Source organism: Lolium perenne, chromosome 3 (assembly GCF_019359855.2).
Source record: "Lolium perenne isolate Kyuss_39 chromosome 3, Kyuss_2.0, whole genome shotgun sequence".
NCBI lineage: Eukaryota > Viridiplantae > Streptophyta > Magnoliopsida > Poales > Poaceae > Lolium > Lolium perenne.
Window position 1 is genome coordinate 132920286 of NC_067246.2, and position 144179 is coordinate 133064464.

Below are 144179 nucleotides of genomic sequence, written 5' to 3' on the forward strand. Positions count from 1 at the left end.
CCCCCCCCCCCCCCCCAAATGCTTGATGTTACTGGTGTTACTCCAGTGGAATGTCTGCCTTCAAGAATGTCTTCATCATGCTCTTGAATTATATCTTCACTTGTAGGATTTAACCTCTCATCTTTCGCGTGCACCTTCTCATCATCATATGAATCGGCTAGAGGTAACCGATGAATAGATTTCTTACATCAAGACCAATCGAACATAGGTTGGTTATCTATTTTTGTTCCAATAAATTTTAATCGTCCTTTATCTATAGCCGATTGTACTACTTGATGGAACATGGCGCAATTCTCAATAATATGCCCAAACGAATCAGGCAACTTGCAGTATATTCGTTCTTGCAATGATGGCTTGACATTGTGATCAAGAATCATAATATAGTCATTCTTCAGCAACACATCAAAGATATGATCACACATGCTCAAACTGAAGGTTCACCTTTTATCTTCCAATCGATCTTGTTGTGAGAATAGATTTGGAATCAAGCAACCAAATGGTTGAGATTTTACATCACCACATTCAACTATGTGTTGATTTTTACACTCTTTTTCCGATGGAGTTGAATAAGTTATTATACTATCACCGGCTTTCCCACAAGACACTAACCTTGGCTTAAAATTTTTGGAACCAAAATATTTATAGCACACATGTCTCACTTGAGACCAAATGTAAGCCAAGGATGAAGTAAGCAAAGCTACCCATGTAGATATAAAATTCACATGAAACAATGTGGGAAGCCTTGGCTGTAATCGGTCTTTCTAAATTGTTCAACATGTTGACCAATATGTTGTGTAGAAATTATATTTCTAACAAACAAATTACTTCTCCTCATTGGTCTTTCAAAGTTTTTTATGAAAATCTTGCTAATAGATGCATCAAGAATATGGTTTTGACCAAATCGAAAAATAAGTAAATTATTTGTTGGATATACCTCTTTGTAGACGTTGGGCGAGTATGATGATTGCATGAATTGAACAATATATTTCCACACATTTGGATGATTCTCCAACGCCTTGTTTTCTTGCTGTTCTGGATCTCGTGCCTCTTCCTTTTTATTCTCTTCATCAACCGAACATTGTTCGGCTATATTTTGTTGCTCTTTATGATCATCGGTTACTTTGACACAGAATTCATAGGGCAACATGTAAGTTACCTTAAGTAGAGAAAAATCAAGCATGGTTGTTTCACATTTACCATCTCTTGCTCAACGAAGCTTGCATCTTTTGATTCAATAGATTCAGCATATGATTCGGCTTTTTCAAGAACTAAATTAACCATACTAGAACAACCATGCTCTTTGCTCAATGAAGCTCATCTCCTATTTTTTTAAAGTTAACATTAAATAAATTTGGAAGATGCGTTTCTGGGGGGAATTAGACGGAGTGTATTTTATTTTTTTAGGGCAGACGGAGGGTATCTTCTAGTAGTGGCCCTTTTAGAAATGGAAAAGAAGAGCCTAAACTTAGGTTTCCGCTAGTAAAAAAGAATTGGGTTGTTAACACCCATAAACAGTGGGCTTAGGCCCGAAAAGTGGAAGCCTAGCGGATGGCCTCCTAGTCCTTCACCTTCCCTGTCTTCTCTGCTTCGTTTGGTCCAGCAGGGGCGCTCCTTTACACCGACTTGGTCGGCGCGAGTGTAGCTGCCGCGCACCCCGGACGGACATATGCTTGGCCTATTATCGCGCAGCGCTTGCTGTTTTGGTTCGCTGCTTCTTTCGACTTTTTGTTCCGGAATTGATTTATGAATCTTTTTTTCAGTATGTCCAGATTTGAAAATTTTGAACATTTTCAAAAAATGTTCAGATTTTTTTTCTTAAAAAATTGTTGTAAAATATGAAATTTTTTCATGTTTGAACGGTTTTCAAATTTGAACGGTTTTCATATTTGAACGTTTCTCAAAATTGAATGATTTTCAAATTTGAACATTTTCTCAATTTGAACATTTTTTATTTGGACAATTTTTAAAGTAACCATTTTTTAGTTTAAATTGTTATAATAAAACATGTTTTATTTGAACAAATTTAAAATTGATTTTTTTAAGCTTGAACATTTGTTAATTTGAACATTTCCAAAATTTAAACATTTTTAAATTTGAATTTTTAAAAAATATTTCTATTTTTCGATCTGAAAAATAAAAGTAAAAAAAAGAAAAAGAACAAAAGAACAAAAGAAATGAAAACAGAAAAAACAGGAAACAGGAAAAAAGAAACAAAAAAGAAAAGAAAAATCGAAAAAGGAGGCAGCCCGCACCTAACTGGGACGGCCCGTACCGCGCGCGGAGTGTACGGCGCGCGGTAGGCGTCCACCTGGTCGGTGTATAGGGTTTGCCCTCCAGCAGCGCCTCCATCCAGCTGGTGACCAAAGGCGGAGCTGGGCCCCAGGAAAGACGGGCCATGGCCTGGGGCGTGGAAAAACTACCGGGCTAATAATATACTAGATCTTGGCTTGGGGCGCAGCCCAGCCCAGCCCAGTTCGGCCTGGCTTTGCATGTCGATTTGCAAACCCAGCGACAGATGAGAAGTCTCGTCTCTGGACACGCACGACTAGTCCAGACCGCCCGCCGCCGGCTCGCCCAGCGCCGGCTACCTCCCCGCGACCCCGCCGCCGGCCGCTCACCTCCTCCCGGCTCCCGTCTCCCGGCGCCTCGTCACCACTCACCACCCGTCCGCCGCACGGCCACCGTCGCCCGTCTGCGTAAGTTAGGTATTCCCCTTTCCGGCTTTCTCCCCTTTTGTTGCTCTGCCCTTTCCAAATCTTGTTTTCTTCTTGCAATTACATTGTTCAGATTTCCCCATTAGGTGCTATCTGGGTGCTATGTCGGTCTGATGGGTAGGAAATGGCTTTCATATGTACTGATTGGTATTTTCATATTTGAAGGTTTAGCTTCTTCAACTAGTGAGGATGTAGGCTTTTTTTTTGAGAGAGATAGTGAAGATGTAGTCATGGGAGGGTCAGGACAACCAGATGTTTGATTTGGTACCATCTTTTTTTATGTTTGCTATACATTGTCTTCTGTTATATCTTACGTTCTGAGTTGAAACAACATTGAATGAAGTGTTTTAATTTGTATTTGTTATCCAACTGAGCCTTGTATTCTCTTATGCCTTAGAACTGGTGTATTTTTCGGGCCCTTGGTTTTTGGCCAGGGGCGTCAACAATTCCTGGCTACACCTCTGGTGACCGACGGCGACTCCGGCGACCAAGGCCGCTTGCTGCGTCATTCCGTTGAGGTAAGACTTCTCCCTCTCTCCCTTCTCTCGCTGGTCCATATTTCTCCGTCGCTCTACTCACCTCGATCCTGTCTGTCGCAGGAGGTGCGCGGCTGGGCACCACCCCGCTCCACCCGGCTGCCTTGGGCGATTCCGGCTACCAAGGCGAAAGGCCGGAAGAAACGTAAATTCTTCAACCTTAATTCCATTCCTTTTGATTTCCTATTTGTATGAACCCTAGTTTTTTATTGCCAGCTTGTATGAGCCCTCTTGGTTTGTTAGGCAACATGGACCCTAATGCAAATGTCGACATCTGCGATTTATTTATGTCTCTGAATTCCGGTTTCATGTATGGAACAATCCATTTTTGCTTCCATAGAAAATAATGTGAAAATGGGAAGAGAACTTGATGAGAAGGGATGACCAATATGCTTTCAGGACCTTAGCGAGGATTCTGTAAGCTCTGCACGTAGAGTCACTGGCGTCTGACCTCTGCCTCATTTGATGGATGGAGGCCTCCTTTACTTGTCTTTTCTTTGGGCAGTAAAGAGTCAAGTCATTTTTTTTGTAAAGTAGGCAAATTGCAGCTTGTGTTGAAGTGTTAAGTGGTTCGGCTTTGTAAAAAAGCGAAAGTCATCAAGAGGCTAATTCAAATGCAGGGCATCTTCTCATGAAGTTGCTCAAATTGGGTATATGACCAACAAACTTCTGTGCAAATCCTCGATTTTCCCATCAAGTGGCACAATCAGCTTTATAGGGCATTTTATCACAGTGGCTCATCAAATAGGCATATGATCATAGGTTACGAACTTTAGGGCAAATCCCTCAAATTCCCCTGGTAGATTTAGACTTGTGCCTGAAGTGTGTGATGTGCATATTGGCATCTATGCTACTGTCTTTCACATGATATCTTATTTTAACTGGCAATGGCTGTGTTGGAGTTGCTTGCATGGTTTTTTTACCGCTGAAAGCTATGCAAGGGTTCAGTTCATTGTTCTGTGCTTTTTTTTTTGAGGTAATGGTCGGTGTTACTAAAGCCCTAGGTAGCTTGCTAGGATTGTTCCGAGTCGTGCTTAGTTCGATGAAATGAGCGACTGAATCCAAATATATCTTCTTTTTGAGATGTTCCGATCGATCCAGTTTACTGCGATTTTATTGTAATGTTACTAGCAGCTTGATCTCCCATATTGCTGGAGTTCCAAAACCTCTTACCCCACTTTAAGTCCGCTCCACTTTACCTTAGTGTCTTTTGGGCAAAAGGAAGAGTATCTGGTGTGCAGTTTTGGCATGTCGCTGGTAGGGGTTTGTTGTGTTCTGGTTTGCTCTGCCGTTTGAGTGATCTTGGTTTACACACATCACACTGTGATAAGAGGTAAACATATAATGTCCAAAGTAAATTGGCATCGCAAAGTTATCACTGATCCTAGCTGAAATGGTGGCTATCAATAGAATTGAGAATTGCGGGTTGAACATAAAGGTCAAAATATTGCATGTATTGTTTAGTTCTGAACATGGTAACATGGCACGCTCAAGCCCAGCAGAATGTCCCCTTCAATGACAGAACGACAGAATATCTTTGATTTGCATGTGTTTGTAAACTAAATATCCATTAACCAGGGCGAGTTTTGCATCATACGCCTTCATTTCTTGTATCTAAAGTTTCACAATATTGTTTCATGACTGCTAATTTTTCCTATCACCTTATTCTTGTTTGCTGTGCTTTAGCCTGTTTGCCTTGCTTCTCACTTGATCACATACAGACATATGGATGATCATAGAGTTGGTAAACAGTTTACTTTCCAGGATAGGACCTCGTTGATATGTAGATTTCACTTTCTTTGAAGGCCAAAATACACAACAGTGGGTACACACAGTTTTTAGCCACTGATTTGTTTTTTTTTTCTGGAGCATGGACTTTGGATATTAGTTTCTGGTGTGTTATTGTAACTCTTAATTGGTTGGATGCTGTAAATTCTCTAAGTTCTTATCTGTTTAACAAATGGTAATCATTGATCACTGAAAAATCAGAGAATAGGTCTATTTGCATTTATCTTATCAGACTGCTGATGTTAAAATTTTTAAAACATGTTCACATCTGCCAACATTCTCTGTTAGTTTTTCCATTTTACATTTCAGTCTTGAGATTGTTTGGGAAGGAAAAAGTATTTAACTACAAACGATCTCAGGAAGCGAAGTGCACTGAAGTCTGAAGAGCTGAACCTCTTGTCAGCTCCAGCAAACTAGCAGAGTCTTCTATCACCAAACAAGCTAAGGGCCGTGATGTCGTTACGACAGCTACTTGGATGGTCAGAAGGGGACGTGATGCGGCCAGAGTCAAAGCCCTGCTCCCGTCTGATGCGTCACACTGCTGGCATCTTCTCCGTTGGTGGCGGCCTTGCTTTCTGGGTGCTCTGCCGTCTTCACTATGGTAAATTCTTTGTGATGGTCTACATTTACTCGATAACAATATTTGTTCCTGTTCATCTTTCACACATATATTTGTTGTTATCATTATCACGGGTTTGTGAATCGGATTATTTTCTATCATTATATGAGTATGACAAATATTGTTTTGGGTGATAGTCCTTCCAACGAAACTGAAATTTTGTACTAACTATTTCGCTGACGTTGTGTTCATTCTGCAGGTCCAAGGATAACTGTTCCAAGGAGTCTCAGGTGGGCATCATGCGGAGCAGTCTCTTGTAGCGCGACATCAGCGGTGCTTGTGCGGCTCTTCAGCCCAGAGTGTGAACCGCAGAACATAGCAGCCTATGACAGACCTGAGCACAGGCCTGCATAGTTTCATGAAATCCCAGGGGCCAGTCTACGAAGACCCATGTGAGCTTTGCTGATTCTGTTCAGGAGGTCGATTTTTTTTTTTTCGAAATGGGAAGGAGGTCGATTTATGTCTCCGTGGAATATGTTTATGAGTAATGTAGCCTGCTCTTAATCTGAAAACCTATCTCCCTCGATATTTCCTGGCTCGCCATCACTTTTTACTCTGATGATCTGGTGCATGTAGCATCAACGTTGTTTCTCCAACGCTTGCAAATCGAGTATGGTGTACTGGAATCGAGGTGCCACATTTTCGAAATAATGTGTTAAATTTACTTATACCGTGTGTTCTGCTTTTCCTCCCAAACGTTGTTTATTTTGTGCACTGTTAGAGGTAAGTTCGGTTAGGACCCGAGAGTTGATTCCCGGCTAATCCCGATTCCGTCTCAAACTCTCGATCCTTCATCCACCAAATCAAGGCCCGGATCGGAAGTCAGTATTGCCGTAGCCCGTAGGGCCGTAGATATATTTCGCTCGCGTCGAAAGTCGAAACCCAAGGAGAGTTGACGTCGCGATGGAGCTGAAGCTGTGCTACCGCTGCCCGCCGTGCACGCCGGAACCGGAGTCACCGGGCGCGGACGCCGGCCACTACGAGGAGCTGCCGGTGTCTGTGCCGCCGCACGTGCCGCAGGGGCTGTGCAGGGACGACGCGCCGGGCCTGGACGGATGGGAGGAGGGCGCGTACGCGGAGGCGGCGGAGCAGCTGCCTGATCATGATCACCCCGACGGCGCGGGGATCACGGAGAAGGGCGGCGGCGCCGGAGCAGCGTCGACACAGTGGCTGCGAGCCGCTTTCGCGTCGGTCTGCAGGATGGTGATGATGTCCGTCACGCTCTGCGGGCACTTGTGATGATGAGTAAACTAGATCGTCGTGCGTGGGCGCCGGCCGTGTGGCTCTAAGTCTCGACACTTACCACGGGACGTCGGGACAGCAGCTAGAGCTCATCACGTCGAGTCTGGTGGCCGGCAGATGCGCCTCGACGTTCAGGGTTTTACTGGCGCCGCACATGTTGCAATCGTATATCATCGGGACGGATGCGATATGGATCTGTCTGTCGTCTCGGAGCAAGAAGAATCTATGCTTCAAACATAGACAACCACGAAAAGCGTGGCAAGCTGGCGGAACTGGATTCTAGAGCACCTTGTTCGATCCATGGACTTCGCATTGCAGCGTTACACCTAACATAGCTAGCACCCCTAGCATTGGTAATCAGAGTGACCTAATAGACGAGTTTACAGCATTATATTGTATTTTTGCTTCCAGGAAGTATTCCTTTGTGTGTAGTTATTTTTATGTGTAATCAGAGTGACCTAATAGACGAGTTTACCGGCATCAAGATTCAGTAGCCTAACTGAATCAATTGTCCAAGTCTCCCTGAATCAATTCAGTGACCACGAAAAGTTATTATTATTATTATTATTATTATTATTATTATTATTATTATTATTATATCTTTTGTTTTAATGCGTTTCAAAGTGGGCCTTAAAGTCCTATTAAAAACATTTGAAGGTACGTAAAACACCTTCAGCTATCAAGAAAACAGTTGGAAGCGAGTTCGATGAATCAACATACGTGTCAAAATTAGGAACGTTGAAAACCCTTGGGGGCCTTTCTTGTTTTCTCCGTGAATTTTTCTCGCCTCCAACGACTCATCTAGTGCAGGGAGTTGTGACAAACACCGTGTCAACACTTGGCATAAACGCAAATTAGTCCATATGAAATAAAATTTGTGTGCCCTTTATTTGAACCCGCGTTGGTCAAAGGGAAGCCAATGGTGTCTTGGTGCTGTTCATCAAAAGTCGAAATGTCGTCCAGCTCTTGGAATTGACTTGGCTGTGGCCTCTGGTACATTGACATGGTTTTTAGTCTGTCTGTTCCGTACAAAAGAGACGCACATTTCTCCCAACATTTTTTGTGTGCAGGAGATAAGTTGTATTGTCAATGTTTTTTTTCCATATTATTATCTTTACATACATCCATAAAAGAGAATCCATATTTTTTTGAAGACCTGAACTTTTAAGGACCAATAGTGTAGGACTGTAGGGCTCATCTTAAAATGTTTATAAGAGTTGACAATATAGACGACAGTTTCATAATTAGCTGTTCAAGACCAAGCAAAACAGCTTAGGATTTAAAAGTATTTTGTTAGGGTCACCAGGAAAAATGCAGGTCAAGGAAAGATGCATGATGCATGAATCTGGCATTCGGGAGAAAAATCTGACGTGTTTGAAGTTATCTACGACGAGCTATGGACCAGTTTTTGAACTTTTTCTGAAATTTTCCACCTTCTCCCGGCGTCCCCACTCCCCACTATCCCAATCCACTCCCATGACTTGTCTCTCGCTCTCAACCAAACCACCAGCAGCCCAGAAGCAGCAGTGCGCGCGCGGCAATGGCGGACCCCGTCGAGCTCGTGCGACGCCTCTGCATCCGGTTCCCTCCGCGGACGCCGCCCCCGCAGCGCTCCAGACCGCCGCGATGCGTCGTCAGGACTCGCCTCCGCCTCCCGGGCTCTCCCCTGTCGCTCCGGTGCCGCGCGCTCGACGCCAGCAAGCCGGCGGCGGTCCAGGGGGAGCAGTGCGAGGAGGACGACGACGAGGAACCCTACTTCTCAGTGACATCGTCCAGACTGTCGGAGGTCGACTACCTCGGGGAGAGCACCAAGGGGGATTTGAACGTACGGAGGAGGCACCTCGACGCGCTCGGTGAGCTCCGACCTCTGTAATTCTGATACTCCTTCTGCCATGATTGTCTATGATATTATTGGAGGGGGGGGGGGGGGGGGGGGGAGTGGCATCAGATGATCGCTCGGGATGTTTTAGACAAAACCATCAGCCATATAATCGATTCTTTTTTCGATGAACTATGCTGTAAAAATATCAGAATTATGCTAGAAAATGACTATAATTACTCGGAAATCTTCTTGAATTTTAGGTGGGAATGGAAAGTCAACGCTGCATGGTCCTATAGAGGAGATAGCTTGGAAAGAAGCCAGAGAAGCTGAAACGTTGCTCAGTGACTTGGGAATTGCAGTAATATTCTACCCCATTATATATAGCATGATTTTCACCTTCCTGGTGTTTGGTATGCTTCTTCTATTTCTGTCCTGCTCCCTAACATTTATTCTGTACAACTCTTAAAGATCTGTCTTCTTCCTGGCTTTCAGCATGAGCATCACCCTCAGTTTGTATCAAAAGCCTGATGACAGAACTTTCATGATTTTTCTCATTGTTGTGGTAGCACTAATATGAACCAATAAAGTAATAGGAGTATCAAGAAAGAATGATACGGAAGTAATAATACAGGAAGTATTTTCATTTATATGCTATTCAATTGGAGTGTCCACAGTGGCAAAAAGGCTGTTTTTGTCTATTCGGAAGATCCTCAACTAAGCCCAGATGTTTCTTGAGTAATTAAATACATACCTAATTTCAATTCACTTAAATAAATTCCTATTTCACCTCAAGGGTCTTATTTGGAAGTTGTTTGAAAGTGCCCAATATTCAGTGAAACGTTACTGCAGCAGATACATCATAAGGGAAAAACCAAAATGTTCCAAGAAATGATGAATAGATGATTGCATATAATATGTTAAAATCTGAAGTTGCACGGTCAATGCTAAAGTATAAATTCTGCAACGTAAACATAAATATTTATCTCCAATTATTGTCTGACTGCTAAAGTTTGGTTGTTGAACTCCCATGGCTGTTTTTTTTTTCTTTTTTCAATCATATGTATCGAGCATCATGATGATGGAGAACTAGTCAGCCTTCCGATGACACAGGAGTGCTATCTATTTTGCTAAATGCAGGATCCTTTAACAGTAAGGAACTCTCCTCGTGGAATTTTCTGCACCAGGACGCTGAATCTCCGATCTATCAGTGTCATTGGCTATGACATGGATTATACCTTGATTCACTACAATGTGATGGTAACTTCAACACCTATTTTCTTGATTTTTCTACTCAATGTTCTGAAGCTGAGGAATGCATATGTAGAAAGTACGGGACACATTTGTTGAACTGATACTACATGCAATCCTGAAACATATTTTTAGGAGTGCCACCATGTTCTTTATGATTTTCATTGTGCTTATTATGTTAGAGCGCATAACGTAATGACGTCTTAGGAAATTTGTGTAGGCCTGGGAAGGACGTGCATATGACTATGGGATGGCCAACCTGAAGGGCATGGGTTTCCCTGTTGATGACCTTGAATTTGATCCTGACCTGGTAATGTACCTGTGTCTACTTCATCCATAATACCTCAAAAGACATACATTAATCTTAGAGTTATAACTGACTACTTTTCCACAGGTTATTAGAGGTCTTATTATGGATAAAGTAAAAGGAAACTTGGTAAAAGCTGACCGTTTTGGCTACATAAAGAGGGTCATGCATGGCACCCGGATGCTGCCCACTCGTGCTGTGAGGTAGACATACATGAGACTTTTTGTCAAATTTTTCACTCCAGGGAGAATTATAACTCTTATTAATGTATGTGAATAGTGAAATATATGGACGGGAATTGGTGGACCTGCGGAAAGAAAATACATGGGAGTTTCTAAATACCCTTTTCTCTGTTTCAGAAGCTGTTATGTTCATGCAGGTTACTTACCCTTTCCGATAATTTTTTTGTGTCATTTCACTTGATATGGTTGACATTCGATTTTTCTCTGAAATAAACACAGTTTTTTTTAGAAACAGAGTATTTGTCAATATTACTACAAAACTTGGTAAGAATTGCAATGGTGGTTTAAAATCAGGGAGAAATAGTATGCTAAGTTCTAGCCTGTTAAAGCTCTTCTTGCTAGTTATTTTCATTTTGACATATGTTACGTTATAGGCTCAATGGTGCGTACATTAATTTGATGTACAGATTAATTAGAAGAAATGATACCATGTGACTGTGCGGATCCAACTACCAAGCTACCATCAGTCTTTCGGTAGTAGTGTTGTTTGTAGCAGTAATGAATGGGACATTGGGACTACAAGGTATTTGGCTTGCAGTGGGGATTTGGTTAAGCATTTCCTAAAAAATCTTATGTAGCTAGGTTACCCCGTGTTCACAAATTGAACAGTATGTGTTCCTACTTCATATACATTAATATGATTAGTCCTACTTTGACTAATTCAGGAATACTGAGAATAGCAAATAAATAAACAAAAAACAAGGTTACAACCTTGAAACTATCATACTAAACCCTTTCTCAAGTTAAAATTGAACCATATTTATATGGACATCGACATTCGTATTTTTTTCAGATGGTTGACAGGTTGGACCAAGGATTGGTGCCTGCTGAACTTGGGCCACTGGATTACAAAGGACTGTACGATGTAAGAGCACTACTGCTTCTTTTACATGACTACCTTCGTTGTGTCATGACATTTGGAGCCTTTTGGTTTCAGGCTGTTTCCAAAGCACTTTTTCGAGCACATGTAGAAGGTCAACTCAAGGTAGTTTTTGGTCATTTATATATTACTTATGTGATATTTATCTTAAAATTTCTTTAGCTGGTCGAAATGTAGAGCGAAATAATGGCTGAGCCAGAGCGATTTGTGGAGCCTGATCCAGAACTGCCTCTAGCTCTTCTAGATCAAAAAGAGGTTAATAACTGTCATCTTAAGAGCTTATGATCCATTTGAAATAGTCATTATACCTCTGTACTGAATGACTGATTTACCCTTTTCAACTCATTAGGCTGGAAAAAGGCTGCTTCTAATTACTAACTCAGATTACCACTATACGAACAAAATGATGAATCATGCATTCAATCGCTTTCTTCCTAATGATATGGGATGGAGAGATCTATTTGAAATGGTGAGTATTTATGTCCTAATTAATGGCGACTATACTTGTCAGTACTTCCTTGTTATCATACTTCAGATTTCATGAAGATCAATCTATTCTTTGTTACTGTAGGTTATAGTATCCGCGAGGAAGCCAGAGTTTTTCCAAATTTCGCATCCATTATACGAGGTTGTAACTAACGACGGATTATTGCGTCCCTGTTTTAAAGCAAATTCAGGTTAAAATCTTGACATTATTAATGATGTTAAACTCTTAAAAAATCTCTACTACTTGTTCTGTTGTTTTTGTACTGTATGAACATCCTGGAATTTCAGGCTGCTAATTGATATGGTAATTTGATTATAATTCCTGTTTATATTTATTTATGAAAACATTAAATATTGAATGGAAATTACATAATTATTTGAATACATATTTCAGATTGACCAAGTGGAATAAAAATAAATAAATTTATTCATGCTAGCATATGAATAGAAAAATATTATGCATACTATTTACCAAAAGGGTATCCTTGGCTATTTTAAGCTTATATTTCTAGATCACAAAACCTTGATGTCTTGTTTCTATCATGTGCATGTGCCTTTTTTTGATGTATTGGTTTGATCGGAAGATTTTATTTTTTCTGTGGCTGACTTATTACTCCTCTCTTAATTGGGTATTTAGGTGGCTTGTACTCTGGTGGTAGTGCTCAGATGGTTGAGAAGTCCCTAGATATTCATGGAGATGAGATATTATATGTGGGGGACCATATTTTCACAGATGTAAGCCAATCAAAAGTTCATTTACGATGGAGGACAGCATTAATATGCCGAGAATTGGAAGATGAGGTTAGGTTGCTTACTTTCGTCACCAGTTTATATAAAACCAAGTTCTGTATACGCAGCATTTAGCATTAATATATCACATTCCAGGTATAGGAATATGAGGTAAAAAAAACCTTCTGTGGAAAGTTTACCAACTCTGTCACTGGGAACTTTGCTGCAGAATTCTTTTACCATAATTTTGCTTGATTGAATAAATTGCACTAGATTCAGTACAACATGTGATGCCAAATGATGATAACTTATCTTTAAGACATTAACCATGTTTAATATTTTGTATCTCTTGATCTCTACACCTCTGAAACAAGACCCAGAAGAGGTCACATTTAGTTCTAATGTATATGTTATGTTGCTGATAAAGGTACTCCTACTATTTTTCTGTAGTGACTGATTTTTTTGTGTTCTCTTGTATTTGCAGTTTAACGCACTGATCCAGAGCCATACTCAGAAAGAAAAGCTTGTCACACTTATAGAACAAAAGGAAATTGTGGGAGACCTTTTTAACCAACTGCGCCTCGCTCTACAGAGACGCACAAATTCACGTCCTGCACAGGTATTAAGAGTGAAGCCATAATGCCTTTGCGAGATTTAACATATTGAATTTTTTTTCGCTTCAGAAGCTTGAGATTTTACCCATTAACAACAAAATTTCAGAAACGCACTTGTGTAGCACAGAAACATCTACAACTTAAGCCAAAAGAAAAGATAGTCTCATGATTTTGTTTTGGTTTGCAGGCTGTGACTTTTTTTGTTGCAAGTTCTTAAGATGCTTGTGCTAATGTATCAGTTTTACTCATTTCCAGACGCTTGCTGCAACTTGTATGAATGATCAGGAGCTTACAGAAAGTATGCAAAAGTTGCTTATTGTTATGCAGAGATTAGACGAAAAGATTGCGCCATTGCTTGAATCGGATGGAGAACTTTTCAATAAAAGGTATAATGAGCACTACTGCAAAGTTCCTATGAGAATATTTTGATGTGAGAAGTAAATCAAATGTGATTGTCCTACGTGTTCCTTGCAAAAGGAATACCTGCTAATTCGCAAAAAAAAAAAAAACCCGTTAAGTTTAGTTGCTGTAAAATCTCAGGGCATAACTTTATTTTGCTTCGTATTTGTAATATCCATGATTCCATTCGCTCTGGAACCAATATCCTATCTCGTTCATGTATATTTTTTTACGCTAAAGCTCACTTATCTCCTGGTGCATTGCATGCACATAGAAAGATAAACTAAGCAAATGTTATTTCCACTTTAAGATGGGGTTGGCTGTCACGTGCTGGCCTATGGGACAAGAGTCATCTAACCAGGCAAATTGAGAAGTGAGTGGTTATGTTTTCATAGTGATGCATATTTTACAGACCCTGAGCTTGTTTGTGATACAACTATTTTTTTCCTTTGTTGTAGATATGCTGATATATACACATCAAGGGTTTCAAATTTCCTACACTATACTCCATTCATGTATTTCCGATCACAAGAACAGGTATATGCACAGCTCCATACAATCTGGCGTCCTCTTACCTCTGTCAACTTTGCATGATTCTCATGTTTATTGGTTAGATTTTAGAGAGCCAATTCTTTAATACGATTAGTGAAGACACATTACAGCAGTAAATAGGATGTGTGCAGTCACTCCTGCAAATTCCTTTCTATGTGAACGGAATGGTAGACATGGTTTTAGAAAAAGAACGGTTCTAGTGAAGTGACCTTCGTTGTCACCTCAGCATCGAAAGCATTTTGTTCTTAGTCTGCTGGTTATGCCATGAGGAGTAGGCAGAGGTGGAATGTTTCTCATGTCTCTTGTCTCGTGAATCCACCACCTCAGCAGAATTCATTTAAAAATATAGTTCACTGAATGTCTGAATCGGCATACCTGTTTTCCTCAAAAGATCTGCATACCTGGAAAGCGCAACAATAGCTGATACTAGTTCTATAAAAAAAAAAACAGTAAAAGTGCATAGACATGAACACATTATTTGTGTATGCTAACTGTTTGGCCTCTACTTTTTTTTTGCCCATTGTTTTGAAAACAAAACTAGGATATATGAGCATTGCTTGCACTGATGAATTACTGTGTCACATCTTCAATTGTTTGTTGTTTTCACTGTAATTTTGCTAATCCTTTAAATGTATGCTAGACGCTTGCACATGACGTTCATTCCTATTCGCGGGGTCAGTAACATTGGAGTCAACGACGTGGTCGATGTTCAATTCACATGCAATAGATTAGGTGATGGGGAAAAGAAGAGGTAAAGGAATGCAGTGAAGCTGGTTGTGACTGTAGCCGTGGTTGCTGGCTGCAACAGCATCTGGATACCATTGCAAAGACTGCTGACTCAGGAAATCTTGCGATGTGTAGGTAATTTATAGTCGTGTGGGCATGTGTAAGTAATTCATTAGCTAGGTGTAAATTGTTAACACGATTAGAAACTTAGAATAAGCAACGTGGTTGATCTTTTTTTTTGTTTTGATTTATTGAGGAATAATAACGACTAGTGTGACTTGCAGTGCATGATATAAAATGTGACAAGATGGAAGTGGAGATCCGGTGGGTCAGTATGTAATCTTGTCCAAATATATGTATAATGAATAGGTTGCATCTCTGTGACCATAGATGAAATTTCACCTCTTCTTGGGGAAACTGTGAGCTTTATTACGAATTAATAATTCATAATGCGGAGACATGTGATTTTGGTGAACAGTCGCCCGGGCATGGTCACTGTGACCCCCTTTTGTGAGGGGGCACCTCTTCTCCCGAAGTTACAGGGCTATTTCGCCGAGTTCCTTAGAGAGAGTTGTCTCGCGCCCGTAGGTATTCTCTACCTACCCACCTGTGTCGGTTTCGGGTACATGTAGCCTTTTATTCAAGTCCGTTCGAGCTTTTCCTGGGAGTATGGCATCGGTTACATACTTCAGTGCTGGTATGAGCCTTGTGGAGAAGCAATCGCTTAAATTGCAATTCAACTAGTTCAAGAATCATGTGGCGTTTCCTCTCTTCTCCCACAAATGCTTAACTAGATCATTATGCAATTGAGTATGAACTTGTGCATCTCCAATTTCCTGATGCATGGCGAGGAAAACAGAAAACTCGCTAGGTACCTTAGTCAAGTTGGGCAAGAGGTCCTTCATGATTAAATGGATGGTCATCATTCACTGGTTCATCTTGCACACTATCGATGATCATGTTGTGCATAATCATACAACAATTCATCGCCTTCCACATAGTTGACAACGACCAGGTAAGAGCACAATGGAAAAAAATGCTGGTGGAGCACACCAAAAGCCCGCTTAACATCTTTCCGACATGCTTCTTGGCATGTCACAAAATAAGCTCTCTTCTCTGTAGGGGATTGTCTTCACAAATGTTGCATACGGTGGATAGATACCATCGGCTAAGTAGTACCCCTTGTTGTGTGAGTGGCCATTGATCTCATAGTTGACGGCTGGAATGTATCTCACCTAGTCTTGCAAACACCGGAGGTCGTTGTGAGTTCCTGCCATGCCAAAGAAAGTGTCCCAAATCAAGAGGTCATAATCTGCCACAACTTCACTGCAGTCGTCGGCATGACCCTTGTACAACTCTTGCCAAGAAAATGAGCAATTCTTTCATCCCAGTGCATGTAGTTGATGCTTCCGAGCATCCCAGAAAATCCCCTCGCTGCATTTTGTGTTAGGATCCGATATATATCTTCTGCATTTTATGATCTCAAATAGTTTGGCCAAACACTACCACAACCGGGAAAGTGCATGGAGCCCCCATGTGTGGTTTTGTTAATTAATGACAATCCCTATGGACTAATGTTTGCATTGAGTTATATTTGTAGGACTTGTCCATAGGCAATGCTTGAACCATATGTTGGCTTCAAGATTGCAATAAGAAGCAAATGAAGAAGATCAAGTGTCAAGTATGTCTTGAAGATGAAGATGAAGTGAGCCCTCAAGTTTAACTTCAAGACATCAACGATGAATAATGAAGAAATGAAGTGCAAGTTCAAGATGAGCCAACTCGAAGAGATCATATGCTTGAAGCTTTCCATCCATATGGTGATCATAGATATGTAAATATGCACCGAAGAAGAAGCTCTCCCATGGTAGAATATGGGGGAGCAGTCCACAAGACTTCGTCAAGCAAGCACAATCAAGAAATGCGTTCCATCTTGTTGCGGTCAAGATCGTCATCATCGAGCTCAAGAGGAACGCACAAGGTTAAGGTTTGCTCTTGATAGGGTTCCTTCTTACCAGTCTCATGGTGTAGTTGGAGACCGGTTTATAGTTTAGTTGTCGTACTATCAAGAGGGCTCTCGAGTGAGTAACTCGATCATATCCTTCGGAGAGCTCAAACCCTTGCATCCTTGCATCATATTTCTTGGTTGTTATTTGAATATTATCCATGGCATGTTTTAGAGCTTGTGCTTATTCTCATGACAAGCTCTAGTTCATCAAGAATGGTTTTTTGCACGGGCAACTTGTTGCATTTTCGAGGTTGTTGGTTTTACCGGTATTTCTTCTTTAGATAGGTCAAACCTTGCATCATTTATTTCTATCCTACCTTACTGGACTACGATGGTTCCCTGCATGATCTTGTAGAGCTTGTTACTAGCTTCGAACGAGCCCAAGATCATCAAAATCGAAGTCCGGATGCAAAAGTTCTTCAAGTTTCCATGAAGCAGTTTTTTGGCCGGAAGTTCCAGTGGCCGGTACTTCCACCCTACTTCCGGTGAGCTTCCAGAAATGGTGATTCTGCACGCAGAAATCATATCGGGAGCATCCCGAGGGCGCCCTACTTCACCCGGAAGTTGGCCGGTACTACCTGGGGGTGGAAGTACCGCCCCAAATGACCAGAAGTTCCGGTTTTGACGAGTTTTGTGCATAACGGGCAGATTTTTTTGCCCTATTTAAGGGGATCTTCTTCCCCAAAGTTTCATATCCGTTAGAGCTCGTTTTCCCCCATTGTTGACCTTCTTTGAACTTGCTATCTCCCTCTCCCTCCCATGAATCTTGCATCTTTTTGAGAGAAAGATAGAGGAGATCAAGATCTACATATTCACAAATCAAATCCATCTCTTTGTGAGGGGAATCCACTAGATCTAGATCTTGGAGAAATTTGGTGTTTCTCCTCCTACTTGTTCTTCATCTCTTATTCCCCCAATAGCTTTTGTACCTTTTTGGAATTTTAGAGAGAAGTACTTGAGCATCTTTGTGGTGTTCTTGTCATTGCATTTGGTGCATCGGTTTGAGTTCTCCACGGTGATTCGTGGAAGTGAAAGCAAGAAAGTTGTTACTCTTGGGTTCTTGGAACCCTAGCGGTTTCGAGGCTTTGTGGCGATTTCTTGGGAGCCTCCAATTGAGTTGTGGATGCGTGCCCCAAGCTTTGTGTAAGGCCCGGTTTCCGTCTCGAAGGAAATCCCTTCGTGGAACCGTGACCTAGGTCTTTGTGGCGAGGGTGATACGCGTACAGCACGCGTCCGTTGGGAACCCCAAGAGGAAGGTGTGATGCGTATAGCAGCAAGTTTTCCCTCAGTAAGAAACCAAGGTTTATCGAACCAGTAGGAGCCAAGAAGCACGTTGAAGGTTGATGGCGGCGGAGTGTAGTGCGGCGCAACACCAGGGATTCCAGCGCCAACGTGGAACCTGCACAACACAACCAAATTACTTTGCCCCAACGTGACAGTGAGGTTGTCAATCTCACCGGCTTGCTGTAACAAATGATTAGATGTATAGTGTGGATGATGATTGTTGCAGAAAACAGTAGAACGAGTATTGCAGTAGATTGTATTCGATGTAAAGAATGGACCGGGGTCCACAGTTCACTAGTGGTGTCTCTCCCATAAGATAAATAGCATGTTGGGTGAACAAATTACAGTTGGGCAATTGACAAATAAAGAGGGCATGACCATGCACATACATGTTATGATGAGTATTGTGAGATTTAATTGGGCATTACGACAAAGTACATAGACCGCTATCCAGCATGCATCTATGCCTAAAAAGTCCACCTTCAGTTTATCATCCGAACCCCCTCCAGTATTAAGTTGCAAACAACAAACAATTGCATTAAGTATGGTGCATAATGTAATCAACAAATACATCCTTAGACATAGCATTGATGTTTTATCCCTAGTAGCAACAGCACATCCACAACCTTAGAACTTTCTGTCACTGTCCCAGATTTAATGGAGGCATGAACCCACTATCGAGCATAAATACTCCCTCTTGGAGTTACAAGTAATGACTTGGCCAGAGCCTCTACTAATAACAGAGAGCATGCAAGATCATAAACAACACATAGATAATAGATTGATAATCAACATAGCATAATATTCATTATTCATCGGATCCCAACAAACGCAACATGTAGCATTACAAATAGATGATCTTGATCATGTTAGGCAGCTCACAAGATCTAACAATGATAGCACAATTAGGAGAAGACGACCATCTAGCTACTGCTATGGACCCATAGTCCAGGGGTGAACTACTCACACATCACTCCGGAGGCGACCATGGCGGTGAAGAGTCCTCCGGGAGATGATTCCCCTCTCCGGCAGGGTGCCGGAGGCGATCTCCTGAATCCCCCGAGATGGGATTGGCGGCGGCGGCGTCTCTGGAAGGTTTTCCATATCGTGGCTCTCGGTCCTGGAACTATTATCGACGAAGGCTTATGTAGGTGGAAGGGTAGGTCAGGGGGCGCCACGAGGGCCCCACACGCTAGGGCCGCGCGGCCAGGGGCTGGGCTGCGCCGCCCTGTTGTGTGGGCGCCTCGTCGCCCCACTTCGTTTCCCTTTCGGACTTCTGGAAGCTTTGTGGAAAAATAAGATCCTGGGCGTTGATTTCGTCCAATTCCGAGAATATTTCCTTACTAGGATTTCTGAAACCAAAAACAACAGAAAACAACAACTGGCTCTTCGGCATCTCGTTAATAGGTTAGTGCCGGAAAATGCATAAATATGACATAAAGTATGTATAAAACATGTGAGTATCATCATAAAAGTAGCATGGAACATAAGAAATTATCGATACGTTGGAGACGTATCAGCATCCCCAAGCTTAGTTCCTACTCGTCCCGAGTAGGTAAACGATAACAAAGATAATTTCTGAAGTGACATGCCATCATAATCTTGATCAATACTATTGTAAGCACATGTAATGAATGCAGCGATTCGAAGCAATGGTAAATACAATGAGTAAACAATTGAATCATATAGCAAAGACTTTTCATGAATAGTACTTTCAAGACAAGCATCAATAAGTCTTGCATAAGAGTTAACTCATAAAGCAATAAATTCATAGTAATGGCATTGAAGCAACACAAAGGAAGATTAAGTTTCAGCGGTTGCTTTCAACTTGTAACATGTATATCTCATGGATATTGTCAACATAAAGTAATATAATAAATGCAATATGCAAGTATGTAGAAATCAATGCACAGTTAACACAAGTGTTTGCTTCTTGAGATAGAAGGAAGTAGGTAAACTGACTCAACATAAAAGTAGAAGAAAGACCCTTCGCAGAGGGAAGCATGGATTGCTATATTTGTGCTAGAGCTTTTATTTTGAAAAACAAGAAACAATTTTGTCAACGGTAGTAATAAAGCATATGCATTATGTAAATTATATCCTACAAGTTGCAAGCCTCATGCATAGTATACCAATAGTGCCCGCACCTTGTCCTAATTAGCTCGGATTACCTGGATTATCATCGCAATACGTATGTTTTAACCAAGTATCACAATGGGGTACCTCTATGCCGCCTGTACAAAGGTCTAAGGAGAAAGTTTGCATTGGATTTCTCGCTTTTGATTATTCTCAACTTAGACATCCATACCGGGACAACATAGACAACAGATAATGGACTCCTCTTTAATGCATAAGCATTTAGCAACAAATAATATTCTCATATGAGATTGAGGATAGTTGTCCAAAACTGAAACTTCCACCATGGATCATGGCTTTAGTTAGCGGCCCAATGTTCTTCTCTAACAATATGCATACTCAAACCATTCAACTTATGGTAAATCGCCCTTACTTCAGACAAGACGAACATGCATAGCAACTCACATGATATTCAACAAAGGGTAGTTGATGGCGTCCCCAGGAACATGGTTATCGCTCAACAAGCAACTTATAAGAGATAAGATGCATAAGTACATATTCAATACCACAATAGTTTTTAGGCTATTTGTCCCATGAGCTATATATTGCAAAGGCGAGGAATGGAAATTTAAAGGTAGCACTCAAGCAATTTACTTTGGAATGGCGGAGAAATACCATGTAGTAGGTAGGTATGGTGGACACAAATGGCATTGTGTTTGGCTCAAGGATTTTGGATGCACGAGAAGTATTCCCTCTCAATACAAGGTTTAGGCTAGCAAGGTTATTTGAAACAAACACAAGTATGAACCGGTACATCAAAACTCACATAAAAGACATATTGTAAGCATTATAAGACTCTACACCGTCTTCCTTGTTGTTCGACCCTTACTAGAAAATATCTAGACCTTAGAGAGACCAATCATGCAAACCAAATTTTAGCAAGCTCTATGTATTTCTTCACTAATAGGTGCAAAGTATATGATGCAAGAGCTTAAACATGAGCACAAAAATTGCCAAGTATCACATTATTCAAGATATTATACCAATTACCACATGTAGCATTTCCTGTTTCCAACCATATAACAATTTAACGAAGCAGTTCAACCTTGGCCATGAACATTATGAGTAAAGCCTAAGGACATATTTGTCCATATGCAACAGCGGAGCGTGTATCTCTCCCACACAATGAATGCTAGGATCCAACTTTATTCAAACAAAACAAAAATAAAAACATACAGACGCTCCAAGTAAAGCACATAAGATGTGATGGGATAAAAATGTAGTTTCACTAGAGGAACCTGATAATGTTGTCGATGAAGAAGGGGATGCCTTGGGCATCCCCAAGCTTAGATGCTTGAGTATTCTTGAAATATGCAGGGATGAACCACCGGGGCATCCCCAAGCTTAGAGCTTTCACTCTCCTTGATCATATTGTATCATCCTCCTCTCTTGATCCTTGAAAACTTCCTCCACACCAAACTCAAAACAACTCATTAGAGGGTTAGTGCATAATCAAAATTCACATGTTCAGAGGTGACATAATCATTATTAACACTTCTGGCCATTGCACAAAGCTACTGAAAGTTAATGGAGTAAAGAAATCCATCAAACATAGCAAAACAGGCAATGCGAAATAAAAGGCAGAATCTGTCAAAACAGAACAGTCCGTAAAGACGAATTTTTTAGGTGCACCAGACTTGCTCAGATGAAAATGCTCAAATTGAATGAAAGTTGCGTACATATCTGAGGATTACTCACGTAAATTGGCAGAATTTTCTGAGTTACCTACAGAAACTACTGCTCAAATTCGTGACAGCAAGAAATCTGTTTCTGCGCAGCAATCCAAATCTAGTATGAACCTTACTATCAAAGACTTTACTTGGCACAACAATGCAACAAAATTAAGATAAGGAGAGGTTGCTACAGTAGTAAAAACTTACAAGACTCAAATATAAAACAAAAGTGCTATAGTAAAATCATGGGTTGTCTCCCATAAGCGCTTTTCTTTAACGCCTTTCAGCTAGGCGCAGAAAGTGTGTATCAAGTAACATCAAGAGATGAAGCATCAACATCATAATTTTTTCTAATGATAGAATCAAAAGGTAACTTCATTCTCTTTCTAGGGAAGTGTTCCATACCTTTCTTAAGAGGAAATTGATATTTAATATTACCTTCCTTCATATCAATAATGGCACCAACAGTTCGAAGAAAAGGTCTTCCCAATATAATGGGACAAGATGCATTGCATTCAATATCCAAGACAACAAAATCAACGGGAACAAGGTTATTGTTAACAGTAATGCGAACATTATCAACTCTCCCCAAGGGTTTCTTTGTAGAGTTATCAGCAAGATTAACATCCAAATAACAATTTTTCAATGGTGGCAAGTTAAGCATGTTATAGATTTTTCTAGGCATAACGGAAATACTTGCACCAAGATCACATAAAGCATTACAATCAAAATCATTGACCTTCATCTTAATGATGGGCTCCCAACCATCCTCTAGCTTCCTAGGAATAGAAGCTTCACGTTCTAATTTCTCTTCTCTAGCTTTTATGAGAGCATTTGTAATATGTTTTGTAAAGGCCAAATTTATAGCACTAGCATTAGGACTTTTAGCAAGTTTTTGTAAGAACTTTATAACTTCAGAGATGTGGCAATCATCAAAATCTAAACCATTATAATCTAAAGCAATGGGATCATTATCCCCAACATTGGAAAAAATTTCAGCAGTTTTATCACAAGCAGTTTCAGCAGTTTTAGCAGGTTCCGGCAGTTTTGCAGGCTTTGCATTAGAAGTAGAAACATTGCCAACACCAATTATTTTACCATTGATAGTAGGAGGTGTAGCAACATGTGGAGCATTGGCGTTACTAGTGGTGGTAATAGTCCAAACTTTAGCTATATTATCTTCTTTAGCATTTTCTTCTTTTTCCCACCTAGCGCGCAATTCGGCCATCAATCTTATATTCTCATTAATTCTAACTTGAATGGCGTTTGCTGTAGCAAATGACTTAATATCTTTATCTTCATTAGGCATAACTTTCAATTTCAAAAGATCAACATCAGCAGCAAGACTATCAACTTTAGAAGCAAGTATATCAATTTTCTCAAGCTTTTCTTCAACAGATTTGTTAAAAGCGGTTTGTGTACTAATAAATTCTTTAAGCATGGCTTCAAGTCCAGGGGGTGTATTCCTATTATTTCTGTAAGAATTACCATAACCTTTACCATTATTATATGGATATGGCCTATAGTTGTTACTAGAATTGTTCCGATAAGCATTGTTGTTGAAATTATTATTTTTAATGAAGTTCACATCAACATCTTCTTCTTGAGCAACCAATGAAGCTAACAGAACATTATTAGGATCAACATTAGATCTACCATTCACAAGCATAGACATAATAGCATCAATCTTATCACTCAAGGAGGAGGTTTTTTCGACAGAATTTACCTTCTTACCTTGTGGAGCTCTTTCCGTGTGCCATTCAGAGTAATTAACCATCATATTATCAAGAAGCTTTGTTGCGGCGCCTAGAGTAATGGACATAAAGGTACCTCCAGCAGCTGAATCCAATAGGTTCCGCGAAGAAAAATTTAGTCCTGCATAAAAGGTTTGGATGATCATCCAAGTAGTCAGTCCATGGGTTGAGCAATTTTTAACCAAAGATTTCATTCTTTCCCATGCTTGGGCAACATGCTCAGTATCCAATTGCTTAAAATTCATTATGCTACTTCTCAAAGATATAATTTTAGCAGGAGGATAATATCTACTAATGAAAGCATCCTTGCATTTAGTCCATGAATCAATACTATTCTTAGGCAAAGATAGCAACCAATCTTTAGCTCTTCCTCTTAATGAGAAAGGAAACAATTTTAATTTTATAATGTCACCATCTACATCCTTATACTTTTGCATTTTACATAGTTCAACAAAATTATTAAGATGGGCAGCAGCATCTGTCGGGGGGAAGACCCCGGGTAGGGCAATGGACGCGGAGCAGCCGGCTGGCCACTGGCCGGCTCGCGGCAAAGGCCGGCTGAGGAGCAGCCGGCTGGAGCCGTGGCCGGCTGGTCCGGAAGCCAGCTGGCTCTAAGTCCTGGTCGGCCTGGCTACGGCCGTCTGTGCTGTGGCTGGGCCGGCTTCTACAAGCCATATCCGACTGGTGTTTATACCTCAGACCGACTCGAGGCTGGCGAGTCTTGCACTGGAAGGAACTGGGTAGGTGGTCCGGGTTCGCAGGTCCACGCTGACCTCATCTCCCGTAAAGCGCGGGGCACTGTGGAGCAATAGTGCCACGCGCCGGACAGGCCATCATGGCGTACGTCGATCCGTACCGGCTACAGGGCATGATGGCGACAGGGACGCTTCCTCTCCATACCGCTGACTCAGGCAGCCGGATGGGATAGGCCATGAGGCCTCAACGGCTACTGACGTCAAACGCCTCAGGAAGGAGCGGAAGCCGGAGCCGGCCAAGCCGGCCAGTAGACTATAGGGTCTTTTATGTAAAGTGCCGGTGCCTATATAAGCCGCATTACCCCCTCTCGTGCAGGGATCGATCATTCTCACTTCATTCCACCCTTAGCGCTGCCCTGTGAGAGAGACCATAGTCTTCCTTAGCCTCCCAGGGCAAGCCGGACACAGCTCTAGGAGCACCATTGTACTGTGTGATCATCTTATACACTCATAGCAGGAGTAGAGGTGTTACCTCCATCGGAGGGCCTCGAACCTGGGTACATCGCTGTGTCGCTCGTCCCCATACCAGCATCCGGATACCGCCGTGAGATCATCTAGGAACCACTCTCTTTAGCCACCCTATGGCATATGCCGTGACGATACCACGACATCATCATCAGAACTAACACCAGAAAATTGCTCTCTCATAACAAGATTTAGTAAAGCAGGTTTAATTTCAAAGAATTCTGCTGTAGTAGCAGGTGGATGATACGTCTCCGACGTATCGATAATTTCTTATGTTCCATGCCACATTATTGATGTTATCTACATGTTTTATGCACACTTTATGTCATATTCGTGCATTTTCTGGAACTAACCTATTAACAAGATGCCGAAGTGCCAGTTGCTGTTTTCTGCTGTTTTTGGTTTCAGAAATCCTAGTAAGGAAATATTCTCGGAATTGGACGAAATCAAAGCCCAGGGGCCTATTTTTCCACGAAGCTTCCAGAAGTCCAAAGATGAAACGAAGAGGGGCCACGGGGTGGCCAAACCCTAGGGCGGCGCGGCCCCACCCCTGGCCGCGCCGGCCTATGGTTTGGGCCCCCCGTGCCGCCTCTTGACCTACCCTTCCGCCTACTTAAAGCCTCCGTGACGAAACCCCCAGTACCGAGAGCCACGATACGGAAAACCTTCCAGAGACGCCGCCAACGCCGATCCCATCTCGGGGGATCCAGGAGATCGCCTCCGGCACCCTGCCGGAGAGGGGAATCATCTCCCGGAGGACTCTACGCCGCCATGGTCGCCTCCGGTGTGATGTGTGAGTAGTCTACCCCTGGACTATGGGTCCATAGCAGTAGCTAGATGGTTGTCTTCTCCCCATTGTGCTATCATTGTCGGATCTTGTGAGCTGCCTAACATGATCAAGATCATCTATCTGTAATTCTATATGTTGCGTTTGTTGGGATCCGATGAATAGAGAATACTTGTTATGTTGATTATCAAAGTTATATCTACGTGTTGTTTATGATCTTGCATGCTTTCCGTTACTAGTAGATGCTCTGGCCAAGTAGATGCTTGTAACTCCAAGAGGGAGTACTTATGCTCGATAGTGGGTTCATGCCTGCATTGACACCGGGACGATGACAGAAAGTTCTAAGGTTGTGTTGTGCTGTTGCCACTAGGGATAAAACATTGATGCTATGTCTAAGGATGTAGTTGTTGATTACATTACGCACCATACTTAATGCAATTGTCTGTTGCTTTGCAACTTAATACTGGAGGGGGTTCGGATGATAACCTGAAGGTGGACTTTTTAGGCATAGATGCAGTTGGATGGCGGTCTATGTACTTTGTCGTAATGCCCAATTAAATCTCACTATACTCATCATGATATGTATGTGCATGGTCATGCCCTCTTTATTTGTCAATTGCCCAACTGTAATTTGTTCACCCAACATGCTGTTTGTCTTATGGGAGAGACACCTCTAGTGAACTGTGGACCCCGGTCCAATTCTCTTTACTGAAATACAATCTACTGCAATACTTGTTCTATCGTTTCCGCAAACAATCATCTTCCACACAATACGGTTAATCCTTTGTTACAGCAAGCCGGTGAGATTGACAACCTCACTGTTTCGTTGGGGCAAAGTACTTTGGTTGTGTTGTGCAGGTTCCACGTTGGCGCCGGAATCCCTGGTGTTGCGCCGCACTACATCCCGCCGCCATCAACCTTCAACGTGCTTCTTGGCTCCTCCTGGTTCGATAAACCTTGGTTTCTTTCTGAGGGAAAACTTGCTGCTGTGCGCATCATACCTTCCTCTTGGGGTTCCCAACGAACGTGTGAGTTACACGCCATCAGTGGAGCAATAGGTGTGCATAAGAAATCATTATTATTTGTGTTTGTGAAGTCACACAACTTAGTATTTTTAGGAGTACCCATTTTAGCAATAGTAAATAAAGCAAACTAGATAAAGTAAATGCAAGTAACTAATTTTTTTGTGTTTTTTTAATATGGCAAACAAGATAGTAAATAAAGTAAAGCTAGCAACTAATTTTTTTGTATTTTTGTTTTAGTGCAGCAAACAAAGAAGTAAATAAAAGTAAAGCAAGACAAAAAGAAAATAAAGAGATTGGAGGTGGAGACTCCCCTTGCAGCGTGTCTTGATCTCCCCGGCAACGGCGCCAGAAAAAGAGCTGTTGACGTGGGAGTTGAAAATCTTTGTGGTGTAACTTTTCTTCGATCCCCGGCAACGGCGCCAGAAAAAGAGCTTGATACACGTACAGCACGCGTCCGTTGGGAACCCCAAGAGGAAGGTGTGATGCGTATAGCAGCAAGTTTTCCCTCAGTAAGAAACCAAGGTTTATCGAACCAGTAGGAGCCAAGAAGCACGTTGAAGGTTGATGGCGGCGGAGTGTAGTGCGGCGCAACACCAGGGATTCCGGCGCCAACGTGGAACCTGCACAACACAACCAAATTACTTTGCCCCAATGTGACAGTGAGGTTGTCAATCTCACCGGCTTGCTGTAACAAAGGATTAGATGTATAGTGTGGATGATGATTGTTTGCAGAAAACAGTAGAATGAGTATTGCAGTAGATTGTATTCGATGTAAAGAATGGACCGGGGTCCACAGTTCACTAGTGGTGTCTCTCCCATAAGATAAATAGCATGTTGGGTGAACAAATTACAGTTGGGCAATTGACAAATAAAGAGGGCATGACCATGCACATACATGTTATGATGAGTATTGTGAGATTTAATTGGGCATTACGACAAAGTACATAGACCGCTATCCAGCATGCATCTATGCCTAAAAAGTCCACCTTCAGGTTATCATCCGAACCCCCTCCAGTATTAAGTTGCAAACAACAGACAATTGCATTAAGTATGGCGCGTAATGTAATCAACAAATACATCCTTAGACATAGCATTGATGTTTTATCCCTAGTAGCAACAGCACATCCACAACCTTAGAACTTTCTGTCACTGTCCCAGATTTAATGGAGGCATGAACCCACTATCGAGCATAAATACTCCCTCTTGGAGTTACAAGTAATGACTTGGCCAGAGCCTCTACTAATAACGGAGAGCATGCAAGATCATAAACAACACATAGATAATAGATTGATAATCAACATAGCATAATATTCATTATTCATCAGATCCCAACAAACGCAACATGTAGCATTACAAATAGATGATCTTGATCATGTTAGGCAGCTCACAAGATCTAACAATGATAGCACAATTAGGAGAAGACGACCATCTAGCTACTGCTATGGACCCATAGTCCAGGGGTGAACTACTCACACATCACTCCGGAGGCGACCATGGCGGTGAAGAGTCCTCCGGGAGATGATTCCCCTCTCCGGCAGGGTGCCGGAGGCGATCTCCTGAATCCCCCGAGATGGGATTGGCGGCGGCGGCGTCTCTGGAAGGTTTTCCGTATCGTGGCTCTCGGTCCTGGAACTATTATCGACGAAGGCTTATGTAGGCGGAAGGGTAGGTCAGGGGGCGCCACGAGGGCCCCACACGCTAGGGCCGCGCGGCCAGGGGCTGGGCCGCGCCACCCTGTTGTGTGGGCGCCTCGTCGCCCCACTTCGTTTCCCTTTCGGACTTCTGGAAGCTTTGTGGATAAATAAGATCCTGGGCGTTGATTTCGTCCAATTCCGAGAATATTTCCTTACTAGGATTTCTGAAACCAAAAACAGCAGAAAATAGCAACTGGCTCTTCGGCATCTCGTTAATAGGTTAGTGCCAGAAAATACATAAATATGACATAAAGTATGTATAAAACATGTGAGTATCATCATAAAAGTAGCTTGGAACATAAGAAATTATCGATACGTTGGAAACGTATCAGAGGGTCACCGGAGAATAAGGTGAGGCGCCTTCGTGGCGCTCGGTGTGTGGTTTGACTACCGCATCTTGGGGGGAGGCCTTTGTGGCGCTGGTGTGCATCGAGAAACCACACCTCAAGGTGAGACTATTTGTGGCGTTCGGGAGCACTAAGCCACCGCACCTCTCCAACGGAGATTAGCACTCGCAAGAGTGTGAACTTTGGGATAAATCATCGTCTCCCGCGTGCCTCAGTTATCTCTATACCCAAGCTATTTACTTGTGCACATTACTTTGTGATAGCCATCGTGCTTGAAATTATATATCTTGCTATCACATAGTTGTTTGTATTGCTTAGCATAAGTTGTTGGTGCACATAGGCGAACCATAATATATAGGCTTTGGGCTTTACAAAGTAAACTCTAGTTTTATTCCGCATTTGTTAAGCCCATCTCGTAAAAGTTTTAAACCGCCTATGCACTCCCCCCCCCTCTATGCGACATCTGTGTTCTTTCAATTGGTATCCGAGCAAGGTCTCTCATTCTTAGAATTCACCGCCTTGAGAGTAAAGATGTCGGTTAGGGGATTAGCGCACACTGACTTGTTTGTATTTGATGACACAAATTATGATCTATGGAAAATTTATGTGCTTAATATTTTGCGGGGTATTTCCCCGGACATGGAGCGAATTCTTGACATGGGTTTTTCTTCTCCTAAGGATCCCCAAAAATTATCTTATGAGGAGAAGAAAAACTCTTGCCTCGATGCTCTTGCTTCTCATGTGTTTTCCATTGTAATGAGCAATGTAGTTACTTCATCATTCATTCCTTTTGGGAGCGCTCATGAATTATGGACAAAGCTTAAAGATAAATATGATGTGTCCAATATTATTGAGGATGATTGTATTGCTTTCACTTCCGGCCGTGATGAGTTCTCATCTTCATCCACTTCACCAATGTGTGACAAGACACAGGTAATGATATGGTGAGTTGTGATGAAAATTGCAATGTTGATATTGAGCTTACTATTGATGATTCTTCATCTCTATCTCATTGCAATGCTTCATCTATGGACATAAACACATATAGCACTATAAATAATCTACATGCTTGTGTTGATAGTTCTTGCATATCATGTGTAAGTTGGTTGAATAAATCTCATGATGATATGCTTGCTTTGTCTTGTGGCCATGATAAAAATGCTTCTATTTCCTCCAGTTGTTGTGTAACTAACAATGTAGAGAAAACCAAAGATTATATTGGTCAAGACAAGATCTTGAAAGGAGCCTCAAGCAACTCCTCATCTTTATCTCACGGTTCTCATATATGCCTTATGGCCAAGGGTTCCACGGTATCTCCTACCATGGAACCTAATATTTCTCATGGTGATAAGGATGAGGATGAGTATGAAGAAGAGGATTGGGTTGTCTCTCTACGCGATAAGGGTAAGAGTGTATTCAAGGTTCTTTGCAAAGATAAAATTTCTAGCTCTCACTTCTTTGAAATCTTTACTACCGCCATTGAGAGCCAAAAACTTATTTGGATGTGTGAGAACACCATTGATAAAATGGGTGCTCTTGAACAAGAGTATGCCAATGATGTAGCATCCCTAAAGAATTATCTTGAAGAAGAACAAGAGACTGTAGCCTCTGTTGAGGAGCAACTTGAAACCCTTGAGGTGTCTCAAAATGAAATATTTTCTAAACTCACTAAGGAAAGAGACCATGCTAAAGCTCAATTAAAAATGCTTAAAAATGAAAATTCCAAAGTTGGTGTTGGTCATGATAAACTTGTTAAGGATCTAGATGATCTAGACAAGGCCCACAAGGCCTTGGAGAGCAAACACTCTATCCTCACCAAGTTACATGAGCAACTAAAAGCTTCATATTTAAAAGATCATGCTATGTTACCCTCTCTTCTTGATATGTCTTCTGATGATGCTTGTGCTACTAACTCTACTTCCTGTGAAGCATCTATCTTGAAGGAGAATGTTGAGCTAAGGGCTCAACTTGAATTGCTAACTAGCAATTACGGGAAATTGGAAGAAAATCATGGAAATATTTCTAGCTCCCATGAGGATCTTCTATCCTCCCATGATAGGCTAAAGTTAGCTCATGAGGCTATCATATCAAAGGCAACACCTTGTGAGCCTTATGTGGATACTAGCACTAGTACTCAAAATTCTATATTGCCATGTGCTAGTCCTAGTAATTCATCCACATCTTGTGATGAATTATCTTCCTTGCCTTGTTGCTCTAACAATGAAGGTTCTACTTCCTCTAGTACTTGTGTTGTTACTAACCATGTAGAGGAAATCAAAGAGCTCAAGGCCCAAGTCACTTCTTTGAAGAACGACTTAATAAAAAGTCATGAAGGGAAATGCAAACTTGACACGATGACAAGAGTGGACTTGGATTCAAATCCAACAACAAGAAAAAGTCCAAGAACAACAAGAATAAGAAGGGCCAAGTACAAGTCAAAGACCCGGCCAAGATTGTTTGCTTCAAGTGCAATATTGAAGGGCACCATGTTAGATCTTGCCCTTTGAAGAAGAAGCAAAAATGGAAGCGGCCTCAAGATCAAACTCATATTCAACCTCAAGTTGAAGAAAGATCACTTCCCAAGAAGAATCAAGCCAATTATCTCATTGTGGAGAAATCTAGTGAGAATAAGGAGAAGAAAAGAACTTGCTACATATGCCGTGAGAAGGGCCACATCTCCTCCTTTTGCACTATTAGTACCTCATCCAACTCTATCACCATTGATGATGTTTATTCTCTTCGTAAGGATGAGGTTGGCAATGTGTTTGCCAAATATGTTGGTGCTCAAAGTGGTGTCAAGAAAAGAACCATTTGGGTTTCCAAGCCTATTGTGACTAACCTCTTAGGACCCAACTTAGTTGGGGACCAACAATCCAAAACTTGATAAATAGGTGCTTGTTGGAGGGCATTGGAGACTTGACTACATCATGAAGAATTAAGGGATCTTCATCATTTATATTATATCAAGCCAAGTCTTTTGGTTATCTTGCTTCTATCATATATCCAATGTTCCTCCTTGCGGTAACATGTGCTCAACTCATTTATATTGAAAGTTACTTGCCCCATTGCATGTGTTAGTTTTGTTCCTAACATATGTTTATATATGTTGTGCTTCCTACTCGCTTTTATTGAGAAATCAAGTCTATGTATGTTGGGTTGCACACCATGTATTTGTGTTTGTGTTGGAGCCTCTTTGCATCTTGTTGTATCTTATATGGCTCTTATGAGAGATTAATGGACTATCACATTTTGGGGGAGTGATATGCCTTTGGGAATTTCACAATCCTAACAATGTGTGTACATGAGGAATATCACTTAGAATTGATATTGCAAGATTATCTAGTCTCTATGTGGTATGTCATCTTCATGAGAAATTCAAATTCTAATTTCCATTAATATCTCTAGTTGGATCTTATTTGCCTCTTGTGAAAATAAATTCCTTATCACATTATGGGGGAGTAATAAGCTTTGTGCATATTACAAGCCTAGAAAATGTGAACATTTGAGGTTGTGTCACATAAAATTGATATTGTAAATTATCTCACTCCTATATGGCATGTTTGCTCAAACAAGTTCCAATTTGCTTAAACGGCTTCATTTCTAATATATTTGTGGATCTTATTTGTGAAAGTTTTTCTTGACATGGTTTTTCACAACGTGTCCCTGAATACCCTTTTGGGAAACCATGTGCTTCAAGTCATTCTATTAAAATTTTTGCTTGTTGGTATGAATGCTATTAGTTTCTTTGCATGTTGGTATGACTAATTGAAGCTATCAAGAAACTCTCTTTGCATAATGGTTAATTCTTATCTTTTACCATATGCTTTATTTGTTGTAAATATGATCTTACATATACTTACAAACTACCACCAGGAAATATTTCCTAATACCTCTTGTCCTAGGACAATTGGCAATCTATTATGAGGTAGATATTTATTGATCATATTTACATTGGCTCTTGTTTTTAATTGCCTTATTTATTGTCATGAATTTGTTGTGCTTTGACTCCCATGTGTCTTCCTTGCATCTTATGGATGTAATTTGTCTATTTAAACTTTCTTAGCATTTTTAGTAGATATAGGTAGGGTGATGATCCTATTTTGTGCATTTTATATTCATATGCAAAATCCTAGATAATGCACTAATCTTGGGGGAGCTCTCCTATATTTGTTAGAATGCTTAACATCTCTTGATCATTATCAATAGTTTGGCTTTGGGAGACAAACCTTTTCTTGTTGATGCTTTGTGCCATCATAAAAGTGTTGAGGGTTTGGTTTATTTGTGGGAACCTTGCTCTCTGGGAGTTGGTTATCTCATTCCTTTGTTTTGGGCTTAATTAGCTTCTTACAATGAGATAAGTATTTGGAGTCAATCTTGTGTTGATTTGATTCTTTGATATAATTTGGACAACCATTGTTTCTTGATTTATTTTTTGTTTTGTCCAAATTGTATCTTCCTTTTGTTCTTGGAAGTATTGTGCATGCATATTTAATATATGTATATCTTATGGCTTGTGTTACTTTCTTTGATCCAATATATAGGGTAAGCTCTATCAAATCCTAACTTGGCTAAGATGTGCATGAAAGTCAATTTCATATATGTATGCACATAGTTTTGTGGAGTTTGTCCTATATGTTGTAGTGTATCTAACTACTTTGGACCCAATTATTTTGGGAACCATTTTATACTTAATTTTATTTTAGGTACAAGGAGATACATTGGATGCTTGTCTCAGACTTAGGAAGATGTGGTGACTCAATGGTAATTTGAGGCAAGCTAGGACGGTCAATGAACTCATATCTACTACATCCACATCAATGTTATCTTGGTAACAAGTATCTTCTCATGAATTTTTTTCTAGCATCCAACCGTGTGGTTGCATCTTGGCATGAATCTCTTGATTTGCAAATACTATGCTTCTTGCAAAGATTTTAATGAAACCTCTTTATTGCAAATATGAGTAAATTGAGGTCAACACATTTGAGAAGTATATAAAATCATGCTCATGATTCATCCATCCCGACTATGTCTATCTAGCAATTTTATTGGATATCAATTCCTCAAGCCTCTCACATGTGCAATATCGACGAAAGTGCAAATTGAGTTATTTCTTTTGGTATCCTTGTCTATGATACTTGTTGCCTTTCTCAAAGCATCCCAACTATCTTCTATCCCTTGTTGATATTTGTGATGCATTTTATATGTTTATGATTGAAGTTCATGAATGTACAATAAGATAAAATTGAGCATTTGGCCATGCTATTATTGGTATATTGCATGACTTCGTCTTGGATATCATGCTATATTTCTTGTGTATCTATTTTGTGTGTACATGTTTCTTTGTGGATAAACATCTTCGTGATTTTGCCCACATAGAGAAACTTATACACATAAGAGATGATACATCTCCATTTGGTATATTATTTACTTGTTGTGTGTTGATTGGTCATGCTAAGAAATATAATTCATTGAAGACTATGATGAAGATTTTTGCTCATCCTTGTAATTGTCTTATAATATGCTTTGTCATGCCTTTCACAAATCCTCTTGGTTGAGCCTTTTATTCTGGTGCCTCTTACTTGTTGCTCAACCATTTGTTTGGTGCAAGTGTTAAGCTTAATTTCCTATCTATGATCTATTGCAAATGTTTGTGCTTTAAAATGGTAATGAGGGAGTGAGGATTCCATTTTATGCATATTGTATTCAAATACAACATTTTAATTTATGCATGTACCTTGGGGAGCTTCCTCATTCTACTTAAAGTATATTTTTGCGTTGATCATAAGAGTTTATTTCACTTGGTATCTTTTGCTTTGAATGATATTATGGGAGTGATGATTCCATGTTTGTGCACCCATATTCCAATTTAAGTTGTCTATTTTGTGTACAAACCTTTGGGAGTTTCCTCATATTATTTAGAGCAATCTTCTTGATCTTATCATAATATCTATCTTTATTTTTGTATCTTATTTGTGGTTCACTTGATTGCTTGATTTATTTGTTGAAGCTTCTTGACTTTGTTATCTTTTTGCAATCTTTTATCCTCGCTATAGTGTGATTCCTTCCAAATATTCTTCATTGGATACGTGCATTTGATTCCACTTAAATTATGAGAAATGCACACGGTATGGAGGAACTCTCACTATAATGGCCTTCTAAAATTTTCACCCATTTCGGCAATTGGTGCCAATGGGGGAGAAGTTTGGAGGGTTTAAGGGAATTTGGTTATGTCTTTGCTTTCTGCTTAAGCATGTGCCTTTCTTGCATTGCATCTTGTTGCTTTGCATATCTGAATATTTAGAGGAAACTCCACTAGGCTTTGAATGCCAATGTATGCATTGAAATTCAAGTTCATTCACACATGCATATATTATGAGGGAGTTTGATCTATGTATTCAACTGGTTTTTTACTTAAATTTCTTATATAAACCCGCTCAAAGAGATTGTCATCAATTAACAAAATGGGGGAGATTGAAAATGCATGGAGCCCCCATGTGTGGTTTTGGTAATTAATGACAATCCCTATGGACTAATATTTGCATTCAGTTATATTTGTAGGACTTGTCCATAGGCAATTCTTGAACCATATGTTGGCTTCAAGATTGCAATAAGACGCAAATGAAGAAGATCAAGTGTCAAGTATGTCTTGAAGGTGAAGATGAAGTGAGCCCTCAAGTTTAACTTCAAGACATCAACGATGAATAATGAAGAAATGAAGTGCAAGTTCAAGATGAGCCAACTCGAAGAGATCATATGCTTGTAGCTTGCCATCCATATGGTGATCATGGATATGTAAATATGCACCGAAGAAAAAGCTCTCCCATGGTGGAATATGGGGGAGCACTCCACAAGACTTCGTCAAGCAAGCACAATCAAGAAAGGTGTTCCATCTTGTTGCGGTCAAGATTGTCATCATCGAGCTCAAGAGGAACGCACAAGGTTAAGGTTTGCTCTCGATAGGGTTCCTTTCTTACCGGTCTCATGGTGTAGTTGGAGACCGGTTTATAGTTTAGTTGGCGTACTATCAAGAGGGCTCTCGAGTGAGTAACTCGATCGTATCCTTCGGAGAGCTCAAACCCTTGCATCCTGGCATCATCTTTCTTGGTTTTTATTTGAATTTTATCCATGTCATGTTTTAGAGCTTGTTCGTATTCTCATGACAAGCTCTAGTTCATCAAGAATGGTTTTTGCACGGGCAACTTGTTGCATTTTCGAGGTTGTTGGTTTTACTGGTATGTCTTTTTTAGATAGGTCAAACCTTTCATCATTTATTTCTATCCTACCTTACTGGACTATAATGGTTCCCAACATGATGTTGTAGAGCTTGTTACTAGCTTCAAAACGAGCCCAAGATCATCAAAATCGGAGTCCGGATGAAAAGTTCTTCAAGTTTCCGTGAAGCAGTTTTTTGGCCGGAAGTTGGCCGAAAGTTCCGGTGGCCGGTACTTCAGCCCTACTTCCGGTGAACTTCCGGAAATGCTGATTCTGCACGCAGAAATAATACCGGGAGCATCCCGGGGGCGCCCTACTTCACCCGGAAGTGGGCCGGTACTACCAGGGGGCAGAAGTACCGCCCCAAATGACCGGAAGTTCTGGTTTTGACGAGTTTTGTGCATAACGGGCAGATTTCTCTTGCCCTATTTAAGGGGGTCTTCTTTCCCAAAGTTTCCTATCTGTTAGAGCTCGTTTTTGCCCCCATTGTTGATCTTCTTTGAGCTTGCTATCTCCCTCTCCCTCCCATGAATCTTGCATCTTTTTGAGAGAAAGATAGAGGAGATCTAGATCTACATCTTCACCAATCAAATCACTCTCTTTGTGAGGGGAGTCCATTAGATCTAGATCTTGGAGAAATTTTGTGTTTCTCCTCTTATTTGTTCTTCATCTCTTATTCCCCCAATAGCTTTTGTAGCTTTGTTGGAATTTTAGAGAGAAGTACTTGAGTATCTTTGTGGTGTCCTTGCCATTGCATTTGGTGCATCGGTTTGAGTTCTCCACGGTGATTCGTGGAAGTGAAAGCAAGAAAGTTGTTACTCTTGGGTTCTTGGAACCCTACACGGTTTTGAGGCCTTTGTGGCGATTTCTTCGGAGCCTCCAATTGAGTTGTGGATGCGTGCCCCAAGCTTTGTGTAAGGCCTGATTTCCGCCTCGAAGGAAATCCCTTAGTGGAACCGTGACCTAGGCCTTTGTGGCGAGGGTCACCGGAGAGTAAGGTGAGGCGCCTTCGTGGCGCTCGGTGTGTGGTGTGATTACCGCATCTTGGGGTGAGGCCTTTTGTGGTGTTGGTGTGCATCGAGCAACCACACCTCAAGGTGAGGCTATTTGTGGCGTTTGGGAGCACTAAGCCACCGCACCTCTCCAACCAAGATTAGCACTCGCAAGAGTGTGAACTTCGGGATAAATCATCGTCTCACGCGTGCCTCGGTTATCTCTATACCCGAGCTATTTACTTATGCACTTTACTTTGCGCTAGCCATCGTACTTGAAGTTATATATCTTGCTATCACATAGTTGCTTGTATTGCTTAGCATAAGTTGTTGGTGCACGTAGGTGAACCATAATATATAGGCTTTGGGCTTGACAAAGTAAACTCTAGTTTTATTCCACATTTGTTAAGCCCATCTCGTAAAAGTTTTAAACCGACTATTCACCCCCCCTCTAGGCGACATCCGTGTCCTTTCAAACTGTTCTACAGAACATGGTGACACTCTGGAAGCATGTAGACTCTAACATGCACAGATAGTCGTCTTGTGCATCTGGAGGAGCTCCATACGCTAGACACTGCAGAGTCCGCAGCCATGCACTTCTATACCAATGAGAAGCCCCACAACCCGGTGCAATCTTTCTTGCACATGAAGTAATTGTCATAATCCATGATGTCAAACACAATCCGCATGAACAACTCTTTGTTCATCCTAAATCGCCACCCGAGTCAAGCAACATTGCGCAGACAAGCCAATGCCAGCCCTTGTTGTTCACCTTCCCAACCTTCAATCCACTGTGTCGAGGGCCATCGACTATCTGTTGTCGAAGGCGGAGGAGGTTGGTCAAGATTAAATGTTGTTTCTTATCGGCAGTAGTAGCAGCCTCCTCTTGCATCAACATCTACATAATCCTCTTGCAACAACTTGTCCTCCGCGTTGTGCCGGCGATTCGTGGTTCTCAATGAGGGGCGTCGTAGAAGGGACTACCGACGGTGTATGGTAGAGCCGGCAGGACAGGCGACATCGTCGGTAGGGGTAGGATCAACGTCTGCTCTACAGTTGTTCCCAATCGGACTATGAAGTGAGATGGTCGGACTTGGTGGTAGCATGGCGGCGGTGGGGATGCTGGGTGGGCAGTTGGGAGGTGAGCACGGGGATGCGATTGCGTCGGTGGAAATGGCGAACTAGTAGGGTGGGATGCGGATCAGGAAGGGAACGGAGTGTGAAATGGACGCATGCAGATACAAGAAATATCCCGCGGACGAAATCCTACGCGAAGTGGAGGGATGACGTTCTCAACCCAACCCATGCGTGTAGTCCGCATGTCTTTGGGGACGCTATTGGGGCTAGCAGTAAGAGCATCTCCAGCCGTTGGGGCTCCCCAGGCCGAAATCCGGCGCTATTTAGCGCCGGATGGATGTATTTTTTTTGGCCTGGGGAGGCCCATTTTCCCACCGGCGAGCTCAGGATGGATGAAAAGTTTTGACAAAAAACGGCGAATTCAGACAAAACAAGGCGAACTTCGTTCAAACATAAGCAAAATTTAAAGATATTTAATTAACATATATAGGCGAGTTCGTACATATATAGGTCGAATTCGTACATATATTTGAATTCGGCCAGATGGAAACATAAACTAAAACTAATAACGGCCTTCTACATGCCGAAATGGAGGTAGAAGGCCGTGTAGTCGCCACCGTCGTCGTCATCGCTCGAGTTGTCGGCGTCCTCAGGCGGCGGCGCCTCGTACCAGCGGCTAGAACCCTAGCTAGGGTCACCGGCGCGTAGCGGCATCGGCCGGTAGAGCTCATCGTCGCTGCTCTCCTTGAGCTTGATCAGCGGCACAGGCCTGGGCGCGACATTCATTGCGGCGGCTGGTGCGGCGGCGCGGACAGCGCGTTGCCGCGCGGCAGCCAGGTCCAGCAGGCGATGTTGCTGCTCCGCCTCCTGCCGCTCCCAGTCTCGCCTGGACCAGTCGAGTGCGGCGTCGATGAGGAGCGCGTTGTTGGCGGGGAGCATGTCGTTGAGCGGCCTGGCGATTGCCTCCGCCACCGCGGCATCCTTGGCGCGCTTGGCCTCCTCCTCGGCGAGCTGATTCATGGTGGCGGAGGCCTCCTTCTTCGATGACTTCCTCTTGCGGCCGTGTGAGGGAGAGGAAGGATGGTCGCCGATGACGAGGGCGCCGCTGCTGCGCCCTCTGGTCAGCGGTGGAGACGCTGGCTCCTTCTTGACGAAGGCTAGTGTCGATCCTCCGGACCTGGACACCGACCTCGACCCAGACGAGGAGGACGGCGCATTCCTCCTCGGTGTCCAGGAGCTACCGTGCCGGCGCGACACTGTAGCCGCCACCAGCGGCGACATCACCATAATGGGGGAGTTCCCACCCTCGATGTTCATGAGCACATTCTCGAGGGTGCGACCAGGCGTGCTCCACCAGCGCCGGCGGCGTTGTTCCTAGCGGGAGGAGGAGGAGGAGGCCGTCACACTGGGCGAGCTCGCCTTCGTACCTCTGCCGGAAGAAGTGCGTCCACGGCTCGTAATTGTCGGGGAAGAAGCGCTCCCCCGCGCGCTGCTCGTCACTGAGAGTGACGAGCACCATGTCGATCTCCGCCTCCAGGGCGGCGTGACCCATCGGTGACGGAGGGATCGGGACGCCGCCAGCGCTGAGTCACCATCCTCCGGGCACGCGGAAATCCGGCGACGCGGTGTAGCCCGCCGTGTGCAGGAGCCGCCCCTCCGATTGGTGGAGAGAGCGGCGGCAGAATCCATTGTTCGCCGCGCCATTGATACGTCTCAAACGTATCTATAATTTATTATGTTCCATGCTAGTTTTATGACAATACTCACATGTTTTATATACACTTTATATCATTTTGATGCATTTTCCGGTACTAACCTATTAACAAGATGCCGAAGCGCCAGTTCCTGTTTTCTGCTGTTTTTGATTTCAGAAATCCTACACAGGAAACATTCTCGGAATTGGACGAAACAAAAGCCCACAGTCTTATTTTCCACGGAGCCTTCCAGAACACCGAAGAGGAGACGGAGAGGGGCGACGAGGCGGCCACACCATAGGGGGGCGCGGCCCCACCCCTGGTCGCGCCTCCTTATGGGGTGGGCCCCTCGAGCGTCCCCCGACTCTGCCCCTTCGCCTATATAATCCTTCCGTCGTGAAAACCCTAGTACCGAGAGCCACGATACGAGAAAAGTTACAGAGATGCCGCCGCCGTCTATCCCATCTCGGGGGATTCTGAAGATCGCCTCCGGCACCCTGCCGGAGAGGGGAATCATCACCGGACGGCTCTACATCACCATGCCCGCCTCCGGACTGATGCGTGAGTAGTTCATCCTTGGACTATGGGTCCATAGCAGTAGCTAGATGGTTGTCTTCTCCTCTTTTGCTATCATGTTTAGATCTTGTGAGCTGCCTATCATGATCAAGATCATCTATTTGTAATGCTACATGTTGTGTTTGTTGGGATCCGATGAATATGGAATACTATGTCAAGTTGATTATCGATCTATCATATATGTGTTGTTTATGATCTTGCATGCTCTCCGTTGCTAGTAGAGGCTCTGGCCAAGTTGATACTTGTGACTCCAAGAGGGAGTATTTATGCTCGATAGTGGGTTCATGTCTCCATTGAATCTGGGGGAGTGACAGCAACCCCTAAGGTTGTGGATGTGCTGTTGCCACTAGGGATAAAACATCAATGCTTTGTCTAAGGATATTTGTATTATTTACATTACGCACAGTACTTAATGCAATTGTCTGTTGTTTGCAATTTAATACTGGAAGGGGTGTGGATGCTAACCCGAAGGTGGACTTTTTAGGCATAGATGCATGCTGGATAGCGGTCTATGTTCTTTGTCGTAATGCCCTAAGTAAAACTCATAGTAGTCATCATGATATGTATGTGCATTGTTATGCCCTCTCTATTTGTCAATTGCCCAACTGTAATTTGTTCACCCAACATGCTATTTATCTTATTGGAGAGACACCACTAGTGAAATGTGGACCCCGGTCCATTCTTTTACATCTCAAATACAATCTACTGCAATCATTGTTATCTGTTCTTTGCAAACAAACATCATTCTCCACACCGTACATTTAATCCTTTGTTTACAGCAAGCCGGTGAGATTGACAACCTCACTGTTAAGTTGGGGCAAAGTATTTTGATTGTGTTGTCCAGGTTCCACGTTGGCACCGGAATCACTGGTGTTGCGCCGCACTACACTCCTTCACCAACAACCTTCACGTGGCCTTCATCTCCTACTGGTTCGATAAACTTTGGTTTCTTACTGAGGGAAAACTTACTGCTGTGCGCATCACACCTTCCTCTTGGGGTTCCCAACGGACGTGTGCATCACGCGCCATCAAGACTTTTTCTGGCGCCGTTACCGGGGAGATCAAGACACGCTGCAAGGGGAGTCTCTCACATCCAATCTCTTTAGTTTGTTTATTGTCTTGCTTTATTTTATTTTCTGTCTTGTTTGATTTCTTTATATCAAAAACACAAAAAAATTAGTTACTTGTTTTACTTTATTTAATTCGGTTTGCTTAATTTATTTTTATTATTGCTAAAATGAGTAATCCCGAAGTTGAAGTTCGTTCGTTTAAGCAACAAGGGGGAGAAAGTTTTAAAGATGCTTGGTATAGAATTAGTGATGCTCATCATAGGTGCACTAAGAAACACTCCACTATTATCCTCCTTAGGAACTTTTATGTTGGTATCTCTAGCTGGAATAGGTATGTTCTTGATACTCTTGCGGGGGGTAATTTCCTAGGTACTCCTGCTTTAGAAGCTAGTTGCATTATTGAGAGTCTAGTTGGAATACCACCTGTTAATGAAGTTAAAATTGAAATCTCTCTTGAGGATGTCATGAAAAAGTTGGAGGCCATAGAGAAAAATCTTCCAAGTGTTGAGACTAAATTGGGAATATTACTTGATAATACTGATAAACTTGATAAATCTCTAGGAGAAATTAATGAAAGAATTGCTGTCTTAGAAACTTGTGCTATCCATGATAATCAAACCCACAAGATTGGTGAACTTGAAGAAGCTATGGGAACCTTGGGTTCAACTTTTTCTTCTCTTAAGTTTAAGGAGAAAGCTTATGTGGGTAAGGAGCAAAAGTTCATGTATGTCCCTAAGATGCCTAAGCCAAAGAATCATTATAAGCTTAAATTGATAAAACCCTTAGTACCACTATGGGAAATTTTGATAATAGAGCATCTAAGATACCTATTGCGACAAGTTGTGTTTTTAAGGAAAATTATGATGTTGATGCTTCATCTCTTGATATTACTTGATTTACACTTTCTACGCCTAGCTGAAAGGCGTTAAAGAAAAGCGCTTATGGAAGACAACCCATTATTTTATTTCTGCAATTTTTGTTTTATATTTGAGTCAAGGTTCTTTTTACTACTGTAGCAATACCTTTGTATCTTTACTTTATTGCATTGTTGTGCCAAGTAAAATCTTTGATAGTAAAGTTGATACTATGGATTTCTGCGTAGAAACAGATTTTTAGCTGTCACAAATTTGAGTTGATCTCTCTGTAGGAGAATCTAAAAAATCTGCAAAAATTCATGAGTAATCCTCAGATATGTACGCAACTTTCATTCAATTTGAGCTTCTTCATCTGAGCATGTTAAGTGCCTCGAAAAAATTCATCTTTACGGACTGTTCTGTTTTGACAGATTCTGCCTTTTATTGCACATTGCCTCTTTTACTGTGTTTGAATGGATTTCTTTGCTCCATTAAATTTCAGTAGGCTTGGGTAATGTCCAGAAGTGTTGGGAATGATTGTGTCCTCTCTGAACATATGAATTTTTGATTATGCACTAACCCTCTAATGAGATTGTTTTGAGTTTGGTGTGGAGGAAGTTTTCAAGGATCAAGAGAGGCGGATGATATAATATGATCAAGAAGAGTGAAAAGTCTAAGCTTGTGGATTCCCCCGTTGTTCATCCCTGCATATTTCAAGAAGACTCAAGCATCTAAGCTTGGGGATGCCCAAGGCATCCCCTTCTTCATCAACAACTTATCAGGTCACCTCTAGTGAAACAATATTTTTATTCCGTTACATATTATGTGCTTTACTTGAAGCGTTTGTATGTTTTTATTTTTGTTTATGTTTGAATAAATTCGGATCCTAGCATTCCTTGTGTGGGAGAAAGACACGCTCTGCTGTTTCATATGAACACTGGTGTTCTTAGTTTTACTTTTAATGTTCATGGCGAAAGCTTAAAGCCGCTTCATTTATTGCTATTTGGTTGGAAACAGAAAATGCTTCATGTGGTAATTGGTATATTGTCTTGAATAATTTGATACTTGGCAATTGTTTTGAGCTCTCAAGTAGATCATGTTTAAGCTCTTGCATCATGTGGTTTAAACATATTAGTACGTGGAAAACTACCGTAGAGCTTGTTGAAATTTGGTTTGCATGATTGGTCTCTCTAAACTCTAGATATTTTCTGGTAAAAGTGTTTGAGCAACAAGGAAGACAGTGTAGAGTCTTATAATGCTTGTAGTATGCTCTTATGTAAGTTTTGCTGTACCGGTTCATACTTGTGTTTGCTTCAAACAACCTTGCTAGCCAAAGCCTTGTACTGAGAGGGAATGCTTCTCGTGCATCCAAAACCTTGAGCCAAAACCTATGCCATTTGTGTCCACCATAACTACCTACTATGTGGTATTTTCTGCCATTCCAAGTAAATTGCTTGCGTGCTACCTTTAAAATTTCATTCCTTGTCTTTGCAATACATAGCTCATGGGAAAGTAGCTTAAAAACTATTGTGGTAAAGAATATGTCGCTTATGTATCTTATTTCTTATAAGTTGCTTGTTGAGCGGTAATCATGTTTCTGGGGACGCCATCAACCTGTCACACCTTTGTTGAATATCATGTGAGTTGCTATGCATGTTCGTCTTGTCTGAAGTAAGGGAGATTTGCCATGAGTTGAATGGTTTGAGTATGCATATTGTTAGAGAAGAACATTGGGCCGCCAACCAAAGCCATGTATCATGGTGGAAGTTTCAGCTTGGACATTAATCCTCAAATCTCTTATGAGAATATTATCTGTTGTTGAATGCTTAAAGCATTGAAGAGAAGTCCATTATCTGTTTTCTATGTTGTCCCGGAATGGATGTCCTCAAGTTGAGATATATCAAAATCGAGAAATCAAATGCGATTTATCTCCTTGGACCTTTGTACAGGTGGCATAGAGGTACCCCTTTGTGACACTTGGTTGAAACATATGTAATACAATGATAATCCATGGAAATCCGGGCTAATTAGGACAAGGTGCGAGCACTATTAGTATTCGATGCATGAGGCTTGCAACTTATAGGAGGTTTTATGCATAACACATATGAATTATTACTACCGTTGACAAAATTGTTTCCATGTTTTCAAAATAAAAAGCTCTAGCACATGAGTAATCCCTGCTTCCCTCTGCGAAGGGCCTTTCTTTTACTTTATATTGAGTCAGTTTACCTACTTCTTTCTATCTTAGAAGCAAACACTTGTGTCAACTGTGTGCATTGATTCTTACATACTTGCTTATTTGCACTCATCATATTACTTTGTGTTGACAATTATCCATGAGATATACATGTTGAAAGTTGAAAGCAACTGCTGAAACTTAAATCTTCCTTTGTGTTGCTTCAAAACCTTCTATTAAGAATCTATTGCTTTATGAGTTAACTCTTATGCAAGACTTGTTGATGCTTGTCTTGAAAGTACTATTCATGAAAAGTCTTTGCTATATGATTCAGTTGTTTAGTCATTATCTTTACCATTGCTTTGAATCACTTCATTCATCTCATATGCTTTACAATAGTATTGATCAAGATTATGATAGTAGCATGTCACTTCAGAAATTATCCGTGTTATCGTTTATCTACTCGAGGGCGAGTAGGAACTAAGCTTGGGGATGCTTGATACGTCTCAAACGTATCTATAATTTCTTATGTTCCATGCTAGTTTTATGACAATACTCACATATTTTATATACACTTTATATCATTTTGATGCATTTTCCGGCACTAACCTATTAACAAGATGCCGAAGTACCAGTTCCTGTTTTCTGCTGTTTTTGGTTTCAGAAATCCTAGACAGGAAACATTCTCGGAATTGGACGAAACAAAAGCCCACGATCTTATTTTCCACGGAGCCTTCCAGAACACCGAAGAGGAGACGGAGAGGGGCGACGAGGTGGCCACACCATAAGGGGGCGCGGCCCCACCCCTGGCCACGCCGCCTTATGGGGTGGGCCCCTCGAGCGTCCCCTCGACTCTGCCCCTTCGCCTATATAATCCCTCTGTCGCGAAAACCCTAGTGCCGAGAGCCACGATACGAGGAAAGTTACAGAGATGCCGCCACCGTCATTCCCATCTCGGGGGATTCTGAAGATCGCCTCCGGCACCCTGCCGGAGAGGGGAATCATCACCGGAGGGCTCTACATCACCATGCCCGCCTCCGGACTGATGCGTGAGTAGTTCATCCTTGGACTATGTGTCCATAGCAGTAGCTAGATGGTTGTCTTCTCCTCTTGTGCTATCATGTTTAGATCTTGTGAGCTGCCTATCATGATCAAGATCATCTATTTGTAATGCACATGTTGTGTTTGTTGGGATCCGGTGAATATGGAATACTATGTCAAGTTGATTATCGATCTATCATATATGTGTTGTTTATGATCTTGCATGCTCTCCGTTGCTAGTAGAGGCTCTGGCTAAGTTGATACTTGTGACTCCAAGAGGGAGTATTTATGCTCGATAGTGGGTTCATGTCTCCATTGAATCTGGGGGAGTGACAGCAACCCCTAGGGTTGTGGATGTGTTGTTGCCACTTGGTATAAAACATCAATGCTTTGTCTAAGGATATTTGTATGTTTACATTACGCACAATACTTAATGCAATTGTCTATTGTTTGCAATTTAATACTAGAAGGGGTGCGGATGCTAACCCGAAGGTGGACTTTTTAGACATAGATGCATGCTGGATAGCGGTCTATGTTCTTTGCCGTAATGCCCTAAGTAAAACTCATAGTAGTCATCATGATATGTATGTGCATTGGTATGCCCTCTCTATTTGTCAATTGCCCAACTGTAATTTGTTCACCCAACATGCTATTTATCTTATTGGAGAGACAACACTAGTGAACTGTGGGGGACCCCGGTCCATTCTTTTACATCTGAAATACAATCTACTGCAATCATTGTTCTCTGTTCTTTGCAAACAAACATCATTCTCCACACCGTAAGTTTAATCCTTTGTTTACAGCAAGCCGGTGAGATTGACAACCTCACTGTTAAGTTGGGGCAAAATATTTTGATTGTGTTGTGCAGGTTCCACGTTGGCGCCGGAATCCCTGGTGTTGCGCCGCACTACACTCCTTCACCAACAACCTTCACGTGGCCTTCATCTCCTACTGGTTTGATAAACCTTGGTTTCTTACTGAGGGAAAACTTACTTCTGTGCGCATCACACCTTCCCCTTGGGGTTCCCAACGGACGCGTGCATCACGCGCCATCAGCCATCATTCGCCATTGCTTATCGCCGCTAGCTCTCGCTCGATGAGATTGGGGAAGATTGGGGAAGCTTGCTGGTGTGAGAACAGGGAGACGGTGTGGTGAATGCGGCCAGACGCGGTAGTTCGGCGATAAATAGAGGGAGACGCGCGTGAAACCAAGGCGACGGCATTAACTCGCTGCATGGAAGCTACGCGTACGGCGAAGACTGACCGGCGGCAGGCTTTTACAGCATGCGGAAGACGATGCAATGATGACAATGATCGGCCTTTCTCGCCGACAAGTTGGGGCCACCAGCCACGCGGGAAGTTTTCTCGGTGTTTCCCGCGCTTTCGTTTCGTCCGGAGTCCTCGAGCGCTCCCCGGGGGACTGGGATAACCTAGGATCCCCGGATGGATGAAGCCCAAATCCGGACGAAAACGAGGATCCGGGCGCGCGACTGGGCCGTTTTCGTCCATCCGGATGAAAACAAGGCGTCCTGGGGGCCTTCCGGGGAGACAGCTGGATATGCTCTAAGGCCGTCTCCAACGGGGCGACCCAAATCAGCGTGCTGGGTCATCCGTCCGCGTCCGTTTGGGTGAGCGCGCAAACAGAGGCCCACGTCCGCTCGACCTTTTGGGTCGCGCGTTGCGCCCAACACTGCGGCCACCCATTTTGCCAACACAGCCCAGATATTGTCTATTTCTTTGGAAAATAGGCCGTTTGGCCACAAAAATTTATAAATAACATCTAAAAAATATAGAATAATATCAATAAAATGTAGCATGAGCAGGAAACGAAATGCGACATAGTTTGAACAAGGAAACAAAAATTACAAATTAAGATTGTCAACTCAATTTGTGTGGTCTAGAATATCCTTCTACCTCTTCTCGAATCAAGCTCTCTTCACCTCGTTCATGGAGGTCATGATCATGTGGTCCTCGGCTTGGCATTTCAGCTCAACTTCTTTCTCCTTCAGCTCCACCTCTTTGGCCCTTGATGCTGCAATGAGCTCCAATTCTTTCTCTTTGAGCTCCACTTCCCCAGCCCTCGTCTTGGCATTGGCCTCATCAATGTCAAGCTTCCTTTTTGGAACATCATAGTAGTTCTTCATGGCCTCTTCCTTCTCCCGGCGCTTCCTCTCTTCCCTCTTGTCCGTGGACACCTCTTTTCCAGCATACAAGTCCTTCAAGGTGCCGACCAAATGCATGGCCGAAGCATCACACTTCATGTCGGCATTGGTTGCCTTGTGGCCCCTTGGATGGCTTGCACGAGAAGTGGAGCTTGCGCAAGGCTGGCCACCATCAACGTGGCATCTTTGGCCTTACTGCCAATCAAGCTCGCCATGTACACCTCGTATCCCTCGTCGAACTTGAAGGTGCCCCGGAGATCCTTCCAACAACGAGGGAAGGCAAAGGTCCTACCTTCATTCACCGTTTTGAAGTAATCCAAAGCTTGCCACACCTAGATCAAATGAAACATACAATCACAAATGTATGTGCAAACAACCAAAGAACAAGTTGGGGTACAGAATCATACCATGAGCAGGAGGGAAGCCTCTGTCTTGTTGTAACTTCAAATCTTAACCTCAGCAGGTCATCTAGAACTCGAGTAGCTGGAACCACAACTCGTGTTCGACAAAGTGTTCTATATTCAAATCTTCCTAGGCGATCCGGAGGCAGCCGAGAACGAGAATTATCAAAAGAATTACTACCATAAGTCCCATGGGTTATTTCAGGTGTTGTATGTCTGCCTATTCCACCAGAAGTTCAAATCATATTCGTTTCAGATATTATTTGCACTGGTCTTCTCACAGAGGAAATAGTATGTCCTAAATATCTGACCATGAATATTGACTGATAAACATGTTCCGATCAGGGTTGAGGAGCATGCTGGTGAGGTTAGCAACAGTGACAGTGAGAGCTCTACACCTTTTTTTCGAAATGGGAGCATCGTCCCAGGTGAGAGCTCTACACCTGAAGTTCTGCCAGAACTCAAGGCACTAGGGCTGACTGGCACGCCTCCTAAATTCCAGCTGTCACCCTGTTGATATGGCTGTAAGCCCATAACTATTTCTGATTAACCCAGTTAGGGTTTGTTGAAATGGATACTTGCTATTACCGATAGTATTCTTTCATATGTTCTTCACGTCATGCATAGTTTAAGACAATTCATACCAAAACAAAATGCTAGGTAGGTAATCATCAATATAACCTCTTATTGTGTTGATATCTGTTGCTATAGGTCAAACTATTGTGCTGATGATGTTAGCGGGAGCGAGAGTGACTCTGAAATTGTTGAGGAGAGCAAGCCCAAAGAAGAATCAAATTTTGATATGTACGTATGATTTTGCTGTCTGATGATCTTGACTTGTATTCTGTTGTTTGTAACTTTTAAGTCTTAAATGCATTTAAATAATGCAAGATGTCCCAAAGCGCTAAAACTTTACCTGTTTATACATGGCTAATCTTCTAAGAGCACTAAGCTCCCAGGGTTTTGAGGCATTGTGGTTGCTCGCGGGCCCACCTGCAGGGGCATCCGTGAGAGGTTCTGTTTTCTTTGCGTCGGTCGGTTTGGTAGGATGGCGGTTGAAGGCTATGCGTGTCTGGGCTGTGGGTTGTGGGCCGTGTGGAAGTGAGGCGGTTCCGTGTAGATTATCCCAATTGGTGCCTCCACTCACGCGTTGTCTCCCTCGGTTCCTCTTCCAATCCATTCTCGCTGCAAGCACGCAATCCTGCGACTCCGCCGTCTCCTTCGTCCAGTCGGTCGCCGCCGATGCATTGGCCAACTCCTCCACCAACAACGCCCTGTCGTGCTCGGAGCAGCCGTTGCGTCCCCAACTCAACTTCGACCGGTAGAGCTCCAGCCCTCCACCACCGCGCCCCTTCGTCGCGCTTGGGTGGGAACGAGTGCTCAAAATCTCATTTGGTGAGTCCTCCAGCCATGGCGTCGTTGTCCCTGGGGGAGGAGGACGGGGCGAGGATGACTGCCGGTGTCTCAGAGCTGGCGGCGCAGAGCGACGGGTCCTGCCCCGTGGTAGCCATCGCCTACCGCGAGGACTTCCGCGAGGCCATGTACTACTTCTGCGCCCTCTACGCCGTCACAGCCCTCGTGCTCTCCGGCTCACCGCCGAGGCCAACCCCGTCAACCCCGGCAAACTACACTGGTAGATCGTTTGGTTGGGGGGAATTGGAGGAAGGGATTGGGAGTTTGTGTTTGGAGACTTAATATCCCCCGACTGTTTGGGTAGAATTGACGTTAAACAGGGAATGGGAAAGGGAGTTTACAGGCCAAACTCCCAGGAATCTCTTACCTGAGGAGATGCAGGTAACTGAGAGTGAATAGGCGTTAAATTCCCCTTCCCCTTCCCAAAGGTTTCCAAACACGTTCTGGATTTTACTGGAAATTCGTAGAACTTGAATTGTTTCAAGGTGATTGTTTGAGCTGTGACGCTATGAGGCTGATGTTCACTTGATGTGATGGAAAGAAAATCCTCATCCGTTATAACCGTGTTCCATAGCTTATAGTAGATGGTGGCCTCGAATTAGTGTGTTGTGCAAGTAGGTGGATAGTCGAGTGTGATATGCAAGGAGACCAGCTATGGGCATGTTAAGTTGTTAACATTATTTAGGAAGGGGATCATGACCTGATGTTTACCTATTTGATATTTGAGTGTTGTTGTCCCGATCCAGTGTATTAAAGATTGGGGAATGGGTTGGAGAATGATTTCGATTGAAAAGATTCAGTCTGTATAGTTTGGCTTTATTTTGTAGCTTAATGTTGTGCATTTCCTTTTTATGAAGATCAATTTTGTTGGTGGCCATCTGTGTTGAATTCCTGTGTTCTTTTTTGCTTGATAGGTATGACATTTCAGGTGTGTTGTTCTAGAGGCACTAGATGCTGATTTGCTACAAGAACTCCCAGCCTAACGAGGCTCGGCCTAGGTTGTGTCACCATTGTTGCCGCTATAGTGTAATGGTGTCCGCTTGGACGAGGAGGCAGAAAACTGCAGTAAGATACACTGTCTCATTTATCATTGTTGCTTCAGTAATACATTGCATAGTCTTTGCAAACAGATTAAATCTGCAAGAGCCAATGAAATATATTCACGGGCTGTTGCGTAGAAATAATGTGTTGTTTAATATTTTTCATGATAGTGGCTCACATCCACATATAAATTTATACATGTCTTCCTACAAAGAAGACATCAGTTCGTACAAACAATAAATGTATTGCTTAGATTTGAATCAGCTTCATGCCAATAAGTATCTTGGTGTGAATTATTTTTCTACAACTGTTATCTGAAATTCTACTCTTTTGCGAAGCGGCGACTAAGATAATTGGAAATGAATGCTATGAAAGTGAGGGTTGATGATAGCAGTAAGGTTCGGGAAAGCGGAAAAAAGCGTCGCTTATGCGCGCTAAAGCGCAACGCGGAGGCCTTCCGCATCGATCGCATAAGCGCGTAAGCAGAAAAAAGCAGAAAAAAGAGGGAAAAAGCGCCGCTTATGCACGCTGAAGCGCTAACCGGATGGCTACCGCACCGATTACGCATAACGCTTTCTTGAACCTTGGATAGCAGCAGAAATCTGGTGTACATTCTATCCTGAAGCTAATTTTCTTATGTTAGAAATCATTATTTTTCATTGGTTTCTTCTTGCACAATTGCTCTAATAATCCAGCACAAAAATTGTTGGTAAAAGTCGTGGTTATGCTCTGTTTACCAGAACTCTCTCTAGCTTTAACCATGAAATTGCTGAGAATAAGGCGAACAAGGAAGTTGTTATTTCTTGATTTGAATAACAGATGTGGTTCTTCTTCTTTTACTCCCACAACAATTAGTCACAAGTTCTTTCACGTTGTTGTAACATAGTATCTTATAAATAGTGTTTACAAGGTTACCTGAACATGTACAGCATATTGGATAAAGATGCCAAAGAAATTTCTTTCTGCTAAAAGGTTCTACCTTTACTCTGGTCAAGACAGGTACCTGAGCTCCAAGATCTTAGTGGCAAGCAATATCACTGTCCAAATTATAACACATTTTTCTTATATGAATTTTCCTTATGACGTATTGATGGAAATTTCTTCAAAAGTTAATCTATCATGTATAAAACATCGTTAACCATTTTTGTGAATTACTTAGTACGGCAATCTGTATTTATATTTTTGCATAACTTTTGGTTATCTTGCAGTATTGTTCAATATATCTTTCTTTCATACATAGAAGTACAAGCCACAAGAGATGGTTTTATTTACCTGGCACCTGGCACCTGGGTGTGCGCGCACCAGGTTGATTGGAAATAGTAGTAGGATGCATGTGTAAGTTCGTAGAAGTTTTGGAAAAAATTGAGCCAAAATTATATGTATTTGAGCCTGCGTGCGTGCACCATCTGGTTATTGTTGGACGCATGAACATATGAAATCTGATTCAAAATTATGTGTTTGAGTTCTCTGTAGGAGAATAAAGAAGGAGAGAGTTTCTAAAATAGATCATGCAAATATACTAAATTAGTTTATTTCATGGAGCATGCAAAATAAAAATTTATTGGACAAACTTACTTCCGAATAGTATGTCACTGGTAGAAAAACAGGCTTCCGGTGAGCCCCATAAGTCGCGAAGCTATAGGAACCGCGACTAATGGGACCTTTAGTCGCGGTTCGGGAGGCGAACCGCGACCAAAGGCCTGGGCCCAGGGCGCTCGGTGGCCAGCCGGTGCACGTGGGGGGCTTTAGTCGCGGTTGGCCAGGCCAACCGCGACTAAAGGTGCCCGAAGGCCTTTAGTCGCGGTTGGCCAGTCAAACCGAGAAAAAAAGTGCCCCAAGGCCGTTAGTCGAGGTTGGCTGTGCCAACCGGGACTAAAGCCCCTCCCCTATATATACCCATCCAGCAGCCAACACTTAGCCATTTGGAGCCATTCACTTCACAAACTTCACAAGTGGGTGTTAGGTTTGCTTTTGGTTCCTCTTATGCACATAAGGTGTTTGATGAAATGCCCCAAGAGCATGAAACAAACATGATATGAAGTGTTGGAGCCACACTTGAGCTTTCTCATTTATTTTTTCCTCCTCGATCGCGGTTAGCAACTTGAACCTTTGATGTGTCGTTGATAAAATATGCATGTGTGTGTAGTTCATTGTTTAATTTATATTGTTTGTAGCTAGTTAGTTTAACAAATGCATGATGGTTAATTATATATTTTATATTATAATAATGCAGATGAATCGACAATGGATGTACGGTAACCGACTCTCCGGCGAGTTCAGTACGGGTTTGAAAGATTTCCTCGTAGTGGCTAATGCGAACAAGCTGGGGGTTTTGTTATCTGTCCATGTGTTAAGCTGTAAGAATCAGAAGGGTTACTCTTCCTCAAGAGATGTTCACATGCACCTGCTTCGGCACGGTTTCATGCCAAGCTATAATTGTTGGACCAAGCATGGAGAAAGAGGGGTTATAATGGAAGAAGATGAAGAAGGGGATGATTTCATCGATGAAAGCTATCTTGCTCATTTCGGTGATACTTTCATGGAGGATGCTGAAGGTGAAGGGGAAGGTGAAGAAGAGGCACGTGATGATCCCGCTGATGATCTTGGTCGGACCATTGCTGATGCACGGAGACGCTGTGAAACTGAAAAATAGAGGGAGAATTTGGATCGCATGTTAGAGGATCACAGGAAGGCGCTGTACCCCGGATGCGATGATGGTCTGAAAAAGCTGGGCTGCACACTGGATTTGCTGAAATGGAAGGCACAGGCAGGTGTAGCTGACTTGGCATTTGAAAACTTGCTGAAAATGTTGAAGAATATGTTTCCAAAGAATAACGAGTTGCCCGCCAGTACGTACGAAGCAAAGAAGGTTGTCTGCCCTCTAGGTTTAGAGGTTACGAAGATACATGCATGCATCAACGACTGCATCCTCTACCGCGGTGAATACGAGAATTTGAATGAATGCCCGGTATGCACTGCATTGCGTTATAAGATCAGAGACGATGACCCTGGTGACGATGTTGAGGGCCAGAAACCCAGGAAGAGGGTTCCCGCCAAGGTGATGTGGTATGCTCCTATAATACCACGGTTGAAACGTCTGTTCAGGAACAAAGAGCATGCCAAGTTGTTGCGATGGCACAAAGAGGACCGTAAGTCGGACGGGGAGTTGAGACACCCCGCAGATGGAACGCAATGGAGAAAGATCGACAGAGAGTTCAAAGATTTTGCAGCTGACGCAAGGAACATAAGATTTGGTCTAAGTACGGATGGCATGAATCCTTTTGGCGAGCAGAGCTCCAGCCATAGTACCTGGCCCGTGACTCTATGCATCTACAACCTTCCTCCTTGGTTGTGCATGAAGCGGAAGTTCATTATGATGCCAGTGCTCATCCAAGGTCCGAAGCAACCCGGCAACGACATCGATGTGTACCTAAGGCCATTAGTTGATGAACTTTTACAGCTGTGGGGCAGACCTGGTGTCCGTGTGTGGGATGAGCACAAAGAAGAGGAATTTGACCTACGAGCGTTGCTTTTCGTAACCATCAACGATTGGCCTGCTCTTAGTAACCTTTCGGGACTGTCAAATAAGGGATACAATGCATGCACGCACTGCTTACATGAGACTGAAAGTGTACATTTGCCAAATTGTAAGAAGAACGTGTACCTTGGGCATCGTCGATTTCTTCCGAAAGGTCATCCAAAGAAGAAAGAAAGGCAAGCATTACAACGGCAAGGCAGATCACCGGCCGAAGCCTGCGGAACACACTGGTGCTGAGGTATTTGATATGGTCAAGGATTTGAAAGTCATCTTTGGAAAGGGTCCTGGCGGACAATCAGTTCCGAAGGGAGCTGACGGGCACGCAGCCATGTGGAAGAAGAAATCTATATTCTGGGAGCTAGAATATTGGAAAGTCCTAGAAGTCCGCTCTGCAATCGACGTGATGCACGTTACGAAGAATATTTGCGTGAACATCCTAAGCTTCTTGGGCGTGTATGGGAAGTCAAATGATACAAAGGAAGCACGACAGGACCAGCAAAGTTTGAAAGACCCTGATGACCGGCATCCGGAACGGTTTCAAGGTCGTGCGGCTACGCTCGACCAAAGAAGAGAAGGTCATCTTTTTTGAATGCCTGAGCAGTATGAAGGTCCCGTCAGGATTCTCGTCCAATATAAAGGGAATAATAAACATGGCGGAGAAAAAGTTCCAAAACCTGAAGTCTCACGACTGCCACGTGATTATGACGCAATTGCTTCTGATTGCTTTGAGGGGGCTCCTGCCGGAAAATGTTCGAGTAGCCATTGTGAAGCTATGTGCATTCCTCAATGCAATCTCTCAGAAGGTAATCAATCCAGAAGTTCTACCACGGTTACAGAACGATGTGATCCAATGTCTTGTCAGTTTCGAGTTGGTGTTCCCGCCATCCTTCTTCAATATTATGACGCACCTCCTGGTTCACCTAGTCGATGAGATTTCCATTCTCGGTCCTGTATTTCTACACAATATGTTCCCCTTCGAGAGGTTCATGGGAATATTAAAGAAATATGTTCGTAACCGTGCTAGGCCAGAAGGAAGCATCGCCAAGGGCTATGGAAATGAGGAGGTAATTGAGTTTTGTGTTGACTTTGTTCCTGACCTTAAGCCGATTGGTCTTCCTCAATCGCGGCACAAGGGGAGACTAAGTGGAAAAGGCACGATCGGAAGGAAATCAACGATATGTATGGACGGCCATTCTCTGACTGAAGCACACCACACAGTTCTGACCAATTCCAGCTTGGTGGCTCCGTACTTTGAGAAACACAAGAATATTTTACGCTCGGACAACCCTAGGAAGCCTGAATCCTGGATTAGGAAGGCCCACATGGAGACTTTCGGCAGTTGGTTGAGAAAACATTTAATGAGTGACGATCATGTTGTAGATCAGCTGTACATGTTGGCCAAGACACCATCTTCGACTATAACGACTTTCCAAGGGTACGAGATAAATGGGAATACATTTTACACGATCGCCCAAGATAAAAAGAGCACCAACCAAAAAAGTGGTGTCCGCTTTGATGCAGCAACCGAGAATGGGCAAAAGGTCACATATTATGGTTACATAGAGGAGATATGGGAACTTGACTATGGACCCTCCTTTAGGGTCCCTTTGTTCCGGTGCAAATGGTTCAAGCTAACAGGAGGTGGGGTAAAGGTGGACCAGCAATACGGAATGACAATGGTGGATTTCAACAATCTTGGTTACCTTGACGAACCATTCGTCCTAGCGAAATATGTCGCTCAGGTTTTCTATGTGAAGGACATGAGTAGCAAACCGAGGAAACGGAAAGATAAGAAAACGATCAGTACATCATGCGATGATCCAAAGCGCCACATTGTTCTTTCAGGGAAAAGAAACATCGTGGGAGTGGAGGACAAGACAGACATGTCAGAAGATTATAATATGTTTGCTGAAATTCCGCCCTTCAAAGTGAACACCGACCCAAGCATTAAGTTAAATGATGAGGATGCTCCATGGATACGGCACAATCGTAAGCAAGCAGGGACACAAGGGAAGAAATGATGTGTAATAATTTATTGTACCAAACTTTAATTTGTTGAATGAATCATGTGAATTATATTACCCGTGATATGTTTGGTGTCCATTTTCGAATGATTCAATTGACTCGAGATAGCACTGATGATACATGAAATTTGGAGTGATTCAGTCATACTCCTGCATACATGAAATTTGGAGTGACTAAGTCATAATTAGTATTTTTCACATTTAGAAATGAATTAGTTTTATTTTTCTGAATTTTTTGATGTATTATTTGTATTTTTAACATTTTGAAATGAATTAGTTTTATTTTTCTTAATTTTTTGATATATAATTTGTATTTTTCACATTTAGAATTTTGAAAAAGGCCTTTAGTCGCGGTTGGCCTGGCCAACCGCGACTAAAGGTCATTTCCGCGGGAACCGGAAAAACGGGCGAAAAAAGGGATTTAGTCGCGGTTGGTGTGGCCAACCGCGACTAAAGGTTACCCTTTAGTCGCGGTTGCCCACACCACCCGCGACTAAATCGCCTCCTTTAAATACTCGCGCCGCCCCGCGGGCGCAAACACTTCTTCTTCCTCGAACCGCCGGGCTGCTGCGCGCTCGATTCGACCGCCGAACCGCCGCCCTCGTCGCCGCCGACCGCCGCGCGCCCTCGTCCTCACTGATCCGCCGCCCTCGTCGCCGCCGTCGGCCGCAGCCTCCTCTTCTTCTCCCGCGCCCGCCCGTATGTCATCGACGATCTCTGCGCGCGCGCCGAACCCCGGCCCCTCCGCCGCCGAACCATGCACACACCGCGCGCGTCGCCGTGTCCGCGCGCCGTGTCGTCGCCGGCCACCGCACCGCGCCGCGCGCCGCCGCCGGCGGACCTACAGCGCGCGCGCGCGCCGCCGGCCAGACCTCCTCGCGCGCGCCGCCGTTACAGAGAGAGGAGCGCCCCTGGCCGCGGTTTCCTCTCTCTTTTTTTTTTGATTTTTTTAACTTAAAAATTAAAACTTCAAATTTGTAACTTACAAATTGTAACTTAAATGAAAAATAGTTTTAAGTAATTTGTAACTTCAAATTTTTATTTAACTTAAAAATTGTAACTTTAAATGAAAAATAGTTTTAAGTATATTGCAACTTAAAAATAGTGTGCTAAGTATATTGCAACTTAAAAAACAACTTATAATAAATTTAAGTACTTAAAAAACAACTTAAAAAACAACTTATAAGTACTTGCACCGACCCCGCGTGTATACGGAGGGGGCGGCGAGGGGGCCGCGTGTATACTAAAGCCCCTACCTATAAATATCCGCGCGGGCGGCGCGCAGGACTCAGTTCTCCTTCCTCAGTCGAACCGCCGCGCGCCTCTTCGTCGACCTCGCCTCCGCCGCGCGCGCGTCTCCGTCGACCGCCGCCAGGCTGCCTCTTTCGTCGTCCTCGCCGACCGCCGCCGTCGGCCGCTGCCTCCTTCTTCTTCCCGCGCCCGCCCCGTACGTCAAACCCCCTGCAACGCCTCGATATCTGGCCGGCGCCCCGCCCGGCCCGCCGCGCGCCGAACCACCTGCGCTGCCGCCGCCGGAGTTGCGCGCCGCGCCTCCGATGATCGCCGCCGCCGCCGCCAGATCTTGCGCGCGCGCGCGCCGCAGACGCGTGCGCGCCGCCGCCGCCAGCACTTGCGCGCCGCGCCCGGCCGGCACAGAGCGGGCGCGGCCGCGGTGACCAGCTACCACCGCGCGTATACGGAGGGGGCCGGCAGCGCTCGTCGCCCCCTCCGTATACGCGCGGTGTTTTTTTTGGGATCGAGAGGGGGCGGCGAGGGTTATGTGTCGTCGGCACCGCCACCGCCCTTTCGCCACCGGTTCGCCACCGCCACCGGTCTCTCGGTCACGCGGTCATTGCGAGGTCGATCGTCCGCATATAACACGTGTCCCCCCTCTCGCCTCCCACTCGTCGCCCTCTCTGTTTATATGTAGAAGAGATGTGATAATGCATATACACAATTAATTTGTTTTGACTACATGTTTTCAGGACTGACATATGGCGGACGATAGAGCTGACCCGATTCTGGACAACTATGATCCGGACGCTGAAGACCATATGTTCGGCATCATAAAAGGCGATATTCTATATGTGCCGACCGGACAAGAAGAAGATGATATCTCTTCTTATCTGAACCTTGAGGGTGAAGACGAAGGGCGCCGTCAGCAAGATGATACCGAAGAAACGTCGATAAACGACGATCTTCAATTGGAAGTAGCAACCACCTCCGGCGCCGAGGTATATATATACATTGAGCCTCTAGTGATACAAACTAACTGATTTGAATAAATATGTGTGTACTAACGCGCGCGACTCTCTTTCTTATTTTAGCCCTCGGCCGGATCGTCGAAAAAATCGAGTACGTCGTCAAAGCGTGGCGCAACCAAGACGATGAAACCAGGAGAAACATGCACCATCGAGGTTGTCGAGGAAGCAACCGGCAGGCCGCTGGAGCCCAGCAAGAACGCCACCAAGTTTATCAGCCAATGCGGAGCCGTTGTTAGAGACAACGTCTCGATCACCGTCCAGGAGTGGAATGAGCCAAAGAAGGCACGTCTTGGTTTCACTTTTGTCGATAAGAGAACAAAAAAAGATTGCTTCAACAAGCTTATGGAACATTTCGTTCTACCTCCGGAATACCGCAAATACGATGAGAAGGGTAACAAGATTCAGGAAAACAAGGAGAGGTGCAAGCTAGTCAAACAGTTCGCTCTTTCTAAGATGTCCAACGCATTCCGGAAATACAAGCAAAATCTAGCCCATGACTTTGTCAAGCAGGGCAAGACTCCGGATTTCAAAGGACAATATGAGAAACTGCAACATGATTGGCCAGAATTTGTGAAGCAAAAGAAATCGGAGCAGTTCCTTGAAATATCAAAAAAAAATAAGGATAATGCGGCCAAGAAGGAGTACAATCATATTATGGGGCCAGGAGGGTATCGCTTTTGGCAGCCTAGGTGGGAGAAGATGGAGAACGAGCTGAGGGCGCGAGGAATCCGTCCAGGTACGGAGGGATGGAACCCAAGGGCCAAAAGCTGGTGGTACGGGCATGGGGGATCGCTGAACCCAGAGACAGGGGAGTGTGTTTATCAGGGCAAAATAATTAAACTCACCCAAAAGCTTATTGAGGCAATGAGGGATGCTCAAGAGGGGAGGATCAAGTTCAACAGAGAGAACGACGCCCTGACAAAAGCCCTCGGGAATCCTGAACACGGAGGACGTGTACGAGGCATGGGGCCCATTCCGTGGAAAGTAGGGTTCCCCCAGAACGATGACCCGTACGGTTACAGAAGCCGTAAGAGAAAGATGGATCGGGATGCAGATGTTGTGGCGCAGTTGGTAACGGAAATGGATGTGATGAAGAAAACTGTGAGTGTACTAGTAGCCGAAAGAGATGCAGCTCGGGCGCAGCAAGAAGATCATCCAATGGATCTCGGAAGCCAGCAGCAGAGAAGAAGTATCGTGGCTTCCACGGAGGCCTCACCGGCTGGTGCACCGACGATCGAAATTACTGCACCGGAGCCTCTGGTGGTCGAAATTACTGCACCGGAGCCTCCTCGCTACCCCGTGGACGATATAAAGGAGATGAAAGCATGTCATCTGTATTATCCTATCGGGAACATGTCCATGAAGGTAGCCATCGGCAGTGCTTTACCACCTGGAGCACTCCACCACAACAACCCCATTCAAGATGGCTATGCTCGTGTCACGGTGGAGGAGATAGTCCAAGGGTTTGAGGACCTGGACATTGACATTGCTACACCTGAAGGGGCGAAAAGACTTGGAGATGTCAAGCGCCAGTTCATTCTATGGCAGAAGAAGTTTATCAAGTTTCCAGGCGAGGCGCCAACAAGTCCACCCCCCTACGGTGGTGGTGGTGGCGGCGGTGGCGGTGGTGGTGGTGGTGCTTCACCTACACCTCCTTCACGTCAGCCGACGCCGCCCCCCAATTCACCTCCGGCGGGTAAGCAGACGCCGCCCCCCAGTCCTCGTCCGGCGGGTGATCAGACACCGCCCCCCAATCCACCTCCGGCGAAGAAGCAGAAGCAGTCCTGGGTTATTAACCCGGACCCTTATGTACCTAGAACCACAAAGATACCAGAGCCATCACTGAAGCCTCTCCCCACAAGGCCTTGGGAACGTAGTGCCGAGGAAGTCGACGCACACGCGGCTGCTGATTATGAGAAATGGAAGGCGGACTGCAAGAAGAAAAGAGAGCCCGAGCCCAAGCAAGTATTTTCTGACAAGGAAAAGAGCTGGGCTAAGTCATTTTTGAACACACCGTCCCAAGCCGCGAAGAATCTGCCTGACGACTATTTACGTGAACTTCGTAGGCAAGCACTCGCGTTCAAGAGGAACCAAGAGTTGGCGGAGAAGAAAGCCTTGGAGGAGGCCGAGAAAAAATTAGAAAGGGGGAAAGAAGTTGCCCAGCTCGGGGAACAAAGTAAACAATCGATCGCCCCGCTCATAGTGCAAGCCGCCGGTCCGGATGCCCCCGATATCATAGCAGCTGCGGCAGCACATGGATTGACTGTAACGAGTGCCAGAGAACAAGCGGCCGACTTAGGTATCACTCTTCGTGCACTGTTAGGCCTTGATGAGGCGCCAATGAAGGACGTAGTATTTACATATGTGAAGAATGGCCCTCTCGTCGAGCCTGCGCAGGAAGAGGATCTACCTCGACAAATGAAAGGTCTGCTAAATTGGTACAAGGGTTACATAAAACTTAAAAACGCCAAAGACTATATTTATGCGGAAGTTAGATATGAACATCACTTCAAACATTACTATATAACAATTCATCGGAGTGAATTGTTCCAGCTGTTCAATCTGCGCGACCTCGACAAATCTATCATCAGTTGCTACGTTCTGTAAGTGATTTATTAATTTCTACCCCATCTCGTTCATTGCCTGCACTATATATATATATATATATATATATATATATATATATATATATATATAGGACATATTCATACTACACCCGGGTGTAGTTACTCCCACGTGTGTTTCACACAATCTAGGTAGTATCTATCATACCGAAGACTATATACATGTAGTATGAAGTATATAAAAATATTTTGGTAGTATATATACTACTTTGCAGGTAGTATGTACATTTTTTTACGTACACTATTTATTTACGTATAAATATGCATGTATTTTGTATATATAGTGCAAACTATGGGTGTATTTAATTTTTTTTCACCAAAGTTGGTATGGAGTATCTTAGATATAGTGTACGAACATACTCAAACCAATAAAGTATGTTATATACTTCCGTATGGTAGTATATGAGACGTGGGTGTAGTTACACCCAGGAGTAGGAAGTATTTATCCTATATATATATATATATATATATATATATTGTCGTAACTATCTTGTTGTGTACGCTATTATGCAGAATGAAGAAGCGGGAAATGCGAATAAGGAACATCCATGATGTTGGGTTCATTGATCCACAAATCATTAATTCATATGTGTTAGAACACCACCCCGCCGACGTGGAGGATGACCTGTGGCGGTTTTTTAGAAAACAGGAACTCAAAAGTGATATTCTATTTCCTTACCATTTTGGGTGAGTGTTTCTGTCTTGAGCACATTCTCTTTTGTTTACTCCATGCATGGTATGTGGCTAATCGATGAGTTATGCATGACTGTGCATGTATCGTGTCCGCAGGTTCCACTGGATTCTTATGGTAATTCAATTTCACACCTTCACAGTTCTCGTCCACGACTCTCTGAATATGGATCCGGCGCTTTGGGCCGACATGAGAAAAATGATGCAAAAGTAATTATTTTCATTCATTTGCGCTCTATATCGATCGGCCTATTTCATTCATCATTTCCTAATATCAAGTAACTAATTAATAACTCTCTTGTTCATTTAATTTTCTTTGCCTCGTAGGGTTTGGAGACGGTTCGTAGATAAAAAGGTCGGTGAATTCAAAAAAGAGCTACAATTTAAAATGGCAGTGCGGACGACTGGGGATATTCAGCCACCGGGGACCAATCTATGTGGATACTATGTTTGTGAGAGGATCCGGAGATACTGCAATGAGCGGGACCAGAAGTGTGAGAACAACATCATGAGGAATAACCTCCGGAAGACGCTTAGTCCAGAAGCTCGCTTCCGACCACTTCAAGAGGAACTAGCTGGATGGTTGGCGAGGGAAGTCATCGATCCTAGAGGAGAACACTATGTAGAGGACGTAGAACTTCATATGCACTAAATTATGGATGGAAACTTGTTCAAAATTGTATATGGTCATCCGATATTGAATATATATTGTATATTCCTCTTGAATTCTTTTTGGTTCTAATTTCAAATTTGTTTGAAATTGTACATTCATATGCATGTATGTAGTACCGTAGAATATGTGAAACTCCTTCAAAATTAAAACCCAAAAGAAATAAAACAATACAAATTAAAAAGAAACCAGATTTAGGGAGGGGGCTAAACCCTAAACCTGCCGGAGGCCTTTAGTCGCGGTTGGCCAGAAGAACCGCGACTAAAGGTCCTCCTCCACAGCGCTTCGCCTGCGGCCCACATGGACGGGCCTTTAGTCGCGGTTCGTAAGGAACCGCGACTAAAGGGGGGGGGGGTCTTTAGTCGCGCTACTTTGGTCGCGGTTGCGCAACCGCGACTAATGGCAGTTGCGAACCACGACCAAAGGCCCTTTTTCCACCAGTGTGTACTCCTAAATCAGTCTGCACAGAACCCATTCTCTGCATATTGTTTACCTAGCCTGTAGGAATGCTGATTGAAATTTTTTTACTTCTCTTTAAACTATGTATGGAAATGGTCTCCGCCTGCCCCCCCCCCCCCCCCCCCCCCACATATTTCATCTTCTGTGCCTACAGCCAAATATTATTGGTGCATTGCATTTATTTATCTATTATCTTAACTCTTATCTTAGTTTTATGTTGCAAGTAGAAGGATAGTGGATTGACTCAATGTAGCAAGACGTGCATTCTCTTCCACCTAAACTATATCATTGTTCCAGTTTACTAACAGAATAAACCTGTTTTTGCTGGTTAACCATGAGAAACTGCCACCTGTTTCTTTTATTTACATGTCTATATTTCTATACTTTATACAGCTGTGCCTAAATACAATATGTTTTGGCAAGTCAATTTAGCTTACATAAATATCTTATATACATATTGTTAATGCCTATGAATGTAAGATCATAGTAATCTTTACCTGCTCATAAACATCGTGGTGTTGATAGTGTAAGAGCTTTGACTAATGGAACCAAGTAGAAATTTTAAAAAAAATTGGGCATATCTATTAAGTGACAATTGCTGAGGGTGCATATTCCCTGATCGAAAAAATTATAAATTTTGCAGTTGGATGTTTGAGGCAAGGTGGTAGTTCACTATGGATGCATGCATGGATGGGACATGTAAAGACTTATATGACTAATGATGAATTCATAGTGTCTAAGCGGGTATTTGAATTTATTTGTATGCTCGGACTTCTGTAAATACACAGGCTACTATTTTTTTATGGAAGCATATATTTAGCTCAGTTGTGAGATTTGTTGACTGTTCTGATCTGAATGGTATTTTGTTTCTGATTTTTTTCTTTCAATATTGGAACTTATAAATTTCCTGATGTTAGAGACAATAATTGTTTCTAAATTTTCTTTCCAATATGGACACTAATTAATTTATGGTAGCAGATTAAAAACCTCACGCCTGTACAAATAAACATATACTATTTAGGGTTTTATAAACTATTTATGGTATTCATGCTGGCATGCGACCTTTATATTCGCTATAGCTAACTTGATATAAAATTGTGTACTTTGTCGACTCATGTACGTTAGATATGCTTGACCTGTTTGCAACTTATTTCCATGATATAATTGTGATTCAGGTTTAGGATAGTTAAGCGAAAATTTGAAAGGTGGTAATTTTAGATTTCCCCTTTAAGATGTGTGTACACTCACAAGGGAAAATGATGTACATATTTGATGGATAAGGGTATTTCTTATTTAGAATTTGTAGAGTCAGTCAATACTTTGAAGTTAGTGTTTCATAATGGGATTGCCGAAGTATCTGAGATGTATGTATCATTATTTCCATGTTCCGTAATATCCTTTACCAAATAGCAAGCATCATTAAATTAGTTTTTGTTTACTTCTCTTTTCTTAGGCTCACATTATTGTTTTCAACACCTTGATCTGAAACCACGGCCATGTGCTCGGACATGGGATATTTTCTGAAACTGAAAACCCAATTATGTCCAAATTGCAAGTCTTGGTCAAAGCTTACTTTACTGCCCATTGAAATTTGGATCTCATGTTGTTTCATTTTACTGCCCATTATGTGCAAAACAAGGGAAAAGCACGCTAATAGCGAAAACGGCGCAGCAGAGCGCGCTTGGTCCTTCTAGTATAAACAAAATTGGAAAGCAATCAGCCCAGCATGCCAAAAGTGTGGTGTGGGGACCACCAAATGTATGCGACATGAACGATACCGTTGACATTCTAATTTATGGGTTGAGTGTTTTCACTCTGTACCTAGTTAGATATAGAGTCATAAAGCACAAAATTATGCACCACGACCCGAGTGTTTCGGTTCATTTACAGTAATTGTGTTTTGTATTACTACAGAGGGATAAATTCACTAGCTCAAAAGTATTTAGGATTTATTTCGTACTTTTAACCATACGCGCATGCATTTCTTTAGAGAGGAGGAGCGGCGAGAGAGAAGTACTTTGAAGAGAATACATGCAGCACTTTTCGTGAAACGTGTGTTATGCTTCGTGACATTGAGCGTGCCAGACTAGCTGCCAAGAAGGATAAAATGTCAGCTGCTCGGCGTGCTGATATCATTTCCCGAGCTCCCTTTCCTTGAGGAGCGACTGAAACTTCAGGCAAGGGAACAAGCTTCAAGGGAGGAAGCGGCCATGAAGATTTTGCTACGTCGACAACCAAGATGAATTTTATCTCCTGCAATTCTTATTGTGTTAGCAATCCTCTCTTTTACTGATAACTGGCATTACTTTAATCTTCTCTAAGCATTTTATTCTGTGTCGCTGAAAATTTAGCTTGGATGCATGATCATGCATAAGATGGAACATTTATATTTGAACATGTTGTCGTCAACTCGCCATATTCTGGCTTCTACTAGCTCTACCTTGTGCTTCTTCAGAAACTACAGTTTTAATTCGGTTGTGCATACAGGCGGGGAGTTTCTGACAAAGAGATTACTCAAAATGCGAGGAAATGGATGAGTAAGGAGGTGATGGTGGCTTTCGAAGAATACAGAAAAAGAAGTGCTACTCTCGCGGTAAGTAAAAGCTTTCTATTTTTGTATTTTTTAAACAACAAGAAAATGACCAATTAACTTGTTACTAACTGTTAGGGTAATATGTTTGTTGTATTACCAGGGGGGCAAAGGCCACAATATATAGTACATGTACAGGTGAAAATATGCAGGAAGCCCCCTAACACACGGGAAAACTATAATAAACAGATATATATATCTAACTGTTGGATAATTAGGCACAATTTCCATGATTAATTCCAGAATATAAAACATGATGGCAGCAACTAGTAACATGTGAAACTCAAATATACTAGATGTATTAATCAACATGAGTAGCAGCAGCGCAAACGGTACAACATCCATCGCTAAATAGATCGAGATATGTCGCACGTACCGATCTGGTGGAGGTGGCGGTGGAGGTGTAGCAGATGATGTCGCGGCAGTAACGTTGTTGATGACAACGTTGTTGACGACAGGAACGATGAGTCGAAGTAGACGGCGTTGAAGACGACGGTAGGCAGCACCGCCCGACTTGGACGGAAGGCGACCCGTGATGAAGAGCTTGAGCAGTCGCGCAGAGCGCTTCCCAAAAACCTAATTCGCCCTCTCCCGTACAGGATCGCAAGGACGAGTGGTTCCGGAGACCTGCTCTCCCGTTCGCCGATGCACGTCGGCGAGGGGGATGGAGTAGGTTACGATGGCGGCGCAAGCAGAGAGAGGTGGAAACCCTAACTCGTGTATTCAGTATATTTCTGCAGTAGCCGGGCAAGAGATTATATAGGCTCGGGAAACCCTAGGCAACGTGGGCCACGCCCACGTCGCACGAACGTTTCGAGTCGGTTACAGATAGCCCACGATCCGGGAGCGACCCGAACCGACTAACTGCGACGCGTCCGTCTAGAACTCTGTTCGTTTTCCTGAGCTGCAAAAAGTAAGGAAAGTCTCGGCTCGAGGCTCAATCCACTCACCACGAGCGCGGCGCGCGCGTCGTGACGTGTCGTGTCGAGTCGAGTCGAGACGAGTCGAGTCGAGACGAGCGAGCGAGGAGGAGGAGGAGCGCGCGCGTGTAGCACTCCTATTCTCACTCACTTACTAGTGGTGGAACAACCCACCTTATAAGGTGGTCTAACTTCCTCCTAACTTTCCATGTTGAACTAAACTTCCCACCTCTTTCCACTCCCTAGTGAGCTGCCACCAATTTGGGCTCAAACTCACAAGGCTTCCACTATGTGGGCTTTGAGATTTATAGGAAAATCTGAAATCTAGTATGGGCCACTAAGTGTAGGCCCAATATTTCAACAATCCCCCACCAGATCTCAAATCCCCATTTAGAGATTTATCAATACTCGCTGCTTATTTATATACCAGTGTTTCAGCGGAGACTGTTAAGTTGAACTTCCGCCTAGAACCTTAAGCTACATCCATTCACACTTGAACAATGGACTAAGCCTTGAATTGTAAGTTTTGCGTGAACAGAGTTTCACTCAAAGTCATGACCAGTACATGGCTGCCAGTAGCCTACCCCGCGGGTGAAGCATATGCGTCATACTTCGTGGTCTCTTCATGAGTTTACTAGAGATCACCCAAAATCTCATAGATTGCGACGTTTAACAATCGGACTCATATAGGTGTGTTATTTCAAGAATGCTCTGTAGGACAGCATCTTTGCTAATATAGCCAACATAAACACATTAAGGCTTGTTGCTAACCTGCCTTACAGCAATTGAGAGTTGTGCATCTTCACATAGAGAGGGTTACATAATACTCTCCTCAATTAAACCACTAGTTTGTTCTTCCCAGGTCCTAATTCACGGGATCTCCGATCACAAAGGTTGGGTTACCACTATGGTGTAACATCAACGGGTCTCAAACCCATCTCCCTCGATGCACTTTCTATCACATTACGTGATAGTCCCTTTGTAAAGGGATCTGCCAGGTTTTTGTCTGTTTGAATATATGTAATAGTTATTACTCCGGAGTTTCGCAATTTCCTGACAGACTTCAAACGTCTCTTGACGTGTCTTGATGACTTCGCGTTATCCTTAGAATTGTTCACTTTGACAATTACAGTTTGATTGTCACAATTCAAAAGAATTGCCGGAACAGGTTTTTCAACCACAGGCAAGTCCATCAAGAGCTCACGCAACCATTCTGATTCAACAGTGGTTGTGTCTAAAGCAGTAAGTTCTGCTTCCATAGTTGACCTCGTCAATATGGTTTGCTTGCAAGATCTCCATGATATTGCGCCACCTCCAAAGGTAAATACATACCCACTTGTGGCATACAGATCAGCTACATCTAAGATCCAATTCGAATCACTATATCCTTCAAGCACAGCTGGGTGCCCTGAATAGTGAATCCCATAACTCATTGTACCACATAGGTAGCGCATGACCCTATCAAGTGCATGCCAATGATCAGTACCCGGGTTTGACATGAACCTACTCAACTTGCTAACAGCAAAAGAGATGTCGGGTCTAGTTGCGCTCGCTAAGTACATGAGTGAGCCAACGATCTGAGAATATCTCAATTGATCTATGGCAATCCTCCGGTTCTTGCGTAGTGTCACACTGGGATCATAAGGTGTTGGAGAAGACTTGCTATCAATATAGCCGAACCGGCTCAAAATCTTCTCAACATAATGGGATTGCGTTAGAGTAATCCCACTCTCGTTCTTAATCAGCTTGATGTTCAGAATCACATCAGCTTCTCCCAGATCTTTCATATCAAAACTCTTTGACAAGAAAGACTTGACCTCATGTATTACTCTCATGTTTGTACCAAAGATCAGAATATCATCCACATACAAACATAGTATAACACATTCGCCCCCACCATAGCGATAGTAAACACACTTGTCAGCCTCATTGACAACAAAGCCTACAGAAGTTAAAGTTCTGTCAAACTTCTCATGCCATTGCTTAGGTGCTTGTTTCAGGCCATAAAAAGATTTCAGCAACTTGCACACCTTTCTTTCTTCACCTTTTACTACAAACCCATCAGGCTGATCCATATAGATTTCCTCTTCCAACTCTCCATTAAGGAAAGCTGTCTTTACGTCCATTTGATGAACGATAAGACCATAGGAGGCAGCCATGGATAGTAGTACTCGAATGGTGGTAAGTCTAGCGACAGGTGAATAGGTGTCGAAGTAATCTTCGCCTTCTCTCTGTGTGTAGCCTTTCGCTACAAGCCGCGCCTTGTACTTTTCAATAGTACCATCAGGTCTTAGCTTCTTCTTGAACACCCATTTGCAGCCCACAGGCTTGCATCCATGGGAGTCGTTACGATAGCTCCCAAGTTCCATTAGAAAGGATCGAGTCCATCTCGTTATGGACAGCTTCTTTCCAGTCATCTGCATCTGGAGATGCATATGCCTCTGCAATGGACGTGGGAGTATCATCCACAAGGTACACAATGAAATCATCACCAAAGGATTTTTCAATCCTTCGTCTCTTGCTCCGTTTAGGAGCTTCATTGTCATCCTTCTCAGTAACATTCTCATGTGATTGTTCAAAATACTCATTAGATGTACTGGACTCAGGAATTATCTCAGTAGAAATTCTAGCAATGCTATGCATATCTTTCATAGAAAACATATTCTCAAAAAATGTTGCATCACGAGATTCCATAATAGTATCAACATGCATATCAGGTACCTCGAATTGAACTACTAAAAATCTATATCCTACACTCCGAGGAGCATAACCTAGAAAGATACAATCCACTGTCTTTGGTCCAAGTTTGCGCTTCTTAGTAATTGGAATATTGACTTTCGCCAAACACCCCCATGTGCGCAAATACGAAAGTGATGGTTTTCTCCCAGCCCACTCCTCGTAAGGGGTTTTATCTTTATTCTTGTTAGGAAATCTTTTCAGGACATGACATGAAGTCAACAAAGCCTCCCCCACCATGCCTTTGATAAACCAGCAGTGGCTAACATGGAATTCACCAAGTCTGTCAGCGTGCGGTTTTTCCTCTTGGCAACCCCGTTTGATTGGGGTGAATAGGGAGGCGTCCTCTCATGAATAATGCCATGTTCCTCACATAATTCATCAAAGATTTTAGGAAAATATTCTCCACCACGATCCGACCTAAGACGCTTGATCTTTCTCTCTAGGTGATTTTCAACTTCAGCCTTATAAATTTTAAAGTAGTCTAAAGCTTCATCTTTAGTTCGCAACAAATAAACATAGCAAAATCTAGTCGCATCATCAATCAATGTCATGAAATATCTCTTTCCACCTTTTGTCAACACACCATTCATCTCGCATAGATCAGAATGTATGAGTTCTAGAGGTGCCAAGTTTCTCTCCTCGGCCGCCTTGTGAGGCTTCCGAGGTTGCTTTGATTGCACACAACTATGGCACTTAGAACCTTTGGCAATGGTGAAATTCGGAATTAAACTTAAACTGGATAGCCGAGACATTAAACCAAAATTAATGTGACATAAACGAGAATGCCAAACACTGGTATCATCACTAACATTGCCACATATATGGTTCACAGACTTATTCTTGAAATCGAGAAGCGAAAAGCGAACAAGCCTCCGCACTCATAGCCTTTACCAATAAATTGTCCAAACTTGGAAACAACTACTTTATTCGACTCTAAAACAACCTTAAACCCATCTCTGCATAGAAGGGAGCCGCTAACGAGATTCTTGTTCATAGTAGGGACATGCTGCATGTTCCTCAGCTGCACGATCTTCCCCGAAGTGAACTTCAGATCTACCGTGCCAACACCACGAATAGAAGCATGTGACCCATTCCCCATCAAGACGGAAGAATCCCGGGCGACCTGGTAAGAAGTGAACATGGATATGTCAGCACACACATGAACATTAGCACCTGTATCAATCCACCAACATGGAGATTGAAATACCGAAAGAACAGTAAAGAGATTACCGTACCCATCAGCATTGCTAGCGGTCACCGTGTTGACTTGCCTCGCCTTTTTCTTGCGGTCTGCCCTCTCTGGACAGTCCTTAGAAAAGTGGCCAGTCTCTCCACATGTAAAGCAGCTCAGATCTGCTTTGTTTATCATCTTCTTCTTCTTGAAGGTTGTAGTCTTCATAGGCTTATTGAAGGAGGGCTTGTTATTCCCTTTGTTCTTGCTGTAGGGTTTCTTCTGCACCATGTTGGCGCTAGACTGACCCTCTCCTTTTTCAGTATTATCCTTAGCCCGAGCTTTCTCCTCAACATCAAGAGATGCTATCAGATTTTCAACTGATATCTCCTGTCTCTTGTGTTTGAGAGTTGTGGCAAAGTTCCTCCATGAAGGGGGCAACTTAGCGATGATGCATCCAGCCACAAACTTGTCAGGTAAGGCACACTTAAGGAGTTCAAGCTCTTTCGCAATGCACTGTATCTCATGAGCTTGTTCGACTACAGAACGGTTGTTAACCATCCTGATGTCATGGAAGCTCTCCATGATGTACAGTTCACTGCCTGCATCGGTTGCACCGAACTTAGCATTCAGTGCATCCCAGAGCTCTTTACCATCTGTTATGTGCATGTACACATCACACAGACGATCAGCAAGAATACTTAGAACGCATCCGACGAAAAGATTATTGTTTTCCTTGAACTTGTTCTGATCTTGGTCAGATATAGTTCCTTCAGGTAAACCATCAGTAACTTCGAACACTTTCAGATGAGTAAGCCAGAGCATGGCCTTATACTGCCACCTCTTAAAGTGCACACCGGTAAAATTATCCGGTCTCAGTGCATCAGAAAAAACCAGCCATTGTTAACTCAGGAAATTGCCTACAATTAGGTTTTTGGATTGTTGGATAATTAGGCACAATTTCCATGATTAATTCCAGAATATAAAACATGATGGCAGCAACTAGTAACATGTGAAACTCAAACATACTAGATGTATTAATCAACATGAGTAGCAGCAGCGCAAACGGTACATCATCCATCGCTAAACAGATCGAGATATGTCGCACGTACCGATCTGGTGGAGGTGGCGGTGGAGGTGTAGCAGATGATGTCGCGGCAGTAACGTTGTTGATGACAACGTTGTTGACGACGGGAACGATGGGTCGAAGTAGACGGCGTTGAAGACGACGGTAGGCAGCACCGCCCGACTTGGACGGAAGGTGACCCGTGATGAAGAGCTTGAGCAGTCGCGCAGAGAGCTTCCCAAAAACCTAATTCGCCCTCTCCCGTACAGGATCGCAAGGACGAGTGGTTCCGGAGACCTGCTCTCCCGTTCGCCGATGCACGTCGGCGAGCGGGATGGAGTAGGCTACGATGGCGGCGCAAGCAGAGAGAGGTGGAAACCCTAACTCGTGTATTCAGTATATTTCTGCAGTAGCCGGGCAAGAGATTATATAGGCTCAGGAAACCCTAGGCAACGTGGGCCACGCCCACGTCGCACGAACGTTTCGAGTCGGTTACAGATAGCCCACGATCCGGGAGCGACCCGAACCGACTAACTGCGACGCGTCCGTCTAGGACTCTGTTCGTTTTCCTGAGCTGCAAAAAGTAAGGAAAGTCTCGGCTCGAGGCTCAATCCACTCACCACGAGCGCGGCGCGCGCGTCGTGATGTGTCGTGTCGAGTCGAGACGAGTCGAGTCGAGACGAGCGAGGAGGAGGAGGAGCGCGCGCGTGTAGCACTCCTATTCTCACTCACTTACTAGTGGTGGAACAACCCACCTTATAAGGTGGTCTAACTTCCTCCTAACTTTCCATGTGGAACTAAACTTCCCACCTCTTTCCACTCCCTAGTGAGCTGCCACCAACTTGGGCTCAAACTCACAAGGCTTCCACTATGTGGGCTTTGAGATTTATAGGAAAATCTGAAATCTAGTATGGGCCACTAAGTGTAGGCCCAATATTTCAACACTAACACCCCCCTCGAACTCATGGTGGATCCACAACACTGAGTTTGGAGAGTAAGAAGTCATGCTGCGTTCGAGTCTGTGCCTTTGTAAAGAAATCCGCCAACTTCAAATCTGAAGGCACATAATGAACCGCAACAACCTCATCCTACACCTCAGCACGTGTATAAAAAGCATCAACACCAATATGCTTGGTCAGCTCATGCTTGACCGGATCACGTGCAATACTGATAGCACCTGTACTGTCAGACAAAAGTGGAGTGGGTGTCGTAACAGAGACCCCAAAATCTGCAAGCAACCACCGTAACCAGGTCACCTCAGCAATCAACAAAGCCATAGCTCGCAACTCAGCCTCAACACTCGAACGGGAAACTGCTACCTGTTTCTTCATCTTCCAAGCAACAAGCGAACCACCAAGAAACACACAGTAAGCAGAAAGTGAACTACGATCCGTAGGATCACTTGCCCACGTAGCATCCGAGTAGCACTGGAGCTGGAGAGAGCTGAAACGAGGAAAGAAAAGGCGACGAGTGATCGTGCCACGAAGATAACGAAGAACACGGAGGAGATGACTGTAATGAACAGTGGTAGGAGCTGAGACAAACTGACTCAGAATATGAACATGATAAGAAATATCAGGACGAGTGAAAGCAAGATAAACAAGACTCCCAACAAGATGGCGATAACGGGTGGGATCAGGAAGAGGATCACCATCAGTAAGACGAAGCTTAACATTAAGCTCCATAGGAGTATCAATCGTGCGCTCATCCCCAAGAGCAGCACGAGCAAGAAGATCCTGAATGTACTTTTCCTGAGAAATAGAAAAGCCATCAAGAGTGGAAGAAACCTCAATGCCAAAAATATAGCGAAGAGGACCAAGATCAGTCATAAGAAACTGGTCTCGAAGACGAGCCTTGACAAAGGTAATATACTCAGGATCATCACCAGTAATGATCATATCATCACCAGTAATGATCATATCATCAACATAGAAAAGAAGAGTGCGTCCATGAGGAGAAGTGTGAACGAAAAGTGCTGGATCATGAAAACTAGGTTAGAAACCAGCATCAGTCACCACAGAGGCGAAACGCTCAAACCAGGCACGAGGGGCCTGTTTCAGACTATAGAGAGAACGTCGAAGACGACAAACCATCCCATCGGGAACAGAATACCCAGGAGGAGGTGATACGTCTCCGACGTATCGATAATTTCTTGTGTTCCATGCCACATTATTGATGATATCTACATGTTTTATGCACACTTTATGTCATATTCGTGCATTTTCTGGAACTAACCTATTAACAAGATGCCGAAGTGCCGATTCTTTGTTTCTGCTGTTTTTGGTTTCAGAAATCCTAGTAACGAAATATTCTCGGAATTGGACGAAATCAACGCCCAGGGTCCTATTTTGCCACGAAGCTTCCAGAAGACCGAAGAGGAGACGAAGTGGGGCCACGAGGTGGCCACACCCTAGGGCGGCGCGGCCCAAGCCCTGGCCGCGCCGACCTGTAGTGTGGGGCCCTCGTGTGGCCCCCTGACCTGCCCTTCCGCCTACTTAAAGCCTCCGTCGCGAAACCCCCAGTACCGAGAGCCACGATACGGAAAACCTTCCAGAGACGCCGCCGCCGCCAATCTCATCTCGGGGATTCGGAGATCGCCTCCGGCACCCTGCCGGAGGGGAATCATCACCGGAGGACTCTACGCCGCCATGGTCGCCTCCGGAGTGATGTGTGAGTAGTCTACCCCTGGACTATGGGTCCATAGCAGTAGGTAGATGGTTGTCTTCTCCCCATTGTGCTTAATTGTCGGGTCTTGTGAGCTGCCGAACATGATCAAGATCATCTATCTGTAATTCTATATGTTGCGTTTGTTGGGATCCGATGAATAGAGAATACTATGTTATGTTGATTATCAATTCATGTCTATGTGTTGTTTATGATCTTGCATGCTCTCCGTTATTAGTAGATGCTCTGGCCAAGTTGATGCTAGTAACTCCAAGAGGGAGTATTTATGCTCGATAGTGGGTTCATGTCTCCGTGAATCTAGAGGAGTGACAAGAACCTCTAAGACTATGGATGTGCTGTTGCCACTAGGGATAAAACATTGGTGCTATGTTCGAGGATGTAGTTACTGATTACATTACGCGCAATACTTAATGCAATTGTCTGTTGTTAGCAACTTAATACTGGAGGGGGTTCGGATGATAACCTGAAGGTGGACTTTTTAGGCATAGATGCATGCTGGATATCGGTCTATGTACTTTGTCGTAATGCCCAATTAAATCTCACAGTACTCATCATAATATGTATGTGCATGGTCATGCCCTCTCTATTTGTCAATTGCCCAACTGTAATTTGTTCACCCAACATGCTGTTTATCTTATGGGAGAGACACCTCTAGTGAACTGTGGACCCCGGTCCAATTCTCTATACTGAAATACAATCTCCTGCAATATTCGTTTTACTGTTTTCTGCAAACAATCATCTTCCACACAATACGGTTAATCCTTTGTTACAGCAAGCCGGTGAGATTGACAACCTCACTGTTTCGTTGGGGCAACGTACTTTGGTTGTGTTGTGCAGGTTCCACGTTGGCGCCGGAATCTCTGGTGTTGCGCCGCACTACATCCCGCCGCCATCAACCTTCAACGTGCTTCTTGACTCCTACTGGTTCGATTAAACCTTGGTTTCTTACTGAGGGAAACTTGCCGCTGTGCGCATCACACCTTCCTCTTGGGGTTCCCAACGGACATGTCAACTACACGCATCAGGAGGCTGCATGTAAATCTCCTCACTCAACTCACCATTAAGAAAAGCGTTCTGAACATCAAGCTGGGACACATACCAGCGTCGAACTGAAGCAATAGCAAGGAGAGTACGCACATTGGTCATATGAGCCACAGGGGCAAAAGTATCATCATAGTCGCGGCCGTGTTCCTGCTGAAAACTACGAGCCACAAGACACACTTTATAGCGCTCAAGAGATCCATCAGAGCGGGCCTTAATTTTATAGACCCACTTACACGTGATAGGACGAACACTAGAAGGGGAAGAAACAAGATCACAAGTGCCAGTGCGCTCAAGCGCAACGATCTCCTCAGCCATGGCAAGCTGCCATTCAGGATGACGTCAGCATCCCGATAAGAGGTAGGCTCAGAAACAACAGAGAGACCGTACTGACTAGGAGAGTAACGAGCTGGAGCACGACGCTGTTGAACAGGCTGTGAAGGAGGGAGCTCATCGGCAGAGGACAACTCATCAGAAGAAGAGGAAGAAGGGAAAGCATCGGAAGGATCCGAAGCCGGAGAACGGGGAGTACTAGGGGAACTAGACGGAGGAGAGGAAGGCGCCGAAGATGAAGAAGGCGCATCAGAACTAGGAGGGGGAGGAGAAGGGACAACAAGGGGTGCATCCGGAAAAAGAAAAAAAGAGATATCATCCACCGGGTAAGTACCCGAGGTGGGGCGAGGATAGAAGGGACACGTCTCATCAAACGTGACGTCACAAGAGATGCGCATCCGACGACCAACAGGGTCCCAACAGCGACAGCCCTTATGCTCATCACTGTATCCGAGAAAAACACACTCAACAGACTGAGCGGTCAGCTTGGTGCGTTCGCGAGGAGGGAGTAGGACATAGCAAACACAACCAAATAAAAGAAGAGTCGAGTAATCAGGAGAGCGACCAGAAAGACGCTCGAGAGGAATGCCACCTTGAAGGGCAGCAGAAGGCTGAATGTTAATGAGGTAAGTCAACGTAGCAACAACCTCAGCCCAGAAATGCGGCGGAAGAGAGGAAGCAATCATCATAGCACGAGTAGTCTCAAGAATATGATGATGCTTACGCTCGGCGACACCATTTTGAGCATGGGCGCCGGGACACGAGAACTGGGCAAGGGTGCCCTGCTCAGCAAGAACACCACGTAGGTGCTGGGAGATATACTCTCTTGCAGAATCATCACGAAACACACGAATAGGCATGGAATACTGAGTACAAACCATGGCTGCAAAGCGCTGATAAATAGAGAGGACCTCACTGTGAGAGCGCATAAGAAACAGCCAGGTGTACCGTGAAAAATCATCAATAAACAAAATATAGTATCGATGACCCCCTTTCGAAGGAAAGGGAGCCGGACCCCAAACATCTGAATGAACTAAATCAAAAGGTCGCTGAGATACAGACACACTAGTAGGATAGGGAAGCTGAATCTGTTTGCCTAACATACAACTCTGACACGAATGTAAAGACACGTCTCCTGATACAGACCCCAGAAGAACACTGCGAACTAAGGACGATAAACGGGAGCCATGATACGTCTCCGACGTATCGATAATTTCTTATGTTCCATGCCACATTATTGATGATATCTACATGTTTTATGCACACTTTATGTCATATTCGTGCATTTTCTGGAACTAACCTATTAACAAGATGCCGAAGTGCCAGTTGCTGTTTTCTGCTATTTTTGGTTTCAGAAATCCTAGTAAGGAAATATTCTCGGAATTGGACGAAATCAACGCCCAGGGTCCTATTTTGCCACGAAGCTTCCAGAAGACCGAAGAGGAGACGAAGTGGGGCTACGAGGTGGCCAGACTATAGGGCGGCGCGGCCCAGGTCTTGGCCGCGCCGACCTGTAGTGTGGGCCCCTCGTGACGCCCCTTGACCTGCCCTTCCACCTACAAATAGCCTTCGTCGCGAAACCCCCAGTACCGAGAGCCACGATACGGAAAACCTTGCAGAGACACCGCCGCCGCCAATCCCATCTCGGGGGATTCAGGAGATCGCCTCCGGCACCCTGCCGGAGAGGGGATTCATCTCCCGGAGGACTCTACGCCGCCATGGTCGCCTCCGGAGTGATGTGTGAGTAGTCTACCCCTGGACTATGGGTCCATAGCAGTAGCTAGATGGTTGTCTTCTCCCCATTGTGCTTAATTGTCGGGTCTTGTGAGCTGCCGAACATGATCAAGATCATCTATCTGTAATTCTATATGTTGTGTTTGTTGGGATCCGATGAATAGAGAATACTTGTTATGTTGATTATCAAAGTTATGTCTATGTGTTGTTTATGATCTTGCATGCTCTCCGTTACTAGTAGATGCTCTGGCCAAGTAGATGCTTGTAACTCCAAGAGGGAGTATTTATGCTCGATAGTGGGTTCATGTCTCCGTGAATGCGGGAGTGTGAGAAACCTCTAAGATTATGGATGTGCTGTTGCCACTAGGGATAAAACATTGGTGCTATGTTCGAGGATGTAGTTACTGATTACATTACGCACAATACTTAATGCAATTGTCTGTTGTTAGCAACTTAATACTGGAGGGGGTTCGGACGATAACCTGAAGGTGAACTTTTTAGGCATAGATGCATGCTGGATAGCGGTCTATGTACTTTGTCGTAATGCCCAATTAAATCTCACTATACTCATCATAATATGTATGTGCATGGTCATGCCCTCTTTATTTGTCAATTGCCCAACTGTAATTTGTTCACCCAACATGCTGTTTATCTTATGGGAGAGACACCTCTAGTGAACTGTGGACCCCGGTCCAATTCTCTTCTTGAAATACAATCTACTACAATACTTGTTCTCTTGTTTTCTGCAAACAATCATCATCCACACTATACATCTAATCCTTTGTTACAGCAAGCCGGTGAGATTGACAACCTCGCTGTTTCGTTGGGGCAAAGTACTTGGTTTGTGTTGTGCAGGTTCCACGTTGGCGCCGGAATCCCTGGTGTTGCGCCGCACTACATCTCGCCGCCATCAACCTTCAACGTGCTTCTTGGCTCCTACTGGTTCGATAAACCTTGGTTTCATACTGAGGGAAAACTTGCCGCTGTACGCATCACACCTTCCTCTTGGGGTTCCCAACGGACGCGTGCTGTACGCGTATCAAGCAACTTTCTCTGACGCCGTTGCCGGGGAGATCAAGACACGCTGCAAGGGGAGTCTCCACCTCGCAATCTCTTCACTTTGTTTTTGTCTTGCTTAGTTTTATTTACTACTTTGTTTGCTGCACTAAATCAAAATACAAAAAAATTAGTTGCTAGTTTTACTTTACTTGCTATCTTGTTTGCTATATCAAAAACACAAAAAAATTAGTTACTTGCATTTACTTTATCTAGTTTGTTTTATTTACTGTTGCTAAAATGGGTACTCCTGAAAATACTAAGTTGTGTGACTTCACAACCACAAATAATAATGATTTCTTATGCACACCTATTGCTCCACCTGCTACTACAGCAGAATTCTTTGAAATTAAACCTGCTTTACTGAATCTTGTTATGCGAGAGCAATTTTCTGGTGTTAGTTCTGATGATGCTGCTGCTCATCTCAATAATTTTGTTGAATTGTGTGAAATGCAAAAGTATAAAGATGTAGATGGTGACATTATAAAATTAAAATTGTTCCCTTTCTCACTAAGAGGAAGAGCTAAAGATTGGTTGCTATCTCTGCCTAAGAATAGTATTGATTCATGGACTAAATGCAAGGATGCTTTTATTGGTAGATATTATCCCCCTGCTAAAATTATATCTTTGAGGAGTAGCATAATGAATTTTAAACAATTGGATACTGAGCATGTTGCACAAGCATGGGAAAGAATGAAATCTCTGGTTAAAAATTGCCCAACCCATGGACTGACTACTTGGATGATCATCCAAACCTTTTATGCAGGACTGAATTTTTCTTCGCGGAACCTATTGGATTCAGCTGCTGGAGGTACCTTTATGTCCATCACTCTTGGTGAAGCAACAAAGCTTCTTGATAATATGATGATCAATTACTCTGAATGGCACACGAAAAGAGCTCCACAAGGTAAGAAGGTAAATTCTGTCGAAAAAACCTCTTCCTTGAGTGATAAGATTGATGCTATTATGTTTATGCTTGTGAATGGTAGGCCTAATGTTGATCCTAATAATGTTCCGTTAGTGACACTGGGTGCTCAAAAAGAATATGTTGATGTGAATTTCATTAAAAACAACAATTATAATAATTCTAGGCCATATCCTGTTAATGGTAACTCTTATGGTAGATACGCTTCACCTAATGAGGAAAAGATGTTAGAAATTGAAAGATCCACCAAGAACTTCATGCAATCACAATATGAGCAAAATAAATTGTTTACTAAAACTATGAATGAGCAATCTACCTTGTTGAAGAATATAGGAAATCAACTTGAAAATCTGAATATGGAAATCTCTGGGTTGCAAACTAAACTTGCGAATGCTGAAAACCGAATCTCATATATGTCTACGTCACAATCTTCTTTAATTAATAAAATGGCTGCTAAACCTGAGGATATAGATAATAAAATTACTACTACAGCAAATGCCATCCAAGTTAGAATTAATGAGAATATAAGATTGATGGCCGAATTGCGTGCTAGGTGGGAAAGCGAAGAAAATGAAAAAGAAGATAATATAGCTAAAGTTTGGACTATTACCACCACTAGTAATGCTAATGATACACAAGTTTCTGCACCTCCTACTAATACTAATAAAAGAATTGGTGTTAGCAATGTTTCCACTTCTAATGTAAAGCACGAGCACTTTAAAGCTTGCTAAAGCTGAAGCGCACTGTGATAAAACTGCTGAATTTTTTTCCAACATTGGGGATGATGATCCCACTGCTTTAGATTATAATGGTTTGAATTTTGATGATTGCCACATCTCTAAAGTTATAAAGTTCTTGCAAAAACTTGCTAAAAGTCCTAATGCTAGTGCTATAAATTTGGCTTTCACGCAACATATTACAAATGCTCTCATAAAAGCTAGAGAAGAGAAACTAGAGCGCGAAGCTTCTATTCCTAGAAAGCTAGAGGATGGTTGGGAGCCCATCATTAAGATGAAGGTTAAAGATTTTGATTGTAATGCTTTATGTGATCTTGGTGCAAGTATTTCTGTTATGCCTAAGAAAGTCTATAATATGCTTGACTTGCCACCGCTGAAAAATTGTTATTTGGATGTTAATCTTGCTGATCATTCTACAAAGAAACCTTTGGGGAAAGTTGATAATGTTCGCATTACTGTTAACAATAACCTTGTCCCCATTGATTTTGTTGTCTTGGATATTGAATGCAATGCATCTTGTCCCATCATATTGGGAAGACCTTTTCTTCGAACTGTTGGTGCTATCATTGATATGAAGGAAGGCAATATTAAATATCAATTTCCTCTCAAAAAAGGTATGGAACACTTTCCTAGAAAGAGAATGAAGTTACCTTTTGATTCTATTATTAGAACAAATTATGATGTTGACACTTCGTCTCTTGATAATACTTGATACACACTTTCTGCGCCTAGCTGAAAGGCGTTAAAGAAAAGCGCTTATGGGAGACAACCCATGTTTTTTACTACAGTACTTTGTTTTTATTTTGTGTCTTGGAAATTGTTTACTACTGTAGCAACCTCTCCTTATCTTAGTTTTGTGTTTTGTGGTGCCAAAAAAAGTCGTTGATAGTAAAGTTCATACTAGATTTGGATTACTGCGCAGAAACAGGTTTCTTTGCTGTCACGAATCTGGGCAAAATTCTCTGTAGGTAACTCAGAAAATTATGCCAATTTACGTGAGTGATCCTCAGATATGTACGCAACTTTCATTCAATTTGAGAATTTTCATTTGAGCAAGTCTGGTGCCTCAATAAAATTCGTCAATACGAACTGTTCTGTTTTTGACAGATTCTGCCTTTTATTTCGCATTGCCTGTTTTGTTATGTTCGATGGATTTTTCGATTCCATTGACTTTCAGTAGCTTTGTGCAATGTCCAGAAGTGTTAAGAATGATTATGTCACCTCTGAACATGTATATTTTGATTGTGCACTAACCCTCTAATGAGTTGTTCTAAGTTTGGTGTGGAGGAAGTTTTCAAGGATCAAGAGAGGGAGATGATACAACATGATCAAGGAGAGTGAAAGCTCTAAGCTTGGGGATGCCCCGGTGGTTCACCCCTGCATATATCAAGAAGACTCAAGCGTCTAAGCTTGGGGATGCCCAAGGCATCCCCTTCTTCATCGACAACATTATCAGGTTCCTCCCCTGAAACTATATTTTTATTCCATCACAGCTTATGTGCTTTTCTTGGAGCGTCGGTTTGTTTTTGGTTTTTGTTTTGTTTGAATAAAATGGATCCTAGCATTCACTTTGTGGGAGAGAGACACGCTCCGCTGTAGCATATGGACAAGTATGTCCTTAGGCTCTACTCATAGTATTCATGGCGAAGTTTCTTCTTCGTTAAATTGTTATATGGTTGGAATTGGAAAATGATACATGTAGTAAATTGCTAAAATGTCTTGGATAATGTGATACTTGGCAATTTTTGTGCTCATATTTAAGCTCTTGCGTCATATACTTTGCACCCATTAATGAAGAAATACATAGAGCATGCTAAAATTTGGTTTGCATATTTGGACTCTCTAAGGTCTAGATAATTTCTAGTATTGAGTTTGAACAACAAGGAAGACGGTGTAGAGTCTTATAATGTTTACAATATATCTTTTATGTGAGTTTTGCTGCACCGGTTCATCCTTGTGTTTGTTTCAAATAGCCTTGCTAGCCTAAACCTTGTATCGAGAGGGAATACTTCTCATGCATCCAAAATACTTGAGCCAACCTCTATGCCATTTGTGTCCACCATACCTACCTACTACATGGTATTTCTCTGCCATTCCAAAGTAAATTGCTTGAGTGCTACCTTTAAATTTCCATTCTCCACCTTTACAATATATAGCTCATGGGACAAATAGCTTAAAAACTATTGTGGTATTGAATATGTACTTATGCACTTTATCTCTTATTAAGTTGCTTGTTGTGCGATAACCATGTTCACTGGGGACGCCATCAACTACTCTTTGTTGAATATCATGTGAGTTGCTATGCATGTTCGTCTTGTCTGAAGTAAGGGCGATCTACCACCTTATGGTTAAAGCATGCATATTGTTAGAGAAGAATATTGGGCCGCTAACTAAAGCCATGATCCATGGTGGAAGTTTCAGTTTTGGACAATATCCTCAATCTCAAATGAGAAAATTAATTGTTGCTACATGCTTATGCATAAAAGAGGAGTCCATTATCTGTTGTCTATGTTGTCCCGGTATGGATGTCTAAGTTGAGAATAATCAATAGCGAGAAATCCGATGCGAGCTTTCTCCTTAGACCTTTGTACAGGCGGCATAGAGGTACCCCTTTGTGACACTTGGTTAAAACATGTGCATTGCGATAATCCCGGTAGTCCAAGCTAATTAGGACAAGGTGCGGGCACTATTAGTATACTATGCATGAGGCTTGCAACTTGTAAGATATAATTTACATGATACATATGCTTTATTACTACCGTTGACAAAATTGTTTCTTGTTTTCAAAATCAAAGCTCTAGCACAAATATAGCAATCGATGCTTTCCCCTTCGAAGGACCATTCTTTTACTTTTATGTTGAGTCAGTTCACCTATCTCTCTCCACCTCAAGAAGCAAACACTTGTGTGAACTGTGCATTGATTCCTACATACTTGCATATTGCACTTATTATATTACTCTATGTTGACAATATCCATGAGATATACATGTTACAAGTTGAAAGCAACCGCTGAAACTTAATCTTCCTTTGTGTTGCTTCAATGCCTTTACTTTGAATTATTGCTTTATGAGTTAACTCTTATGCAAGACTTATTGATGCTTGTCATGAAAGTACTATTCATGAAAAGTCTTTGCTATATGATTCACTTGTTTACTCATGTCATTTACATTGTTTTGATCGCTGCATTCACTACATATGCTTACAAATAGTATGATCAAGATTATGATGGCATGTCACTCCAGAAATTATCTTTGTTTATCGTTCACCTGCTCGGGACGAGCAGGAACTAAGCTTGGGGATGCTGATACGTCTCCGACGTATCGATAATTTCTTATGTTCCATGCCACATTATTGATGATATCTACATGTTTTATACACACTTTATATCATATTCGTGCATTTTTTGGAACTAACCTATTAACAAGATGCCGAAGTGCCGATTCTTTGTTTCTGCTGTTTTTGGTTTTGAAATCCTAGTAAGGAAATATTCTCGGAATTGGACGAAATCAACGCCCGGGGTCCTATTTTGCCACGAAGCTTCCGGAAGACCGAAGAGGAGACGAAGTGGGGCCACGAGGTGGCCGGACTATAGGGCAGCGCGCGGCCAGGTCTTGGCCGCGCCGACCTGTAGTGTGGGCCCTCGTGACGCCTTGACCTGCCCTTCCGCCTACAAATAGCCTTCGTCGTGAAACCCCCGGTCACAGAGCCACGATACGGAAAACCTTGCAGAGACGCCGCCGCCGCCAATCCCATCTCGGGGGATTCAGGAGATCGCCTCCGGCACCCTGCCGGAGAGGGGATTCATCTCCCGGAGGACTCTACGCCGCCATGGTCGCCTCCGGAGTGATGTGTGAGTAGTCTACCCCTGGACTATGGGTCCATAGCAGTAGCTAGATGGTTGTCTTCTCCCCATTGTGCTTAATTGTCGGGTCTTGTGAGCTGCCGAACATGATCAAGATCATCTATCTGTAATTCTATATGTTGTGTTTGTTGGGATCCGATGAATAGAGAATACTTGTTATGTTGATTATCAAAGTTATGTCTATGTGTTGTTTATGATCTTGCATGCTCTCCGTTACTAGTAGATGCTCTGGCCAAGTAGATGCTTGTAACTCCAAGAGGGAGTATTTATGCTCGATAGTGGGTTCATGTCTCCGTGAATGCAGGGGAGTACGAGAAACCTCTAAGATTATGGATGTCTTTGTTGCCACTAGGGATAAAACATTGGTGCTATGTTCGAGGATGTAGTTACTGATTACATTATGCACAATACTTAATGCAATTGTCTGTTGTTAGCAACTTAATACTGGAGGGGGTTCGGACGATAACCTGAAGGTGGACTTTTTAGGCATAGATGCATGCTGGATAGCGGTCTATGTACTTTGTCGTAATGCCCAATTAAATCTCACTATACTCATCATAATATGTATGTGCATGGTCATGCCCTCTTTATTTGTCAATTGCCCAACTGTAATTTGTTCACCCAACATGCTGTTTATCTTATGGGAGAGACACCTCTAGTGAACTGTGGACCCCGGTCCAATTCTCTTTACTGAAATACAATCTCTTGCAATCTTGTTCTCTTTGTTTCTGCAAACAATCATCATCCACACTATACATCTAATCCTTTGTTACAGCAAGCCGGTGAGATTGACAACCTCACTGTTTCGTTGGGGCAAAGTACTTGGTTTGTGTTGTGCAGGTTCCACGTTGGCGCCGGAATCCCTGGTGTTGCGCCGCACTACATCTCGCCGCCATCAACCTTCAACGTGCTTCTTGGCTCCTACTGGTTCGATAAACCTTGGTTTCATACTGAGGGAAAACTTGCCGCTGTACGCATCACACCTTCCTCTTGGGGTTCCCAACGGACGCGTGCTGTACGCGTATCAAGCCACAAAGGTGACCCAGCCGAGGATGCCACAGCTGAAAAGATCCAATGACAGAAGCAGCAACCGCAGGAGAACTAGCAGATGAAGTGTCAGCAGGAGGAATGCGAAGCCAGTCTAATTCCCAGAGCCTCGGGGACTCAAGGCTGCGAGGGCCATCCCCAACCAGGGCCTGTGTATGGCGGTCCTGAACAACACAAGAATCAGCGTCGAGAATGACGCGACAGCCAGAATCAGTAAGCTGACTAGCAGAAAACAGGTTCATCTTTAGACTAGGAACATGAGAAACGTTAGGAACAGAGAAAGAGGAAGTAGAGAGGGTGCCTCGACTGGAAACAGGAAGAGAGGTACCATCGGCCGTGACAACACGGATAGGAGAAACAAGAGAGCGAAGAGCAGAAAGAATAGAATACGCAGAAGTCATATGAAAAGAAGCTCCAGAATCCAGATACCACGGAGATGACATACTTGACTGTGTAGAAGGTGGTGGTCGCAAGGTGCCAGAAGAGCCAGGCACAGAACCAGCAGTACCCATCGAGGAAGAGCCTGTAGAAGCGAGCAGACCACAGAGAATGTCCTGATCAGATAGCGCAACAGCAGAAGATCCTGAAGAACCAGCCTGCCGACGAGTATAGTGCCGCTGACGTAAGCTGGGATCCCTCTGCCAGCAAGTAGAGATAGTGTGGCCAGATCTGCCAGGCTGCCACAGTAGGTGCAGGGAGGTGTTGTCATACCACGAGGCTGCTGAGGCTGACTCTGGCCCTGGACTGGAGGAGTAGAGAGTAACGGCGGTGCGGGAGACCGCAACGAAGCCGGCGGCGTAGGATGTCCACGAGCAGACGGCACAGGAGGGCCACGAGCAGCAAGTACAGAGGGAACCTCAGGAAGACCAGCACCACGAAGACGAGCCTCCTCAGCACGAAGCTCAGCCAGAACCTCAAAGAGCGGAACACGACCACTGGCAAGCAGCTGTGCACGGTGCGATTCAAACTCCTTACTGAGCCGCGACAAGAACTCAAAAACGCGCTGAAACTCCAGATCCGCGCGCACAGTCAGACAGCAGGGACATGTGGCACACACAGCTGTACGAAGAGAATCAAACTGACGCCAAATAGCAGCACTCTGAGTGTAGAACTCATCAATAGTAGAATCACCCTACTGAAGGGCATGCTCCTAGCGGACCACAGACATGTAAAGAGCATCCCCAGACGGATGATAGCGCTGACGAAGAAAAGCCCACTGAGCAGCAGCGGTGGGAAGACCCATAAACTCAGCAGCATACTGAGGCAGAACACTGGAGGTGAGAACAGCAGCAGCACGAGCATCCTCATCTATCCACTGAGTGTAGTCAGTCAGATCCGGCCCGGTGAAGTCGCAACAGCAGTAGAGTGGTCCTGGACCTTCCGGTCAAAATCAGCCAGAGCAGTATCATCAGCACTCTTGGCTGCATCCTTATCCGCCTGAGTAGCATCAGGGGCAAGGGCAACGGGTGGCGGTGCAACATGCACCGTAGGAGCAACGGGGCGCGGCGGACAGGAGACCTCGCCAGAAAGCACAACCCAAAGACGAAGACCGCGCATGTGGACACGCATGATGGCAGCAAAATCAGGATAATTCGCGCCATCAAAAATCACCGGGCAGCGAGGAATCGCAACATAGCCCGAAGAGGAAGACATAGCTCAGATTTTTTTTTTACTCAGATCGGAATCTCACGATCTCACGAAACACGCGCAGACGCACGGGTCTCGACGGAACACGCGCAGGCGCACGGGGGCGGGCGGCGGGCGGCGTGAGGGCGGAGACACCGGGGCGGGGAGCTCCAGCGGCGGCCGGAGGTGGAGAGGACGGGGCGGGGAGCTCCGACGGCGGGGAAGATCCGGCGGTGGCGAAGCGGCTTGGGAGGCGCGAGCGGGGCGGTGAGCGCGAAACGGCGGCGGTCGAGAGAAAGCCGACGGCGGCCGGGCGGGGCGGCCGGCGGCGGAGGCGCAGCCGGCGGCGGCGAGAGGAGGACAGCAGCGGGCGGATGGGCGGCCGGGGAAGAAGAGGGCCAGGGCGCGGGGAAAAAACGGCGGCATCGGTCGGACGCACGGCGGCGAGGTGCCGGGACGGACGACGGCGGCGGCTGCAAGGAGCTAACCTAGAGCTCTGATACCATGTTAGGGTAATATGCTTGTTGTATTACCAGGGAGGCAAAGGCCACAATATATAGTACATGTACAGGTGCAAATATGCAGGAAGCCCCCTAACATATGGGGAAAGTACAATATACAGATATATACATCTAACACTAACAAGGATCTTTATTTGGCTTTAGGGACATGACCGCCAACTAGTGGAACTTGGTCACCAATGTTTCAATGTGGAAAATTATTGCAATGTTTTCCACCACTTCAACTTCAAAGTGAAGATTGGGAACCCTATCACAAGTGTTTCCCGAGTGTCACTATTCTTTGCTGAATTAAGAGAGATGTTTGGGCAAAAATATTATTTCTGCTCTCCTCTGGAATCAGACAGTGAAAATGGTACTAATCCTTGTCTTTACGAATCAAACAGTGAAATATTCCTAGTTCTCTTATAAGAGTCTTCCTGGTTAACTTCGTTCAGGTCAGTGTTCTGCTTACAGTAGCCAAGGAATGGATGATCTGCAAGATCCAGCCACAGGTGGATATTTCAGGGGCTCGACGGGTTCCTCATTCCCTTACATGTACATGGAAGATGATGTCGATAACGATTAGCGGGGTGGTTGAATCTTTATTCAGAGTTGGTCGTGGTTGGTGCATGCGAGCCTAGTAGTCCAGGCATCAGATGCAATAACCTGCAGGGTGATTTATTTTCACCTGTTGAACTAGTAGTACTTTTTTTGTTGTTGTTCTGTGTCCGTGATCCTGGCATGCTGGTTTTGTTTATGCAGTGAGCATTTTCTTTGTATAAAAATCTGTAACCATGATCAATATTGTTGGTAATGGAACTAGTTCAGTAGTACACTCCAAGAGAATACACAACGAGATTCTTTCTTCTAATGGACCATTGCTTGCTGTCAACACCTGTTCTGAAAAAAAAAATCTAATACCCATGCTTCAATTGCTCGGATTTGATTTGAAAGAAAAACAGCAGTTTTTTGGTCGCTCAATTAGATCAAGCGAGCAATTGCAGCTGAGCAACCATCGGCAAATGAAATGTTGCATCGTGCTTCTGCACAGTGGACTGGGATGCGCGCCATCCGGAGTGCCTGCTGCAGGCACTGTCGTCGTCCATGTCAGACCACTGTCCCATAATGATGTTGACGAATGTTTCAATAATGCATAGGAAGGCAAGGTTCACTTCCAATCCTTCTGGCCTAGAATCCCAGGGTTTAGAGAAGCAGTGGCGGCAGCATGGTTCGAGGAGGAGCAACAGACTGATGACGGCTTTCGAAGGATACAAAAAAATAAGTGCTACTCTCGCGGTCGGTAAAAGCTTTTAAATACTTTTAAAACTACATGGAAATGATCAATTAACTTGTTACTAACAAGGATCTTTATTTGGCTTTAGGGACATGACTGCCAACTAGAGGAACTTGGCCACCAATGTTTCAACGTGGAAAATTATTACAATGTTTTCCACCACTTCAACTTCACTGTGAAGATTGTGAACCCTACGACGCAGCGATTCTCCATACAGGTGGGCGTCCCGGTCTTATCTTCACCGTAGATAGCTTGTTGGAGACTCGTGCTGTTCATTTTGCAAATAACAACCTGGACAAGTCCATCCTCCCACCTCTATAGACACCGAAGTGGACAAAGCCATCTTCCTCTGTTCTCTCTCCTCCTTATCCTCTGCATCCTCATCGCCTCGAGTTCATCTTTCCCCAACCCCATCGGTGATCATCCCTAGCACCGCCATGGCCCCTGTGCTCCGGCGACGCCGCCAACTCGACACTGCTACACGGCTCACGTCCTCCAACCGTGATTTTTTGTCCAGATCCATTATTCCTGCCTGGTTGTGGACAGAAATCCTCTAGCATTGCATCTTTCTACTCTTTGATTTGCTTCATTGTTTCTCCAAACCAAACTGACAGATTGCGTCTTAGATTGGCTTTTTCATGTTTGAACATCTGATTTGCCTTCCACGTTCTATCTGACGACCTGCTCATGAACACTATTTCCTACCTCGTCTCAGATCTGGCCATGGAGGGCAAGAACCGAGTGCTCCATGGATTTTACTTTGCTCAAATCTGTCGATAGTTACATGGATTTTTTTCATCGTTTTTCCATGTGGTCTGCTGTCAAACATGAATGGATTTTACTTTGCTCAAATCTGTCATTTTTGGGTGTTCTTGTTTGAGGAGAACGGATTTTCTATGGATTTTCTCAGAACCAAATGCTCCATGGATTTTATTTTTGTTCAGATCCTGATGTTGAGTGAATGTTTTGACAAAAAATGGAAGAATTTTTTTGCCATGCTTCCAGATACATGCTACAATCCATTCTTTTTAAAAAAAAATCAGTATGACATGTTCATGGGCAGTAAACGTTCACCGTAACACTAAATTAAGTGCTCATAGTTTTCTTTAATCTCTTATTGGAACATACTGTACTCCTAAATCTGAACAATGGAGATTTGCTCATACATGTTAAATTGGTCCAGGTCCAGTTAACGTACTGGAATATTTTTTAGTCCAGATCCAATTAAGTTAATGTTCATTCCTTGCTGTAAACATTCCAATTAAGGTAATTTTTTACATACAACTAATATGATAGTACAAACTAATCAAAATATCTCTGTAAACATTCTATGAAATGTGAAGACTGTAGGGTATGTCATGTAAACAGGAAGGGACTTGCTGACACGAAAAATGTATAGTGCAAGGTGTTCTCTACAAAATGCAAAAGGGGTTGCACGAATCTTAATGCAGCATTGCACGTCCAGGATAAGCCCGGGACACCCACATATATGTAGAGTTGTATTTTCGGTGAACCCTATCACAAGTGTTTCTCGAGTGTCACTATTCTTCGCTGAATTAAGAGAGATGTTTGGCCAAAAATATTATTTCTGCTATCCTCTGGAATCAAACAGTGAAAATGGTACTAATCCTTGTCTTCACGAATCAAACAGTGAAATATTCCTATCTCATAAGAGTTTCCAGGTTAACTTCTTCCAGGTCAGTGTTCTGCTTGCAGTAGCCAAGGAATGGATGATCTGCAACATCCAGCCACAGGTGGATATTTCAGGGGCTCGACAGGTTCCGCATTCCCTTACATGTACATGGAAAGTGATGCTGATAGCGATTAGCGGGGGTTGTTGAATCTGTATTCAGAGTTGGGCGTGGTTGGGGCATGCGAGTCTAGTAGTCCAGGCAGCATATATATACAATAATCTGCTGATAGATGTTTTATTTCCACCCGTTGAACCAACCCTTTTTGTTATGTGTCTGTGATACTGAGATTCTATGTAGTACTGATTTTCTTTATGTAGGGTCATGTAACTAGTTCTTTGCTACATTCCAGCAGAATACACAACGAAAGTGTCAATTCTTTCTGCTAATGGACCATTGCTTGCTGCCAAGGTTGTCAACACCTGTTCCGAAAATAATAATCTAACACCCATGAAAAAATAGCAGTTTTTTCGTCGCTCAATTATATCGAGCGAGCAATTGCACTTGAGCAACCATGTAACGCAAATGAAATGTTAAATCGTGGTTTATCTGTCAACCCAAGTTTTAGTAGATACTAGGAAGTATACCTGTACATTGCAACGGGATAGGATTTTCTTTTACATAAACAGGTAGTTCCTCCGGAACAGTTGCAGTTAGAACATGTAGTTGGCCGCGCGAAGCAGACACTCCATGTAGTGACTTTGACTTTGGCTGTGACTTAGTCAACCAATCCTTGCTTGACTTCTTCATAGCCGAATATTTATCCATTGTTGCATGTTTTCTTACATTCTTTTTTATCAAGAATACACCATAAAATGAAGTATCATTTTGATGAAACAACTTTGTGGACGTGTAGCATGTGAAGATGTTCGTGCGAATTTTTTGTTTCAAATTTTTTGATATTTCAAAATATATCTAAGATGCATTTTAAAATAAAGAGATCATATGATCCCATGTGCCAAAACACCACTCCCATGATAATCCCTCAATCTCACATGTCAAATCTTTCTCGTTACGACGCAGGTCCCGTGTTCTGCAACTTATTTGTAGTCCACACTATCTTTTTTTTTTTGCCGCAAACCAAGCAAAAAACATGTAGCTCATTGAAGATGAGGTCATGCACCATTCAAATCTCTTACATTTCCTTTTTGGCAAACTCTCAAACTCCCACTATGCAAGGTGTAAAAAACGAAGATGAGACGCGGAAACTCTCTTTGTATATCGAGCTCCATGTAGCTCGTTTTTTTTAAAAAAATATCAAAAACAATATTTATAGGTTTCACAAAATTCTGCAAAAAAAAAATCTAGATCTATATAATGATGTAAGCTACAGTCGTGTAAAATCTCAATGCTAAATATATAATTTTGCCTACAAAAAATGAGAAGTTGTGACAAATTGTGAGAGTTTCAAAGTATGTGTTATTCTATTCACTATACTTTGATCTGCATTTTTGTTATTCTTTTGGCCTAAGGTATTAGGTATTTGGTAGTATTAAGATTTTACACACTTATTGGATACATGTCTAGCTACATCCAAAGCTTTTTTCCAGATTTCTTTCAAAACTTTTAACCTAAACTTCGATTTTTTGAAAATAAACGAGCTATTCAAAAGTCCACACTCAGAGGAGACGTAATTATTTACTGTCAAAATCTTGTGAAATACATTTATGAGGAGTGGGATAGCATGACAACGATATCCTCGTGGAGGGCGAGTATATAATTGTAGCACGTGTCGGCACGTTCATCATTTTTCTTTCAGTTTCCTATTTTTAATACAGCAGCTGCATATCATGTACAGATCCATCACTTCTTCAATCCAATCCGTTTCCGTTTGGACCATTTCCCCCTCTTCTCTTCCTATGGCCCACCTCCCTGCCCCGCCGGAAAACGAAATCCACGTCCCCCGCGCGCCGCCGCCGACGTGAAGCCAGCCGCCCGACGCCCTCCTCCCACCCCATGGATCCCGCGCACGATCCGCACGCCGCCTCTGCCCCATTCCCCACCATCCCCGCCGCCGCCACCCACAGGCAGCGGCTCGCCCGCCCAAGGCGCCAGCCTGGCCCCTTCCGTTCCGACCACCCCCTCACCTCCAGCTCCTCCGGCCGGCGCCTCGGCAGTGACCCCGCGAGCTTCGCTGCCGGGCCTGGCCCGCGACCGAGCACCGCCGGCGGATCACGCCCCTCGGCCTTCGTCTTCGGCGCGGACGCCACGACGTCGTCTCACCGCGCCGAACACGAGGATCCGGCATCGGCGGGCTCGTGGGGCTCTCCTCGTGGCACCGATTTCGTTTTTGGGAGCGCCGCGCCGGGGCCACCGGAGATGAAGAGAAGCTCCTCGCTTGGATCCAGTGGTGCCTCATTGTGCGGCCTCTCTGCAGCAGCTGATGAGCTCATCCTAGTTGGTTCTTCCCCCAAGCAAACCAGAGGAAACGACCCGGTGCTGGAGGTCAACTCTGGTGATAGTTTTCGTCCGAGCATTCTTCATGGTGGCCATGATACGCTGTCTCAGACAGTAGGATGCGAGTCGACAAGCTCACCATTAGCTGGTCAAGCGGCTAATTCAGCAAAATGTACTGGCAGGAACGATTCCATGGGACTCCCCAAGGGCCGCGGCACCTCATCTGCTGGAGATTCTCTGGGTGAAGGGCACTCCACAAAGAAAGGAAGTAAGCTCTCTGCAGATGGTGGTGGCAATGTCGAGCAGGGTTTGTTTGTTTTCGGTGAGTGCGCTAGCGCTCCGCATAGGTGGTTCGCTGCAAGCGCAGCGCAAAGCGATGCCAACAAGTTGGATTCATCTGATGAAGGGGATGCGGCATGCAGTTCTGAACGGCAAGACCTTTCAGCTCCTGAGGATGGCAGATGCGGCAACTTGGAGCCTTCACCTGGTTCAAGTAACAGGGATGCTCCGCATTTCAGACCTCATGAAGTTCATGAAACAGGAAAAGCCTCTAGTACTGCACCTTCTGGCATTGCATCTCAAGATGACCTTCCCAAGGTTTCTTTGACGAAATTGACTGAGGTTATGCAAGCACAAAGCACCGTAGTTGCAGTGCCAGGGCTTGGTGAATGGGGATCTTTCGATGAGAAATCGTTTACTCTGAATGACCACAATGTATCATCTAAAGACAATGGAGTGGTTAAGGCTATGAGCATGAATAGAAGGGCAGTTAAACCAAAGAAATTCTTGTCGGCCCGCCAGGTTTCTTCCTTGCGGACAGTTCATGCAGCTGACAGTTTTTCTGGAAACGCGATTCCAGAATCAAACTTCAGTTTGCAGCAATCTGGAAAAGTTGCCTTCAGGTTAGAGGACTCTGGTATCCGTGTAGGTAACAATTGCCCTGAGGAAGCTAATGCTACGCAAACAACAGAAAGTAGCCATGATGGAGCAAGGCTTACTTTTGCTGCGAACTTGGAAAGTTCTGGTCATTCTCAAAGACGGCAGACCAAGAAAAGTTCTGAAGGAATGCCTGTTAACAATTCTAAATTTGTTCAAAGCCTTCCTACATCTGCCATTAGTCTTGCACACACAGAAGTATCAGCAAGCCAGCCCAACACAGTTTTTGCGGCTCAATGGACTGAATACAGCAAAGCAGAACCTACAACAGTAACATGTACAAAAACGGAAAAGTTTGGATATCAGGAAGATTGTGAAACTTGGCGTATAAGGTGCCTAGAACACCTTTCATCTTTTGTTACATGCTTATTTATCACACAAATAGTAACTTATATAGTACTTACTTTGTTTAATAACTTACACCTGCACTGCTGCAAATAACATGGCAGTTACGTCAACTATTTCATCTTCTTCAGAAATAGTACAAGCCAATAAAATATGATTAATTATATGTGGACGCCAGTTTAACATTTGCACTGTTGTAAAACAGCCTTTTGTGATCTTGTTGCAAAATATTTATTCTGGTTATGTTGCTGAAGTTATAGTAAAAACTGGGCCCGGTCAGTTGTCAGGGGCACCCAATCTGCGATTAAACTGTAAGCAAACTTATGATGGATAACAACTGAGCTTAAACTTCCATAACAGAAGAACAACATCTCCAATCAACATGATATATTTCAGTCAACCAAGATTTGGACATTTGTTTCTCAGTTTCTTTTATGTGAACTGGAGGGAGTACAGACTTTAACACCCATCCCTCAGGCTATGCAGTCAAGTTTATGTTTTAAAGATATAGTCATACAGATTGCTGTATTTGAGGAATCTGGAATGCTGCTCGAGAATGTAATTTCCACGAGTGGTAGTTTAGGAATACATAAACAAGTAGAACTGAAATATGTTGAAATTTTAGTTCGATTTGATTAGAAGGATTAGAGTTTTCTTTTTGTTGCTTTTACTATATACATTTTGTTGGGCAATACTTGGTGCATGTTAAGCTGAATTGTTTAATGTGCACTAGGGGGAACCAAGCTTATGCTGCAGGACGGTTAACAATGGCGGAGGAATACTATACTCATGGGATTAATTCTGTTTCCCCAAATGAAGCCTCGCGGAAAGCATTAATGTTGTGCTACAGCAACCGTGCAGCTACCCGGATATCTCTCGGTAGGATGAGAGATGCACTCTCTGATTGCCGGAAAGCTACTGAAATTGATTCTAGCTTTCTCAAGGCTCAAGTCAGAGCTGCCAAGTAAGATCAATAGCTACAGCCATTCTATTGACAAATCATCAATTTGCGGGCTTTCACACTTGTATAGTCTTGTTTTGGAAACAATTGGAAGGTCCATCATAGTTTGTAAGCCTTTCATTCAGCGGAGGAGACAAAATTAGATATTGTTCTGATCTACAAAAACTAGACATTGTTTTTAAGGAAATATCTTTCTAATATCATGAATTTATTTAAGATATGAGATCTCAGAGGAAAGAAACATTCATGTTCTGCAGCCTTGACATTCCAAACTCTAGTCGTTGCTGTTTGCATAATTTTTATTGACATTGGTTTGCAATTTTTTAACAGCCTTGTTAATTATAACTCCATAATCAAACGAGGTTATTCAATTCTAGGATAGTGTATGTAGTTGGGTTTGTATTTATAACCTCTGGGCTTCCCTTACAATTTTCCTTCAAAATAAAAGGTGGTCATAAGTGTTTTTCCCTTGTTATTTAACTTACATAATATTTCTCAATGTCTTAAGTCTTAACTAATCAATCTGCTCGGCTAATTCTGTATAGCTGCCTACTTGCTCTTGGGGATGTTGAAGAAGCACAAAAAGGTTTTGAAATCTGTTTGAAGTCTAATCATGTGGAAAACTTGAATCATAAAATCATGGAAGAGGCTTCTGATGGTCTACAAAAAGCTCAGGTAGCCTGGTCTCTGGTTTGACGCTATCATTGTATCATGTTATCATATATAGCCAGAGTTTGTAACTTGCCAAATTGAATGATAGCACGTATATGCTAGTTTTAGTGAGTTTTGACATTTCAGTAGAGAATTTTGAGACCAGAACCTTACATGATTTTGCAAGCTATTGAGGAACCATATTACAAAATAACTATTTCTGGTATGCTTATGTTAAGTAAATTGTTGATAATCAGATTAATAGATCAGATACTAGAGCTGTAAGGTACTAAAAACTATGTACTGTTGAGGAAACCATACAAGACATGAAGAAAAGATTCACAGCACATAGTTGGTAAACAAAATGGACTCGTCAATAGTTCCTGATGATTTTGTATGAAGTTATTTCCATTTAGCCCATTACGTATATGAACAAGATACCTGGTGGATTTTTCTACCTGGCTTTTGCCCCTGCTATCCAATGATATTTTCAGTACATGACTTACCATCTCTAATGCCTCGCCTACCCGATCTCTTGCTAAAACAATCTTATTATCATTAAATTTGTTTTGTGTAACGGCTGATTATATGCTATTTTATTTTAATAAGCAATTAAGTATTTCTGTTACATTTCGATTGTCCCTTTCATAGTGGAATGCCTTCATAGAGTTTCAGATTATAAAGTCATATGACTCTGCACCCCTACATAACATTTTCCAAGAAATATTTGATCAAAATGTCGTGTTACATAGAACTTGAATAATGACCTGAACTAGATGAGGCAAAAGCCACCCTGAAGCAATTTATTTTTTGAATGGGACTTGATTATCTAATCAGTATTTTATTGTCATTTGCTAACAGAAAGTATCTAGTTTTATTCTTCAATCCAAGGAATATCTTGTTAAAAAGGAATTTGACAAGATACCAAGCGCCTTACAAATGATCACGGATGCTTTGTCCATATGCATTCATTCAGACAGCTTGATGAAAATGAAAGCAGAAGCCATGTTACTGGTCTGTACCATATTGCGAAGTTTTGGTTGTTATTATCACTAGTAGGTGTATTGGTTAACTGTTTGTTTCATGGGAATTCACAGTTGCGGCGATATGAAGAAGTAATTCGGTTTTGTGGAGAAACTCTGCATCTGGCTGAGAGAAATAGTGTGTCTATGTGTCTTGATGAGCATCCAGAAAACATTAAGTTGGACAGTTGCTGTTCCTCTGTGAAATTGTGGCGTTATTATCTCATCACCAAGTCATATTTCTTCACGGGAAAGCTTGAAGAGGCTCATCAATTCTTAAAAAAGCATGAGCAAGCAACATTTGGGGAATACAAGTAATATAAGATTTCTATGTTAGTGTTGTATAGATTTATGTTCCATACATCATTGCTTATATGGTTAGCTAAATTTGTGAAAATATTGACTAGGTGTGGGGAGCATTCTGAGCAATCAGTTTCGTCACTTTCTAAGACAATCTCTGAACTACTGTGCCTAAAAGTATGTCCTTTGTGGCTCTATTTTTCCACTTCCATCAATGATTTGATGGCACTTTAAAGGCTATCAATTGCATCATTAGCCTCACTCATCTAAAAATATGATGTCCAATACAGCAATATTCCAACTACCCAACATTTTGTTTATGTGTTGCTCTAATCATATAATGTCTAACTATATCCAGCTTTTGTGTACCATGTACTGTCCTTCGGTCGGATCCACGTTGAAGCTGTGGGGTCAGCTGACTCCACAGTTTTTAAGCAAATCCTTCATATTCATGTGTGATTTCATACTAAAAAAACTAAAAACTAGGTAAAACTTGTGATAATCTTGGTCTGACTCCACAGGTTAGTGTATTGCTCTGCCGATAGTCATGTGCATACACATCTCCCAGTTATTCAACAAAATTTGCAAGTATTTACATTAGAGGCATGATATTCTTATTTGCTTTATTTTAGGTTGCTGGGAACGAAGCTTTTCAAGCTGGTAAATATTCAGAGGCTGTGGAACATTATAGTGCTGCTTTGTTAAGCAGTACCGAGTCACTGCATTTTTCAGCAATCTGCTTTGGCAACCGTGCAGCTGCATACCAAGCAATGGGCCATATTTTAGATGCCATAGCAGATTGTTCGCTAGCTATAGCCCTGGACACTAGTTATTGTAAGGTTGGTGAAAGATCCTCATCTTCTATCAAATTAAATGACCATGCTCTAAATTTTTGTGTAGACTCAGGCCAAAAGTATCTGTATGATATGTTGCTATGGTATTCTTGTTTATTTCATCATGTATTTTGGCAAGACATGCATATCTTCTTGTTAACCCATCTGTGAAAATCTCCATACACCTTAAATGTTCTGATGTGTGATAAATTGATTCCCTCTGAATTTTCATTATGGTGTTTACTTATCTATGTTGCCCAAAAATAGGTAGAAATTGATATTTACTTTTGGATTGGGCTCTGTTACTCGTGGGCTACTGCCACCTGTGCATAGACGTTCTCCAATATGTAGTTAACTAGAGTATTTGTTTCCGCTGCATAGTTTTATATGCCCTTCTTTTCATTTCCCATCCAAAACTTAAGTGAAGTTTAAATTGTTCTTGGGTTGCTTGGAGATCTTTCCGAGTTGCCATTTGTAACATTGTCTGTCATATTCAAATTTACTTCTTTCCCCACCCTTAATATTTTTTAGTGTGTGGTAAGGAGCACATCTTCAATCAGATTAACGTCGCATCATCATTAAATGGTGTGAGCGACTAAGTTATAATTCAATATGGTTACCTAAGTTATTACTGGATTCTTTTGCTGAACCTTTAAACCTTTGTGATGTCGAAAGTTTGACTGGATAAGTCTTGAATAGAGCTGTTTGGCCAGTTCGTTATGGTCATTACCAATGTTATCCAAAGCTTTCTCTATATATAAAAGAGGGCAAACTAGCATGAAAATAAGAAAAAAACCAAGAAAAAAGCTCCTACTTATGCATTGTTCTCACTTCTTTGTAGGTCATTTCTAGAAGAGCTAGTTTGTATGAACTTATAAGAGATTACAGTCAGGCCAAAAATGATCTTCGCAGACTAATTTCTCTTCTTGAGGAACAACTACAAGAAAATATGTCCACACCATCAGAAAAGTTAGATAATGTACGTAACAATCTACATCGAGCCAATATTAGGCTTTCTGCTTTGGAGCGTGATGCCAGAAAAAGGAACACATTGAATATATATTTGATATTGTAAGTATCTGTCTTTCTTATTTTTAATTTCGTTTAAGGTAGAACATACAAAATCATGTTCTCTAAAACAAACTGTCTTTGTGTTTAACTTTATCTCTGCCGCACTCTTCCACATGTGCAATTGGCTTTTAACTTACCATTAATTACATAGATGTAAATTAACATTAGTTAACATTTTACCTATAAGCTCTGTGGCAGAGCTAGATGAAACTGCTACAATATTATTGTGTCATTCATGAGTCGGTCTTTTTTATGTGTACCAGATAAATGGAAAATGAAAATTAAATAGAATTGTTTTTTTCTTCAAATCCAAAAAATTCTCTTTTTTTTATAGATAGGTCATCAATTCGGCATTGGATAAAAAAGGGCAGGGGCCCCTTTTTCTGGTAAATAGTTCAAACAGTTACTAAAATATTGTTTGATAGTGGTGAGCAGTCCCAGTTTAATTTTCATATTACCGCAAAAAAGTGTGGAGTTGACATTTTAAAACTACATTACTTACACTTATTTGCTCCCATTGAAAAGGAACTTCTTTTGGAATGCAATGTGAATTGGGCATGTTGGAACACACAGTTCCTTAAATTTATGCTGGGAAAGTGGGAAGAACTTGGTGTTAGTGAATGTCTGGAAACCATAACATCTGGAATGTCTGACTGAGAGATCTGCTTTTCCATGCAGAGGAATTGAACCAGCTTGCTCTGCTGCGGGTATAAAAAAAGCATACCGTAAAGCAGCACTAAGGCATCATCCAGATAAAGTACTATATTCTATCTCCATCTATTTCTTAAATTCTTCTGTTCGCTGACATTTATTATGGCACAGGCCGGTAATTTTCTTGTGAGAAGTGAAAATATCGATGATACAGCATGGGCAGAAATTGCTAACATGATCCGCAGAGATGCTGATTATTTATTCAAAATAATTGGGAAAGCATATGCTATACTTTCGGACCCTACAATGGTACGTATTACCGAGTTTTCTGTCATATTCTGGGTGTTATTGCTCTTGTTGCCGTTTCTAAGTTTTTCTGTTGAGCAACAGCTATACTGGCTTCCTATACTGGCTTTTGTTTTGTTTAGATAATGATTTTTTTACCACAGTTTGAGGAACATGTCAGATTAGGACACGTTTTTGTTTTAGTTCGATCTTGGTGTGATGAAGTCTTACGTTTTCTTTGTTTTTTTCTTAATGAATTAAACTGTTTTTTTTTTTCAAGAAGTAGGTTTAATCTAAAAATAATTATTTTTAACTTAATTGTTAATTGACCATCATGATAATATTGTGAGATTTGAATATAGAACTATTCAATATTATGCGTGTCATATCTGCTTTAGAGTTTAATAAGCTATACGGCAAGTCGGTAACAGTCAGTATGAACATCTGGTACAGCACAGCCTACTAACCAGTAACAGTAATATTTCAAGTTGGAGCCTTTGTGTTGCTTCTGTTGATAAATTCAAGAAAGTTTCATTTGCTGCAATTTCAGAGAAATTAATACTGAAGTATCAATCAATTAACTTCAGAAATATGAACTTTGAAGCTAAATTTGAAATTATTTGTGGACTCAAGAGTTGTGTATAGTTTTCTTGGGTGGGAAGTTGGACCTGAAAGTGAAATTAGAAAAAGACAGCGTAAACTTTAAGACAAGGTTATGGAGTAAGGTTTTTTTGGAGAAGAGGAATAGTAAGTCGAAGCTGCACGAAGTTGTAGGACCATCCTGAATCTTTCATCTACAAACTTTTGCTAAGATGTTAGTATGATTTTTAACGGGACCTGAATACTGTAGTTCTTAGAGGCATTAACATATTTAACTTTTGGTTTATAATGATGGTTTAGCTTGAGTTTTTTTTATTGTTTCAGTACTCTTTTAATATAAAATACTTTCCTTGATTTCTTTAATTCGTCATCTATGAAGTCTTGTTTCTGTTTGTTCAATTTCGAAGCAACAATGATACCTGCTTTTTTGTAACTGTGGTGCCTGATACATATCATACAGAAGAGCAAATGATGGAGCCTGACACATGGATAAATAGTACATGCAGTGCAGTGAACATGACGCAACACTTGAAGGAATCAAATTGATGATACAATTTGTTGTAAAAAAAAGAGAAGTGCTGATAGGATTTGTTGTAAAAAAGATGTGATGATAGGATTTTTTGATAATCATGAAGTGGTGAAATGAAGAAACATAATGGGGAGGATCTACAAGATGATGGATGCTCTAAAACGGGAGGCTGGTGAACTTGTTGACGCTGAATCACCAACCTGAGTTTTGTCATGTCCCGTGCTCCCATTGCGGCGCTTAGACTGCATGAGTACCATCAACCCAGGAAGTTGTGGATCTGGGTCTTCATGGCTAACAACTGATGTGAAAGTTTTGCTGTTTGCCAAGTTTTCAGTTTGGTGTGCAGAGTGTATACTATACTGGGGTACCTTTACCCAATGGTCTTTTTCTGTAAAGACAATGTGCATATGTATCTGAAGTTGTGCATAGTTTGTTGAAGCAGCTGGAAATGGAAATGGAACCAGTAACAGAGAAACAATGTAAATACACATGAGGTGTGTGGGGGCTGAAGCACGATTTGTTTGGTTTTATATAGTGCAAATTTTGCAAGAGAGGGCGGGATTATTTTTTCTCTTCCGGGTTCTGTATGTAAAACTAGACCAAGAGTGATTCTTTTGTTGAAGCAAACAAATAAGTTGGCATGCATGAATACTGTAAATTTTACGGTTGTTGGCCTATTATGCTGCTGCTTTGGTCTGTTTCAAGTTGTAAAGAATGTATTATAACTTGTACGGTGTTCCCTTTTTACACTGGTGTATTCTGGTTTGCAAAAATGGGTAGTAAAGCTTCCAAAAACATGTATAGATCTGCCAAATGAGAATTATACTTGTTGTTTACCGAACAATGTGTGGAGCGATTGTAGCAGGAAAGCAAAATTTTGAGGCTGAACAAAAAAAAAAGCAGAACTGTGTGTTGATATATTAAGATAGAATGAGGTTTGTTATGTTAGGGCAATATGCTTGTTGTATTACCAGGGGGCCAAAGGCCACAATATATAGTACATGTACAGGTGCACATATGCAGAAAGCCCCCTAACATATGGGGAAACTACAATATACAGATATATACATCTAACACCCCCCACTCAAACTCATGGTGGATCCAAAAACACTGAGTTTGGAGAGTAAGAAATCATGCTGCGCTCGAGTCTGTGCCTTCGTAAAGAAATCCGTCAACTGCAAATCTAAAGGCACATAATGAACCGCAATAACATCATCCTGTACCTGTGCATGCGTGTAAAAAGCATCAACACCGATATGCTTGGTCAGCTCATGCTTGACCGTATCACGTGCAATACTGATAGCACCTGTACAGTCAGACAAAAGTGGAGTGGGTGTCGTAACAGAGACCCCAAAATCTGCAAGCAACCACCGTAACCAAGTCACCTCAGCAATCAACAAAACCATAGCCCGCAACTCAGCCTCAACACTCGAACGGGAAACTGCGACCTGTTTCTTCGTCTTCCAAGCAACAAGCGAACCACCAAGAAACACACAGTAAGCAGAAAGCGAACGACGATCCGTAGGATCACTCGCCCACGTAGCATCCGAATAGCACTGGAGCTGGAGAGAGCTGGAACGGGGAAAGAAAAGGCGACGAGTGATCGTGCCACGAAGATAACGAAGAACACGAAGGAGATGACTATAGTGAACAGTGGTAGGAGATGAGACAAACTGACTCAGAATATGAACAGGATAAGAAATATCAGGACGAGTGACAGCAAGATAAACAAGACTCCCAACAAGATGGCGATAACGGGTGGGATCAGGAAGAGGATCACCATCAGTAGGACGAAGCTTAACATTAAGCTCCATAGGAGTATCGACTGTGCGCTCATCCCCAAGAGCAGCACGAGCAAGAAGATCCTGAATGTACTTTTCCTGAGAGATAGAAAAGCCATCAGAAGTGGAGGAAACCTCAATGCCAAGAAAATAGCGAAGAGGACCAAGATCAGTCATAAGAAACTGATCACGAAGACGAACCTTGACGAAGACAATATACTCAGGATCATCACCAGTAATGATCATATCATCAACATAGAGAAGAAGAAGAGTACGTCCACGAGGAGAAGTGTGAACGAAAAGTGCTGGATCATGAAGACTAGGAGAGAAACCAGCAGCACTCACCACAGAGGCGAAGCGCTCAAACCAGGCACGAGGGGCATGTTTGAGACCATAGAGAGAACGTCGAAGACGACAAACCATCCCATTGGGAACAGAATACCCAGGAGGAGGCTGCATGTAAACCTCCTCACTCAACTCGCCATTAAGAAAAGCATTCTGAACATCAAGCTGGGAGACAGACCAGCGGAGGAAACAGGCAACGGACAAGAAGAAGGGTACGCACAGTAGTCATATGAGCCACAGGGGCAAAAGTCTCATCATAGTCACGGCCGTGCTCCTGCTGAAAGCCACGAGCCACAAGACGCGCTTTATAGCGCTCAAGAGATCCATCAGAGCGAGTCTTAATTTTATAGACCCACTTACACGTGATAGGACGAACACCAGAAGGTGGAGAAACAAGATCCCAAGTGCCAGTGCGCTCAAGCGCAGCGATCTCCTCAGCCATGGCAAGCTGCCATTCAGGATGACGCTCGGCATCCCGATAAGAAGTCGGCTCGGAAACGATAGAGAGACCATACTGACTAGGAGAGTAACGAGCTGGAGCACGACGCTGACGGACAGGCCGTGAAGGGGGAAGGTCATCAGCAGAGGACAACTCATCAGAAGAAGCGGAAGAAGGGACAGCATCAGAAGGATCCGAAGCCGGAGAACGAGGAGTACTAGGTGGACAAGACAGAGGAGAGGATGGCGCCGAAGGGGGCGCATCAGGACTAGGAGGGGGAGGAGACGGGATAGCAGGGGGTGCATCCGGAAAAAGAAGAAAAGAGATATCATCCACCGGGTAAGTACCCGAGGTGGGACGAGGATAGAAGGGACGCGTCTCATCAAACGTGACCTCACGAGAGATGCGCATCCGACGACCAACGGGGTCCCAACAGCGATAGCCCTTATGCTCATCACTGTATCCGAGAAAAACACACTCAACAGAATGAGCGGTCAGCTTGGTGCGATCGAGAGGAGGGAGAAGAACGTAGCAAACGCAACCAAATAAACGAAGTGTCGAGTAATCTGGAGAGCAACCGGAAAGACGCTCGAGAGGAATGCCACCTTGAAGGGCAGCAGAAGGCTGGATGTTAATGAGGTAAGTCGACGTAGCGACAGCCTCAGCCCAGAAATGCAGCGGAAGAGAGGAAGAAATCATCATAGCACGGGTAGTCTCAAGAATATGACGATGCTTACGCTCGGCGACACCATTTTGAGCATGGGCGCCGGGACACGAGAACTGGGCAAGGGTGCCCTGCTCAGCAAGAACACCACGCAGGTGCTGGGAGATATACTCTCCTGCAGAGTCAGCACGAAACACACGAATAGGCGTGGAATACTGAGGACGAACCATGGCTGCAAAACGCTGATAAATAGAAAGCACCTCACTGCGAGAGTGCATAAGAAACAACCAGGTGTATCGCGAAAAATCGTCAATAAACAAAATATAGTATCGATGACCCCCTTTCGAAGGAAAGGGAGCCTGACCCCAAACATCCGAATGAACTAAATCAAAAGGTCGCTGGGATACAGATGCACTAGTAGGATAGGGAAGCTGAATCTGTTTGCCTAGCCTACAACCCTGACACGAATGCAAAGACACATCTCCTGAGACAGACCCCAGAAGACCACGACGAACTAATGACGATAAACGGGAGCCACAGAGGTGACCCAGCCGATGATGCCACTGCTGAAAAGATCCAGTGACAGAAGCAGCAACCGCAGGAGAACTGGTAGATGAAGTGGCAGTAAAAGGAACGCGAAGCCAGTCTAACTCCCAGAGCCCCGGGGACTCAAGGCTGCGAGGGCCAACTCCAACCAGGGCCTGTGTACGGCGGTCCTGAACAACACAAGAATCAGCGTCAAGAATGACGCGACAACCAGAATCAGTAAGCTGACTAGCGGAAAACAGGTTCATCTTAAGACTAGGAACATGAGAAACATCAGGAACAGAGAAAAAGGTAGTAGAAATGGTGCCTCGACTGGAAACAGGGAGAGAGCTACCATCATCCGTGATAACACGAACAGACGAAATAAGAGAGCGAAGAGCAGAAAGAGTAGAAGACGCAGAGGTCATATGAAAAGAAGCTCCAGAATCCAGATACCACGGGGATGACGTACCTGACTGTGTGGAAGGTGGTGGTCGCGTGGTGCCAGAAGAGCCAGGCACAGAACCAGCAGTACCCGTCGAGGAAGAGCACATGTACCGGTGGCAGACCACGAAGACCACGGATAATGTCCTGATCAGATAGCGCAACAGCAGAAGATCCTGAAGAACCAGCCTGACGACGAGTAAGATGCGGCGGGCGTAAGCTGGGATCCCTCTGCCAGCAAGTAGAGATAGTGTGGCCAGGCCTGCCACAGTAGGTGCAAGGAGGTGACGTCGAATCACGAGGCTGCTGGGGCTGACGCTGACCCTGGAATGGAGGAGTAGGAAGTATCCGCTGTGCCGGAGGCCGCAACGAAGCCGGCTGCATAGGAGGTCCACGAGCAGACGGCACAGGAGGGCCACGAGCAGCAAGAACAGAGGGAACCTCAAGAAGACCAGCACCACGAAGACGAGTCTCCTCAGCACGAAGCTCAGCAAGTACCTCAGAGAGCGGAACACGACCACGGGCAAGCAGCTGGGCCCAGCGCGGCTCAAACTCCTTACGGAGCCGCAACAAGAACTCAAAAACGCGCTGAAACTCCAGATCCGCGCGCACAGTCAGACAGCAGGGACAGGTGGCACACACAGCTGTACGGAGAGAATCAAGCTGACGCCAAATAGCAGCACTCTGAGTGTAGAACTCATCAATAGTAGAATCACCCTGCTGAAGGGCATGCTCCTGGCGGACCATAGATAGGTAGAGAGCATCCCCAGACGGCTGATAGCACTGGCGAAGAAAAGCCCACTGAGCAGCAGCGGTGGGAAGACCCATAAACTCAGCAGCATAGTGAGGCAGAACACTGGAGGTGAGAACAGCAGCAGCACGAGCATCCTCATCGATCCACTGAGTGTACTCAGTCAGATCCAGCCGGTAAGTGGCAACGACAGTAGAGTGGTCCTGGACCTTTCGGTCATAATCAGCCAGAGCAGTGTCATCAGCACTCTTGGCTGCATCCTTATCCGCCTGAGTAGCATCAGGGGCAAGGGCAACAGGTGGCGGTGCAACAGGCACCGTAGGAGCAACAGGGCGCGGCGGACAGGAGACCTCGCCAGAAAGCACACCCCAAAGACGAAGACCGCGCATGTGGACGCGCATAAAGGCATCGAAATCAGGGTAATTCGCGCCATCGAAGATCAGCGGGCAGCGAGGGATCACAACATAGCCCGAGGAAGACATAGCTCTTTCTTTTTTTTTGCTTTTTTTTTTATCTCAGACGGAAGTCAACTGCAGGAAGGAGATCGATCTCAGGAGAGCAGGGAGATCGATCGGGGGGCAGCAGGGAGATTGAGCGGCAGGAAGATTGGCTACCACGAGCGGGGGCAGGGAGATTGGCACACGCGTGCGGCCGGAGAGCAGGGATTGACGGGTGACGAAGAAGATCGATCGGGGCCAGGCCACGCGCGGGACGGGCGACGGGCGACGGAGTGCAGGCGACGCGGGGTGTGTGGCGCCTGGAATCGGGCGCCTCGAGAGCAGGCGCGGGAGACCGCGCGGGACGAGCGGGCGGGCAGGGATCCACGCGCGGGACGAAGAGCAGCCAGGGTTCGCGGGACGAAGAGCAGCCAGGGAGATCGAAGCAACATAGATCGAGGACAAGGGATGGGACGGCCGACGGAACAAGCAACGGCCGGAGAATTTAGAGGATCAATTTCTTTTTGGCTCTGATATTATGTTAGGGCAATATGCTTGTTGTATTACCAGGGGGCCAAAGGCCACAATACATAGTACATGTATAGGTGCACATATGCAGAAAGCTCCTAACATATGGGGAAACTACAATATATAGATATATACATCTAACATGTTAGAGTAGTACAGAGGTGAAAGAGCGGCAGCTCGATCTGATGCCACCACGGACGGGGCACCACGTATTCAAAATCATCAACAGAAAAACATCCTACACGGTCTGTTGACTCCATTCCACCTAGACCTCCCCTGATGTCGAGGTTTTATCCCTGAATACGCGCCTATTTCGGATCCACATAACAGTTGTCTAGAGATTTTGAGATCGATCAATACATGTTGATGATTCTGTGCGATAAGATGGATCACCGGATGGCCAAATGTTGGAAAGTGTTTGCGATTGTGTGGCTCTTCTCTTCAGCATCATCCTCCACCATCGCGGTCTCCATCTCCGAGAAATCGCTTGGCTGGGATTGGATCTCAGCCGGCAACACCCTGACTGCAATGTTGGCGGTCTTGTCTATCTCCTGCTGCTGCTCCTGGATCCCCCACCCCCAGTTCAAAAGATCGAAGTAGGCACACACCTTCACCTTGTCATCCGTCACCGTCGTCTCGGTCACCATGGAGTCCGAAGCGTGTTCTTGACAGGTCGAATCGGTGTCCGGATTCTCTGTGGTGGCGTCGAAGCCGAAGTCGAAGTCGAATTCGGCCGCCAATAAGTCCTCACCGTCCGTCTCCAGGAGATCATCACAGTACGCGTTGGTCAACTCATAATCCGCCATGGGCGTCTCGGAGGAGTCTGCAGCGAGTTCATCATCATAGGTTGAATGATTCGGCCGATCGGCGGAGGTGATCGGGCGGATTTCGTTCACAGGAACAGCGGCGTCGGCGGGCTGCAAGCACAAAGCGTCAAAGAACTTGTCGTCGTCCGCCGCCGTCCACAGCGACGATGAGGATGCACTTAGCGCTTGTTGATGCGCCGATCTTTTCATCATCGCCTTCTGCATGACGAGTGTATGGACCATACTGTAAATACGATCAATGGATCTTTCCGTTGCCTTCGTCATCGTGGATCAAATTAACTGTCGATGGAGCTCTAGCTTTGGTTAATTTGTGGAGAAGAATAGTTGATCGATCTTGACCTGTCTTTGCTATCGATTGAGATTGGACCGGTGCCATCACCCTGTCTAGCCCTTCGCCTATATATACTGCCAGGTAGGCAGCGTGCGAGTCGGACTCCGATTGTAACATGGAGACGTCCTTCTTGTCAAGGTCGGCTACTCGGTTTTTGTATATACTATGTGAACACCTCACCACAACTTTGTCTACGTCGAGGCCATCGTCAACCTCTGGTCCTCGGCAGTGCCGGCCGGCCACGGCGTGGTGGAGGAGTACGTATGATCTGACTGAGCGACGGCCCAGACGCAGCCCAGCCTGTTCATCTCCTTCACCACAGCCGTCCAGGACTCCAACTCCCGATCGATCAGGTTCCGAGCAATATCGTGCTTCATTTCGCGTTGGAAACAAGCTCATTATCGGGTTGCCTATCCACGAAGCATAATTTTTTTCGTACTTATTATGGTTTCTCCTTGAAACAGACTTTCACCTCGCTATATTAATACAACGAACAATCGATACAACACACATCACACTCAAATGAAACAAAAAAGAAAAAAGAAGAGAAAACAAATGAGACATTGGTGCCTCGACCAAAGCGAAGATGTCTCGCAATCGTTACGCTCTCCGTAAGATTTCCACTATGCTCCTAGTACTGCAAAGCGTTGCGTACCAAACAACACCTTTAAGAAGGAAAGCAATGATGACTGTGTTGTTGCTGGATTGGACCTATGGTTTCCCCCGGCACGCAATGGGAGATGGGGAAGATGTACACCCGAAGCCCTTCAGGAAGAACGTCAACACCCATAGGTGCCACTGCGTCGGTGGAGAGACGACAGGGATTTCTCCCAACCCCCCAAAAAACCACACTTCCGGACGATCCATAGCGTTACACGAACCTTGCCACCCACCAGCACACGCCACCACGGTCTTGCAATCACCACTGTCGTCCGTGACCCATGTTGCGAGGCCGGTAAGACCGAGAACAAGGAACACATGCTCATGGGCGGATCCAGCAGGGTGGAAGGCTGGGGCGCCCCACCCTAAGAATTCAGCCTTTTGGCCCATATATATTTTATCTGGACGTAAAGAAAAATCCTAAGGATTAGCCGAGGCAGTGAAAACGCTACCCACGTTCCGCGATTGCACCGTTTTCACAAAATCCCAAACTGTAGAACAATAGAGAGGGAGAGAGATTGGCGGAATATGTTGGATGTTGTATTGCGCCTCATGGGCGAGTATATATAGAGTACAAGACTTGGAAGCTAAGAAACCTCCTAGGGAGAATATGGAAACAATCCTAATACAATCCCGTGTAATCTATAACTACCAAATATACTCTAACACTCCCCCGCAGTCGTAGCGGTAGCGACGTGAACAACAGTAGCATCGCGGACGGTCATACTGGAGAGAAGACGAAGGTAGGAACCAACGGGCTGACACTCCCCCGCAGTCATAGCGGGAGCATCGTGGACGGAGTTGCGTCGCGGATGCTTGGACTGTAGAGAAAACTGGTGAGGCGCAGGCGAGAGGTGGTAGCCCTTTGTGCCGATGTCGAGGTAGCTAAAAGCGTGGGTGTTGCAACCTTGGTCGAGGGAGCCGCGCGAGGGATTGCCGTGGTTGATGTCGTGGCCGGGTGACAGTGTCGATGTAGCCGCAGGCGAGGTGGTGTGTGAGGAGAGTGACGGAGACGCGCCGAGGCAGTCGTGGAGATGGTCGATGCCGAAGTCGATGCAGTCCGAGCCGTCGAGGACGAGGTGCTGCCCTAGTTTTGTCAGAACTAGGCGCACGTCGGGGACGAAGGCATACTCCGGTTTTGCCAGAACCGAGTACGCAAAGACGAAGTCGGCGACGCGGTCGAGGCAGTCGTAGAAGAGTCGATGCCGATGAAGACGTTGTCGAAGCCGATGAAGACGAGGCGCTGGCCCGAGCTTGCCAGGCTCGGGGACGCGTCGGGGATGAAGGCACGCGTCGGTGTTGCCAATACCGGGCGTGCGAGGGAAGGGACCATCATGGACCGCGAGGTCGTGGTGGACGGAGACGTAGAAGGCGGCGAAACCAGCGGTGACCAGGAGTGACCATGCTGGATGCCTAGACTGTAGAGGTGGTCGGCGAGGCCTGCGACGACCAGAGTGGTCATGCAGGGTACCTGTGGAGGTGCGGCGGCGGTACTCGAAGTTGGCGAGGAGGAACCCGGCGGCTTGACGTAGACCTTGCGCTGACGGTGGCGACCTGCGCCGATGGGGCGGCGCGGTAGTAGCCTGGAACGTCGGTGCGCGGGGACGGCGAAGTAGACTGCGTGCGGCGACGTCTCGGCCCGAGGGGCTGGCGTAGCTGCAGGGCGCGAGTCGATGCAACGGCGGGAGGCCACCAGCAACGTACACGCCTTGGAAGGCGCGTTGGAGGCCGGTAGCATGGACCAAAGGCGGCGGCGCTGCGGCCCGAAGGGGCGACGGAGCGGCAGCCCGTAGCTCGATCGGTGGTAGGCGCATGCTCGGGGACGTGTTTGGCGGAGACGTGCGCGCGGTCGGTTGATCAGACCGACGGCGGCGCTACGCGCGCCATGGCATGGACGACGCGCATATCAGAGTTGATTGCGGCGTTGTCGGTGTAGTCCCGGGCGATGACGGCGAAGATGGACCGGCGATGGAGACCGTGCAGGCGAGGGCGGCCGGCTGCGACGCAAACGGCGTCCCATGTGCATCGCATGCAGCCATGCCCCACGGTAGATGGAGGCAGGCCGGCCGAGGCGGAGACGACGCGGGCGAGCCGGCCGCGACAGCCTACCAAGGCAGGCGCTGCGGCCAGCTAGCGAATCGACCGCGGTGGCCGGCGTAGGGCGCATGATGGGGAAGAGCCGGTGCAGTGTCGATGCCGAGGTTGGAGTAGAGGCACGTGGTGACGGCGGCGGTGGGCGACCCAATCCGATCTATGATCGGTAAAACCAAAAAAGAAAATGCCGGTCGAGCGACCGGCGGATCTACGGATTGGGAAAAAAAACCTCGAGGGCAGCGGATCAACGGATCAGCGGACGAACCCTCATACGGGTTGCGCGGCCCCCGGAGTAGATCATGGAGATCGACCTCCCCGGGGGCGGCGCGGCGCGAAAGCTTGGGCGGCGGCTAGGTTAGGATCGGCGCCGCTCTGCTACCATGTAGAACAATAGAGAGGGAGAGAGATTGGCGGAATATGTTGGATGTTGTATTGCGCCTCATGGGCGAGTATATATAAAGTACAAGACTTGAAAGCTAAGAAACCTCCTAGGGAGAATATGGAAACAATTCTAATACAATCCCGTATAATCTGTAACTACCAAATATACTTTAACACAAACCACCGGAGCTGAGTCCCGATCTAACTCAGAATCTGGTCGCCTGATCCGATCGATGCATGTCACCAGAAAAAAGAAGGAAGAACTATAAGGCGAGGCATCGCAAGGTTAAGGGAGGGTGACGGTAAGCAGGTTCAGCAGTATGTAGCAAGGGGCATAGCCTGCAGTGCCGCCGGCGACGGGCACGACATAGGCATTCAAGGGCTACTCCCGACGCACATATTCTGATCTTAATTTGAGCCCTCTCTCTGGTCAGGTAAGGTGCTTGGTTCTTTTTTTTTTTTTTGAGCCAAATATCTGAACTATATTAAGTAAGGAAACTGGAAAATACAAGAACAGTCCAGACATGGGACAGCTGTCCCCACAACACAGAAAGAACCCTGGAAAAACAAAAAATAACAACTAGGCCCTTAGGATCTTCTGCGCAGAACCCGATCCGCTGCCTCGCCGGAGAGCAAGAAGAAGCGTCGCCGGCCGCAGCTGTGTTGCCGGAGAGATACTTTAGAGGCAAGAACCTCGTTGAAGTCGCCGCAGTTTCCACCCGTCGCGGACGCCGGGATCTGAAGGAGATTGACCGCAAATCGGCGGGGGACACGCCCCGTATCTCGCCGACATACAGGCCAGGCCTACTGGCCGGAGCCAGCAACGAGACCTGCAGAAGCTTGTACCAAAGAGGGGGAAGCAGCTGAAGAAACGCCTCGGCCACCCGCGGCGCCTGGACTCCTGTACACGGACGCCAAGGATCTGGAGAACCAGAACCGTCGCCCCCGTCCTCCACAAACTTGCCAGCGCCGCCGGAGCAAGCGACGCGAGCACGAGGAAGCAGCCGGGAGGACCAAAACTCGCGACATGGTGAAGCCCACCTCGCCAGGGCGACACCCGCGAGACCACCGCCGAAAGCTCGCCAGCAGAGCCGCGAAGAGCGCCGCCAAGGTGAGGATCGAGCACCGGCACCATAACTCCAGAGCTCCGCCGCCGCCACCACCTCGCCAGCGTCGCCCGGGAAACCTAACCTACTATATACACGCACGGTCAGATCCGGAGCTCCCCTCCACCTCGCAGTGCCCACATGGCCACCGGAGGCGAAGGGGAGCGGCGAATCCGCCGGCGAGACGAAGAACTTTGGAGACTCTCCCTCGATTTACTGTAGCGAGTTGAGAGCTCAGGTGGGGAAAAGTACCTTCCTCCCCGTAGGTGCTTGGTTCTACCGCCATGCCATTGTGAGATGCTTTTCCATGGTAGATCAAGATATCAAGTCGTTAGGGACTAATTAGAGGATTGATAGATTAGTTTGTGTTTTGGCACTGTTGAACTGAGTTGAAACATGAAGAGGAAGGATACATTGCATCTCTTTTCGAAAACATGTAGTTTGTGCGAATATTCCTGTATGCAAATTTTAGAAGTAGTAATTGAATTTATGCTACTTGTATGGACATATGAATCATATTCAACTAATTTTTGGTAAATTCATACATGTAGTTTTTCATGTAATATTTGTGGTATTAGGACAAAATTATGTCGAGTTGCCCCACCCTAACGTGAATCCTAGATTCACCACTGCACATGCTAGGGGTGTCAACACAGTAGAACACGAGAGGGAACGACCTACACCACCACGTTAGCCGACCGGATGCAACAACAGAGACACACCAGACCATCCAACCCCACTGAGTCCAAATTGGGCCCGTGAAGTCCCACTGCCGCACTGTAGTAGGCACGCCACTGTTTCCGCCGCCCCCGACACCAGTACATACCCGCTCTTCCATTCACCAGGGGCACCACCATTGTGTTGAGGCGCAGCCCACCAAGGATGAGATGGGGCCCAAAGGGCCCAGATCTTGGGCGGGAGTGTGCCACCGACCGCACTCAACTACCACGGCGCCCCGCCGCCATGTAGCAGCACATCGCCACCATGGTTACCCAGCTGCGCTGGACTACCGCAAAGCCGAAGATCACCTTCGCTGGACGTCGAGCTCTCTGCCACCGCTAGGGCCCAGACGAGCCACCACCACCGCGCCTCCACCCGTGTTGCAGAGGTGGCCGCCCGCCAAGGCCAGCCACCGCCAACCAGCGTGGGCGCACACTGCCATCATGCAATCCACTGCGCCGCCAGCTTCCGCTCGAGTCGCCCTGGGTGGTCGTGGCCACGCCTGGCTCCTCGCAGCACCACGGGACGGCGGTGCCTGTGATCGCTAGAGGTTTTTGTGTGAACGATGGGGACTTCCATCGGTTGCGTGTTAATTTATATAGGCCAACAATCGGCAGAGATAGATACAAGGAAGGTTACAACAGACAGAGAAAAGAAAGGGATTGATCTTGATCTTATAGAATGATCAGATCAACAATATGTGTATATGAACTACCGTCTATCTCTATCTGAACTTTTGTCTAGGTTCATCTGAACTTCCGTGTCGTGAACACTAGATATGGTAGGTACATGTTGTACTCTAACACCCCTCCTTAATCACATCCTTCTTAAGGTTGAGATTGTACTTGAACTCTTCGAACTGCCGGGCTGGTAGAGCTTTTGTGAAGCCATCTCCACCTGATCTTTGGATGGAATAAATCTGATCTCTAGCTGTTTATTTGCTACTCTTTCTCTTACAAAATAAAAATCAATTTAAATATGTTTAGTCCTAGCATGAAATATAGGATTAGCAGAAAGATATGTTCCACCCATATTATCACACCATAGGCATGAAGTTTCATTTCTTTGGATTCCGAGTTCTTTCAATAAGGACTCAATCCATATAACTTCTGTTGTAGCATTTGCTTGAGATTTATATTTAGCTTCTGTGCTTGACTTTGACATCGTTGCCTGTTTTCTAGCACTCCAAGAAATCAGATTAGGTCCAAAATATACAACAAAACCTCTTGTGGACCTTCTGTCATCTACACAACATGACCAATCTGCATTTGAAAAGGCACTTACCAATGCAGATGAAGATCTCTTAAAGGTTAATCCAAGACTTACTGTACCACTGACATGCCTCAATATTCTCTTCACAGCTGTCCAACGTACAACAGTGGGAGCATGGAGAAACTGGCATACCTTGTTGACAGAAAATGCTATATCTGGCCTAGTGAGAGTCAAATATTGTAGTGCTCCAACAATGCTCCTATACCTTGTACTATCCTCTGGTCCTAGGAGTTCTCCTTCAGTGACAGAAAGCTTCTCTGATGCTGATAATGGAGTAGGTAGTGTCTTGCACCCCTTTAATCCAACTCTGCTGAGCAAATCTGAAGCATATTTTTCTTGGGTTAATATAATACCTTGATTGAATTTCTTTAACTCCATTCCCAAGAAGAAGTGTAGGTCACCAAGATCCTTTAGTGCAAAAGCCGAACTAAGGTCTTGAAGGAGTGCACTGATTGCTTTGTTGGAGAAGCTAGTAACAATGATGTCATCAACATATACTAGCACAAAAATTATGATACCTAACTTATTATATATAAAAAGTGATGTATCTGCCTTTGATGCCAGGAAACCAAGCTCTTGTAGCTTTGAGCTCAGTTTAGAGAACCATGCTCTTGGTGCTTGTTTTAACCCATAAAGTGACTTGTCAAGTTTACACACATGATAAGGTGCATTAGGATTCTCATAACCAGGTGGCTGCTTCATGTATACCTCTTCTTCCAGAACACCATGGAGAAACGTGTTCTTCACATCTAGTTGCCTCAAACTCCATCCTTTTGATACTGAAACAGCTAGAACAAGTCTGATAGTAGCAGCTTTAACAACAGGACTAAACGTATCTTCATAGTCTATACCATATCGTTGTTTAAAACCTTTTGCTACTAATCTAGCCTTATATCTATCAATAGTATCATCATCTTTTATTTTAATTCTATAGACCCACTTACAATCTATTAACTTGTTTCCTTTTTTATGTGGTACTAGATGCCATGTTTTATTTTCCATTAAGGCCTTGTACTCATCATTCATAGCTTCTTTCCACTTTTTATTAGCTAGAGCTAATTGCAAAGTTTCAGGTTCAGTAGTGGAGCAAGATAAACCATACCTCACAGTGCCATCAGTATAAATTTTTGGTTTAACATTACCAGTTTTTGATCTTGTTATCCGGGCTGGAGGTGCTGCTGGTTGAGCTCTAGATTCACCATGCACAGAAGACTCCCGCGCGCTGGACTCGAAGCGTGCCACGCGGTGTCGTTCTGGTGGCTGCCAGCCTGTGGCGACACGGTTGATGGCGACCGGTCTGCACGCGCGTCAGATGCATGCCTGCGCCTGTGGGTCTCCACTGCGGGACCGCGTGACGTGTCGCCCACCGGCTGGCTTGCTGCAGATCGGGAGGAAGGTGCTGAAACGCTCCTGGATCCTGGCGCTGATTCTCTGCTGCTGTCCGAGGTTTCCGTGATCCGACGCGAATCCACCTCATGTCTTGCGTGATTTCTGTCAGCTTCTGGATTTGCTCCGTTTTGTCTCGTTTCTGGTCCGTTTTTACAGAATTTTTGCCTGTATTCTGCTGTTCCTGCAGAGCACTTTCAACAACACCAGGAATTACAGAAACATTAGGTTTTAGATCAGTGCAATGTTGTTCCCCCTCTTGAGATAACACCGGTGAGTTTCGGAGTGATTCAGGTAGAAGAATAATTTCTTGACGAAGGCGAGCACCAGTGTTGGAATGTAGACTAGCAAAAGGAAACACCGTTTCATCAAAGACAACATCACAAGCTATATAAACTCGACCAGAAGTGAAATCTTGGCATTTGACTCCTTTGTGCATGTGACTATAACCAAGAAAAACACACTCTTTAGATCGGAAGGCTAATTTTCTTTGATTAAAGGGGCGAAGATTTGGCTAGCATGCACAGCAAAAAATGCGAAGAGATGCATAATCTGGTGTTTTGTGGAGTAGGCATTCCATGGGTGTTTCATGATCAATTATTTTGCTAGGAAACATGTTAATAAGATGTGTGGCGGTCAAGAAGGCTTCATCTCAAAACTTGAGTGGCATAGATGCATTTGCAAGAAGGGCAAGGCCTACTTCGACAATATGGCGATGCTTTCTTTCGGCAGAACCATTTTTTTGGTGTGCATGAGGGCATGCCACATGGTGTTCAATGCCTATCTTTTGAAAAAAGGAATTCAATTTTTCATATTCACCACCCCAATCAGATTGCATGGTTAGAATTTTTCTATCAAATTAGCGTTCAACAAGTTGCTGGAAATTATGAAATACTTGAAATACATCAGTTTTTTTTTCTTGAGGAGATAAATCCATGAAAATTTACTAAAATCATTGATGAAGCTTACATAGTACTCATATTTTCCTACAAAAATAGGTGCTGGTCCCCATACATAGGAGAACACAAGTTGCAAGGGATAGGTAGATGCACTAGTAGACCTCATATAAGGAAGTTGATGGGTTTTGGTTCTTTGGAAAGAGTCATAAACTGACTCAATGCTAGATTTATTTGAATAAGGGAGTTCATAATTTCTAAGAAGTTGTTGAACAACATGAAAAGAGGGTGTCCTAAACGACTATGCCATCTCGAAGCTGAAGGCTTGGTGATGCTAAAGACATGTTTATTCTTGATTGATGATGAAGATATCAATGGGTAGAGGCCTCGCACACATCATCCTTTAAGAAGAACTTTCTTCGTTGCCTGATCCTTGACATAGAGATACCACGGGTGAAATCCAATAAGAACTTGATTATCTCTAGTAAAGCGATGAACTGAGATAAGATTTTGTGTGGTATGTGGAACATGAAGGACATTTTTTAGATGCAAGGATTTAGAGAGGTTATTAACAATTGCATGACCAACATGACTAATGTTCATACCTTATCCATTGGCCGCATGAATTTGCTCACGGTCGGTGTATTTCTCCTTCATGGTGAGCTTGTTGAGCTCACCGGTGATGTGGTCGGTGGAACCGGTATCGCCATACCAGTTGGTGTCCACGCCATACGATGCAACATTGGCGCCCTTCTCCTCTTCTTCTTCATCTTCGGAGTAGCGGTGCCAGCACTTCCAGGCTTCGTGCCTTGGCTTGCCGCAAATCTGGCAGGTGACGAGGTCGCGGTCCTTGCTACTACTCCTGCCTCCTCCACGATGCCTGTTGCCGCCACCGCACTGATGACGATCATGGACGCGGCTGCTGTAGCCACAGCCTCCTCTGCGTCCACGCGGTCCTCCATATTCGCGCTATGCTGAGTTGACGGAGGAGCCTCCGCTGGTGTCTGATACGTCTCCGACGTATCGATAATTTCTTATGTTCCATGCCACATTATTGATGTTATCTACATGTTTTATGCACACTTTATGTCATATTCGTGCATTTTCTGGAACTAACCTATTAACAAGATGCTGAAGTGCCAGTTCCTGTTTTCTGCTGTTTTTGGTTTCAGAAATCCTAGTAACGAAATATTCTCGGAATCGGACGAAATCAACGCCCAAGTTCCTATTTTCACCGGAAGCATCCAGAACACCCGGGAAGGACCAGAGGGGGGGCACTGGGCCCCCAGACCATAGGCCAGCGCGGCCCAGGCCCTGGCCGCGCCGCCCTATGGTGTCGTCGCTCCTTCGACCCTCCTGCGCCGCCTCTTCGCCTATATAAAGCCCCTGGATCGAAAACCCTGATGCGTTGGACGAAAACCACAGAAACCTTCCAGAGCCGCCGCCATCGCGAGGCCAAGATCTGGGGGACAGGAGTCTCTGTTCCGGCACGCTGCCGGAGCGGGGAAGTGCCCCCGGAAGGCTTCTCCATCGACACCGCTGCCATCTCCACCGCCATCTTCATCACCGCTGCTGCTCCCATGAGGAGGGAGTAGTTCTCCATCGAGGCTCGGGGCTGTACCGGTAGCTATGTGGTTAATCTCTCTCCTATGTACCTCAATACAATGATCTCATGAGCTGCTTTACATGATTGAGATTCATATGAGTTTTGTATCACAATTCATCTATGTGCTACTCTAGCAAAGTTATTAAAGTAGTTCTATTCCTCCTGCATGTGTGTAAAGGTGACAGTGTGTGCACCGTGTTAGTACTTGGTTTATGCTATGATCATGATCTCTTGTAGATTGCGAAGTTAACTATTGCTATGATAATATTGATGTGATCTATTCCTCCTACATATGCATGAAGGTGACAGTGTGCATGCTATGTTAGTACTTGGTTTAGTCTATTGATCTATCTTACACTATAAGGTTACTTAAACATGAGCATTATTGTGGAGCTTGTTAACTCCGGCATTGAGGGTTCGTGTAATCCTACGCAATGTGTTCATCATCAAACAAAAGTGTAGAGTATGCATTTATCTATTCTGTTATGTGATCAATGTTGAGAGTGTCCACTAGTGAAAGTGTAATCCCTAGGCCTTGTTCCTAAATACTGCTATCGCTGCTTGTTTACTGTTTTACTGTGTTACTACTGCTGCAATACTACCACCATCAACTACACGCCCGCAAGCTATTTTCTGGCACCATTGCTACTGCTCATATATATTCATACCACCTGTATTTCACTATCTCTTCGCCGAACTAGTGCACCTATTAGGTGTGTTGGGGACACAAGAGACTTCTTGCTTTGTGGTTGCAGGGTTGCATGAGAGGGATATCTTTGACCTCTTCCTCCCTGAGTTCGATAAACCTTGGGTGATCCACTTAAGGGAAAACTTGCTGCTGTTCTACAAACCTCTGCTCTTGGAGGCCCAACACTGTCTACAGGAAAGGAGGGGGAACGTAGACATCAAGCTATTTTCTGGCGCCGTTGCCGGGGAGGGAAGGTAAACGGCACTCACACATTGGCAAGCCCGGCAACTAAGCACTTTTCCTCCCTCGTCAACTACGCGTCAAGCACTTTTCTGGCGCCGTTGCCGGGGAGGAAAGGTAAAAGGTACTCACACTCCGGATCTCGGCTACTAAGGTATTTTCCGGCGTTGTAAGTACTCGAAGCTATTTCCTTTAGATCCTGCAATTGCATCTTTTTGTTTCTTGTTTACACTAGTAAGGCATAATGGAAAACATCTGTGAGCTTTTTATTCTATTTCCTGAGTCAAGACATGAATGGTTTAATGCGAAAATTAAAAAACCTATGGAATCTCTTTTGCATGCTAGTAGCAATGATATTAGTATGAACGCTTTGAACACCATTGTTGCTAATGATATGGAAAATTCTAAGCTTGGGGAAGCTGGCTTTGATGAGCATGATATTTTTAGTCCCCCAAGAATTGAGGAGAAAATTTACTTTGATGATACTTTGCCTCCTATTTATGATGATTATAATGATATTGGTCTTTTGGTGCCACCTACTATGGAGAGTGAATTTGATTATGATTAAAATATGCCTCCTATATTTGATGATGAGAATAATAATGATAGCTACTTTGTTGAATTTGCTCCCACTACAACTAATAAAATTGATTATGCCTATGTGGAGAGTAATAATTTTATGCATGAGACTCATGATAAGAATGCTTTATGTGATAGTTATATTGTTGAGTTTGCTCATGTTACTACTGAAAGTTATTATGAGAGAGGAAAATATGGTTGTAGAAATTTTCATATTACTAAAACACCTCTCTATGTGCTGAAATTTTTGAAGCTATACTTGTTTTATCTTCCTATGCTTGTTACTTTGCTTTTCATGAACTTGTTTATTTACAAGATTCCTATGCATAGGAAGCATGTTAGACTTAAATGTGTTTTGAATTTGCCTCTGGATGCTCTCTTTCGCTTCAACTACTATTTCTTATGAGTGCATCATTAAAACTGCTGAGCCCATCTTAATGGCTATAAAGAAAGAACTTCTTGGGAGATAACCCATGTGTTATTTTGCTACAGTACTTTGTTTTATATTTGTGTCTTGGAAGTTGTTTACTACTGTATCAACCTCTCCTTATCTTAGTTTTGTGTTTTGTTGTGCCAAGTAAAGTCTTTGATAGAAAAGTAAGTACTAGATTTGGATTACTGCGCAGTTCCAGATTTCTTTGCTGTCACGAATCTGGGTCTACCTCCCTGTAGGTAGCTCAGAAAATTAAGCCAATTTACGTGCATGATCCTCAGATATGTACGCAACTTTCATTCAATTTGAGCATTTTCATTTGAGCAAGTCTGGTGCCATTTTAAAATTCGTCAATACGAACTGTTCTGTTTTGACAGATTCTGCCTTTTATTTCGCATTGCCTCTTTTGCTATGTTGGATGAATTTCTTTGATCCACTAATATCCAGTAGCTTTATGCAATGTCCAGAAGTGTTAAGAATGATTGTGTCACCTCTGAATATGTTAATTTTTATTGTGCACTAACCCTCTAATGAGTTTGTTTCGAGTTTGGTGTGAAGGAGGTTTTCAAGGGTCAAGAGAGGAGGATGATATACTATGATCAAGAAGAGTGAAAGCTCTAAGCTTGGAGATGCCCCGGTGGTTCACCCCTGCATATTCTAAGAGGACTCAAGCGTCTAAGCTTGGGGATGCCCAAGGCATCCCCTTCTTCATCGACAACATTATCAGGTTCCTCCCCTGAAACTATATTTTTATTCGGTCAGATCTTATGTGCTTTGCTTGGAGCGTCTGTATGTTTCTTATTTTTGTTTGTGTTTGAATAAATTGGATTACATCATGCTTGTGTGGGAGAGAGACACGCTCCGCTGTTGCATATGAACACATGTGTTCTTAGCTTTTAGTATTCATGGCGAAGTTTCTTCTTCGTTAAATTGTTATATGGTTGGAATTGGAAAATGATACATGTAGTAATTGCTATTAATGTCTTGGGTAATGTGATACTTGGCAATTGTTGTGCTCATGATTAAGCTCTTGCATCATATGCTTTGCACCCATTAATGAAGAAATACATAGAGCATGCTAAAATTTGGTTTGCATATTTGGTTTCTCTAAGGTATAGATAATTTCTAGTATTGAGTTTGAACAACAAGGAAGACGGTGTAGAGTCTTATAATGCTTGTAATATGTCTTTTATGTGAGTTTTGTTGCACCGGTTCATCCTTGTGTTTGTTTCAAATAAGCCTTGCTAGCCTAAACCTTGTATCGAGAGGGAATACTTCTCATGCATCCAAAATACTTGAGACAACCACTATGCCATTTGTGTCCACCATACCTACCTACTACATGGTATTTTCCGCCATTCCAAAGTAAATTGCTTGAGTGCTACCTTTAAAATTCCATCATTCACCTTTGCAATATATAGCTCATGGGACAAATAGCTTAAAAACTATTGTGGTATTGAATATGTAATTATGCACTTTATCTCTTATTAAGTTGCTTGTTGTGCGATAACCATGTTCACTGGGGACGCCATCAACTACTCTTTGTTGAATTTCATGTGAGTTGCTATGCATGTCCGTCTTGTCTGAAGTAAGAGAGATCTACCACCTTATGGTTAAGCATGCATATTGTTAGAGAAGAACATTGGGCCGCTAACTAAAGCCATGATCCATGGTGGAAGTTTCAGTTTTGGACATATATCCTCAATCTCAAATGAGAAAATTATTAATTGTTGTTACATGCTTATGCATAAAAGAGGAGTCCATTATCTGTTGTCTATGTTGTCCCGGTATGGATGTCTAAGTTGAGAATAATCAATAGCGAGAAATCCAATGCGAGCTTTCTCCTTAGACCTTTGTACAGGCGGCATAGAGGTACCCCTTTGTGACACTTGGTTAAAACATGTGCATTGTGATGATCCGGTAGTCCAAGCTAATTAGGACAAGGTGCGGGCACTATTAGTACACTATGCATGAGGCTTGCAACTTATAAGATATAATTTACATGATGCATATGCTTTATTACTACCGTTGACAAAATTGTTTCATGTTTTCAAAATCAAAGCTCTAGCACAAATATAGCAATCGATGCTTTTCCTCTATGGAGGGACATTCTTTTACTTTTATGTTGAGTCAGTTCACCTATCTCTCTCCACCTCAAGAAGCAAACACTTGTGTGAACTGTGCATTGATTCCTACATACTTGCATATTGCACTTGTTATATTACTTTGCATTGACAACTATCCATGAGATATACATGTTACAAGTTGAAAGCAACCGCTGAAACTTAATCTTCTTTTATGTTGCTTCAATACTTTTACTATGAATTATTGCTTTATGAGTTAACTCTTATGCAAGACTTATTGATGCTTGTCTTGAAGTGCTATTCATGAAAAGTCTTTGCTTTATGATTCACTTGTTTACTCATGTCATATTCATTGTTTTGATCGCTGCATTCACTACATATGCTTTACAAATAGTATGATCAAGTTTATGATGGCATGTCACTCCAGAAATTATCTTTGTTATCGTTTTACCTGCTCGGGACGAGCAGAATGCTGATACGTCTCTGACGTATCGATAATTTCTTATGTTCCATGCCACATTATTGATGTTATCTACATGTTTTATGCACACTTTATGTCATATTCGTGCATTTTCTGGAACTAACCTATTAACAAGATGCCGAAGTGCCAGTTCCTGTTTTCTGCTGTTTTTGGTTTCAGAAATCCTAGTAACGAAATATTCTCGGAATCAGACGAAATCAACGCCCAAGTTCCTATTTTCACCGGAAGCATCCAGAACACCCAGGAAGGACCAGAGGGGGGGGGGGCACTGGGCCCCCAGACCATAGGCCGGCGCGGCCCAGGCCCTGGCCGCGCCGCCCTATGGTGTCGTCGCTCCTTCGACCCTCCTGCGCCGCCTCTTCGCCTATATAAAGCCCCTGGATCGAAAACCCTGATGCGTTGGACGAAAACCACAGAAACCTTCCAGAGCTGCCGCCATCGCGAGGCGAAGATCTGGGGGACAAGAGTCTCTGTTCCGGCACGCTGCCGGAGCGGGGAAGTGCCCCCGGAAGGCTTCTCCATCGACACCGCTGCCATCTCCACCGCCATCTTCATCACCGCTGCTGCTCCCATGAGGAGGGAGTAGTTCTCCATCGAGGCTCGGGGCTGTACCGGTAGCTATGTGGTTAATCTCTCTCCTATGTACCTCAATACAATGATCTCATGAGCTGCTTTACATGATTGAGATTCATATGAGTTTTGTATCACAATTCATCTATGTGCTACTCTAGCAAAGTTATTAAAGTAGTTCTATTCCTCCTGCACGTGTGTAAAAGTGACAGTGTGTGCACCGTGTTAGTACTTGGTTTATGCTATGATCATGATCTCTTGTAGATTGCGAAGTTAACTATTGCTATGATAATATTGATGTGATCTATTCCTCCTACATATGCATGAAGGTGACAGTGTGCATGCTATGTTAGTACTTGGTTTAGTCTATTGATCTATCTTACACTATAAGGTTACTTAAACATGAGCATTATTGTGGAGCTTGTTAATTCCGGCATTGAGGGTTCGTGTAATCCTACGCAATGTGTTCATCATCCAACAAAAGTGTAGAGTATGCATTTATCTATTCTGTTATGTGATCAATGTTGAGAGTGTCCACTAGTGAAAGTGTAATCCCTAGGCCTTGTTCCTAAATACTGCTATCGCTGCTTGTTTACTGTTTTACTGTGTTACTACTGCTGCAATACTACCACCATCAACTACACGCCCGCAAGCTATTTTCTGGCACCATTGCTACTGCTCATATATATTCATACCACCTGTATTTCACTATCTCTTCGCCGAACTAGTGCACCTATTAGGTGTGTTGGGGACACAAGAGACTTCTTGCTTTGTGGTTGCAGGGTTGCATGAGAGGGATATCTTTGACCTCTTCCTCCCTGAGTTCGATAAACCTTGGGTGATCCACTTAAGGGAAAACTTGCTGCTGTTCTACAAACCTCTGCTCTTGGAGGCCCAACACTGTCTACAGGAAAGGAGGGGGAACGTAGACATCAGTGTCGCCACCGAGAAGCTCGATGCGGCTATCGTAGGCACAGGCCTGGGTGCATAGGTCACCCACGGTGAGGTCTTCTGCATCGTTGAACCCAATGGCGGCGAAGAGGGGGTTGTAGGACTCGTCGAGGCCGGCGAGAAGATACTCAACGAGCTCTTTCCTCGTCGATCGATCAGCCCGTTGCAGCTAGTTCATCAGCTAGTCCCTTCATATTGGTGAAGAATTGGGTCGTCGTCATGTTCTCCTTCTTCGTTTTGGCGAGGGTGACGCGCAGATTGGAGATGCGCGTCCTGGACTTAGAGGCGAACATGGACTTGATCGCACCCCAGACATGTGCTGCTATTTCCATCCCGATAACAAAGATAAGAATATCAGGTGAAAGAGTGTTGAGCAGGAATGAGAGAACCTGTTGATCCGTCGCCACCCATGCATCATAGGATGGGTTGGTCTCCTGGGAGGACTTGCCATATTTGTCGACGACGATGGTTTCTGGCGGCGCCTCTGTCTTGGCGTCGAGGAAGCTCATTAGGCGAGCTCCACGAATTGGAGGAAGAACTTGCGACTACCATAGGAGGTAGTTTGATCTGGTTAGTTTCTCGCTCACGGGTAGGCTAGCTAGGGGATTTGCCATGGCGACGGAGGTGGAGCGGCGAGGCTTGTAGATGTGTTTTAGGAAGCTAGCTCTGATACCATGTGATCGCTATAGGTTTTTGTGTGAATGATGGGGACTTCCATCGGTTGCGTGTTAATTTATATAGGCAAACAATCGGCAGAGATAGATACAAGGAAGGTTACAACAGACAGAGAGAAGAAAGGGATTGATCTTGATCTTATAGAAGGATCAAATCAACAATATGTGTATTTGAACTCCCGTCTATCTCTATCTGAACTTCTGGTTCATCTGAACTTCCGTGTCCTGAACACTAGATATGGTAGGTACAAGTTGTACTCTAACAGTGTCAACCCGTGCTAGACCCCGGCCGCCATCGCCGCTGGCCGTGCTTCACCCGGTCGCGCCCTCTAGCAGCAACGAGGGAGAGAACCGAGGGAGGGGACGAAACGGGCGAAGCTAGAGTTTCTCCCAGTCGCTCGCAGGAGCGACACCAGAGATGTGAGTTTTTTTTCTACCGGGCTGTTGTTTTTTTTTCGAAATGGGGTGAGCCCGGCCTCTGCATCGGTTGATGCACACAACCTTTTATTAATGAACTGAATATTCAAAGTTTACAAATCAGGGATCAACGAGGATCGATACAAAAATCAACCACCGAAAAAGAGAGTATTGCTAAGCAAACTAGGCATCATGTAATCTCTTAATAGGCCGCAAAGTAGCCTGGTAAAAAATATCATGGGCACCCATTCGAAGGAGGTTGCATCCAGAAACCATGTACTCCCACTGGTCCTCCGGGAGCAAGAAACTCCAAAGCTGAATCCAGTGAACCATAGTGTGGATAACCTCCAAAAAATTAGTAGAGTCCTTTCTATTAAAAACAATATCATTCCCGCAATTCCAAATTGACCAACATAAAGCCGAAACACCAATGTGAATCCTAGCTTTATCAGTTTTATCAGTTCCATTAAGCCAATTCCCAAACATATTTGTGACATTGGATGGAGTTGGAATATTATATGCAGCAAAAATCACTCGCCAAATGAGCCTAGCAAAAGGACAAGAAATAAACAAATGTTCAACTGATTCCTCAACATCACAGAAAGAGCATTTGGTATTTCCATTCCAATTTCTTTTTGCTAGATTATCGCGGGTTAAGAGGACTCTCTTGCTAAGGAACCACATAAAGATTTTAATTTTCAGTGGGATTTTTATTTTCCAAAGATATTTACGAAGATATCTAGTATGCCCATTTAACAAATCACCATACATAGATTTAACAGAGAATTTCCCTGAAGATGTTAAGTCCCAAACAAACTTATCTTAATCTTCATTTAGATTTATCTTCATTAATTTTTGGCATAGATGTACCCATTGATCCCATTTATCACCAATCAATCTTCTCCGAAAACCAATATTTAGCGCAGTTGAACTCATAACATTTGCCACCGTATCATGCTTGCGATTGACTATGTTATACAACTGGGGATACTGGGATGCAAGGGTCTGATCACCTAACCATCTATCTTCCCAAAAACGCACTCCTAGAGTTGTTTAACCGGGCTGTTATTATGGTTTCTAATCGTGGGTTCTTTGGTCTGTAGAAATCGTACTCACCATAGACGTTAGCTCCGATATAGAAGTACTAATGTCTAATATAAACGATTGCATGACGTTTTGTGATCTTTGGCTGTTAACATTTTGTTGGCTTGTGGTTTTGGCTATTTTGAGCTAAACCAATGCTCTGAGTGCGACATGATTGCTAGCACGGTCGCTAGCTGCAGGTCTATGATATTACCTTTTCACTCCTGAATAAGGTTAGGTGTGATGACTAGTGCTGTCGCTAGCATCAACAACTCTCAAGATCGATTACGCGCACCTATACAATATTAGGTGACTGTTTTATTCTGCATGCTCGCGTCGATCTGACAAGCCCAAGAGCACTACTGCATCTGCCCGTAAGAGGAATGATGTTTAGGTGAACCGATTTAAGCTAGCCCTTTTCGGATAGTAGCAATTTTATACAGTAGCATGTTTGTAGGATTCTGATCTATAAGATATTTTTTTATAGAACTCCTATATATGGATTAGATTTTATGCCTCAATTTGTAGAAATCTGAACATGCACTCCAACCAGTTTTGAAGACTAAATACTATAGGACCGAGCCATATTCACATTGTTCTTCGCGTTCTCCATCCAAAAGAATATTCTTATATTTTAATGTGTTTTACAATTCTTTGTTTTATACTGGCAAACTTTTTTTTCCATCTTTTCGACTTCTCCGTTTCTCAGTTCTACGCTCACTTTATGTTTTATTGCATAGTTCTATACGGAGCTTAACCGAGGAATGATACACTTGTTAAAAAAGTAATATTATGGACTAGCAGGAAAATACATTTTGTGGCCTATGGAAAAAGACGAAAAACTGTTTCGTGTAAAGCAACTTTTAGAGCATCGATTTTTTATTTATTTCTGCGTTGGCCGCAAATAACATTTTTTTTTATAAAATGTCTGGAAGTACATCCTGATAATTTTATCACAATTTTTTAGATATTTTAAAATATATTTTTCAAGCAAAATGAATTTCCCGTCCGGCTACACTTATTACACTGTTAAGCTTTTCCTGTACTACTACTAGGAGTACTGGGAGACAGAGCATCTGTCATTGTCGTCGTCGTCAGTTTGACCTTTGGCTGATACCTTAAAACATAGATGTAGAGATGTATCGTCAGGCGCCCGACGAAAATGGACCGGGATATCTGTTTTGTCCGCGTGAACGGGAGGATAGGCAAGATCTAGCTGCAATCGGATCGACATGTTCGCGACTACCCATTCCTAGCCTAAATTTAAGCTGGAAATGCGTGTGTCCCCCTTCTTCAGCCGTGGGCCCGTCTGCCAGCGTATAAACGGCTGCTTCACCTTCCGCGCACTGACCTTTTGGGCGGGCATCAATAGCTCCGCTTCGCCTTCAACGCGTGTCAGGACTGTCGGGCGGAGCTGGTCTTCTGTGCTGCCATCAATGGCACACGCGCCAGGGTGTTCCACCAACATTGATGGTGGCCGCGTCCACATCCCTTTGAAGGAAAAATGGGGCGTGCTTGCCCTCTCCCACATCGTCTTAAACTATTGTGTAGAACGATTGACGGGGGGTAATCTTATCAATGCCAATTGGTGATGGACTTAGGTTTTCAAAAAAGGTGAGCGCTGATGAATTTGAAGACCATTCAACCAAATTAGGTAGCCGATGAAAAGTATGATCATGAGCAAAAGGTCGCTGAGATTGTATTATCAAACTAGGGTTATAGTGATATTGCGGGTTGTGAATCTGGATCCCTTATATAGCGGGCTAGGTCTCAGAGTCCACCTTCGGGTCGGTTACATTGTCTAGGTCAATTTACCCGATATGAGCCTAGCCTATCTATTTTACATAGCTATTGGGATTCGGCTTCATGTGGTATTCTTCATGGGCTTCGTCTATTCCTTCTTGGATTCGCACCAAGGATGGTAAGGTCGAGTATCCAATATGGTATAGCCATGTTAACGATAGACAAAAGGTGAGATTGGCGGTAATGCAAGGGATGTTGTATTGAGCCTCATGGGCGAGTATACACACGAGTACAAGATTTGGGAGGCAAGAAGCCTTGCCTATAGATAAGGTAGGAGATGAATTATAAATCCTAAACTACCAAATACATGTGTACCGAATATATCTCTAACACTCCGTCGCAGTCGTAGCGGTAGTGACGTGAACAACAATAGCGTCGTGAACGGTCAGACTAGAGAGAAGCGGAAGATATGAACCAACGGGCCGACACCCCCCTCCCTCAATCGTAGCGGGAGCGTCGTGGACGGTGTTTGCGTCGCGGATGCTTGGACTGTAGAGGAAGTCGGTGAGGTACTCATGCGAGGTGGTAGACCTTTGTTCTGATATCGAGGTAACCGAGAGCGTGGTGTGCTACAAGCTTGGTCAAGGTAGTCGCGCGAGGGGATGACGTGGTCGATGTCGTAGTCGGGGTTGCCGGTGTCGAGGTAGCCGCACATGAAGCCGCGGGCGCAAGGAAGTGCCATGGAATCGAGGGTGCACGGGTGCGCTGGTGTCAAAGACTGGGACTTGATCGAGGTAGTCGTCGAAGAGGGTGTCGATGCCGAAGAAGAACTTGTCGAAGCTGTCATATGCGAGGCGCCACACCGGGTTTGCCAAGCCCGAGGACATGTCCGGGACGAAGGCACGCATCGGTGTTACCAGCAATGAGCGTGCAGAAAATGAGACCAATACAAACTTATGCCAAGTCAGAGAGACTAGACTAGCAGAGAAGGCCTCCAGAACGTTGCGAGTCGCTTAGCGACAAAGAGGGAGAGGTGCCAGTGCAGTCTGCGGTTGTCGGAGTAGACGAGCAGGTGTATTCGAGGATGAGGCGATGACGCCGGCGGGAAAGTTGTATTGGACGGAGACGATGGTGTAGTCGGTGGAATCCACGACATCCTAGAGTGGCCGTGCAGGTTGTGGAGGTGTGGCGGCGGTACACGAAGTAGGCGAATGATGACCCACAAGTATAGGGGATCGCAACAGTCTTCGAGGGAAGTAAAACCCAATTTATTGATTCGACACAAGCGGAGACAAAGAACACTTGGAAGCCTTAACAACGGAGTTGTCAATTCAGTTGCACCTGGAAACAGACTTGCTCGCAAGAGTTTATCAGTAGTAACAGTTTTATAGCAGTAGCAGTAGTGAAATAACAGCAGCAGAGTAACAGAGACAGCAGTAGTGATTATAGTAAATAGCAGGATTAAAATACTGTAGGCACGGGGACGGATGACGGGCGTTGCATGGATGAGAGAAACTCATGTAACAATCATAGCAGGGCATTTGCAGATAATAATAAAACGGTGTCCAAGTACAAAGCAATCAATAGGCATGTGTTCCATATATAGTCGTGCGTGCTCGCAATGAGAAACTTGCACAACATCTTTTGTCCTACCAGCCGGTGGCAGCCGGGCCTCAAGGGAAACTACTGGATATTAAGGTACTCCTTTTAATAGAGTACCGGAGCGAAGCATTAACACTCCGTGAACACATGTGATCCTCACATCGCTACCATTCCCTCCGGTTGTCCCGATTTCTGTCACTTCGGGGCCATCGGTTCCGGACAGCGACATGTGTATACAACTTATAGATAAGACCATAAACAATGATTATCTTCATGAAACAATAACATGTTCAGATCTGAGATCATGGCACTCGGGCCCTAGTGACAAGCATTAAGCATAACAAGTTGCAACAATATCATCAAAGTACCAATAACGGACACTAGGCACTATGCCCTAACAATCTTATGCTATTACATGACCAATCTCATCCAATCCCTACCATCCCCTTCGGCCTACAGCGGGGGAATTACTCACACATGGATGGGGGAAACATTGCTGGTTGATGGAGAGGCGTTGGCGGTGATGGCGGTGATGATCTCCTCCAATTCCCCGTCCCGGCGGAGTGCCAGAACGGAGACTTCTGGCTCCCGCGACGGAGTTTCGCGATGTGGCGGCGTTCTGGAGGGTTTCTGGCGACTTCGACTTTTCTTTTGGTGTTTTTAGGTCGAGGCGAATAAGTAGTCCGAAAGAGGGCGTCGGAGGCCGGCCGAGGGGGCCACACCACAGGGCCGCGCGGGCCCCCCCGGGCCGCGCCGCCCCATGGTGTGGGGCCCTCGGGCCTCCACTTCAATTGCCCTTCTGGCTCCGTTAGTTTCCTGGGAAAATAGGGCCTTCTGCATAAATTCCGAGGTTTTTCCCGAAAGTTGGATTTCTGCACAAAAACGAGACACCAGAGCAGTTCTGCTGAAAACAGCGTTAGTCCGTGTTAGTTGCATCCAAAATACACAAATTAGAGGCAAAACAATAGCAAAAGTGTTCGGGAAAGTAGATACGTTTTGGACGTATCAACTCCCCCCAAGCTTAGCTTATTGCTTGTCCTCAAGCAATTCAGTTAACAACTGAGCGATAAAAGAACTTTCACGAACACATTTGCTCATATGATGTATATATTCTCATGCTATGGCTAATACTTAAGCAGTTCATAATGAGATACATGCAAATAAGATCATCTGACAGCTATGTCAATCATGGAGAAGCACCAACAATTAATAATAAGCATCATGAATCATGTATATAAGCAAGAATTGTAATGTTCATAAGAGAGCATGATAAAGTGGTATCACGCTTGCCTGTATTTGGTTGGCAAAACATAAATGCCCGGGCACCTCTGGAGTTCATAGAAAGACTAGAAGTAGTGATTGTCAAAAGATAAATGCATCAAAGTTATACCACAATCAATCATATTTTGAGACAAGCATATTATACTAAGAATGACAGTTGTGCTCTCAAGATAGTGCTCAAAGAAATAATGGAGACACAACATAAAAGTAAAAGATTGACCCTTCGCAGAGGGAAGCAGGGATTAACATGCGCTAGAGCTTTTTATTTTTATAAAGACAGGAGTAAAATTATTTTGAGAGGTGTTTGTTGTTGTCAACGAATGGTAATGGGTACACTAACTACCTCGCCAACCGGACTTTCAAGAGCGGCTCCCATGAATTATTGCATATTTATTTGGCACTCCTTCCAACCTTTCTTTCACAAACCATGGCTAACCGAATCCTCGGGTGCCTGCCAACAATCTCATACCATGAAGGAGTGCCTTTTTATTTTATTTTTATTGTGATGATGACACTCCCCCCAACCTTTGCTTACACAAGCCATGGCTAACCGAATCCTTCGGGTGCCGTCCAACAATCACAAACCATGGAGGAGTGTCTATTTAAGTTAATTAATTCGGGACTGGGAATCCCATTGCCAGCTCTTTTTGCAAAATTATTAGATAAGCGGATGTGCCACTAGTCCATATGAGAGTCCGTCAAAAGTAAATGACAAGGTTGAAAGCTAAACACCACATACTTCCTCATGAGCTATGAAACATAAACACAAATTGAGAAGCATTTTGAAGGTTTTAAAGGTAGCGCATGAGAATTTACTTGGAATGGTTTGAAATGCCATGCATAGGTATTTATGGTGGACACGCTGGAGTAACTTGGTTTTCATGTGGTTGGAAGCACGAGCAGCGTTCCCGCTCAGTACAAGTGAAGGCTAGCAATAGACTAGGGAGCGACAAATCAAGAGAGCAGTAACTGTCATAATCATGCTTGCGGCAAAATAAATTAACGGAGGCATAAAAGTGATACAAGAACTCTGAAGCAATATAGATCATCGAGGCTTAATTGACTTTTTTGTTCAGTCATATGCATGCGTGAGCATGTGCCAAGTCGATATAAATGAATTATTCAGAGGAGGATACCACAATGCCATACTTACTTATGAATAAAACAATGCAAACAAACATACATGACATGCTACTCATATTAATAAATTGGAGCTAAACATGAGAGATCATGAACTACTAGACTTTCTCAAATAACATATACCTCACATGAACCAACTAAGCATGCTCACATGGATGAGTATATGTACAAAAATGAAAACAAATAGAGTTCATACCAGCCTCTCACCACAATCAGATTGTCGTAGATCGTCATTATTGCCTTTTCACTTGTGCAGCTTGGATAATATGAAATGAAAACCACGCTCCAGCCACCGAAGACCATTGAACTCAAAAAGAACTTTACAAACCAGAGAAGAACAGCAAATATTTTTGGTGTTTTCAAATTGCAAATAAGAACAAGAGGAAACAAACAAACAAAGCAAAATCTTTTTGGGTTTTCTTATAGCAAACTAGCAATAGCAAATAAAGTGAAACAAATGCAAGAAACCAAAGCAAACAAATGGTGAAGAGAAACAACAGAAATATTTTTGGTCTTTTTGTGTTTTGGGAAGGAAACAAAACAAAAACAAGAAATAGCGAACTAAAAGAAACACAGAAAAGCAGGATGACAGAAATCTGCCAAAACCTGACAGCAGTACAGAAATCGATTTTTACAAAAATCTTACGTTGCTCAGATCGAAAAGTGTTCAACTAATGAAAGTTATATAACAACCTGGGGAACCTACACAAAAATTTGCAGCTCAAAATGACGCTCTGGCTATTTTTGACGATTTTTACAGTAACGTTCCAGAATCTGTTTTCAGGCAGCATTTCCCAAAATATCATCTTCCTCTCATTAGAAAACCACTCAAACGAACAAAGCAAGTATGTGCAAGTATCCAGCAATCATAATATGCAAAGAATGAGTGATGCCGGTATACCTCCCCCCAAGCTTAGGCTTTTGGCCTAAGTGGAGTTCAATCCCATCGATCCCATGAAGTAGTGTCTCCGTAATATGAAGAAGATGGGTCGTATTCGGGTATGTGCTAGAAGAAGCACCCGGATATGTGACGGTGTGGTCGTAGGAGGTCCCGACATCCTCGGAGTCATGTTGCTGGTGGAATTCTTGTATCTTCATATGTTCATCCACCTCCTCCTTGGTGCACGACCATGATTGCCTGTCAATACTTAACAAACCAGGTTGGGGAAGAGGGATTTCCTTCTCCTCCCCGTCAGAAAACAACATTCTATACACCATATTATCTAAAGTAGAGTCAGTGGTAACAAAATGATGACTCTTCATAGCAGTAATATCGAGTCTCCTAGGGGCCAATGGCACATCATTAGGATCAAGAGGAAGATTAAGATATGTTAAAACACGCAATGCGATAGTTCCTCCAAAAATAGGCCCCTGGTAGTCAGGCGGCGAGCAATAAGAGCACCGAGGTGATAGGAGGTTTGACCAGTAAGTGCAATATGCAAGAAAGCAAGATGGTAACTAGAGATATTACTAGTGTTCTCCCTACCAAGAATGCTAGTAGCAATGTAGTATGCGAAATACTTAATGGCGGGAAGTTGGATGTTCCTTATCTTGCCCCGCTGGATGGTGCGACAATCATCCTCGGTGATCCCTCGGTAGAGCTCCAGCAAGTCCCGGGGTTGTCATCAATCCTACTTGCTGTACCTACAGGGCAATGTCCAAAGCACAACAAAAATCCTTCAACGGCATAGTCACGGTCTTACCATAGATTCTGAATGCAACCGTTGGCTCATATTGTTTGTTGTCGAATCGGAAACTCTCGACAAAGATCTTGGTGAGCATGTGGTATTGCTCCCTTTCATCGCTCATATAGGTGGTTAACCCTGCCCTGTTGACAAGGGTCAAGAAATCCTCCAGTATCCCTGCATTCCTTAGAAAATCATAACATGGAAAAGTAGAAGCATTAGGGGGACCGTGGTCCTCTTCGGGCGCGAAGCTAGGCGCGAGGATGTCTTCATTGTATGATTGCCTAATCCGGGTGGCGGCCCTAGAAGGCCTCCCGGTGCTGGTTGTCCCCTTCTTGAACAACTCTCCAAAGCTAAACTTCTTCATAGCTTCTCTGAAATTTTCAACAAATGACATAAAAATTTGATTTGGTGACATATAATTGAGGGAAACTACAATAGGAACTTGCTAGAGTACTAATCATGCATCAAAACTAGTTTCTACCACTTAGAACAAGCATGCAAGCTCACTAATCATGTTACCTACAGCAGCAAAATATTCAAGATATACTCAACCAAACGAAATTCTACTTGGATGGGTGGAGGAGTCACATACCGAAGAGCAAATGTGCCAAATTTCATGTAAATCTGGGCTGAGTAAAGAGATCGAAAAATCTGGAGTTCTGGAGCAAAAACACGAGTGAGAGGAACTTGGTACGAGTTTTTTCGGGAGAGAGACTGTTCTGGGCGAAAGAGATGACAAAGTGGGGCAGAGGGGGTCCCACACCACATGGTGGCGCGGCCACCTCCTTGGCCGCGCCGGCCAGTGGTGTGGCGCCTCTGGTGCCCCACAGGTCATCCTCTGGTACTCCCAGTGCCTCGTCGAAAAATAGGACCAACGGTATAATTTTCGCGAATTTTTGAAAACTTTGAAAAACGCACATTTCTCGGGTATTTAGTTTATTATTATCGGCCAGGAAAAATTTTGAAATCTTCGAATAACTCAAGAACTTTGCAAATTAAAAGTGCTACAGCAACTAGAGCAAGTGGAGGAAGAAAGAGATGTTGTTTACCCTCTCCATGCATATAAAAAGTATCCGTTAACAAGGTTGATCAAGTCTTGTCACCAAATAACTTTTTCATAGCATAAGAAGAAATAAACCTCAAATCAATCATGTTACCTTGAATTGTATTGATATGGATCCAATCACGAGAGTGTGATATTCTTCCTTAGGCTCATATATAGGACAATCAATAGTTCCCACTTTGATAGTTCTCACATTAGAAATAGTATTAACTCCACATGCCTTCTCAATCCTCTTGGGAAAATAAACGGTATGCTCCCTATCATCAACATTGAAAGTAACCTTTCCTTTATTGCAATCAATAACAGCCCCTGCGGTGTTAAGAAAAGGTCTCCCAAGAATAATAGACATATTATCATCTTCAGGCATTTCCAACACAACAAAATCAGTTAATATCAAGCAGTTAGTAGTAACTTGAACAGGAACATTCTCACATATACCAACAGGAATAGCAGTAGATTTATCAGCCATTTGCAAAGATATATCAGTAGGTATCAACTTATCTAGGTAAAGTCTCTTATAAAGAGAAAAAGGCATAACACTAACACCGGCTCCCAAGTCACATAGAGCAGTTTTAACATAATTATTCTTAATAGAACAAGGAATAGTAGGTATACCTGGGTCGCCCAACTTCTTTGGAATTTTGCCATTGAAAGAGTAATTAGCAAGCATAGTGGAAATTTCCTCATTGGGGATTTTCCTTTTGTTAGTAACAATATCTTTCATATACTTTGAATAAGGAGGCAATTTAATGGCATCGGTCAAAGGGATTTGCAAGAATAAAGGTTTCATCCATTCGCAAAATTTATTATAGTGTTCTTCTTCCTTTGATTTTAGTTTCTTAGCAGGAAAAGGCATTTGCTTTTGCACCCAAGGTTCTCTTTCATTACCATGTTTCTCAGCAATAAAGTCTTCTTTAGTATACTTTTTATTTTTAGCATGCTTCTCATTTTCTTCTTCAGCCTCTTCTTTATCAGGAGTATCATTCTTATCATTATCTTTATCATTATCATGTTCATTACCACTTTCAGTTTCAGCATCAGAAATAGAAATACTATTAGGATCATTAGCAGGTTCAGAGGATTCTACAACATTTTTATGTTTCTTCTTCTTTTTCTTCCTAGAATGAGCACTAGGTTCAATGCGTTGAGAATCTTGTTCAACTCTTTTGGGATGCCCTTCAGGATATAGAGGATCCTGGGTAGAGACACCACCTCTAGTTGTTACTTCATAAGCATGTTTCTCTTTAGAATTATTCCCTAACAAGTCATTTTGCACTTTAGTGAGTTGATCAATTTGAGTTTGAATCATTTGAAAATGTTTAACAAGCATCTTAACATCATTGGAGGTTCTCTCCACAATACCATGCAATTCACTAATAGCTTGAGAATTTTCCATTAAATGATTCTCTACCCTCATATTAAAATTTTCTTGCTTAACAATATAATTATCAAACTCATCTAAGCATTGTGCAGGAGGTTTCGAATACGGAATATCTTCCCTAGTAAAGCGTTGAAGGGAGTTTACCTCAATCATGGACGAAGGGGGAATTATCTCACATATATCTTCAATAGGAGGTAGATTCTTCACATCTTCAGATTTAATACCTTTCTCCTTGAGAGACTTCTTGGCTTCCCTCATATCTTCATCATTCAATTTAATTAAACCCCTCTTCTTCACTATTGGCGTTGGAGTTGGTTCAGGCGTATTCCAATCATCATAATTCCGGCCTATTTTAGACAATAATTCTTCAAAATGTCGTCTGGAGTTCTTTTCCCGAAAACACAACCAGCACAACTATCCAGGTATGCCCTAGAATCAATGGTTAGTCCACTATAAAATATATCAAGTAATTCATGCTTTTCTAAATCATGGTCGTGCAAAGCTCTAATAAGAGAGCAAAATCTCGCCCAAGCCTCGTGCAATTTCTCTTCATCTCCCGATCAAAACTATAAACTCTCTCGCAAAGCGACATGTTGAGCACTAGCAGGAAAATATTTCCGAAAGAAAACAGCAAGCAATTCTTTTGGACTTTTAATAGAACTAGGTGGCAAATTATTATACCAAGTTTTAGCGTCATCCTTCAATGAGAATGGAAATATTTTAGCAACAAAGTAAGTACGCTTCTTAACTTCATCTGAAAACAAGCTACTCAAAGTAGATAACTCAGTCATGTGTTCAACAGCACTTTCTTTTTCAGTACCACGTAAAGGTGTTTTCTCAACAATAGCTATATGAGATAGATCAAGAGAAAAATCATAATCTTTATCCCTAATGTTTATAGGAGATGTGGCAAATTTAGGATCGGGAGACGGTTTATATCTAACAAGATGTTACTGCAAGCAACTTTTTAATTTTTCTTGCATCAGTAGTAGCATTGCATTTTTCAATAAAATCATCATCAAGCTCCACATAATCTTCCTCAGGATCATCACTAAAATAACCAAGTTCGTGTGAACTAACAGGTGTAGTAGCATTAGGAGTTTCAAGATTTTCAATTTGTCTAGACCTAGCAATTGTAGCATCTAGAAAGGATCCCAATGAACCACTATCATCAAGCACAGCAGAAACATTATCAATATTATGAGAGTGTTCAGATTCAGCAGATGTACCCACATGCGAAGCATGTGGCGGTGAAACAAGTTTATCAATCACAGATGGTGAATCAAGTGTAGCGGAGGTACTTAATTGTACCTTTTCTTGTAGTGGATGGTAATATGGCGATCTTAGTATCGCGAGGTTTACCCATGATGGAGAATTTGCAGCGAACAATATTAATCCAAGTGAACTTCCAAATAAAGCTATGCTCCCCGGCAACGGCGCCAGAAAATAGTCTTGATGACCCACAAGTATAGGGGATCGCAACAGTCTTCGAGGGAAGTAAAACCCAATTTATTGATTCGACACAAGGGGAGACAAAGAACACTTGGAAGCCTTAACAACGGAGTTGTCAATTCAGTTGCACTGAAACAGACTTGCTCGCAAGAGTTTATCAGTAATGTGGTTTTATAGCGATAGCAGTAGTGAAATAACGACAGAGAGTAACAGAGACACGTAGTGATTATAGTAAATAGCAGGATTAAAATACCGTAGGCACGGGGACGGATGACGGGCGTTGCATGGATGAGAGAAACTCATGTAACAATCATAGCAGGGCATTTGCAGATAATAATAAAACGGTGTCCAAGTACAAAGCAATCAATAGGCATGTGTTCCATATATAGTCGTGCGTGCTCGCAATGAGAAACTTGCACAACATCTTTTGTCCTACCAGCCGGTGGCAGCCGGGCCTCAAGGGAAACTACTGGATATTAAGGTACTCCTTTTAATAGAGTACCGGAGCAAAGCATTAACACTCCGTGAACACATGTGATCCTCACATCGCTACCATTCCCTCCGGTTGTCCCGATTTCTGTCACTTCGGGGCCATCGGTTCCGGACAGCGACATGTGTATACAACTTATAGATAAGACCATAAACAATGATTATCTTCATGAAACAATAACATGTTCAGATCTGAGATCATGGCACTCGGGCCCTAGTGACAAGCATTAAGCATAACAAGTTGCAACAATATCATCAAAGTACCAATAACGGACACTAGGCACTATGCCCTAACAATCTTATGCTATTACATGACCAATCTCATCCAATCCCTACCATCCCCTTCGGCCTACAGCGGGGGAATTACTCACACATGGATGGGGGAAACATTGCTGGTTGATGGAGAGGCGTTGGCGGTGATGGCGGTGATGATCTCCTCCAATTCCCCGTCCCGGCGGAGTGCCAGAACGGAGACTTCTGGCTCCCGCGACGGAGTTTCGCGATGTGGCGGCGTTCTGGAGGGTTTCTGGCGACTTCGACTTTTCTTTTGGTGTTTTTAGGTCGAGGCGAATAAGTAGTCCGAAAGAGGGCGTCGGAGGCCGGCCGAGGGGGCCACACCACAGGGCCGCGCGGGCCCCCCCTGGGCCGCGCCGCCCCATGGTGTGGGGCCCTCGGGCCTCCACTTCAATTGCCCTTCTGGCTCCGTTAGTTTCCTGGGAAAATAGGGCCTTCTGCATAAATTCCGAGGTTTTTCCCGAAAGTTGGATTTCTGCACAAAAACGAGACACCAGAGCAGTTCTGCTGAAAACAGCGTTAGTCCGTGTTAGTTGCATCCAAAATACACAAATTAGAGGCAAAACAATAGCAAAAGTGTTCGGGAAAGTAGATACGTTTTGGACGTATCAGCGAAGCAGAACCCAGCTGCGTGACGAAGATCTTGCACGGACATGGCGACCCACGTCGATGGGGCGACGTAGTGGTAGTCTAGGATGTCGAAGCGTGGGGACGTCGAAGCAGACTGCGTGCAACGACAGTACGGCCCAAGTGGGCGGCATAGTGGCAGGGCACGTAATTCGGTGCATCGACTGGAGGCCACCAGCGACATACACGCCTCGAAAGGCGCGTCTGAGGATTGTAGTGTGGACCAAGGCGGCGGCAATGAGGCCCTAAGGGGCGACACAACGACAACCAGAAGCTCGATCGGTGGTAGGTACGTGCTCGAGGACGTGCTTGGTGGAGACGTGCAAGTGATCGGTTGATCAGATCGATGGTGGCGCGTGTGGATGACGTGTAGATCGAAGGCGATGACAACGTTGTCCATGATGTCCCGGGCAATGGCGGAGAAGACGATCCGAGGGGCACGGCCGTGGCAGCCTACGGAGGAAGGCGCATCAGCTGGCCAAGGGCCACAATAACCTGCCATTGAGACCGTGCCAGCCTACACGCGGGCGCAGTGTAGATTGTGACGCCAATGACGAAGTAGAGGCGCGCGGTGGGCGATGTTAGGGCAATATGCTGGCTGTATTACCAGTGGGCCAAAGGCCACAATATATAGTACATGTACAGGTGCACATATGCAGAAAACCCCCTAACATATGGGGACACTACAATATACAGATATATACATGTAACACCCCCCCTCAAACTCATGGTGGATCCACAACACTGAGTTTGGAGAGTAAGAAATCATGCTGCGCTCGAGTCTGTGCCTTCGTAAAGAAATCCGCCAACTGCAAATCTGAAGGCACAAAATGAACCGCAACAACATCATCCTGTACCTGAGCACGTGTGTAAAAAGCATCAACACCAATATGCTTGGTCAGCTCATGCTTGACCGGATCACGTGCAATACTGATAGCACCTGTACTGTCAGACAAAAGTGGAGTGGGTGTCGTAACAGAGACCCCAAAATCTGCAAGCAACCACCGTAACCAAGTCACCTCAGCAATCAACAAAGCCATAGCCCGCAACTCAGCCTCAACACTCGAACGGGAAACTGCGACCTGTTTCTTCGTCTTCCAAGCAACAAACGAACCACCAAGAAACACACAGTAAGCAGAAAGTGAACGACGATCCGTAGGATCACTCGCCCACGTAGCATCCGAATAGCACTGGAGCTGGAGAGAGCTGGAACGGGGAAAGAAAAGGCGACGAGTGATCGTGCCACGAAGGTAACGAAGAACACGGAGGAGATGACTATAGTGAACAGTGGTAGGAGCTGAGACAAACTGACTCAGAATATGAACAGGATAAGAAATATCAGGACGAGTGACAGCAAGATAAACAAGACTCCCAACAAGATGGCGATAACGGGTGGGATCAGGAAGAGGATCACCATCAGTAGGACGAAGCTTAACATTAAGCTCCATAGGAGTATCAACCGTGCGCTCATCCCCAAGAGCAGCATGAGCAAGAAGATCCTGAATGTACTTTTCCTGAGAGATAGAAAAGCCATCAGAAGTGGAGGAAACCTCAATGCCAAGAAAATAGCGAAGAGGACAAAGATCAGTCATAAGAAACTGATCGCGAAGACGAGCCTTGACGAAGGCAATATACTCAGAATCATCACCAGTAATGATCATATCATCAACATAGAGAAGAAAAAGAGTACGTCCACGAGGAGAAGTGTGAACAAAAAGTGCTGGATCATGAAGACTAGGAGAGAAACCAGCAGCAGTCACCACAGAGGCGAAGCGCTCAAACTAGGCACGAGGGGCCCGCTTGAGACCATAGAGAGAACGTCGAAGACGACAAACCATCCCATTGGGAACAGAATACTGCTGTTGGCGTGTTGGACACACATCCGTTGGGAACCCCAAGAGGAAGGTGTGATGCGTACAGCAGCAAGTTTTCCCTCAGTAAGAAACCAAGGTTATCGAACCAGTAGGAGTCAAGGAACACGTGAAGGTTGTTGGTGACGGAGTGTAGTGCGGCGCAACACCAGGGATTCCGACGCCAACGTGGAACCTGCACAACACAATCAAAGTACTTTGCCCCAACGTAACAGTGAGGTTGTCAATCTCACCGGCTTGCTGTAAACAAAGGATTAACCGTATGGTGTGGAAAATGATATTTGTTTGCGAAGAACAGTAAAGAACAAGTATTGCAGTAGATTGTATTTCAGATGTAAAAGAATGGACCGGGGTCCACAGTTCACTAGTGGTGTCTCTCCCATAAGATAAATAGCATGCTGGGTGAACAAATTACAGTTGGGCAATTGACAAATAGAGAGGGCATAACAATGCACATACATGTCACGATGACTACTATGAGATTTAATCAGGGCATTACGACAAAGTACATAGACCGCTATCCAGCATGCATCTATGCCTAAAAAGTCCACCTTCAGGTTATCATCCGAACCCCTTCCAGTATTAAGTTGCAAACAACAGACAATTGCATTAAGTATGGTGCGTAATGTAATCAACACAAATATCCTTAGACAAAGCATCGATGTTTTATCCCTAGTGGCAACAGCACATCCACAACCTTAGAACTTTCTGTCACTGTCCCAGATTCAATGGAGGCATGAACCCACTATCGAGCATAAATACTCCCTCTTGGAGTTACAAGTATCAACTTGGCCAGAGCCTCTACTAGCAACGGAGAGCATGCAAGAACATAAACAACATATATGATACATTGATAATCAACTTGACATAGTATTCCATATTCATCGGATCCCAACAAACACAACATGTAGCATTACAAATAGATGATCTTGATCATGATAGGCAGCTCACAAGATCTAACATGATAGCACAATGAGGAGAAGACAACCATCTAGCTACTGCTATGGACCCATAGTACAGGGGTGAACTACTCACGCATCAATCCGGAGGCGATCATGGTGATGAAGAGTCCTCCGGGAGATGATTCCCCTCTCCGGCAGGGTGCCGGAGGCGATCTCCTGAATCCCCCGAGATGGGATTGGCGGTGGCTGCGTCTCTGGAAGTATTTCCATATCGTGGCTCTCAGTACTGGGACTTTCGCGACGAAGGCTATAAGTAGGCGGAAGGGTAGGGTTGGAGGCGGCGCGAGGGACCCACACCATAGGGCGGCGCGGGCCCCTCCCTGGCCGCGCTGGCCTATGGGTATGGGCCCTCGTGGACCCACTTCGTATCCCTTTTGGTCTTCTGGAAGCTTCGTGGAAAAATAAGACCCTGGGCGTTGATTTCGTCCAATTCCGAGAATATTTCCTTTGTAGGATTTCTGAAACCAAAAACAGCAGAAAACAACAACTGGCTGAGGGGTCTACCGGTAGCTATGTGGTTAATCTCTCTCTCATGTACCCCAATACAATGATCTCATGAATTGCCTTGCATAATTGAGATCCATATGATGAGCTTTGTATCACTATTAATCTATGTGGTACTCTAGTGATGTTATTAAAGTAGTCTATTCCTCCTTCATGATGTAATGTGGACAGTGTGTGCATCATGTAGTACTTGGCGTAGGTTATGATCGTGATCTCTTGTAGATTGTGAAGTTAACTATTACTATGCTCTAAAGGTTACTTAAATATGAACACCGAATGTTGTGGCGCTTGTTAACTCCGGCTTGAGGGAGCTCTTGTAGCCCTACACAATGAATGGTGTTTGTTATCAAACAAGAGTATATGTAGCACAAGTGAGGAGAAGTTATTTATTATGTGATCAATGTTGAGAGTGTCCACTAGTGAAAGTAGGATCCCTAGGCCTTGTTTCCAATACTGCAAACACCGCTTACTTACTGTTCTATTGCATGTTTACTCGCTGCCATATTTTATTCAGATTGCTATTACCACTCATATACATCCATACTACTTGCATTTTACTATCTCTTCGCCGAACTAGTACACCTATACATCTGACAAGGGTATTAGGTGTGTTGGGGACACAATAGACTTCTTGTATCGTAATTGCAGGGTTGCTTGAGAGGGATATCTTTGACCTCTTCCTCCCTGAGTTCGATAAACCTTAGGTGATTCACTTAAGGGAAACTTGCTGCTGTTCTACAAACCTCTGCTCTTGGAGGCCCAACACTGTCTACAGGAATAGAAGCGTGCGTAGACATCAAGCTATTTTCTGGCGCCGTTGCCGGGGAGGTAAGGTAAAAGGTATTCACATCCTCCGACTACTAAGCTATTTCTTAGCACTGTTGCCGGTGTGTGAGTGCTCGAAGATATTTCTTTAGATCCTACAATTGCATCTTTTTGTTTCTTGTTCACTAGTTAGGCATAATGGAAAATAACAGTGAGCTTTTTATTCTATTTCCTGAGTTAAGACATGGATTGTTTGATGCGAAAATTAAAAAACCTATGGAACCTTATTTGCATGCTAGTAGCAATGATATTAGTATGAACGCTTCGAACACCATTTTTGCTAACGCTATGGAAAATTCTAAGCTTGGGGAAGCTGGTGTTGATGAGCATGATATTTTTAGTCCCCCAAGCATGGAGGAGAAAATTTACTTTGATGATACTTTACCTCCTAAATATGATGATTACAATGATGACTATGATATTTTCAGTCCACCTACTATTGAGGAGAAAATTAATTATGATAACAATATGCCTCCTATATATGATGATTATGGTGATGATAATAATAATGATAGCTACTTTGTTGAATTTGCTCCCACTACAATTAATAAGAATGACTATGCTTATGTTGGGAGTAGTAATTATTTTATGAATGAGACTCATGATAAGAATGCTTTATGTGATAGTTATATTGTTGAGTTTGTTCATGACACTACTGAAAGTTATTATGAGAGAGGGAAACATGGTTATATGCATTTTAATAATATTATGTTTCCCGTCTTTATGTTGAGAATCTTGAAATTGTGCCTGCGTTGCCTTTCTATGCTTGTTGCTTTGTGCTTACATGACTTGTTTATTTACAAGATTCCTTTTCATAGGAAGTGGGTTAGGCTTAAAATTTGTTTCATACTTGCTTTTGATGCTCTCTTTTGCTTCAACTCCTATTTCTTGCGAGTGCATCATTGAAATTACTGAGCCCATCTTAATGGCTATAAAGAAAGCACTTCTTGGGAGATAACCCATGTGTTTATTTTACTACAGCAATTTTGTTTTATATTTGAGTCTTCGAAGTTGTTACTACTGTAGCAACCTCTCCTTATCTTTATTTTACTGCATTGTTGTGCCAAGTAAGGTCTTTGATAGTAGGGTTGATACTAGATTTGGATTACTGCGCAGAAACAGATTTCTTGCTGTCACGAATTTGGGCAGGGTTCTCTGTAGGTAACTCAGAAAAATCTGCCAATTTACGTGCGTGATCCCCAGATATGTACGCAACTTTCATTTGATTTGATCTTTTTCATCTGAGCAAGTTAAGTGCCCCAGAAAAATTCGTCTTTACGGACTGTTCTGTTTTGACAGATTCTGCCTTTTATTTCGCATTGCCTGTTTTGCTATGTTCGATGGATTTCTTTGTGCAATGTCCAGAAGTGTTAAGAATGATTGTGTCACCTCTGAACATGTGAATTTTTGATTATGCACTAACCCTCTAATGAGTTTGTTTCGAGTTTGGTGTGAA

The 144179-nt window shown here is 43.8% G+C and overlaps 3 protein-coding genes and 1 long non-coding RNA gene across 5 annotated transcripts; all 4 read left to right on the plus strand.

The window, feature by feature from the left end:
- Window positions 1-2530: 2530 nt before the first annotated feature.
- LOC127342480 (uncharacterized) lies at window positions 2531-6325 on the plus strand. Of its 2 annotated transcripts, none has more exons than XM_051368437.2 (6): window positions 2531-2705; window positions 3112-3232; window positions 3314-3395; window positions 5398-5639; window positions 5857-6076; window positions 6109-6325. In XM_051368437.2, the coding sequence occupies exons 4-5, from the start codon at window positions 5492-5494 to the stop codon at window positions 6009-6011; spliced, it is 303 nt and encodes a 100-aa protein (XP_051224397.1). In that variant the 5' UTR covers window positions 2531-2705; window positions 3112-3232; window positions 3314-3395; window positions 5398-5491; the 3' UTR covers window positions 6012-6076; window positions 6109-6325. The 2 variants fall into 2 exon arrangements, with proteins under 2 accessions (XP_051224397.1, XP_071684248.1); XM_071828147.1 differs by having other exon boundaries at window positions 5407-5639.
- A 2030-nt stretch (window positions 6326-8355) lies between these two features.
- On the plus strand, window positions 8356-15321 carry LOC127342481 (uncharacterized). Its single transcript, XM_051368438.2, has 17 exons — window positions 8356-8752; window positions 8982-9079; window positions 9859-9978; window positions 10190-10279; window positions 10364-10479; window positions 10556-10655; window positions 11312-11383; window positions 11456-11503; window positions 11576-11653; window positions 11748-11867; window positions 11970-12075; window positions 12522-12685; window positions 13098-13232; window positions 13483-13613; window positions 13937-13999; window positions 14085-14163; window positions 14819-15321. The coding sequence occupies exons 1-17, from the start codon at window positions 8440-8442 to the stop codon at window positions 14858-14860; spliced, it is 1875 nt and encodes a 624-aa protein (XP_051224398.1). The 5' UTR covers window positions 8356-8439; the 3' UTR covers window positions 14861-15321.
- A 33046-nt stretch (window positions 15322-48367) lies between these two features.
- Window positions 48368-90216, plus strand: LOC127342482 (uncharacterized). Its single transcript, XR_011755415.1, has 6 exons — window positions 48368-48470; window positions 48516-48891; window positions 64801-65079; window positions 65298-65403; window positions 87008-87215; window positions 89834-90216. It is a non-coding gene; the product is annotated as an uncharacterized lncRNA (long non-coding RNA).
- A 1415-nt stretch (window positions 90217-91631) lies between these two features.
- Window positions 91632-101155, plus strand: LOC127342484 (uncharacterized). Its single transcript, XM_051368439.2, has 11 exons — window positions 91632-93492; window positions 94239-94469; window positions 95012-95141; window positions 95979-96131; window positions 96215-96453; window positions 96547-96616; window positions 97072-97278; window positions 98114-98343; window positions 99022-99100; window positions 99166-99303; window positions 100340-101155. Exons 1-11 carry the CDS (start codon window positions 91784-91786, stop codon window positions 100349-100351), a joined length of 3198 nt encoding a protein of 1065 aa, XP_051224399.1. The 5' UTR covers window positions 91632-91783; the 3' UTR covers window positions 100352-101155.
- Window positions 101156-144179: the final 43024 nt, after the last annotated feature.

Bases quoted from the DNA above. Each gene is read 5' to 3' on its own strand.
- LOC127342480 (XM_051368437.2), top strand. From the start codon at position 5,492: ATGTCGTTACGACAGCTACTTGGATGGTCAGAAGGGGACGTGATGCGG. The intron at 5,640-5,856 runs GTAAATTCTTTG...TTCATTCTGCAG, and splicing joins GCTCTGCCGTCTTCACTATG to GTCCAAGGATAACTGTTCCA.
- LOC127342481 (XM_051368438.2), top strand. From the start codon at position 8,440: ATGGCGGACCCCGTCGAGCTCGTGCGACGCCTCTGCATCCGGTTCCCT. The intron at 11,654-11,747 runs GTTAATAACTGT...TCAACTCATTAG, and splicing joins CTCTTCTAGATCAAAAAGAG to GCTGGAAAAAGGCTGCTTCT. The intron at 13,614-13,936 runs GTATAATGAGCA...TTCCACTTTAAG, and splicing joins GGAGAACTTTTCAATAAAAG to ATGGGGTTGGCTGTCACGTG.
- LOC127342484 (XM_051368439.2), top strand. From the start codon at position 91,784: ATGGATCCCGCGCACGATCCGCACGCCGCCTCTGCCCCATTCCCCACC. The intron at 97,279-98,113 runs GTTGGTGAAAGA...ACTTCTTTGTAG, and splicing joins TGGACACTAGTTATTGTAAG to GTCATTTCTAGAAGAGCTAG. The intron at 98,344-99,021 runs GTAAGTATCTGT...TTTTCCATGCAG, and splicing joins TTGAATATATATTTGATATT to AGGAATTGAACCAGCTTGCT.